The 144,179-nt window shown below is 47.9% G+C and overlaps 1 protein-coding gene and 1 long non-coding RNA gene across 2 annotated transcripts; both read left to right on the forward strand.

Moving 5' to 3' along the window:
• The first annotated feature begins 23,881 nt into the window (after window positions 1–23,881).
• LOC149328413 (lipase lipl-1-like) lies at window positions 23,882–84,651 on the forward strand. The gene is made up of 9 exons (XM_089558991.1): window positions 23,882–23,971; window positions 26,407–26,623; window positions 49,566–49,680; window positions 53,020–53,170; window positions 67,449–67,541; window positions 77,047–77,199; window positions 79,422–79,493; window positions 82,941–83,009; window positions 84,418–84,651. The coding sequence occupies exons 1-9, from the start codon at window positions 23,882–23,884 to the stop codon at window positions 84,649–84,651; spliced, it is 1,194 nt and encodes a 397-aa protein (XP_089415117.1).
• Window positions 84,652–86,785: 2,134 nt separating this feature from the next.
• On the forward strand, window positions 86,786–113,490 carry LOC149328414 (uncharacterized). Its single transcript, XR_016285561.1, has 2 exons — window positions 86,786–86,833; window positions 113,460–113,490. It is a non-coding gene; the product is annotated as an uncharacterized LOC149328414 (long non-coding RNA).
• The last annotated feature ends 30,689 nt before the right edge of the window (window positions 113,491–144,179 follow it).

Here is a 144,179-nt window from a genome sequence, read left to right on the forward strand (position 1 = left end):
AGCCATGCACTTTCCATTTTAACGATACTATGGTCTTGTACAATCACAAAAATAAACGAAATGCAGAAATCAATGAAGCATTTCGTATTCACGAAACCCGCAACTCTTGTGTAAGGACCCCATCCATCCTCGTGCATGGCTGTGAACTATAGTATCTTGACCAGCATAACTTATATTGACATCTTACAGTGTTGTCGGTGTACCTCATGCGCCATCCTGTTATTAGGATTGTATAATTTACCTGTTCCTTTTCAATAAACCTTCAGCTGCTACTCAGCGCTTCTGTCTTATCGCTTAGCCCTATTGCTGCGAGGTTTTCTTTATGTATACACTAACTCCTGTGTTGTGTTATTCAAGTTTGTACCAACTCGCCCAACTCGTCGTTTTCCTACTTGCAACAGCATCTTTCTTCCTTACAAAGCTTTGTTAAGCTTGGTTCGCCGCTACTGGTCAGGTTCCACCGTTCTCTATTATTTCTCGAACAAACTTCGGCGCATATATTGTGTACTGCACAACAGAGCCAAACCTAACTGCTGGTTCTGTTCGAATACGCACCATTTCAGCTCCTAGCGGCTCATGCAGAAGGGTGTTCTTCACGCAAGAAGTTAGGGAACGATGCCATCTCCATAGGGCGTTCAGAACTCCCTGCCATATGCGGACGTGTGATTACGTGAAGAGTTAGGGTCTGTTCATTAGTCATCTTGTACATTGGGACAGCGTCTTAAATTTTCGGGGCAAGCAGATGGTCATCGTCTTAGCAAATAATTGGGATAGGCTTGTTGGAAGTTCATTTTCGCGGCTTCTTTTATTAACACGGACACTGTCATCGAACAATGAGAAGATGAGTTCAGTGTTCTCGTAGCGCTCAACTGCTGCTCTCTCTATCTGTCCGCCCTACGGGGTCCGTTTCCATTCAAGCAACGCAGTTCTAGTAAAATAAAAATTAGCGCACGAACCTGTCGATCGCGGCCTAAAGCAGCAAACGCAGCATAAAATATCACCCTTTCCTATACAGTTGTCTGGAGGCACACAGAGTTCACTTCCATGCCCAGGAGAAGTTGAATAGGTACTGAACAACTCCTTGACCCCAAGCCATAGGTGGGAAACGTATCCCATTCACTATGCCTTTTCTCGGTTGAAATTAACATTGTAAAACAAACCTTCACTAAATAACAGTTCTGCTGTTTTGTGAGTAGAAGCCAGCAAGCCGCGGTACCTAGAATAAACTTTTATTTATCTCTGGCATTCTATGCTAGTTTGTTTCTTGGGAGTGGATATTTTATTGGGATGTATGCGTATGTACAATTTTTGCCGCTCATCAACATGGAAGACGCCTCAACTCCCGAAGTACCCCTCATACTCAATAGAGTACTAAGACATGCAGAAGATTCTCTCAACGAGAGACGGTCGATGATGCAACCGAGCATCGAAGCTCTTGGCGCGAAGACAAGGTCGATCTTCCTCTAGTGCTGTACTTGCTCTTGCGTCGTCTTTCTTTCCTCAACAGGTCATTTATCTTTTCTATCGACTATTCATTGCTGCAGTTTGCGTTGTAATTACTTATACCTTGCTATTGTTTCATGATTTGCGAGTAATGGGAATCCAGTCAAACCAACTATGCACTAGAAAGAAAACACACGAAGTAAAATGTTTGTCAAGTTCCCGTCAGCATGAAAGTCTTTGCGATGTTAGCGTTCCTACTCTTATCTCGAATTCTTTGTTCACTAAATTGCAGAAAGCATTCCCTTAGGAGCAATGTGGCTACCTGAAAAGGGGATAATTAAAAAGTTATGCTCGGATTCGTTGCTAACATATCTCTACAACTGTTCTCAGCAGCCGGCTCTCATCAAATGAATCGTTAACTATGAGGATTTTTACAGAGAATTAGATACAACAGTAATTAAAAAAAAAAACATTTTACGAAACATAAGCAGCCACAACATGCAGTCATTAAGGAAGTGCGTAGTTTGAATGAAAGAAATGAATGCATAATGAGGAAAGCCTATGCAACCCCGTCGACGTCTGTGATGTCTGCGCCGCCACTTTATATGCCCCTTTATGCATGGCTTTAATTAATTCCATCGAAGCACATGGGAGTGTGTTTTGAAATTTTTAAAGAACTATTGCGGGCATAGCTTTTGCGAAAATGGCTTTTTTGCAACTTTCTGCAACAACCATTCAAAAAGCTGCGCCTACGTGCACAGTGTGGCTGAAGCGACGTATAATTTTCGAATCAATCATTTATACTTCGCCTTAAAACTTTTGCTGAAGACGTGCCTGACTTCTTCGCAGCCTTTGCACCGCTCGCGAATTCTGTCACTTAATCATTGGATTACTTTTCTTTTCACGTCCCTGTTTGAACTCTTTTACATTCGCTTGTTGCGGACAAAGTAGCCAGGTTTTGGAGTGGACAAGCCCGTGGTGTTTTTAGCATGAAATGCTTTTAGCCCCCGTTGTCGGCAGTGTGGTGACGTCACGCCGAGACCGAGAGCCATCATCCGGCCACTGAAATCCACTCATCCGGGCACTGAAATCCACTTATCCGGGCACTGAAATCCAGTCATCCGGGCACTGAAATCCAGTCATCCGGGCACTGAATTCCAGTCATCCGGGCTCTGAAACGAGAACATTCGGGCACCGTACGAGACTTAGCGAGATTTAACGAGACTCTGTAAGCCCTCCTACGCGACCGGCATGCAAGCGCTGGTTGGTCTCCAATGGAGTCAGTAAAAATAACTGCTGCCAGTGCCTTCTCAATGTTTATCAAGATATGAGTCGCTGTGGGTTTGATAATGCACGGAATTATAATTTCCGATTTCTAATAACGCGTGCAAAAAGAACATAAATGCCACGATACACTTCGTTGTCATACGTGATCTCTTAGGGGCTTCGCGCATCGAAGCAAAGCCGCGCAGGCGCACAGGGGCCCGGGGCAGAAGCGCTGCGTTCAAAGGGCAAGGCATCGCGCCGAACGGGTGGTGGCGTTCCTCCCTTCCATTACGGTGTGGTTCGGGTGTCCACCGAGATGGCAGAGAATTACTGCGCCATTTCCTTTCCTCAAAAAACCTTGCGTTCAAATGGCAAGGCATCGCGCTGAACGGGTGGTGGCGTTCCTCCCTTCCTGTACGGTGCGGTTCGGGTGTCCACCGAGATGACATTAGGCCCGTAAACATTTCATGCTTACTCTACTCTCGGTTACGGGAGAGGCAGAGATTTTAAGCATGAAATGCTTTTAGCTCCCGTTGTCGGCAGTGTGGTGACGTCACGCCGAGACCGAGAGCCATCATCCGGGCAATGAAATCCACTCATCCGGGCACTGAATTCCAGTCATCCGGGCACTGAAATCCACTCATCCGGGCACTGAAATCCACTCATCCGGGCACTGAATTCCACTCATCCGGGCACTGAATTCCAGTCATCCGGGCTCTGAAACGACAACATCCGGGCACCGTACGAGACTTAACGAGATTTAACGAGACTCTCTAAGCCCTCCTACGCGACCGGCATGCAAGCGCCGGTTGGTCTCCAAACGAGACAAAAAATAACTGCTGCCAGTGCCTTCTCAATGTTTATCAAGATATCAGTGGAGCTGTGGGTTTGATAATGCACTGAATTATAATTTCCGATTTCTAATAACGCGTGCAAAAAGCACATAAATGCCACGTTACACTTCGTTGTCATACGTGATCCGGGGGAGAAGCGCTGCGTTCAAAGGGCAAGGCATCGCGCCGAACGGGTGGTGGCGTTCCTCCCTTCCTTTACGGGGCGGTTCGGGTGTCCACCGACATGGCAGAGAATTACTGCGCCATTTCCTTTCCTCAAAAAACCTTGCGTTCAAATGGCAAGGCATCGCTCTGAACGGGTGGTGGCGTTCCTCCTTTCCTGTACGGTGCGGATCGGGTGTCCACCGAGATGACATTAGGCCCGTAAACATTTCATGCTTACTCTACTCTCGTTTACGGGAGAGGCAGAGATTTTTTACATTTTGTTTTTGATGTTGTTGCGACTGAGAGAAAAAAAGATGCCCAGGCTTAGCTTGGTTAAGCCAAGAATGCGTTGCATATTGCGCGGTCTTTTTGCGCGAGGTATTGCTTGGCGGCACTCGATTTTCTCAGCAGCTTTTCCTCCTTGACGTATGGATGGATGGATGGATGGATGGATGGATGGATAGGAGCGCCCCCTTTGAAACGGGGAGGTGGCAACCGCCACCATGCTCAGCTGTCTTTCTGCTTTCGCAACCTGCCAGGCTTAACCAGAGCTAAGCCCCGCCAATTTTTTATGTTGCTTTATAGTGCTCATGCACCGATAAATGCTCAACTCTAGCTGCAAAAAGTGCATCTTCATTTAGCTCAGAGGTGCCTCCCATGTTGGCATGTTAAATTATGCCGCTGACACCAGGCAAACAGAGCTGCCGCCGTGGCCCAATACACAACAATGCCATAATACCTGCGCAGCACAAAGCAGTGACACCGCTGCAGACGACACTCTTCTCACCTCGGCTCTTGCCGACTCAGAGTGAAGGCTATGCTCTGTTCGCCTTGCCGCGACAGAAGCGCTGATTAGGGACTGATTGAGCCGTGCGAAGTTGCTCTTCTTCCTCTAATGTTCGCATATTGGCAGCGCCATAAGGAACGCTGTTGAACACGAAATACAAGAGAAGCCTGAATTTCCCGGCTTCTTGTGCTGGGGATTTGATATTTAGAGGTGCTCTGTTGAAATAACGACGGATAAAGCACAGCCCGTTGAGTAGTTTCCGGTTCTGTAGTTAGAGTGCTGCGCACGTAGGATTTTAGCTATTTCTGCGTTGCGAAAACCTTCCCATTGCGCGTCGAAGCCCGAAATGACAGAGGAACGCTCAAAGCAGAGCCTAGCTGGAAAAACTGCATATGTCTACGGCGCCTTCGCAACCCGCAAATGTAGGCAGGCAGACCAATATCACTACAGAGCGCTATAGGTCAGCAGACGACGAAAGCTGTGGTGCTACAAACTGTCAAAAGCACAGATAATTTTCGCCTGGTTCGCATGTCATAGCTTTTGAAATTTCGTTGCGTTAATATGAACACAAGTCATGGGAGAAAACAAGATAACAGTGGTAAAGAAAAAATACACGAGGCACAAACAAGCCCTTGGCTAGAAATTTCAGGGGTTTAACTACTTCCACACAATTTTCCAGTTGTACAAGAATGTGTTTTATCATGCATGCAATCCATGACCTTGTGACTACTATCGGTGACGACATATACTGAAAATGTTAGTAACGATTGTTATCCATTTCTGAGTCTGTTATGTGGGCCTTTATTAAAAACGGTGTGTAGTTGGTTGAGGTACATCTTGTGAAAAACAGCGCTTGTAGGCAAACGACCAGAACGAGAAGGACAACCAACTAAAAAAGTTACAAATTCTTGGCATGCGCATGGCCCCTCTCACTTGTCGTAGTGAAGTCTCACTAGAAAAGTAAATAGACAATGAAGAGAATTATTACAAAGCACTGCAGCAGTTCCTATCTTATTTGTGACGCATGTTAATGCCTCCATCTCTTTTCACAAAAGCAGATATTTGAGGTAGTTTCCGTCTTGATTCTCTGTTATTACTTATTGGACGTCAAGAAACAATCTTCAAATGTCGAGTGCATATGCACAACATCAGAGACTACGTATAGCATCTGCTGCTGCCCCTACTTCGTGCAATATTTTTTGGGCTGCTATTGGCAGTTGATTTTATTTAGCTTTTCTCACTAGAAACGTTCTCAAATCGAGGATGTTTGTCGAAGACTAATTATTTTCATGAAACACAACTACAACGTCAATGTAAGAGCAACAAACAACTTGCCGAAAATTATCACATTTGATTGTGAAGTTGAGGGATTAAGACCTGTACTGCTGTCACGGCCTGAAAGTTTGTAAATAGTAGCTTCCGCAATATTTGACTGGATCGGAGATAACCAACAGGGATATAGCATGGCAGGCTTTACATTGTGCCTTTCAACATCCTTATGTCACCTGTTTAAGCTGGGCCTTAAGAGCCAGCGCCAACAGGCTACCTTGATCGCATGGGGTTGTTCTAACAGAGCCAATGCTTCAAATTATTGATAAACGGCCCCGCTAACCTGATGATGTCCTGTAGGGGGGGGGGGGAAGGGAAATTCAGACCCGCTGTTCTGTTTTAAATTCATAAGGTGGCAGATAACCCTAAGAGAGTGGCCAACGATCATGAAATCATGACGATTTCTAGCGCCGCCCTAATATTGCTTACCTCTAAAGGATCCGCAAGAGGCACTAAAACGACAAGTCAGTTTTGCAACTGAAGTCACATGCGGAATCCGCTTTTTCATGTGGGCATGTTTACACCGGCCACACCGATGTATATGTGAATAATCAAGCAAGAGAACACACATATTTTGTGGATAGTATTTAGAACTGGCATCGGTCAGCCCACTGCTGGTCTTGCTACTTCAGGCAAAACTGTGAGCGAAGACTGACGCAAATAAACACTTGGGGGACACATCACTACTTGAGGCACTGCGATGCCTTAGCGCCTCCTCTGCCTTTGATACTGAGCTGCCAATACACCACACGATGTCCAAAGGCAGTGTACACCTAGGGGCTTCCTCTCAACGCAACGGCCCTGTTTCTATCTCTATGTCAACAGATGATTTCGCACGTACGCACACTAAAGAGCACAGCTGCCGCCTGCATTCGCGAGTCTTCGCTGATCACTTTCGGTGTGCCTTGATGACCTTCTCAGCCACAGTTTTTTCCCAGTGATGCTTAATATGTTATTGCACAAAGATACGCAGCTGCAGCAAGGAAGCTCTCTCAAGTGAATTAATAAAGACATGTTTATAACAAGCCTCATATATGCTCGTATTTTATATAACACTCATAGACGCTTGCCTCATAGGGCAGTGGTCGCAGTTACCTTTTTTGCTTAGACTACGAGGCATATGCAAATCCACACGCGACATCGGCAACATAAGGCTAACCCTGGTCGCTGCTAAACGGAACCAACATTACAGCTGCTGTGAAAGTAGGCTGGTGCATATTAGAAGTTAGAATGTACGCCAGGAGAGGTGAGTCTCAATTACGACTGCCGTGAAAAAAAGGCTTCATGTCTCTGTCTGAGCACGGACTTCGTATTGGTCCTTACTACATAATTATTGGACTTTTGTAACCCTCTTCTTTTGCTCTTGTGCCTTTGGTGGTGTTCGTGCTGTTTATTTCCTCACAAATGCTGCAGGCTCTCTGGCGCATGAAGCGGTATATACAAAGCAAAAAAAAAATGATATTAGCGTAGCGAACGAGGTAAACAAGTCTAGGCACAACTCAACAAAAATTAACAATTCATCACCCCAAAGCTTCGCTGTGGTAATGATGTTAGATCAAGGCGATTAACATGTTCTAGGGAAGATTCGACTCAGTAACAGTTCACAAAAGTAGACAGCTGTTTATTCCAGTAACAGATAGCTGAGAGGAATTATTAATATTTGTGAGAATTACTGTGGCCTACGGGCTGCTGAATTGCTTTCTCAACGTTATTTCTCGAGGAGCGGAGGAGTGCTTCCTGAAGGTATGCTTCTTTTGGTGTGTTGAAGTGTCGGTGATAAACTACGTACAGAAGCTTATTCTAGATGTTACTCTACGTTGAGCTAGGCTGTGTAGGTCTGTTTTTGTTAGTAGATTATCTATGCCCGAATGACAGGAGCAGTTTGAGTACACAAATCGTACTGCTAGGCTCGATGTTTTTTAAATTCCTTTTTCGTTTTATGGCGGAGCTGGTATAAAGCTATTTCTTTTTATTTAGTTGATTTCATTCCTTATGTTTATTTCTCTATTTAGAAGGGAGCAGTACCCATATCCATTACAGCCTATATTTTCTGCACAAGAATAACATGAGAAAGAAATATGACAACAGTAGTAATACAGTTTGGCATTATGTGTTAGAACAAGAATGCTTTAGTGTCCAGAAGACAGATTTTATTACAGCGAGCGGTAACTCACATAGCATTCCTAAAATAAGGGAACAAATGCTTCGTAATTCCATGGACAGACTTGGACGGAAGCATGGGACGTTCTGAGCTCATAAAATCAGTGACATTGCTATACTCTCATCTGGACCAGCTGGATTAACAGCGCTGTCTTCCTGACTCCTGATAAGCATAACATCTGCCTCATTTTTAGCGTTAGCTCTAATGCACAAACTTACGTATGATGTTAGAACAAAATCGTGCCCTGTTGTGCCACGCCAGAAGCAGATCTGCGAACTGAAGTCATGATGATGGTGGTGATTTCTAAGGAAGCAACAACAGCTTTGGTCAACGAGCGCATATTTGAAATCTCAAAATAGATTAACACAAGAAATGCTTGCAGAAGAAACGTACAGAAATCATACACATTATTAAGCCAGGGCTCTGCGTCACCACCGTGGCTGTATATACCGGATATAATGAATACTGAAAGAAGCATACAAAGAAACCAGTGTAGGATATAACATAACCAAAGGAGGGAAGTGGTACAGGTAAGAAACTAAAACACAAAAATTACCAGACGTCGTATACGCTATACCATGCGCCAAATGCTCAGCTGTGCAAATAGGTCAGTAAGGTGGCATTCAAATCAGATTTTGAGAACACCACAATAAAGCTAGGAATAGGCAAGTGACATTCAACGCGATTGCCGAACGTTTGTTATGTGTCAGCCTCAATATCCACTGGCCACAGGTACGTGCCCTTGCATAAAAGAAGAACATAGCATCACAGCTGTTTGTCGAGTCTTTCGTTATTTAAGTGACAGCGCGTGCGCTGAATTGCGACAGTGGAGAACTCTCACTAGTATGCACATCATCTGAGGGTTTCGTCAGGAGCTCTATTTAAAGCGAAATTACTATGTTTCTCTTTCATTTTGAAGAAGGTTCCGGTTTGCGAGCAAAACCATCACGTAATCATCAATGCCGCTCATGTTCTCTTCAAGGGTTAATAATCGTTGAAACTTTAAAATTTATAAGTTGAATTAACTGATGCCTGTGCAATGAATATTTGCTAGAATCAGTGCCAATGGCGCACAAAGTGTACTGAAGCATCCTCAGGAGCACACTCTTTATAGCAGCAGTAGTACTTTATAAACCCTCCATTACTTAGAGCCCAGTCTTAAACGTATGAAGTAACAACCTTAAAATGAGTAAAGATTTCCAGCCAGGCTCAACCAACGACCATACAAATTCGACACTGGGCAAGCCAGGCTGTTGCAATCTACTCTGTATCCTGGTGAAGCCGAAAAACTGTTGCTATGTGCTCACGTGAGTGCGATGTGGATTGGTTTCGAAAGCTTTTTACTTTAAGCACGACACCTGCGCAGAAAAATGATCCGGGATTTTTTCATATGTTTTTAGATGGCGTTTACAGTTTGCCGTGTAACAAAAAAAAAACGGACCATTTGCGTCATTCAGATAGAAGGAAACAGGAGTACGGGGTTTCACACTCAACCGCATTAACTTCTTCGTGCCAATAGCAGACATTCCTCCATTAATGTGCAGTGGAGCTATATTTGCGTCTCTAGGAAGTAACGAAACGCCAAAGCTGGGTTTATTGCAATGATGAATCAGCGGAGATGAAACTGCAATGTTGCCACGTCGCACACGAAGCTACAAAAGATGTATAGGTGAAATGTTAAGGGGAATCTCCCAAGGTGGAGCATATTTGTTTGTAATAAGGAAGTAATTACTCATTGACATCCACCCAAGCGCAGTCAAACAGCTACAAAGGAAAGCTGTACAGCTTTCTCAGAAACGTCGCAGTTAAAGAAAAATTTGTCTTGGTCCGGGGTTCGAACCGGAGCAGGCGCTCTACCAAACCAGCTAATCGGGACGGCAAGGTTATGGCAGGGCGAGCGCGAACAGTTTGGCTTCGCATGGGTGGATGTCAATGAGTAATTACTCCCTCGCAAAAGATATACAGGGCGTCTCAGCTAACTTGGACAGAGGTTTATAAAAAACTAAGCGTTCTTCAGAACTGAAATCGCGTGGATGTTGTTGAGGTTTATCTAAAATTGCAGTACCATATTTTCGGTTCTCCTGTTTGAATAATTAGTCGAAATAAATAAATTAACTTTTTAAATATAGCTTGAAACGTTCAGGCGTCAATCGGAAAGTTGTGGAGCTCCACAAATATCGTCCAACCCAGGCACTTCCAACGAGATAGACTTAGCGTGACCGTTTTTATTCGGGAAAAACGAAAGCCCGCAGAGTTTAAAAAATACCACGTGACAGCGCGCTCCGTGCGCCCGGGTGCGCCGCGATTACAGCGCTCTCATCCGTGCTTTGTAAGAAACATCACCCGCTTCGGCCCTTTCGTGCTGCCCAAGACAGGGCTTCGCGATGTGCTTGGTTCCAAGATAAGCGCCAGTGGGTTCGGGCGGGAGTTGAAAGAAAGCGCGGCTGATCACCTGATCACATAATAAAGCTCAGGACTTCTGTGCTATTTTAAACACAAAATGTCAATCGCTTCCACACCATCAAAGTTTTGGGCGTACCATAGTGGCAGCGTAAATTTTAATTTTGGATTATTCAAACTTCATTTCCGCAGTGATAGTCACACCAGTTAACTATAGCTGACGGTTAAAGATGTATGTGGAGATACCGAAAGAGCGCTTCGTTGGAAATTAAAGCACGACCACCTGGATCAGACGCGCTATAGGCGCTGTGAAAAAGTCTCCTGTTTCTCTACCCGCCACGAAGTAACTCATAGCTCAGCGCCCCATTTTGGCGAGTTATTTGAACATTTTACATGATTAAGAACGGGCGCCTTGATGGCAAAAGAGTAATTCCCTCGTGGTGTTGCTTTGTATTGGAGTCCAGTGCTTTTAGCGTGTTGTGTACTCACCTATACATCATACTGTGGGCTACGGAAACCTGCGTTGGAGTCCTCATCGATCGTACAACTGTAGCACTTAGCCTATCGAGAGTGCCCATGAAGTGGTGGATACAAGGTAGAAAAAAATATTAAGCGTAGTGAGCGAGGTAAACAAGTATACGCACAAATCAATTCATATTAACCATTCATCTTTACAGAAGCATCGCCGTGGTAATGATGTTAGATCAAAGGAATTTACATGTTATAAGAAAGATTCGACTGAGTACCAGTTCACTACAGTAGACAGCAGTTTATTCCAGTCGCAGATAGCTGAGAGGAATTAGGAATATTTGTGAGCATTACTGTGGCTTACGGGTTGGTGGAATACTTTCTCAAAATTATTTCTCGAGGAGTGCCGAAGCGGATCCTGAGGGTATGCTTCTTTTGGTGTGTTGAAGTGTCTGCGACAAAATAGATACAAAACCTTAAATCTTGGCGTTACTGTAGGCTGCGCTAGGCTATGTAGGTCTGTTTTCTTTAATGGGTTAGGTGTGCTCGAATGCCAGGAATAGTTTGAGTATGCAAATCATACTGCTAGGCTCGGAATTTTCGAATATTTCTTTTTCTTTTTTATTGCTTATTTCTGGTGAAGTATGTATGAGAGCATTTGTTTTTTATTTATTTGATTTCATTTCATTAATATGTTTTTATTTTTGCAAGGGAGCGCAGCGCATATCCATTACATATTTTCTTCGGAAGGACAAAAGGAGAAAGAAGAATGACGACAGTAGTGTTACAGTTTTCCGCGATATGTTAGAACAAGAATGCTTTAGTGTCCAGAAGACTGATTTTATTACAGGGAGCGGAAACTCACATAGCTTCCTAAAGTAAGGGAAGGATTGCTTCATAATTCAAAGGACAGACTTAGACAGAAGCATGCGACGTTCTGAGCTCTTTAAATCACTGGCATTGCTATCCTCTCATCTCGACCAGCTGGCTTAACAGCGATATCTTCTTCTCTCCTGGTAAGCAAATCAACTACCTCATTTTTAGCGTTGGTTCCTATGGAGAAACATAGGTAAGATGTAACAATGAAATCATGTACCATTGTACCAGCCAGAAGCGGTTTCGAGAACTGAAGTCATGAAGGTGGTGATGATTTTTAAGGCTGCAACCACAGCTTAGGTCAAAGAGCCCATATTTCAGATGTCAAAATAAATTAACACACAAAATGCTTGCAGAAGAAACGGACAAAAAGCATACAGATTATTATGTCAGAGATCTGCGTCAGCACCGTGGCTGTATATGACTAAAATAATAAATGCTTTAAGAAGCGTACAAACAAAGAAGTGTACGAACCAAGGGAGGGAAGTGGTACAGGTAACAGAGAAACTAAAACACAAAAAAATTCCCAGTCGTCGTATAGGCCATACCATGCGCCAAATGCGCTGCTGTGCATAACGGTCAGTAACGCGGCATTGAATTCAGATTTTGAGAACACCACAACGAAGTGATGAATGGGCAAGTGAGTTTGATTGCGCTTGTCAAACATTTGTTATCTTTCAGCCTCAAGATCGACTGGGCACGGACGTATGTGCTTGTAAAACAAAAGAACAGAGCATCATAGCTGTTTACGAGCATAAAAATTAGACACTGGGCAAGCCTCGATGTTGCATTCTACTCTGTTTCCTGGTGAAACCGAAACCTGTGTCTGTGTGCTCGCGTGTGTGCGTTGTGGATTCCTTTCGAAACTTTTTTCCTCTAAGCACGACACCTGCGCAGAGAACCGCTGGGGGATTTTTTTATATATTTTGAGATCGCACTTAGAGTTTGAAATGTAACAAAGAAAAATGATTTTTTCTGTCAAAGACATACCAGGAAGCAGGTGCTCGGAGTTTCACCCTCAACCGCAACAACTTTTTGCATGCCAAAAGCAGACATTTCGTCTCTAGGAAGTAACGAAACGCCAAGGCTGGGTGTTATGCAGTGATAAAACACCGGAGATTAAATTGCAATGTCCCCAGGCCGCACATAAAGCTACAAAAAATATACGTATACGTCAAATGTTTTAGAGGAATCTCCCAAGGTGGAGTGGATTTGTAATAGGGGGTGGATTGACATCCACCCAAGCGCAGCCAAACAGCTACAAAGAAAAGCTGTACAGGCTTCAGGAAAGCGTTGCAGTTAAAGAAAAATTGACGATTAGCGTCGTCAGTTCGTCTTATTAGCCGCCGCGGTGACTCAGCGGTTATGGTGCTCGGCTGCTGACCCGAAAGACGCGGGTTCGATCCCGGCCGCGGCGGCTAGAATTTCTTTGGAGGAGAAATTCTAGAGGCCCGTGTACTGTGCGATGTCAGTGCACGTTAATGAACCCCAGGTGGTCGAAATTTCCGGAGCCCTTCACTACGGCGTCTCTCATAGCCTTAGTCGCTTTGGGACGTTAAACCCCATAAACCGAAACCGAACCGAAAAATTCGTTCTGGTCCGGGGTTCGAACCCGGGACCACCGCTTCACCGGAGCAGGCGCTCTACCAACCAAGCAAACCGGGATGGCAAGGTTATGGTAGGACGAGAGGGAACGGTTTGGCTGCGCTTTGGTGGATGTCAATGAGTAATTACTCACTTACAAAAGATATATAACTTAAAGTAACCCATATTTCACCGAATTGATTTTCTAAAATATTAATAGTGAATGACTGCAAAAAATATTTTTATCTTTTTAAGCGATAGGTAAAACGAAGGGGAGTACAAGTACTTCAAAAAATTAAAATTTATGCTACCATCGGGGTTTGATTTTGTGTGCTCATGTATTATAACTCAGGACTTCTGTGTTATTTTACAACACAAGAGGTCAAACTCTTTCACACCGTCAAGGTTTTGTGCATACCATCGTAACAGCGTGAATTTTACCTGTAGCATATTTAATCTTCATTTTCGCAACGATAGTCAACACCAATTAAGAATAGCTGACGCTTATATATGTGCAGACACCGAAGGCCGTGTCATTGGCAATAAAATCATGACCACCTGGATCAGATGCGTTATAGGCGCTGTGAAAAAAGTCACTTGTTTCTCCCTCCGCCAAGAAGTGACTCAAAATTCAGCGCTCCATTTTGGCGCGTGATTTGAACGTTTTACATGTTTATGAACCGGCGCCTCTATGACAAAAGTGTATTCCCGCGTGGTGTTGTTTTGTATTGGCGTCCAGTGCTTTTAGCGTGTTTACTCACCTCTACATCTTACACTGGGCTACGGCAACTTGCGTAGAAGTCCTCATCGATCATATCACTGTAAAACAGAACCGATCGAGAGGAAAAAGCGTTTTTTTTTTCGCACAAAGGTTTTTCACATAACGTGTCTTTTTTTATAAGAATAAGCTTCGGCGTTCAAAGGAAGCCACGGCTATGTTTATTCGGCTACAGCCATCGTATCTATTGTAGGATACAACTTAAAAAAACAGCAGTTGCTAAGACTGTGCTGCGGTCCACAGCGCCCTGTATTACTCCGCTGGCCAATCGCAACAGTAAACGAAATCAACTTTTTAATGTTTGACTGTATCAAACAATTCACGTATCAAAATTCTAGAGCTCATAATACTTTTGTTGTTCTAAGCTTCTTGTTTAGGTAACAAGAAACGTTTCAGCAGCGGACTACTTTTTCTTCGTGGAGGAATTCTATGGGCGAAGGCTGAATGTGGACGGAGCTTCACTGCAGACTTTAGTTGTATCCGACCATAGGCAAGAGTTTTTATCAGCTATACACGAACTTTAAATGCTTCAGAATGTAGTCCCACGTTTGCCGCTGCCCAAGCGGCTATCGGAAGGAGCAGTCGCAGCGGATGCGGTAGCACACGGCTTGAGTAGCGTCCATAACTACAGCGCAAACGACAGGACAGAGATGAAGAAGGGACACCACACAGCGCTGTGTGGTGTCCCTTCTTCATCTCTGTCCTGTCGTTTGCGCTGTAGTTATTGATCATCAAAAACTCCAACTCGCCCAACAAATGCTTTTGAGTAGCGTGAACGGGCTTTTCTGGTAGCTGCCATTGCCGATATCAACCACGATTCCCGATTTCGACAAGAAATCTCCTCCGAGAATGATGGGGAACGTGAGTCCAGGCAGGTGGATGACGCGCTCCAGCGCACGACCAGGCGCGCACCACCCCCGGAGCACGCCTCTCCGTGCGCGTGTTGGAGGGGCAGATTGCGGTTTCGCAGCCGAATGCCGCTCCGTCCCAGATGAGAGACGACCCCGTCTCCGATGAGCGACGTGCTCGCGCCTGTGTAGAGTTGTGATTTGAACGTAAATTCTGCGATTGAAAGCTCTATGAACGCAACACTCACACTGTGCGGCGCTCCGACCCTGAACAGCGAAGGGGCCTTTATTACGGCTGCATCGCCCGGTTCTGCCTCGGCCACCGGCGCCACTACCGGCGGCCTGTCTCGTTTCGCTGCCCTTTAGGGAACGCACGTGCAATGTCACCAGCTTGGCCACAGTTGAAGCCGCGCACAGAGTTCTGTGCATTGCGGAGCGTTGGGCGAGGCTGCTGTCGCGCACGGCCATCCGTGAGCGCGTTCCGAACCGGCATTTCCACCCGGTGACGATGTCCGCCTGGGGGCGTTACCCCTTCGCGATCGTTTGACCGAGCTTGGGAATCTCTGTCGGGCGGGTGGCGCGAGGTTTACCAGATCCTCGGCCGTGTTACCTCTGTGCCCCTCAACCCGTATGAGTACGGATCTAAGGCACGATCCGAGACTTCGAAGAGCGCGCCTTCGCCCGAGAACCCAGCCCGTGCCCGAGCGGATTCGCTTTGTGGGCGCGTGCTGCCAGTCTAGGCGCAGCTGGGCTGCAGAGATTACGATGGAGGTGGTGGGGGTCGGTACGCGCCGGTTGCCGAGATTTCGGCGTGTACCCGACGCGCTTCTACAGCTAGCTCGTTCAAGTCTCCGCAGCGACTTCCCCGCAGAGGAAGAGCAAACGTGAGGTGGGTATGTCGAACCGCCTTTTCCTCTCGCTCCGCCTTCGAAGCTCCGGGATCGACGTAGTCGTATAGCTCCTGCATCGCCCTGACGTACTCAACCAAGGATTCGTCAGGGGCTTGCGTGCGCTCTTCCAACTCCCGCCACATCCGCAGCTGGTAGTAGTAAGGCAGGAAATTCTCCCTGAACATCCTGCGGAAATCGGCCATCGTGCTCGCGGTGTGGCGACCAACCGGTGCCACCGAGTGGCCTGTTCGACGAGCGGGACGGGGATCACTCTCCGTAGCATCTCCTGCTCAGTCGTGCCGGTTGTCTGACCATACTGGTCGCGAGCCAGAAAAAAGTAGTTGGCGCTCGTTAGATCGCTGTAGCCACTGTATTTCATAATTGGGGTTTCGATTCGCGTGGTGAGCTGTGCGGACTGCAGCGCTTGCTGTAACGCGCTGGCCAGAACTTCTGCGAGATTTGCCCCCTTTTGCGGGTGTCTCGCTGTCAGGAGCCGTGATGAGCGGTCACCTCGTCGCTTCTGGCGCGGTCTCGGCTGCGCCGTTTGGCAGCCGTGAGGCAAAGGGCGTTGTGGCCGCCTGTGCCCTGGTGGCACGCGCGAATGGTGCATGGATGCCAACGCTTGGCGGGGCCGCACCGGGGCGTCTGCCGGACTTGTGCGGCGTCCACGGTGCTGCACACGTCGCGCCTGCGGCGATGTGTCGTCCCGTCCGTTGAGCTGCGTCCGCTGCTGTTGTGCCAGGGCTAGGTCCCTCCCTAGACCCCTGGACGAGCACTGTGAGCCACCTCAGATCATTCAGCGTGCACTGCGGTTCCGCCTTGTCCGCCGGGAACGAGTTGCTCGATTTGCCCGGAGCCAAAAGTTTATTGGGTTCTCCCAAATCGCTGGGTGCTGAATGCTTGATCTTCGACCCTTGCCGCCTGGCTTGGTCTTGCGGCGGACGAGGCAAGGTGACGACTACAAAGAGGGAAGAAATGGATAGTATACAGCTGAAGCCATCTCGCTGTCACAGCTCGCTGTTGTCTCTTCCCGGCCGCCGCCGTTCCACGCCGATCTCGGCGCACTTGCCCGTTGTCATTTTCGGCCAATCAGCGGCCGCTTCGGCGGCGCCTGGCGGTGTGCGCTTGCCACCTCTTTGGGGAAGAGGGCAGCGCAGCGCTCTCGAGCGGACCATCTGGTTGCTCATCCGTGAGGAGGAGGGAAAACGTCCACTTTCGCCCGTATCCACGGCGCGCTTCGCCGGCCAGGGAAGGATACGGCATTGTGAAATTCCCACAACTTCTGACTTAAAATGCCCATTGTATAAATTGCGAACATCTCTGAATATGGAGCTGTCTCGCAAGATAGGACTTATTTCTCCTTTCTGCCTTTCTCTGCATTTCCAACAAAAGTTGTCCCGAAATGCAGTTCAAGAAAGCAAACAAAACAGGATTCCTTTTTTCTATTCCTTTGCCCGAAAGTGCAATCGTTCTAGGCAGGTTTCTAGGCCTTGTTCCGAAACGAAGTTGGCCGCAACCTATCACAGGGGAGTAATTGTTTCACGTGAGCAAAGTGCGGTATTATGCGGTCTCATAAATCTCTGTAGCACGCTCATGACAAAACATATTGCCATGTATCATTGTAGTATTTGTTCGTTCACGCTCAAGGCTGCAGGAAAGGGTTGTTATCACTTTTGTTCGTGACGCGAGAAGCGACCAGATTAATCTCGATTGATCGCAGCCATGAAAGGCTGCATCTAGGTTTTTCTAAATTACTGTAGATGATCTTGTCCTGTCATCTAGAAGTTTCCTTGCCGCCTTTAAATTGAGCGATGCCACGAGCGGCGGACATTCGTAGTTCGACGACCGACGAGCACGTTTGTTCCTTACGCCGCCGCCGAGTGATTCAGTTATTTTGCGGGCGCAAGTCAGCCCAAATAAAGAGCTTCGTTTCCAAGACTGGCTGGTGTCTTCCTGACCACTGGACTGCCGTCACTACAACGTGACACCTGGTGGAGGTGCTGGGCATCCTCCCATGTTCCGGACACCCCCTACAAGTCGTGACGCCAGCCCTTTGAGTCATCTACCGCAGGACCTGAGTCCAGTCCACCGCGCAAGCCGACGCCGGCAAGGGGACGAACCTGAGTTCGGGATTCTGCCGGACCCTACCCGGAAGAAAAAGCCAGCAGTAACGTCTACCATGAGCTTGCCCCAGACGATGACTCCAATCATTCTTCAGCAGCCCCGGGTGCCAGCAGCCCCGGGTGCCACCAACCTTCGACGCTTCGCCTGGCGCCGACCCCGAATAATGGCTGGAGCAGTTCGACCATGTGGCTATCTTCAACAACTGGGACGATGCCACGAAACTTAGGTACGTGTTCTTCGCCTTGGAGGGACCAGCAAAAGTCTGGTTTGAGAATGAGGAAGCTAACCTCACGAACTGGGAGACCTTCAAGGAGCATTTCTAAAGAACTTCACGAACGTCGTGCGAAAGGAGAGAGCCCAACAGCTGCTACAGTCTCGCATACAACATCCAAACGAGACCGTTGCAATGTACACTGAGGAGATGAAGCGTCTCTTCCGGCGTGCCGATTCGAACATGAAGGAAGATGAAAAGGTCAAGCTGCTTATGAGAGGAGTTAAAGAGCAGCTCTTTACCGACCTAGTCCGCAACCCACCGAAAACTGTCGCGGAATTTGTAGAAGAGGCATGCACGATGGAAAAAACACTTGATGCCCGAGCCCGCCAGTATGACCGCCAGCAGCGCGTTTTCTCAGCAAGCTGCCTGGACACCGCTAACAGCAATGACCTGCGGGAGGTTATACGTCAAGTTGTGCGATAGGAGCTCCGACGACTGCTGCCAACGGGAACGCAGCCGCAACCTTCATCGCTCACTGACGTCATCCGGGACGAGGTTCAACAGGCCTTGGGTGGGACGCCGACACCCATGCAGCCTCTGCAGCCTCTGCAGCCCCCATCCATGACTTACGCCGCAGCTGTGCGCCGTCCTGCACCTCGACGACGGGACCCAAGCCCCTATCGCCCTCAGCCAGCTGCGTTGCACCGCCGCCCACTCGCCCCAACCCGCCCGTCCTACGAGCGACGCGCGCAGCCGAGGAAATGCGACGAGTGGAGAACTCCCGACCAGCGCCGCCCACTATGCTTCCACTGTGGCGAAGCCGGTCACATCCTCCGGCACTGTCCATACAGAAGACTGGGCATCCGAGGGTTCTCTTACGACGCTCCACGACCCCGACCCGGCCAGCGACCAGACGAAATCGAGGAGTTTTTGCATCGGGATGAATGCTCACCGCCCAGCCGCCTATTAAATTCCCCGTCGCCTTCGTCTGCGCGCTTTGTATCTCCTAGCCGAGGTTACGCCTTGCGTGGACGCTCCCCCAGCCCCCGAAGGTTAAACTGAATAAAGCAGCCTCTGGAGGTGAAGTTGCGAGCGCAAGTACAAAGATCCTCCATCGACGAAAACCCAAGTCCATGAATCAACTATGACGACAACACCGACGACAACACCGCCGACAACACCGACGACAGCACCGACAACGACGACAACGACGCGGCCAGACTTGAAACTTTTACCGCTGCCCCGTGAAGTAACGTCGGAGTACACCCATCGCAGCCTCACTACTCGAAGAAGCCGAGATCGGACACCGAAGACAACGTACAATACGAGAACGCGAACAAGTTACCTTGAAGTTACGGTCGACGGTCACGCGGTTACTGTCTTGGTCGACACTGGAGCTGACTACTCTGTCATGAGTGGCCCACTCGCTGTCCGGATCAGGAAGGTAGCAACAACTTGGCATGGCCCGCTGATCGGCGCCGCAGGTGGTAACCTGATTACGCCGTCAGGACGCTGCACCGCGAGAGTTACTGTAAATGGGAGAACCTATGTGACAACCTTCCTGATCCTACAGCAATGCTCGCGAGACGTGATTTTGGGAATGGACTTCCTGAATGAACATCGAGCGATCATCGACCTTCGATCTAAGTCCATCAAGCTTTCCACGGACAAAGCCATACCTGTTGCGACGAGCGCGACTCATAACGTTGCCTTAAACGTCCTCGACGAAGCATTGAGCGTGCCGCCCCGATCAAGTATCCTTGCCTGCATAGGTACTGGAGACATCGAAAATGCTGAAGGCGTCATCGAGGGGAACACCCAGTTACTCATGGATCGAGAATTGGGCGTCGCAAGGGGAGTCGCTGAAATCCGAAATGACCAAGCCCAGGTGCTGCTAACCAACTTCCCCGAAGAATACCGGCATCTGAACAAAGGTACGACGATTGCCTTTCTCGACGAGCTGCCAGACATTAGAGACATATTTGCCCTCCCCGACCAACCCGAAGAACCATCTGACCAAGGCCATCAACCCACGTTCAACATCAACCCGGCATTACCCCGGAGCAGAAAAAAACCAAATATGAAGTCTTTTTCAAAGGTACAGCGATTGCTTTTCATCAGCATCGAATGTGCGACAAACTCAGCTTGCCAAGCACCGCATTGTAACAGACGAACACGCCCGACCACTGCGGCAGAGCCCCTACCGTGTGTCGCCGATAGAACGCCAAGCTATCCGCAAGCAAGTAGAGGAAATACTACGTGACGACGTCATCCAGCCATCAAGAAGCCCCTGGGCAGCACCAGTTGTCCTAGTGAAAAAGAAAGACGGCACCCTTCGCTTCTGCGTCGATTACCACCGCCTGAACAGCATTACGAAGAAGGATGTCTACCCCCTCCCTCGCATTGACGACATATTGGATCGGCTATGCAATGCTAAATACTTCTCATCGATGGACCAGAAGAGTGGCTACTGGCAAATTGAAGTCGACGAAAGAGATCGCGAGAAGACGGCGTTCATCACACCAGACGGACTCTTCGAGTTCAAGGTGATGCCATTCGGCCTCTGCTCTGCCCCAGCGACGTTCCAGCGAGTAATGGATACGGTGCTCGCAGGCTTGAAGTGGCAAATTTGTCTAGTCTACTTAGATGACGTTGTTGTCTTCTCCTCAAGCTTTGAAGACCATCTCAGAAGGCTTCAGATAGTGCTGGAAACAATCAAGTCTTCAGGACTAACACTGAAACCAGAGAAGTGCCACTTTGCCTACAAGGAGCTGCTGTTCCTTGATCACGTCGTAAGCAAGGATGGAGTTCACCCAGACCCTCAGAAGACGGCTGCGATCGCAGAGTTTCCACAGCCTAATGACAAGAAAGCTAATCGCAGATTCCTTGGATTGTGCGCTTATTACCGGCGATTCGTCAAGGACCTTTCGCGCATCGCTGAACCTTTGACCCAACTTACCAAGGCTGACGTGCCTTTTAAATGGGAAAGGCCGCAAGTGGAAGCTTTTAAAGAGCTGAAATGCCGCTTACAGTCCCCTCCTGTGCTCGGGCACTTTGATGAAAACTCCGAAACTGAAATCCATACCGATGCAAGCAGTGTGGTCTTAGGAGCGGTCCTCGTTCATAAAAATAGAAGACAGGAGAAAGTTATCGCGTACGCTAGCCGTTCACTGTCGAAAGCCGAGGCCAACTATTCGACCACCGAGAAAGAATGCCTGGCCATTATATGGGCCACGTCGAAATTTCGCCCCTACCTGTACGGACGGCCATTCAAGGTTGTGAGCGATCACCATGCTCTGTGCTGGCTAGCCAATATGAAAGATCCCTCCGGCCGCCTTGCTCGTTGGAGCCTGCGACTTCAAGAATTCGACATAACTGTAGTCTACAAATCTGGCCGCAAGCATTCCGACGCACACTGCTTGTCGCGAGCCGCCGTCGACGCAGCACCGGAAGACGAAGACGGCGACGCTTTCTTAGGACCGGTAAGCGCCAGCAGTTTCGCGCAGCAGCAGCGCTCGGATCCTGAGTTGCAAAGCCTAGTTGATTACCTGCAAGGCAAGACCGCATCGCCTCCCCGAGGGTTCAAGCGCCAACTGTCGTCCTTCGTCTTTCACAATAATGTCGTCCAGAAGAAGAACTTCGCGCCCAACAGGACAGTGCATCTTCTTGTCGTGCCCAAAAATCTCAGGCAAGAAATTATGCAGGCCTGTCATGATGAACCGACCGCGGGGCATCTCGGGATTGCTCGCACGTTGCACCGCATCCCGGAGAAGTACTATTGGCCGCGGCTAGCTACCGACGTTTCCCATTACGTGAAAATGTGCCATGAGTGTCAGCGACGCAAAACGCCTCCGACTAGACCAGCCGGACTCCTGAACCCCATAAAACCGCCAACTAAGCCCTTTCAGCAAATGGGGATGGACCTCCTCGGCCCCTTTCCGACTTCGTCATCAGCTAACAAGTGGATCATTGTGGCCACCGACTACATGACCCGCTACGCCGAAGCAAAAGCGTTGCCTAGTGGTACTGCAACAGAAGTCGCCAAATTTCTTGTCGAACGAATTCTCCTGCTACACGGCGCCCCCGAAGTGCTCATTACAGACAGAGGAACGGCATTTACAGCGGAGCTGACGCAAGCCATTTTAAACTACAGCCAGACAAGCCATCGGAGGACAACTGCCTATCATCCACAAACCAACGGACTCACAGAGCGTCTGAACAAGACCACCGCAGACATGCTCTCCATGTACATCGACGCCGAACACAAGACGTGGGACTGCATTCTGCCCTACGCGGTCTTCGCCTATAATACTGTCGTCCAGGAGACAACCAGGTTTACCCCATTCCAGCTGGTATACGGCAGGAAGCCCACGACAACACTCGGAGCAATGCTCCCGCACGTTTCCGACGAAGACAACCTCGACGTCGCCGCCTACGTTCATCGCGCCGAGGAAGCCCGAAGACATGCGCGGCTTCGCATTCAAGACCAGCAGGACACCGACGCCCGACACTACAATCTGCGCCTACGAGACACGCATTACAAGCCAGGTGATCGTGTTTGGATATGGACGCAAGTTCGCCGCCGTGGATTGAGTGAAAAGTTGCTGTGACGCTACTTTGGCCTGTACAGGGTTGTCCGTCGCATCGACGACCCCGACTATGAAGTCATCCCCGACGGCACGACAGCATCTCAGCGACGCCGCACACGCCCGGAAGTCGTACATGTCGTACGCCTGAAGCCATATTATGAACGCTAAAGGACTCGAAGTTTTCATTCTCCGTGTTTATTTTCATTTTAAAGCATCGAGACGATGCTTCTTTGGAAGGGGGGTAATGCCACATATCATTTTAGTATTTGTTCTTTCACGCTCATGGCCGCAGGAAAGGGTTGTTATCACTTTTGTTCGTGACGCGTGAAGCGACCAGATTAATCTCGATTGATCGCAGCCATGAAAGGCTGCATCTAGGTTTTTCTAGATTACTGTAAATGATCTTGTCCTGTTATCTGGAAGTTTCCTTGCCGCTTTAAATTGAGCGATGCCGCTAGCGGCGGACATTCGTAGTTCGACGACCAACGAGCACGTTTGTTGCTTACGCAAGTTATTTAGTTATTTGGCGGGCGCAAGTCAGCCCAAAGAAAGAGCTTCGTTTCCAAGACTGGCTGGTGTCTTCCTGACGACTGGACTGCCGTCACTACAACGTGACAATATAAGGAATAGCACATCCTTCCATTGTCCAATTAATTTAGAGAGCCCGGTAAATGAACACGCAGCTTTGCGGCAGATATCCCCGCTTCAGAAAATCAACGCTCAAACGCTGAACAGTTTTTGCTGGCTTTTTATATCTTTCTTCCTTGTAGCACCCCATTAATTCTGTTCGGCATAACCTTCGCTTGCCGAGCACAGCTGAACACGAGAGCACTAGCCACCAAAGTTTTTTATTCATGTTTTTTACTCATCAGCGGTGAACGAATCATTTTTTAGGAAAGGAGGTGTTGTTTAAATTGAGCCTGTGGGTGTGTTTATAAATTGCGAAGTCTAAAGGAGGCTGACATGAAAAATTCCCCAACAAGCTCGGACGCAAAGTATCATCAAAAATAACAAATCATTCGCTATAAATGCAGCAGTTCACACATCTTCATATATGGATGCTCGCTCCAGCCACCCCCTACACTGCACAAACATGCGACGGCAGCTTCATGACGAGGGCTTTTCCATGAGGATCATCGCTGTTTTGTTGGCTTTACAAATTTGCAGCTTGAACGTCTTTGGCGATGACGTGTCCCGACAAGCCAACCTTACTACCGTGAGTTGTCCTTTTTACAGGTCTTGTCCGCGTGTGGGCATAACAGGGGTGGAGCTCTTTCAGGCTACAAGAATTCACATTGGTCGATCCAACGGTTGGGCTTCTTAGAAAAGGAGCTACGAGCAACATGCCTAACGGACAGGGAGCACTAAGGGCTAATTGCCATAGCATGGTTTCAGTATTAAGTTCCCATTGCCTTTTAGCTTCAGTTCTCAGCAAACAGGGGGTTTTTAACACAGAACTAGGCACACAAATGTTCGTGGTTTTTTTAGGTTTTCCTTAATGGTGCTGCAAAGAAATTTTACCATCCAAAACAAAACTGCACACCACTCGATGGCCTTCTCTTAAAGTGAATATTTTGTTGCATATTCTGATGGTTAAATTTCGCACCACTGTGAGAATGAAGGTTGCTTTCAATGTTAACCTTTCAAGCGCGAGCGTGAGTCAGCTGCAGAAAGCGTTAGCCTTACTGAGAGCGTAAGGTTGTACGCGAGAGTGATGCAAGTGGGCGAGAGAGCTAGCCCCCTCCAGTGGGAGTGAAAGCTACTGTAAATGTTAATTTCAATGCAAGCCAGCCCATGGGAGCACCACTGGAACTCAGAGTTCAGCAGCATCTTTTCAGCATTTATTCAAGTTCAGCTCTTGCGTTTGCACAAACCGATTACGAGACAAAAATAAAAACGACACGCTTATAGAAACTAAAACTCGTGTCCTAATGGCGCTTCGTGTCAAATATTTCGCAGAAATCCCGAGTGCGGCGTGTTTCTTCCTTTACATTCATAACATTCGCCTCAATGTGAATCACCTAACCAAGTAATTGTCAAATCCAGGCCCTCGCTATCACATTGCTTTTGGCGTTTTCTGTCTTTACGTCCAGATCGTGAAGCTTTAAGTGACATTTTTTAAACAGCCGTCTGCTATTCACTGTACTTATCGATTGCCATCATAACGTCGCATCAATCTTCATTCTTTATGAAAAAAGCCTTTCTTTTCTTCTTCAGGCTATCAAAGCACGGGTGATTTGCCATCGTGGTCACAGCATACGACTCGGCCTCCCCTTGCTGTGTGGCTACGATCAGGTTATTAGCTGTGCGAGCTTCTTAGGTAACATTGCAGGGCAACAACAAGGATATCGGTGCAGTTAGGAAAGAGAACACGAAAGCGCCTACTTTCTAATGAACTTTTTGTCGAAAAAAAAAGAGTCCCAAAAGTATACTCACAAACAGCTCAATTCTAAAAATAAGTAGATCCAAACATCGGAAAAACCAATGCACCGAAAAAAAAATGTAAGTGCACAGTACTATATGTCTTTAAACCTACGCAGCGCTATTGTTGCATCGCTTATCAAACTGCCTTCGCCTTTAGTTTCCACCTGCATAACCGATGCATTCAGTTTCCGACAGAGAGAGTCCTGGCAGTCAGTCACCAACTCTGCCCTTCTCGCTTGTCATTGGAAAACGATGCTTGCGGCCGCAAGGATGGATTCTGAACCGAAACTCTTTATTTCAACTGCGCCGGCCGCTGGCTAGAGTGACCACTGAAACACTGGATGCTGATCCGAAAGACGATTCATAGTTCAACCCTGCGTGCTACTACGCAACAGTCGAAGCTTCTGGTAGCAAAACACGCGTGTGCTTGCGTTTGTGTCTGCCTGCGTGTGTTACTTTGCCGTGATGTTTTTCTATATGCCTCTCCTCTGTTTGATGCAGAAATTCTCAAGGAATAATAGACGTGCGTGCATTGGTGCATACACGCTTATGAAGGTCCACCGCACTACTCCTCGTGCGATATAAAAGGACAAATGGTACGTACAGTGTTTGTCAAAAGTTTAGAGCCCAGGGGGTTCACTTCCAAGCTTTATATTGGGACTCCAGGAGCATTCCCGAAGGTCTTACCCATTGCAGGAGGCAGTACCAGAAATCTTCTCATGTCCAAAAAATTTGGAGCGCTAGATGTACATTAATAACGACACAGTGTGGCTGAAAAGAAAACCCCCTGGGCTCCAAACTTTTGACAAATGCTGTGCGCCCCCAAGACACAAGTAGTAAAGGCGTCCTTGTGTGCGCGCAAAGCAGCGTGGCTTTCCTGTTGCACCATTACACCATGAAACATTTCCTGTTGCACCATAGTAGCGAAACTTTGAAGCCTCACAAGGCTTTTACTAACCAGCAGCTGCAAACCCCTTATCGGAACCAGCATTTCAACTATAGTAGGTATCAAGGTAATTATTCGAATTTTGTTATTCACTTGCAGGCTAACACGATACACATCTTTTTCTCATGTCCCGCACTGCTCTTATTACTCTGCCTCTAAAGCCATTTCTACAGATCGAACTCTCAGTTCACAGTTACTGGTGATATAACCAGATATGCGCAGTATGCGAAATTCGAAAGAGTGCTGCGTTTCAAGTCGCAAGCCCGCATTCACTCTCGCAGTGTGAGTTGGTCCGAGACTTCGGCTACACGTGCGAGACTGTCACGGTCACTACGGACGACGGCTACATCCTAGAAGCGGACAGGGTGGGCACAAAAACCCAGGACAATGGAACCACATCGAGACAAGGCGGCACACGTGGATACCCCATTCTGGTGGTGCCAGGAATATTTTGCGAGTCTGGGATATTTTTCGTCAACTTCCCGGACCAGTCCCCAGGTGACAAAATTGTGAAGCATACCGGAAGTGTAGCCCATACAAATATGAAGATTTCTCGAAGCCCATGAGCGAAAACGTAATGGTTCACTAGCATGCATGGTGCTCATTAATTCACGATTCACACGCAAAAACTTCGGGGTGAATTTTTGTGCAGTTTGCTTCCCGGGTTTTTAGAGCACAAAGTAACTTGCTTCAGGAGTGCCCATGTCTGTTGTGCGACTGGCGACAGCGGGTGGATATAGCATCAACATTTCTTGATTGCTGCGTCATAGAAAGTAGGTTTTTTGGTTTCTCTCATTTATAGGCCTACACTAGCTTCATATGACAATCACACTTTTTTTCTTAACCGACTGTATTTCAGTGTTAAATGGGGCCCATACGACCCAGTTTTTCACATGCGTTCGCAAGGCAACGGGACGCATGTGTCCTACTTTTCTCACGCGAACCCTTAACACTAGAGCGCTCAAATTTCGAATGCCGCCTATTAGAGGTGCCGTCGTCATGCCACCTTTAATGGGAGGCGTGCATCACTCACAGGCTTTTGTCCACAAACATAAAATATTGACTGTATCATACTTCAGAATCATAAAGGTCTCGAAACTAGATATGTGTACAGTATATAGCTTAATTTTTTTATGTAATAGTGGATTCTGCCGCCTTGTCATCAAGAGAACTACGACACGAACAGCCTAGTAGAAGTCATTAGTTGACTTGTATGGCTGTGCCTTATACTATTATTATGCATGTCAACTAAAAAACGCAGTGATTCGTGGGGATATGGATAAAGAAAAAAATGAGAGAAATGCAGAACACTGGGATAAAAACTGCTAAGCGAAGAGAGAAAAACAGGACCTGAAGAATACTAAATATAACGACGTGTTTCACGTTGAAGTTAACCGATTACGGACGAAGAAAAATCAGGCGAAGTGATTTTCCTCATTTTTAGCACACAATGCTCCCTTATAAAGAAAAACAGATTACTGAAATTTCGTCGCGGTTGCTTCATTTGTCCCTAAGTTACACGGTTGTACTTTTTTTAGTACGCTGGGTCCCTCCCATAGCGCATGGGGCTGTTTCGATGCGATCCTACTTGGTGGGGTGAATTTCGTCAACATTTTCTTTTTTTTTTATCCAGGGTGACATAAAGCTTCCTTTTCAAAGACGCAGCAGACACGATTGAAGCAGAGTGTCTGCGAACCGCTGGTTGCTGCCTATCAAGGCTTAGATAATGTTAGGTAATTATGAGTAACGTTTTTACGAAAGCAAAAATAGTGCGCAGGCTCGTCTCTAGCAAATAAAGGGAACAAGCGAAAAAAGACGCAACACAAGAACAAAGAAGGCACACACCACCAGCGTTGTGCTGCCGCGGTGGCTCAGCGCTTATGGTGCTCGGCTGCTGACCCGTAAGACGCGGGTTCGATCCCGGCCGCGGCGGCTGGAATTTCTTTGGAGGAGAAATTCTAGAAGCGCGTGTACTGTGCGATGTCAGTGCACGTTAAAGAACCCCAGGTGGTCGAAATTACCGGAGCCCTCCACTACGGTGTCTCTCATAGCCTTAGTTGCTTTGGGACGTTAAAAACCCCATAAACTAAACTAAACCACCAGCGTTGTGGTGTGTGACTTCTTTGTTCTTGTGTTGCGTCTTTTTTCGCTGGTTCCCTTTATTTGCAGTATGAACCAACTAGCCCAGCAGTTTGCACTCGTCTCTAGCAGTTTGGTAGATTGTTCAGGTGTTCATAATTGGAAAGTTCAGCTTTCATATAAACAGCCATCCCAACTCCTTTTTGTCCCTGATGCCATTGTAGTAGCAGGTGGTGGCTTGTTCTCAAAGGTCGACACCTGCCGTACCACTGTTCTATAAGGAAAGAAGTATTGGCTTAAAAATGTCCCATTTTTGAAGCGAAAAGCTTCGCTAGGCTAGTCAACATCGGGTCTGGCGTGCTCCGTGATCAATTTTAGCCATATCTGCGTCACGTCACTGGAGAGGCGCACGTGGTAGATGGCGGCTCCGTCGGTCTCCCTTCGCAGTCGTTCGCGCACTCTGCCCGTGCTTACCGCGTGTGCATCTGCGCGCGCTCGGCTTCCTCGTATGACGCTACTGCGCATGCGCCACCTTCTCGCCCTCCTTTCGTCCTTCGTTGCGGCGCATCTGATAACGCTGCCAGGTAAATATATATAGGAGCGCTCGTCTGTTCTCGCTTCGGCGAGCGCGGCTTCGGCCGCTTATCTGTTTTTTGAGCAGCGTCCGCTCCGGCGGACGCAGTTGTTGCTGCGACGCGCGTCTTTCCTTTCCTCTCTCTCCTTCCTCTGATCTTTTAACTCTCCTCTATCTGCACGTGGCAGCGGTGGTTGCTTGGCTCGAGCCAGTTGCAGGCCCGTGCAATTTCCTTTTCATCCTTCTCTCAGTCACAACAACAACAAGAAATGCACACGCCTCGCCATGAACGAAGATCCTGGTGCGGTGGCTTGCAAATTGTATAATGTGTGCTTATATGATTCACATGAGACAATGACACTGCCAGGAGTAACCGTGGTATATCTACAGGGGAACCACAAGTACACAACCATGGCATAACCACAAGCTAAACCACAAGCATCAACGAAGCTTTTCGCTGCTATGCAGGCTTAACGTAAGCTAAGCCATAGCCCATTTTTTTGCGCTCTAGGTAACCAGCGCTTTACAAAACATGTAGGCTGAATACTGTTATGCTTTCAGGTTATATTGACTACACTGCTGTTCTTAGATTTCAATCACAGCATGTAACCTATACTACTAAAGCAAGAAGCAATTTTTACTGGCTGCTTCTATTCCATTGCTTTCTTTGGGCCGAGTCGATACTTCCTAATCCATTTTTGGCGAACGGTTTCTGTAGCCAGAAATTCCTCCCGCCGGAGAGTTACAAGAATGCCTTCACTGGTCAAAAAATTGCCAAAAAAGGATCATGACCACTAAGCATTGAAATAACCTTAGGCAACGACAGGACAGCATGCGCTTTCAAAAGTTTGTTTTCCGGACTCAACGACTTTAAAGAGTGGGTGTGAAATGCAAAACAGTAATAGTCTGCTCTGCAGAACATCCACTTCTTATAATCAATACTTTCTTATAACCAATTAAAATCATATCATCGTCACAAGCACAGCAGTCTATGAGGCCTCGCTGAGCAGATAAAGCGTTTTTTTCCGAAAAATTGCTAAGACCCATAAGATCTATGACCTCGAATAGATAGCCGCCGTTGTGCACACAGTAAGACCCACCCTACTATTGAATGTACAGCCTCATATAACTCATCCTAATGCAAAAAAAAGCCAAAGATGCAGGACATTCAAAGCATCCATTGTTTATTTTCGTCTTTCGTGCTGCTCTATACTGGAATCTAGTATAATATGTACATAAACGCGTCCGCGAGAAAATTATAAGCCAGCGACAACCGGTGGAGTTGGTGGGAAACAAACATCCTGAAGTTTCCCTATGAAAAAGTGACATACTGAGGAAAGAAAACGCGTTTTCTCCGTTAAGGGATGACGGCTGATCCCCTGGTGACAAAGCATGACCTAATTGAAAAGAAAAATTCAGTCTTTAGTGTGTAAACCACAAAAAAATTAAATGTACTTTTACAATGACGCTGCGCGCTAATGGGTTAAAAGTCTTCGAAAAATCTTTTCTCCTAACCCGTTGAAAAAAAATCCCGGAACATAAGCACAGCGCCTAACCGCTTCGCACTGTGGCTGTACAATATGAGCAACATAACGAAGGTGTTTTCTAAGTTCCTGCGTGGATATAGCACCGTGTTAAAGTGCGAAATTCCAAAAATGTTTCACAACAGCTCCAATCCCCAGGAATTTGAAATCCGGATGTTGTAGCTCGCGGATGATATTTGAGCTTTTAGCGTTGTAGAATTTTAGTCAACATTTTTAGGAAGATTTTCGGAAGCACGCAGTTACATTACGAGTTGACAGCACGTTTGCAGTAACGCTTTTTATGCAGCTTTCTCTGTGTCTTTGCGTTCTTCTCGTGACTGTATTTTCCCGTCCCGCTGCTTTGCCGTCTTGTTTACTTGGCTTGACATCACAGCTGAGCCGCGTCATTCATCCGTCGGACTGTCACTCGTGCGTAAGGGTGGTACGTGAGGGTTTCATTGCAAGACTTCCATCCCGTCTGGAAATCCGCGATCGCGTTTCGCGCTTTCATGACGGCACTTGGTTTGACTGCGTCGGACTCTGGCGACCAAGGAGCAATATCTCTCGCACTGACTACCGGAAGCCATGTTTTTAAGCATGAAATGCTTTTAGCTCCCGTTGTCGGCAGTGTGGTGATGTCACGCCGAGACCGAGAGCCATCATCCGTGCACTGAAATCCACTAAATTCCAGTCATCCGGGCTCTGAAACGAGAACATCCGGGCACCGTACGAGACTTAACGAGATTTAACGAGACCCTCTAAGCCCTCCTACGCGACCGGCACGCAAGCGCCGGTTGGTCTCCAAACGAGTCATAAAAAATAACTGCTGCCAGTGCCTTCTCAATGTTTATCAAGATATCAGTCGAGCTGTGCGTTTGATAATGCACGGAATTATAATTTTATAATTTCCGATTTCGAATAACGCATCCAAAAAGCACATAAATGCCACGATACACTTCGTTCTCATACGTGATCTTTTAGGGGTTTCGCGCATCGAAGCAAAGCCGCGCAGGCGCACAGGGGCTCGGGGGAGAAGCGCTGCGTTCAAAGGGCAAGGCATCGCGCCGAACGGGTGGTGGCGTTCCTCCTTTCCTTTACGGTGCGGTTCGGGTGTCCACCGAGATGGCAGAGAATTACTGCGCCATTTCCTTTCCTCAAAAAACCTTGCGTTCAAATGGCAACGCATCGCGCTGAACGGGTGGTGGCGTTCCTCCCTTCCTGTACGGTGCGGTTCGGGTGTTCACCGAGATGACATTAGGCCCGTAAACATTTCATGCTTACTCTACTCTCGGTTACGGGAGAGGCAGAGATTTTTGTTTTTCAGTGGAGCTTTATTGTTACCGCATTATTACGTTTATAATTCTCTCAACCCCGTACTTCGAATAATCCGAACAGATGGATTAAGACCGTATCTCAACACACTGTAAACCAGAAAGTGCACAATCATTTTCTTTACAGGTATTCGCACAACACATATGATGGGAAACCAAACCTGTGGTACTGAGTCCAGTTCTGAGGAAACATGAAGTAAGCAATGTTGCCGAGATAAGGTGCTATCGAAAGAAACTCCACGATATTCAACTCATTCCCCATATCTTAAACACGCCACTGTGGAGACTAAAGGCCACAGATGAAGAAGAAAGATGCGGTGTGAACAAGGCGTTAGTGCAGTGGTTTATCATAAAGTTAACAGTCAGTAGAAGCAGGTGTTTGCACTGTCCAGCAAAAGGTGTTTGTATTGTTTTCAAAAATAGCCAAGCAGTCATTAGTGGGGTCAACTGCTTTCGAGCGCATTTGAACCTTGCTCTTGCAGAATATCACAGCTTATTTTTTATATTTACTTCTTCATGGTAGAAATTAGCAGTGCTAAACTGCTTCAGAGGCATGTCAAGCTATTTTTAGCTAAAAGATTATTTGAAGTTTACACTACTTGGGGAAAAGCAGGCTTCATACTGAGGCAGTCGCGGTTTGTAAACCCGGTTATCGGCCAGAGGGTCGCTTTCTGAACGAAATTCGCTTTCCTCAGAGCGAAGGGCGCTATTATTGCCATTGTAGTCGCATGTCGTAACAAGAAACTCCCGCGTTCAGCCATTCGCCTGGAGCAGAGATCACTAGACGGCCCCGAATTTTATCCGCGCTGTGTACCTGGGGAAGCTGCCGCTATTCAGAGCCTCCTCTATGAAATGTTAATTTGAAGATTCCACATTTTTGTAGGCTTTCCATACGGTTCTTATGGAAAGCGCAGGGAAAATGCTGTACTTTCGAAGTGAGTTATACAGACGATACATTTGGAAAAGTCTAAATTCATACAGACTCTATATGTCGTCGAGCATAGCATCTAGAAATCGCCTCTAAGATACAGAGGAAGGATATCGGGACACATGAGAGCGAGAGAGAGAAATGGACGGAAAGGCAGGGAGGTTAACCACGCGATGCCCAGTTGGCTACCCTGCACTTGGGGAGAAGAACAAAGGGGAAAAAAAGAAAAAGATATGCAAGCCATACTCTCCAATGTCTATCGGAGCTACTCATACCTATACATGCGGCCGTCAGAGTTCATGTAGTTCTGGTAGGATTTACAGTGTGATCTTTAGTTAAGCGAAAACCAGAAAAAATTTCTCCCGTGATTGAATAACGCCTGAAAACAAATGCCGTAAACTCCGTTAATAGTTAAGTCTATAACAGCACTGAAAAACAACCCAAAACCTGAAGAGAAATGTAGGAGTGTTTCTTCAGTACTCCATTTTGCCATTTCACAAAAACAAAAACTCTTTATGGTGAAATAGTTATAGGACCAAACACCTTCCGTGGTTATTAAACGCCCTTCATATTACCATGCGTTTAAAAAGGGAGTACAGTTCGTCGGTGGTCTGTTATAAGCTGATTTTTATTCCAGTGCAATGGAAACATGTTCTACGATCATCATTAAACCTGAAACTGTTTTGTAAGCAAAATTGGGCTTCAGTTTGAAAAAAAAGGGGGCGTTACTGCAGTCTGCTTTCATAAGCACTTTTAAAACTATTATGGTTGTGACACGAGGCGCGCAGGTTACCGGAATATTTATTTATTTATTTATTTATTTATTTATTTATTTATTTATTTATTTATTTTATTTATTTATTTATTTATTTGTTACAGTAGCCACAGCGCCGTGAGGCATTACAGTGGGGGGGAAGATGACCCAAACACAGTCGAAAAAGCAGGAAATGCAGATAAAAAGAAGGTAGGCAAGCGACTGAATTTACAATCAAACAAGCAGACAGGTAACACTTTTACAATCATTGAAGAAACAAGGGCTTAATTACAATGCATATTTCGCAGTGAGGAAAAAAAACATCAGTGGAGGTAATGGTAGCAATATCATGTGGGAGTTTATTCTATTCTCGAATTGTTTGGGGGAAGAAGGACATCTTGAAGAAGTTCGTTTTACACCTGATCTCTTTAATTTTAAAGGCATGATCAAGACGCGGTCAGACATAATCGGGATGTCGCAAATAATGCTCCCTGTTAATACCAGTCTTATTGTGAAAGACACTGTGGAGAAATTTTAGTCTAAGAAGTTTCCTTCGCTGCTGGAGTGATTCCCATCCAAGGTCATTCTTTGCAGCGGAGAGACCAAAGCGCTCGTTTTTGTGGGGAACGCCGACTGCGCTCGGAGCGAGCGGACGCATCTTATATGCGGTCTGCGATTTTCCGGCGATTTCACAAGTTTCCGGCTATTTACAGCCATCAATTTTTCACAGGACGGCCCGCCACCCATCCGGCGTCACCTGTGGGACTTTTAACTACTTTCAGGCGAGTGTCTTCAACTTTACGGCCGATTTGCGGCCACGCCCGACCGCGGAACTAGGCCTAACGGCTGAGCACGCCTAGTGCGTGCTCTGCTCCCACCTGCGGCGGCGACGCCCGCTTCGCCTCGACGGCGCTTCCCTGCATTTAAAGATGCAGTACACAGTCACCGGCATGGATGTTACCGCCGCGGAGCTGGCCGATGGCACTTGGACGGCGCTCGAAATGCAACGCCGCTACAGACGCCCGCCACCACCGGCAACGCCGCCGGCCAACACCCAAACGCCTGCAGCCACCACTGTCCTGTCAGACCAACGATCCCGCGGCCGTCCACCACCGCCGACTAAAAGACGACCACTTCTTCGCCTGCCTACAGAGGACTACAAAATCGTCTTCCGACCGCAAGGTACCGTCGACCTCAACGCAGTCGGCCCGGCCAAATTGGCGATGGCCATCTACAACGCCACCAAGATCGACGGCCGCCTTGCAATCACCGCCGACCAAGTCCGCATCCACCCCACAAACAACACTGTCACCATCAGCACACCGGAAAAAGAACGGGTGTTCCTGTATGCTAAAATACAAACTTTAACCATTGACTCCAATGCCATCCGGGTAGCCACGTACGCCCCAGCCCCCGATTACTCCGTTCGAGGAATCATATACAGAGCCTACAGTCACGAGACCGACGCTGAGATCCTCGCTGAGCTCGAAGCTCGAAACCCCGATCTCCCCGTAGTCGCCGCAAGACTTCCTGGAGAGACGAGAACGCGAAGGGACGCATGCCTTATCGGCTCCGTCAAGTGTCGCTAATTCTTGCGGCGCATCAATTCGGCCTCTCTTGAAATTTCAACGAGTGGATTCCTAACATCACCAGGACTCTGGAGCGACCAAATTTCACCAGGTGGGCCCAATTTTCGCATTGTGAGGGAAGATTTCCATTTTGCGCGAGGAGTGGGCGCTACGCCTAACGGCTGCGTCGCTCCCGCGGCGGTGACACCCTAGCTACTTCTCAAGATGGCTTCTCAAGCCCCTCTCAGGGGCTACGACCCTTCCGAAATGGCCTGGACGACTGTTCCAGCTACCCAACCTGAAGCTCCTGCGGAACCTGCCCGTTTCGAGCACGAGGAGCTCTTCCAACTCGTCAACCGGCGGGGAGAGCCGGCTCCAACAAGCAGGCTGCCACATCGATGGCCTCCCAAGCTACGCAGCAAGGCCTCACGCACGGGCCTGCCTCATCACTTAGAAAACAAGCCCAGTCGTGTCAGTGGAAGCCGCGTCCTATGCCACAGATGCACCCTGAAGACTACGTTGTCATCCTCAAGCCCACAGTCACCGCCGACCTACGGAACACCTTCCGACGTGGTGAGTTGGGCAAAGCTCTGAACTCGCACCTCGGCATCTCTGCTGCCGAGAACATTCTCAACATCGTCCCCGCCTGGGAGCACAATCTGCTCGTTGTAGGCGTACGGAATCCGCACCTCGTCGATCGCCTGATCGGCGATATCAGTTTGACCACGAGCAAAGGCACCCTGCCCGTAGACGGGCATTTGAAACAAACCGGAGACGTATGCCGCGGCGTCATCGGAGGCATCGCCGACGAGGAAACCAGCGCAACGCTCACCGCCCAAATTGCCTGGCGAGGCGGGAAGATTGCCAGCATTCGCCGCCTTGGAAAATCGTCCATCGCGGTGATCACCTTTGTGGGTAAGGTGGTCCCGCGGTACGTCCACTACAACGGGGAACTTACCCCCGTCCGTGAATACAAGTGAACTGCGCCCGCCTGTGTAAAGTGTGATACTGTGGGACACCGCACGGACACTTGCCCCACTCCGAATTCATCTAAGTGTGGCCTTTGCGGCCAAAATGTTACTGTGACGCAGGATGGCCCTGCGCCACATGAGTGCAACCCAACATGTGCAATCTGTGGACTAGCCCACCCCACGGGCTCGAAAGATTGCACGGCAAAATTCCGCCGACTTCATCTTGCCGGTGTCAAGCCCTCTCGACATGGAGGATTCGAAAAGCCAGAGTCTGGAAACAGACAAGATCCCACCACCGGCGGAGCCAATGGCGGCGCGGTACGTGGCAATAACGCCACCGGCTCGCTCGAGGAAAACGTCAACGCGGCTTCCTCATCTCCCGGACTGAAGTCAACGGGAGAGAAGAAGAGAAAGAAGAAAAACAAGAAGAAAAAGCAGGCACCGCCACCGCCCTCTAGCGGAGACTACGCCAAGAACTTTCCCACCCTCAAACCAAGTGGCGCTGCCGGAGCCCGGGCCCCGGCGCAGCAACAACACACTCAGGTGAGCAGCTGGGCAGCGGTCGCTTCCTCCCCTCCCTCCCCCTCGTCCACTTCCCCCTCCTCGGCTTACGGCGTAGATGTCGAAAGCCGCCGGCAAAATGAGCAGCTTAGAGCACAGATCGGGCAACTGCTCGCCAAAATTCAAAATTTTGAAGAAAAGTTAGCTGCCGCGACGGGTATCCCGAGTTCCGACGCCATGGAGAGTGAGCCCGAATTGCCGCCCGCGTTCGCGTCGGCAATGGCCGCGATGGAGGCGCGTCTCACTTCCCAGCTTGAGAAAATGGTGGAAACGGCTATGAACTGCATGGAGTCCAAATGCTCGGCATCGGTCCCTGCAGCCATAAGCCGCTGTATGAAATCAAAAACCACCCGGACCAGTCGGCGGTTCGAGGGGATCCGAGCCTTCAATACGCACAAGAAAATTATTTCCAATCCCAGAGACGCGGTATCGCAGGACTCCAACGCCACACCCCCACCCAGTGCTGGCTTTAGGCCAGAGTCCAATCAGCCCCCGTCTCTCACCTCTAATCCTAATGATGGCGGCACGGCCTAACAAGCGTTCCCCTCCTCCGAAAACACACACATTGGTAACCGTAACGCAGTGGAATTGTAGAGGCTTCAAGGCTCGGCAGAAACGCGCGAACCTGCGCCTCTACCAAGAAACTTTCGAGGGTTTACCCGCCGTGGTCGCCCTCCAGGAGCCAGGAGCGGCGGCAAAATTGACTAACTACGTGACGTTCCAGCGAGACCCCTCGTCGTGTCTCCTCGTACACAAGTCGTACACAGCCACCGAAATCTACCTCGATCTCAACATACCGTACTCGTACGCTATGGTAAGGATTCTTCCCCTTCGCCGATCGGATCCTCCCCTGCACGTACTTAATGTATACTGCTCCCCGAAACTGAAGCGAGTGACCTTCGCGGACCTCTTTAGCCGTGCACTTAAAGAGGCGGGCCACGACCCCCTACTGATTGTGGGCGACTTCAACGCCCCTAGTCAGCTATGGGGCTATCGTAAGGAGGAAGTGCGCGGACGCATGCTGGCGGAGCTGGCGTCCACACTGGGCCTCACCCTCCACACCGACCCGGCATTTCCTACCCGCGTAGGCAACTCGGTGACCCGAGACACATGCCCGGACCTCACCTTCACTCGCAACATAAGACACGCAGACTGGATCAACACCGAGGATACCCTCGGCAGCGACCACTGCATCATCAACACCACTGTTTATACACGCCCCCTAAAGCGCCCTACCACACTAGCACGCATCCCCAATTGGACCACCTTTCGCAAAAATTTCCCATCCGACACCAACACGAATATCACAGAGCAAGGATACGCAAACTGGTTCCGGTCAGTCATATCGCACCTTCGCTCCCACAAGAAGCAGATACAGCTTACAGAGGTGGTCACGGACGCGGACAACCACCTCCTCCACCTCTGGGAAGCGCGCCGCGGCCTCACGCGCCGCTGGAAGCGCCAGAAACACAACAAGAAGCTCAAAGCGCGCATTGCGGACCTCACCCGGCAGGCAGCAGAGTACGCGGCCCAACTCGCTGACTCCAACTGGGTAGATCGCTGCAACACGGCGGCGAGGCAGATGTCGAGCCGCAACACGTGGCGGCTCTTCCGAGCCCTCATCAACCCAACACATACCCGCACAGAAACGCAGAAGCAACTACACAAAGCCATGCACGCATTCCAAAGAAATACAACGCAGTTGGCACAGGCGCTCCGGGATCGCTACCTGTGCACGACGCAGGACGCCCGCAGATCGGCCTACTCCTACGCAGGCAGGGAAAACTCGGAGTTGGACAAGCCTTTCCAGCTTCACGATCTGCGGGCAGGTCTGGCCAAAATGAAGAGGGGCACCACGCCGGGCCGGGACAAGGTCACCGTCAAACTTTTGGCGGCGAACCTTCCTGATTCAGCGTACCAGTGCCTTCTAGAATACATCAATGCGATCTGGACGGGGGAAACCCCTCTCCCCATTGACTGGAAGACGGCTCTTGTCATCTTCATCCCGAAGGCCGGGAAACCGATCGACACGGACAACCTCCGCCCCATCTCTCTCACCTCGTGTGTGGGAAAATTGATGGAGACGATGGTGCGGGATCGGCTGTCCGAGTACCTCGAACAACACAACACCTTCGCGGACACCATGTTCGGATTTCGCCCACATAGATGCGCACAGGATGTCCTGCTCCAACTCAACCGCGAAATCTTGAATCCCATTACACACCCCCAAAACGATAAAATTGTCCTTGCGCTCGACCTGAAAGGAGCGTTCGATAACGTAACTCACCAGGTCATACTGACACATTTGAGTCAAACTCACTGCGGCACCAATACCTTCAATTACGCTAAACAATTTCTCACGGACAGACTGTCCTACATCCGAATACAGGACGAAGAGCACGGACCTTTCCTGCTCGGCACGAGGGGGACTCCACAAGGCGCGGTGCTGTCCCCTCTGCTATTAAACATTGCCATGATGCGCCTACCCGCCCTGCTTGGTGCGGTCGAAGGTGTCCAGCACGCGCTGTACGCCGACGACATCACCATCTGGGCTACGCAAGGACGCCTGGGGGATATGGAGACCAGCCTGCAAACGGCCGCCAGCATAGTGGACCGCTATGCTCGAGACTGTGGTCTGCAATGCTCCCCGCAGAAATCGGAATTCGTGCATTTACGTCCCTCGCGCACATGCTCGTCCCAAATCAATCTCTCGTTGCAAAGCGGTCCCATTCGCGAATCCAAGGAAATCAGAGTCCTTGGACTCTTCATACACAACCAGCGACGCTGCGACACAACACTCGCCAAGCTCCGGCAGGTGGGGGACCAGGTGGGCCGCATGGTGCGCCGGGTTTCCAACAAGCGCGGTGGGTTACGATGCAAAGACGCCTTGCGGCTGGCGAACGCATTCGTGACCAGTCGAATCTTGCATTGGACTCCCTACCTCCACCTGCGGAAACAGGAGGAGGATTCCCTCGAGGTCATCCTCCGCAAAATCATGAAACGAGCGCTGGACCTCCTAGTTTCTACCTCTACCAGCCGCCTTATGGCACTGGGGATGGTGAACACTTTTAGGGAGCTTCGGGAGGCCCACCTCAACAACCAATACACTCGTCTCACAAAGACCGGGTCGGGTCGCCGCCTTTTAGCCCGACTACACATCCAGCACACTCAATACAGAGAGGAGAAATGCCGCCTTCCCGTACACTGGAGACGCGCCCTCCCCGTGCGGCCTCTCCCCACCAATATGTCCAAAGAGGATCATAATGGCAGGCGCCTGGCGCGGGCGGAAGCCTTGGACCGCCATTTTCGGAGCAAACCAGGAGTCTTCTACGTGGACGCGTCCGGCCCGGACTCCAGGGGATGGTACACGGCCGCAGTCGTCCACGGGGGTAAAAAAGTAGACGCCCTTACTTTCAAGGCCCAGTCAGCAATTCACGCAGAAGAGGTTGCCATCGCTTTGGCAGCCTCTGACACCTCCTCCAAATACATAATCACCGACTCACGAGGGGCTTGTCGAAACGTCACGCAAGGGTGGGTTACTCCCCTAGCTTATCGTATTCACCAAAATTGTAGCCGAGACTCGGATCCCGCGCACCGATCTATCGTTTGGGCTCTAGGTCACCAAGGCGTCCACGGAAATGAGGCAGCCGACGCCGCCGCCCGCGCGCTCTCTCTCCGGGCATTTCCCACGGGACCCGACGCCGACCAGGACTTCCATTTCAATCCGATTTACACTTTTAAGGAAATATGCGATTATTACAAATCCACGCACCAAACTCTTCCCACCCCATGCAAAGGGCTGGGGAAGGTCAAAGAGCGGGTACTCTTGCGCCTGCTCACCAACACGATGTTGTGCCCGGCAATTCTACAGCATTTCGATCCTAAATTCGACGGGCGGTGCTCACACTGTGGGGAGGTGTCTGACACCTACCACATGGTGTGGGCCTGCCAGCAGAACCCATCCCTGCCCCCTATCCCGAACCCCACCCGAGAGGACTGGGAGGCGACCCTGTCCGGTTCCTGCACCCTCGAGGCCCAAAGGGCCTTAACGCAGCGCGCCCGGGCTGCGGCCAACGCCAATGGTGTGCCTGACTATGCATCCCACCTAGTGGTTGTAAGGGCGTGACCCTTCAGGTCACGACCCCCAACACCCCTCTCTATGATTAATAAATGCTTTCACCACCACCACCGCACGCCGCATGGGCCGCACACGACATTTCGTGGTGACTGTCGCCAATGCCAAGCTACCCCGCTACGTGAGGTATCTCGGCTTCACTTTTGAGGTGTTCCCCTACAAAAGCCGTCCGGAGGCATGCTTCAACTGCCGGAAGCTAGGCCACAGGGCGGATGTGTGCCCCCACCCGCGACAACCAACCTGCCGACGCTGTGGCGCAGCCCGTGACCCTCCTCCAGCTGGCCAACCACCCACTTGCCAAGCCTCATGCATCGTCTGCAAAGGTGCCCACCCTACAGGCAGCAGAAGCTGCAAATACCGGTTCACGTCCTCCACTCGGCCTAAGTCTTCCCCGTCGGTCAGTGACACTGATACCGGCTCCAACTCGGCAATCCCCGGACGCCAGTCCCGGTCCCGAGACCGCAAACGCGGCGACCACAACCTACTGCGGGACGGCTCCTTCCCCCCGCTTGGCAGCGACGGCAGCGACAGCCCATCCAGCCGCACTCGCAGCCGTTCCACATCCGCCTCACCCAGCTCTCGGGCCAGCCCTCAAGCCCGGCCGGACACCAAAGCAGCCAAACAAGTTGCATGGAAGACTGCTGCACAAGTCACCGCTTCTCCACCAGATTCACAGGTAAGGGAGCTGGCAGATATGGTTAAGGAACTACAGCTACAATTGGCCAAAGCAAACGCTAAAATTCATAGCCTAGAATCAGCACAGGCAAACCCCAAATTGCAACCGCAGCAGGTGGCTCACGCTCCCACATCCGACCCTGTAGGTGATCCACGCATGGACACTGAGCAGCCTAAGCGCACGAAGCGTAAAGCACCTCCCCCTCCTCACAAGCAGACATAGATGCCAAATTCGAGGCAGCTGATGCGCGAATGGCCCAATTCGAGGGCGCCCTCCTTCGACTCGCCCCCACCATTGACCGTCTAGTAGAAAGCTGCGCCACAATGGCAGCCAACATCCAAACCCTTCATGCCAGGCTCGATACCCTCACGAATCCCCCCACATCAGCAACCCCCTTGAAGTCGACAACCCCTCCTAACTACCCAGCACCCATTATTGGCGCCACATCGGAGAGTGCAACCGCGCGCTCACGTGCAGGCGGCATTCTTAAATCACCCGTCGCGCTAACACAGCGCCCCGAACCCTACGGGAAACGCGATGGCTAGCTCCCCCTTCACAGTTTGGCAATGGAACTGCAGGGGCTTCAAGGCGAAGCGGCGAGCCTTGGAGCACACCCTGCAGGCCCAGCCGCACACCCCCCACATCATCGCACTTCAGGAAACATACATGGACACGAAACTTACCAGCTACGCCGCATATAACCAACAAACGACACCAGACCACCGGCCCAACACCGCCATCCTGGTCCACCGAAGTTTAGCAGCTAATCATATAGACCTTAGTTACCCCGAGGTTCCGCACACTTTCGTACAGGTCCTACCGAACAGTCGCTCACAAGCCCCGCTCCACATCCTCAACGTCTACAGCCCCCCTAGCGACAAAAGCACACGAGTGGCAACCCTCGTTCGTAAGGCCTGCGCGACTGCACAAACAGGGATGCTACTCATCTTAGGTGACTTCAACGCGCCGCATACCGAGTGGGGCTACCCCCGCAAAGCATGCGGTCGTAAGGGAGCCAAAGTGTGGGAGACAGCCCAAACACTGGGCCTGACACTACTCCTGGACCCCGACAGGCCTACTCGCATTGGAAACAGTGTCACACAGGACAGCTGCCCCGATCTCACTTTCGCCCGCAACATCCCAGACGCACGCTGGGAAAACCTCTGCATGAACATAGGTAGCGACCACTATGTTCTCAGCACAACCTTCACGGCTACACACAGCAAAGCCCCCAACCGAACAATCAGGCACACTAACCGGGACGCGTTCCGATACGTGCGCGCCAAACGGACTTCGGCCCCCATAGACGACCTGGACGCATGGACAAACGCGCTTCTCGAAGACACCGCCAATGCCACCTCCACGACTACCCAGAACGAGGATGGCCCCTCTCCCTACCTCCACCTGCGGAAACAGGAGGAGGATTCCCTCGAGGTCATCCTCCGCAAAATCATGAAACGAGCGCTGGACCTCCCAGTTTCTACCTCTACCAGCCGCCTTATGGCACTGGGGATGGTGAACACTTTTAGGGAGCTTCGGGAGGCCCACCTCAACAACCAATACACTCGTCTCACAAAGACAGGGTCGGGTCGCCGCCTTTTAGCCCGACTACACATCCAGCACACTCAATTCACAGAGGAGAGATGCCGCCTTCCCGTACACTGGAGACGCGCCCTCCACGTGCGGCCTCTCCCCACCAATATGTCCAAAGAGGATCATAATGGCAGGCGCCTGGCGCGGGCGGAAGCCTTGGACCGCCATTTTCGGAGCAAACCAGGAGTCTTCTACGTGGACGCGTCCGGCCCGGACTCTAGGGGATGGTACACGGCCGCGGTCGTCCACGAGGGTAAAACAGTAGACGCCCTTACTTTCAAGGCCCAGTCAGCAATTCACGCAGAAGAGGTTGCCATCGCTTTGGCAGCCTCTGACACCTCCTCCAAATACATAATCACCGACTCACGAGGGGCTTGTCGAAACGTCACGCAAGGGTGGGTTACTCCCCTAGCTTATCGTATTTACCAAAATTGTAGCCGAGACTAGGATCCCGCGCACCGATCTATCGTTTGGGCTCCAGGTCACCAAGGCGTCCACGGAAATGAGGCAGCCGACGCCGCCGCCCGCGCGCTCTTTCTCCGGGCATTTCCCACGGGACCCGACGCCGACCAGGACTTCCATTTCAATCCGATTTACACTTTTAAGGAAATATGCGATTATTACAAATCCACGCACCAAACTCTTCCCACCCCATGCAAAGGGCTGGGGAAGGACAACGAGCGGGTACTCCTGCGCCTGCTCACCAACACGATGTTGTGCCCGGCAATTCTAAAGCATTTCGATCCTAAATTCGACGGGCGGTGCTCACACTGTGGGGAGGTGTCCGACACCTACCACATGGTGTGGGCCTGCCAGCAGAACCCATCCCTACTCCCTATCCCGAACCCCACCCGAGAGGACTGGGAGGCGACCCTGTCCGGTTGCTGCACCCTCGAGGCCCAAAGGGCCTTAACGCAGCGCGCCCGGGCTGCGGCAAACGCCAATGGTGTGCCTGACTAGGCATCCCACCTAGTGGTTGTAAGGGCGTGACCCTTCAGGTCACGACCCCCAACACCTCTCTCTATGATTAATAAATGTTTTCACCACCACCACCACCCTCTCCTGACGCCAAACTCATACACATGCGGGAGGGCCAGCGCAGTCTTAGGGCTCGCTGGCTCCGCCAAAAACACAATCGACCCCTCAAGCTCCGTCTCGTTCGCCTCGAGCGTGAAATCGAAGCTTACTCCGTCAAACTGAGTCAGGAGCAATGGCATCAAACCTGCGACCGTCTTAACGGCCAGTTAGGATGCAAAAACCCGTGGGTCTTGCTCAGACATCTACTGGACCCAACTCACACCAAATCCACATCTCACAAGAACCTGACCCGTGTCATACACGCTTTTCAGGGAACAAATGAGGAACTCCTCGCTACCCTGAAAGACAAATACGTCAATACTTCCACTGAAATTCCCATCCCTTCAAGATACACGGGTGCTCAGAACACCAACATGGACGCCGACATCACGGCAGCAGAAGTCCGCGCCGCCCTCAACCAGATTAAAACCACCGCGGCCGCTGGCGACGACCACATAACCAACAAGATGCTTCGTAACCTCGAAGATCAGTCCGTCGAGGCACTCACAGACCTCTTCAACCATCACTGGCATGAGGGTCACCTTCCAGACACTTGGAAGCATGCCAAAGTGATTTTCATAACTAAGCCAGGCAAACGACTCGAGCTGGGCAACCTTCGGCCCATCTCGCTCACGTCCTGCCTGGGAAAGGTCATGGAACACGTCGTACTCAATAGACTCCACACTCACGTAGACCAAAAGGACCTTTTCCCCCCCACTATGATCGGCTTCAGAAGCGGCCTCTCCACTCAAGACATTATGTGGCAAATCCAACACGACATCCTCAATCCGAGACCCATCCGAGCTACACGAACCATCCTAAGCCTAGATGTCAGCAAGGCTTTCGACAACGTGTCACATGCTTCCATCCTGGCAAACCTCTCACAAATGAATGTAGGCACTCGCACTTACAACTACATCGCCGACTTTCTTCATAACCGTACAGCAGAACTTCACATTGCAGACCTCCACAGCGAGAAGAACACACTAAGCACCCGAGGAACACCACAAGGAGCAGTCCTATCTCCGTTCCTTTTCAAGACTACAATGAGAGGCCTCCCTCCGCTCCTGGATAAGATACCTCACATTAAACACTCAATATATGCCGACGACATTACCCTGTGGACCAACTCTGGCTCTGACGGGGAAATCCAAAACTCCCTCCAAACAGCAATCGATAAAGTACACTCATTTGTACAGGCGAACGGGCTCACATGCTCCTCCACGAAGTCCGAATTACTAGTCATCAGGGACAGACGAGCTCGCCTGCCCGTCCCCGACCCGCAAGAACCTATTGTGCTTCAAGTGGACACACATCCCATACCTCCGGTCCGCACTATCCGCGTTCTGGGTATGTTAATACAGAACAACACGCAAAATTCGGAGGCCATTCAGCGCCTCCGCACCACAGCCAATCAGATCAACGGCCTTATCCGCCGCATCAGCACCCGCCGCAGAGGTATGAAGGAGGACGACCTCTGTCGGCTCACGCAAGCTTTCCTCATTAGCAGGATAGTCTACTCCTACCCCTACTATCACCTCCGCCGGAAGGACGAGGAAGCTGTGAACAGCATTATACGTTCAGCGTACAAAGCGGCACTGGGGCTACCTCAGTACGCCAGCACACAGCATCTCCTCCAACTCGGCATCTACAACACGCTCACAGAACTCATAGAGGCACACAAGACCGCCCAAACCCACCGCCTCTCCCGCACTAAACACGGGCGGCTCATACTTGACCGTCTCAACATCAACCCCATAGGCGACGTCCACCCCACGACGCCCATTCCGATAGGGGTCTATAGCCGCCTAGTTATAAAACCAATCGCCAAAAACATGCTACCTGGCCGCCATGATACGCGCCGTCAGCTGAAAGCCCAAGCACTAGATGCCACCTACCTTGCCGACGAACACGCAATATACGTAGATGCTGCACGGCAAAGTGCAAACACATACGTGGCTTGTGCAGCCACGCCACAGTCTACTCTCGTCACCGCCGCCACAGTAGTAGCTCACTCTCCGACAGCGGCAGAAGAAACCGCCATCGCGCTGGCCATCGCTGACCCACGTACGCGCACAGTCCTCAGCGACTCCAAAAGAGCAATACAAAATTACTTGGCAGGTTTTACCTGCCACCCCGCTGCACGCATCCTTCGCGGCTGCACTCCCGACCATAAGATCAACCTGGTCTGGGTACCCGCCCACGCGGGAAACTCTGGAAACGAAGGGGTCGACCGACTAGCCAGAGGACTAACCAACCGGGCGGCCGGCCCCACGGACCCAGACGCTCTTGCCGAGGCTCCCCAGACCTTTGCCGAAATTACCAACCTCTACAGAGAGATGAGACGCCAGTTCCCGCCTCCACACCCGGACTTGAATCGAGCGCAAGCCACCTTGGTCCGCAGGTTGCAGACAAACTCTATCCGTAGCCATTCTAGACTTTCACTCATCACAGACGGGGATTACGACCCCGTCTGCCAAAATTGTTACCAGGGAGAAATCGCCACCCAGGCTCACATCCTCTGGGGTAGCGCGGGAAATCCGCCCCCTCGAACCTTACTGCCAGCTCCCTCCGAAGACGGATGGAACGAACTCCTCAAAAGGCCAGACAAGAGCATCCAACTGGCACTCATTTCGTGGGCCCAGGAAGTCGCCCCCACCTGGGGGCCACACCAAGCCCACCTTGCCCTAAATCCCGCCAATCTATGGCAATAAAGTTGTTTCTCTCTCTCTCTCTCTTTGCAGCGGAGACGCTGAAATTTCCTGAGTAGTTGGCATTAACAAATCGCACGGCCAAGTTCTGGATCCTTTCAATCTTGTGAATCTACCAGTATCCAAGGGTCCCAGACACAACAAGCATATTCAAGTACTGGTCTAATGCTAGTTTTATACAGGAGTTCTTTGGAATTAGGCGGTATAGGTTCTAGAGGTTCTGTAGGCATCAGTGATGACTACAGAACCTATAGTGTTCTACGAAAAGAATACAGGGATTTGGGGACGGAGGGGTCCTAGGAGTTGGGTGGGTAGTTCAGGCCCGCAGGTCCCGGCACCGAAGGACGATGGCGAACTCCGTTAAGGAGGAAACTGTACAGAAGTTTTATTTTACATATTTACAGTCGAGATTAGAGTGCTCTGATCACAACACATCTTGTTAAATACGGTTCATATTTCCAATATCCCTGGCTGGGGAATTAAGTCCGAAGAACGCTGTCCAATCAGATAGGCAGTTGACGACGCTGGTGGTAACGCCTCCGGCAGGTGGTGGTGCTGGGCTCTCTCGCAGCTCGGGGGATGGGAAGGGGTAGAAACAGAGGCATCAAACATTGATGTCTCGCTTTTATCACTGCCGCAAGTCTTCTGCTCGTTCCCCGGCGAATGAACGTCCTCGAACTCTCCCGCCGTATGTCCGAAGCACGACACCTCTGAAGAGCACACAGCCGTCTTTCCATTAACACCAACAGCTTGACTCTGTGAGCACCACTCCGTCGCCCTGCGACCCGAGGGCAGACTCAGCCACTCGACGCCGCCGTCGCCCCTACTGCCGCGTTCGCCAGCCCTCGCCGCATCTTGCTTCCCGATGACACACCTCTAGAAGTAATTCTTCCCACTCCCGTGTACCCCAATCTTAACAAAGGACAAGACTGCTACCATAGGCGCCGCTGGCTTCCCATTTTAACGAATGTAGTTGGGGCTCACAACCAGTGAAGTTAGGCGTCTTGCCCGTGTTACTGTTATGCTGTATTCCAGTAATGATTAAACAGCGTTAGACACGCTTATACCTTCGGAGATATGACAGAAAGAGTCAATACACCATGACAACCGGCGCTAAGACATTTCAGCTAAAGTATTATCTCGCATAATACACCCAATTTCCTCCAAACAAATTTTTCAAGTTTAGGGGGGAGTGGGGTGTCATTGCGTAAGGGGAAACTTCATCCAGGCCCATCAACCTTAAGGTTAAAATATACACCATCTTCAGCATGGTATCTTTGCTCTTGAGCAGAAGAGAAAACTTTTCTCTTAGGGGCACGTAAACTCACCTACCCACCTATAATGTTGCCTAAAGACCGTGCAAGATTTCACTCGTGCCACCTAAGTGCACTCAGTGCGAAGATGTAAGAAAACTCTTCATTCACGTTTTGCTTCTATGCGTTCTCAAACTTCTAGTGGGTCTTCCCTCCACGTGATATAACAGTCTTTGTATTCCATATATTGTTCTATATAGCATTCCGTAGTTCCTTCGACTTTCAAAAACATACGGGTGCGTCTATTGCGGGAAGAGAAAAATGCTCTTTTTAATCGGCAAATTCGAAGGTGCGTTCTAAATGCGAGCCCATTACTCGAGTAATGCGCCATGCAGAACCGATCCGGCGACAACATGCTTCGCCAAGTCTTGGAGTAACCAAGCCGCAAATGGATGTTGCCGACAACACTCGGTTTCTGATTTTAACGCTGCCAGTGATCATTACCACTTCTTCCTCTTGGAACAGGCTAAGAAACAGGGAGCTGTCTTCTAATTGGCGTCCAAACGAAGGCAAAATCGCCAAGTAATTGAAATATTGGCAGTGGTTTAGCTCTGGTTAAACCGGGTAAATTGCTTTAGCAATGGTGCGCGCGTTCTTCTGGCGATTCTTCAGCGCGTTGCCTTCGCCTAGTAGCATTGCTGTGTTCCAGAGCAGTCAGGGATTGAGACTCATCGGTGACCGATGGCGTGGATCCACTCTGTGAGCTAGAACGTTGTCGCCAAGCTGCATCCTTAGCACGACACTTTTCAAGCATTCTTCACGCTGTTCCGGCGTCTCTTGTGCACGTTGTCGCTTTCACACTTCCTGTCGCTGCCACTTTTCTTTAGAGGGCTGCATAGTGAAGCATTCACTTCAAGGCAAGCGCGTATTAATAGACGCTTTACAGGGTGGGAGCATTGGCGACGCCATATTTCGTCACGTGACCATTCCGCCGCGCTGCCAGGGAGTCCACAGAACGCCATCGGCCATTCTGCTGTACGCCTTGCTCGTCGGTAAATTGGTTTTTGTGGAAAGGAAATGTATCTGCCTCGCATATATCGGTGGACACCTGAACCTCGCCGTAACGGCAACGAAGGAAGACTTGAGTGAACGAAGACACCGTATTGACTAGACGCGCCTTTGTTCATTCTACGCCATTGAGCTGGCATGGCGGAGTGGTACTCCGGAGACCCTGGTTCGATTTCCGAACTCGCCCAATTTCCTACTCGGTGGTATTTATTTATGTGGTGTAACTACAAATTAGGCTAATTGCTTAACTATTATTACTACATTAGTCGTTAATTATCACGCAATTATCGTAGAATGCCTTAGATAGCCTTCCGATACCATTCGAATGCCATCGATGCACTCCGCGCCAATGCTGGTAACGCCGGCTTCGAAGACCGGAAGTGGCGGACCTCCTTGTGGCGCCATCTGTTGTAGACAGAGCAAACTGGTCGGCGGCGCTGCTGCGCGGCACGCCGACGACTCTGCCATCTGGCGGAGCGCGGCTGAAGAAACGGCTGTTCAAGGTGATCCGCATGGAGGAGTTTTTCTTCCTCCATGGTAATCCGTCTGTACCAACCGGGGCTACGCGACGAGGTGAAACCTACTGTAGTATTGCTAGCGCTATAAAGCTTTACTGTGCGCCGCTCCTGTTGTCACAGGCTTCCTTCTGGCCGACACTGGCTACGACGTGTGGGTAATGAACACGAGGGAAATTGGATTCCGGTCGAGCCACCTCACGCTGGAGCAAAAACTCGACCGGTACTGGCAATGGAGGTAAGAGGTCTTACGTACAACGCTCATGCTCGCTAATGGGGTGCGAATTGCTCTCCAGATAATTTTACTGAGAATTTGGGTAGCACTCCGTGCTTGTTAAAAAAATTGGCAGTGTTTTAGCTCTTGTTAAACGTGGAGGATGCCGAAAGCAACTTGGAGATAGAGAGAGGCGATGAAGAGCGCTGGCGAGAGTGGTGGCAGCTCCTTTGAGTCACCCGCGCCACGCGCAGCGACGGCAGTCTGTTCCTCGCGCATGCGGAGTATGGCCTTTCGTCAGCTCCGCTAAATGGCTCAGTGTTGTGCCTGAGCCCGCATTCCGCTGGCCTTTCTGCAAACAAGAGCCGTGCGCCCGCCATCGCGCAAAGGAAGTCAGGACTGGCCGCCATGGCACGGCTTGCAGGAAGTCATCCTGGCTCACCGGCGCAGACCCTTCCTCCTCTTCCTCACTAGCGTCGGCTCGAGCCAATCCAAACGGTGGCCAGTTGCGTGACCTGATTGGAGCAGTGGAACGCCTGACTGCCGCCACGGTCACCGGTGGCTATCAGAACAGAGCCGCACTTCAATCGCGGCCGCGGCCGCTTATCTGTTTCTTCATCCAGCGTCCGCTTCGGCGGACGCGGTTGTTTCTACAACGCGCGTCTCTTCTTTTCTTTTGCTCTTTCCTCTGATCTTTTAACTCTCCTCTCTCTGCATGTGGCAGCGGTGGTGGCTCGGCTGGAGCCAGTTGGCAGGCCCGTGCAATTTCCTTTTCATCCTTCTCTCAGCCGCAACAACAACAGACGCAGCAGCAGACGGGTAGCAGCCGTGCCATCGTGCCAGAGAGATGCTCTCCGCAGGGCCTCGTCCTAGCCCGTTATGCACTCGGCCCTTGTATATATGATGCAAAAATCCTTGTAAATACTGTATATAAACGTCTGTTCACTCAACATCGCATCAACCGTTCTTCGCTCAGCTCTGCTCAACAGAGGCAGCAGGCTGAGACGCTCTAGTCACAGCAGTGATGGCAGCGGTGGGATGTCGAGTCCCAACAGTGGTGGCACCGGTGGGATGCCTCAAACCACAACATCAGTGACTCGCCTAGTGTTGCTTTCGCAAGAATAACCGCGTAGGCCTAATATCTTCCTAACAATTGAATAATTAATGCAGTGTAATATGCAGATAAGCTTAACGAGAAGTATAGCATGTTTTTCACGGTAACCAAGTAGAATGTTAATTTTGCTGAATTAGAATACAATGCAACTTCTTCTTAAGCTGACCTCCTTCTGCACGCGGCATTGTGAAAGTATTGTCACGTCTGTCGGATCTAATTTCCGGAAATATAATAATTTTCCTACTGCAGTGGTATTTTATGGACCAACAGCTTATAGTTATTTTGTTGTCATTCTACTTTTTGGCGTTTTGGCACGCGGGCTATAACAACAGTAGGGCAGAGAACGGCATTCGTGTTTAACATTTATGAACTTCATGAAAATAATCAATCGTATAAAGCTGTGGTGATCATTGCGCACATAGATCCGTTTTATGACACATGCATATTGAGCACGAGAATAACAATAACTATTGCCGTAACTCCAGCCTTCCTCTTCTCTCTCCAACAATACCTCGTCACATTAAATCATCTTCCAGTCTAGCCCATCTTAATTTCTCGCCTTTTTGAGAGGGGCAAGCTACTGGTGCGTTCTCCGTGCAATGTACGGTAGTGTAAGGAAAGTATCAGGTCACATGGCATGAGACGTCACCATTAGCTGGCGGGCTACAATCCTATGACCGCTATAACCTAAGCACAGCTTATAGTTAATGAGAGGAACGAAAGTTGTGACGACGACGTGACGAAAGTTGTGACGAGCTTAAGGAACTATGTGAACAAGTGTCACCATCTCTGGTTTGGTTTGGTTTATGGGGTTTAACGTCCCAAAGCGACTAAGGCTATGAGAGACGCCGTAGTGGTGAGCTGCGGAAATTTCGACCACCTGGGGATCTTTAACGTGCACTGGCATCGCACAGCACACGGGCCACGAGAATTTCGCCTCCAAAGAAATGCAACCGCCGCTGCCGGGATAGAACCCGCGTCTTTCGGGTCAGCAACCGAGCACCACAACCACAGTAGAAATTATGTCACTAAGGAATAAAATGCCCTAAATTACTTAAAGCCACATCGATAAAAGGATCGTCTGAAATCCGCAGAGTTGTTGCGCTCCCAAACGCACGTTCGCTGCAGTTTTTAAGGTGAAAGTCTTTTGTGGCTCATGATCTCTTCCAAGGTCACGCTGTCTTCCACGGATAACGCGAAAACTAATCAGGATAAGAGAAAACGAACAGTAGTATCAGATACAGGGGACAAAATGTGACCCCGATGCCAAGCCTGATGACTGTAGTGTGGTTAGTTAATTATATATAGCCATTTATAGCGAAAAAAACAAAGAAAACAACGAATGCATCGATATAGCGCGGACGTCGATATAGCGGCGGGAACGGAGTGACGCCACATCCACCAGAACTAGTCCCAGCATAGTGAAAATTATCACACAATGGGTGGAAAAACGCCGGATTTGATTCAAAATAGATTGCAAAATGTGTAATTAATCGTAATTAGTACTTACGATCACCGAAAGATCTATAATTTGGGCCAAAATGGCTAAAAACGAGGAAAAGCGGATGATGACGTCCCAACAGATGAAAGGACGTTGAAGCAGTGTGATGCACCGCCAAACAACAACTCCTGACGCGCTGTGCATGCGCAGCGTGACGTCACCGCTTACTCTCGCAACCCTGGCCTCCACTGTCATGAAAGGAATTCAAGCGCGGCAAGTTCAAATTAGTGCAATGAGTCGCAAACAGCTTTCGCCTTCCCGCACTTCAGAGATATCTGAGAGCCTCCAACGAATTCTTATTAGTGAAACAGTTTCTGTTGTGTAACTCACTCACGCACTTTTTGCATTACAGGTTAAATCACTGCAGCAGGTTGGCACTGCGGGGAGCAGCAGTGGTGTAAGGAAAATGTTAATGTTGAAATTTTAAACCTTATTCCTGCAATATGAGGTAGCGACTGGGGGTGATTGGCTTATACAGCCGCCTCGGCCTGTAATGTTGTGTTTCGGGTTCAGTCACGTTAGACAGAAATGGTTTAGAGTTCCGTGAATCTTTGGGAGCATATCGATTCTTTATAAAAGTCTTATCCTGTCGCCATTTGCGAAGCCGTGGGTATTGCCGCGGAAAGTGAGACGGCCAAAGACTCTTTCACTCACCTTTGTTTGTGCACCCTTTCTCATGAACAAATAATATAAATGCCCTAATAACGCCTCCATCGGTCGTTCTGCTTCTATCGATCTCTTGGAGCAGTTTTGACGAGATCGGCCGCTTCGATCTAGCTGCGTTCATCGACCTCGTCCTCAACACCACCGGTGTGGACCAGCTGCCTCTGCTGGCCTACTCGCAGGGATTCACTGCTAGCCTTGTCCTCCTCTCCACGAGGCCCGAGTACAACGACAAGGTACGTACATCATAGCAAGAATGTGACACTCCGTAAGCAAACAGTGACGTTATAGTCCAGATTATTATTTCAGCTAGGGCTGCCTATTTAACGGTTCGTTCAAGTTGTTCGGACTAGAAAAAAAACGCCGTTGTGTCCATTCGTTTGCAAAAGGATGGCAGGAGTGTTTTGTTAAGATAAATACTTTATTTTTCATTGATATTAAATTTTAGTTAGCCGTTTATTTTAGAAAAATGACATGTAGCATCTTTTTAAAAGATGTGCACATTGTTTGTAACTCTGCACTTTTGTTTTCTTGATCGCTGTTTTCTTGTGTGCGGGAGCTGAGAAAGTGGCTACGATCCACGTCGTAGAGCACGGCCACGGATCTTTTTTTTTCAGTCGCCCATAGCTCATTGCAAGGTGAATTATTGTTTTTTTCTTTTTAAACATCCATCGCAGGTGCTCCTTGATGCCAAAGTTGTTTGGCAAAAAGATTTCAAAACCGGTTGCCGTTTTAACACCGAGGAAAGGAATTTCAATTTTTTGGATTCCATGGCCACAACACCGCGATTTATTTGCGCAGTCTTCTGATTGTGACGTCTTGAATTCGCAATCTGATGTTAGTCCATCTGTTTTTTCACAATGAGAAAATTTTGATTCCCTGTCTCATTCAATGTTCAATATTCAATATTCAGACAAGCTATCGGTCGCTATTGCTATTTTAGCCTCTGAACGTGCTCACTAGAGCCTTGTTGATACTCTTCATAACGGTGCCGGAACTGGTAGCTGCCCGTGACTGGTCCCAACCAAGTTTCGGTTTCTGCTGCGCTGAAATTGTTTGACCATTACATCTGAAACATATTTAGCGCAATCTCGCTTAATGGAGGGGGAATATATCCTCCGCAGTTGCCTTTTAGGGCTGTCGGAACCTGGGCATAGGATATGCATTTCGTCGACACAGAATGCTCTTCCAGCGGTGTGGACGCTATTGACAACCTCACGCTGAATGCCAAAATGCAACAAGATTTCACCCACCACGGCTGGTTTAGTGCTTTTAGAGAAATCTCTACAACGGTCGTTACTAGTAGCTCCCTACGTGATATCTGCTTCTTATTAAGAACTTGGCGGCCAATTTAGCCGGTAAAAAATCCCGATTACTAAGATGCTTTCCGTAAACGTAGTTAATATAGTGTTGGGAGGAGGTGTCACTCTTAACTGCGTGTCTTTGTTTCCATTTTTTTTTGTAATTCTTTCAAGCATACAAGTTTTGTTTTATTTATTTATTTATTACAATACCCTCAGGGCCCGCAGGGCGTTATAGAGGGGGTGGGTGAAAAAAAAATGCATAGTATAAAGTACAGGCAAAAGGCAAAAAATAATGACGCAGATGCTTGCTCGATGATATGCTTGGTGATAAGTGGCTTGAAAGATGACGCGTCTTCAATGCAGGCGATATGGAGTGGAAGGTGATTCCACTCAGTGCTAGTCTTTGATAAGAAATAATTAAAAAGCACATTCGTTTTACAAGTTGGGATGGAAACTTTATGGGGATGATCAACACGTGGTGACACGTATGGAAATATAGAAGAAAAAAAAATCCTGTTTTAGCGTCTCGTTATGAAAGAAAATACTGTGGAAAAGACTGAGGCGTGAAATATTTCTGCGAACTGCGAGATTAGTCAGACCAAGTTTAGTTTTCATTAAAGAAACACTAGCCGTGCGACAATAATTGGAAAGGTTGGAGTGAGCTGACCGATTCTGAACAGATTCTATAGCATCTATTAGAGTGAGTTGTGCGGTGTCCCAAGTTGATGATGCGTATTCTAGCTTTGGCCGTATTAGTGTCTGATATAAAAGTAAATTCAAATGGGAAGGTGCCTGAGAGAAGTTTCTGCGTATGTAACCAAGGGCACGGTTTGTATCGGTAATAACATAGTCTATGTGCATGCGCCAGGATAGGTTGTTAGTGATGTGAACACCCAGATATTTATAAGATGAAACGTTCTCTATTGAAACTCCATTAATCTTGTAACGAATGTTTTAGACGGGTTAGATTAGCGTGATAGGGACATAATTTTGCACTTTGATGGATTTAGAACCATAGAGCACCTCTGACACCAAATTAAGACTTTATCAAGATCTTACTGAATAAGGGAATTGTCGTTAATGTTATGTATTGCACGAAAAAGAACACAGTCATCAGCAAAAAGCTTAAGGGAAGAGTTAATGCCAATCGGAAGGTCATTAATATGTATTAGAAAAAACAGAACAGAGCCTTGGGGAACACCAGATGTCACAGCACATTGGGATGATAGAGAGTCGATAGCTGATACAAACTGGGTGCGGTTAGTCAAAAAACATTCAATCCATTTAAGAAGATTAGGGTCAATATTCAGGGAACTCATTTTAGGAAGGGGTAAGTGATGAGATGCCTTATCAAAAGCCTTCGCGAAGTCAAGAAAGATGCAGTCGGTTAGTAAACCAGTGTCTAAAGACGACGCTAGGATATTAGTGAAAGATAAGAGCTGAGTCACCGAAGAAAATTTTTTTCGGAACCCGTGCTGACAGGAGCTTAAGAAACAGTTACTTTCCAAAAAAGAAGCGAGGTATATATATATATATGATGTGCTCTAGAAGTTTGCAAGGAATGCTTGTTAATGAAATTGGTCTGTGGTTAAGCGGAGAATTTTGGTTACCTTGCTTGAAGAGTGGAACCACCCTCGCTACCTTCCAGTCAGCCGGCATTGTGCCGTGTTCGGGAGACTGGGTGTAAAGGTGAGCTAAATGTATGCTGTGTAAAGACTAAGACAAACATTCTGCGTAGCGGCGGCAGTGCCATCGCTGTGAGTGCTTTGGGTTCGTTTTGGCTGACTGGAGACAGTTGCCGCCCTGCTCTTGAGGTCCCAGTGCCTTCAATAAACCCCCGTCTTACATTTAGTGGAGATGCTGGGTAACGATATCGGCTCTGGAACTCCGGAACCGCACTCTTCCAACGCCTGCGATGCCTGTGGACACCCAACATCGAGCCGTGCAAGCAGGCCCACCGACTGTCATCTGTGCTGGCTCCCTTCGCCAGCGGGACCCGGCTATCATCAGCGGAACAGATGAACATGACGTGGAAGATGGGATCGGATCTTACGAACGGGTGAGCCTGTATAACAAATGGGACGACGAGGCTAAGCTCAACAACGTCCTTTTTTATCTTACCGATGTCGCGAACTTATGGTACCGCAAGCATGAAGGGGACGTTGGAACTTGGTCGGCCTTCAAAACGAAGTTCTCCGAAGTCTTTGGTCGCCCGGCTGTCAGATAACTCCGCGCAGAACAGCGCTTGCGTTACCGGTCGCAGCAGGGTGGCGAAAGCTTCGCTAGCTATATAGAAGATGTAATCGGCCTTTGCAACCGAGTGAACGTCAGCATGCCGGAAGCTAACAAGATAAAGCAGATCTTGAAAGGCATTGATGATGACGCCTTTCAAATGCTGCTAGCGCGGGACTTGCCCACAGTTTCAGAAGTTATCGCGCTGTGCCAGAGCTTCGAGGAGCTGCGTAAGCAGAGAGTCGTGACTCGTCAGCACTCAGCTCATGTAGTCACTTGCTAGGCTGACACTCGCAGCTGATAACTCCTCTCTGCTGCAGCAAGTCAAAGACTTTGTGCGTGAGGAGGTGGCCCGTCAGCTTTCTCTTTTGCCTAGCCCTCAGGGGTCGCCACCATATTTGGCCCCGGCTCTCCAACATGCTATTCGAGAGCAGGTTGCTGAGGGGCTTCCGTCCGCCCATTCAACATCACATGTCGCTGCTCCGCTTACGTAAGCTGACGCCACCCCCAGACCTGTCGCCAACGTCGTCCCAAGACCTGTCGCCCGTCCATTGACTTACGCCGAAGTCATCGCTCAAACTCAGCCGCCTGCGTGCCCTACAGTGTCAGTGCCCGTGTCAGCGCGAGCACCTTAATTACGACCCTCTCCACGAGACCGAGATCCCTGGCGGACAACGGATAACCGGCCTATTTGCTACACCTGCGGATTGCCTGGGCACGTAGCCCGCCATTGTCGTCGCCGTCTCGTAGTTTCGGCACCGCCTGTCAGGTACTGGCCTCCAGCGCGTCAGTACTCCGCATCTGCTGAGCCCCGTCAGTCGACTCGTCCTTCCTCTCCCGACCGTTTACCGATCGCCGTTCCCCTTCGCCGCGACGCCGCTCCATTTCTCCGGTGCGTCGCCGCCAAAATAATTCTCAAGAGGAAAACTAGATGCCGCAGTTTCCGAGGCAAGAACTGCGTCCCCGTCGAGCTACCAAAGACCTCAGCTGTCGCCTGCGAACCTTATTGACGTTTCGGTGGAGGGAATTTCTGTCATGGCCCTTGTCGACACTGGCGCCGCAATTTCAGTAATAGACGCAAAACTTTGTCGCCGCTTGAAGGAAGTTAAGACGCCAATTGCCGGTCTCTCGCTGCGCACGGCCAGCGCTCAGCATATCAAGCCTTCAGCAGGTTGCACCGCTCGAGTTTTAATTCAGGACGTCCTATATACGATCTAGTTCGCCGTCCTGCCGTTTTGTTCTCACGATGTTATTTTGGGCTGACATTTCCTGTCTCGTCATGCTGCTGTCATAGATTGCGCTCGCGCTGAAGTCCGGTTCTCTGCCTTGCCCCAATCGCTGCCGGACGCAACTCTCTCGTCGCCATGTATTAAGCTGTCGTCGCCGAAGACATCGACCTGCCTGCGTGCTCTTCCGTCCTTGTGCGCCTCTCTTGTGATCCTCTCCGTGATGACACTGTACTTTTCACGCTCGCTCATACATTTCTCCGCCGCAAGTGTCTTCCCCTGCCTTACACCGTACTGACTATTTCTGCTCGCCTATCCGTACTGTGGGTCTGCAACCTGTTCTCCTGCCCTAGTGCTTTGCGCCGTGGCGAATGTGTCGGCAGTGTCCAACCCATCGCGTCTATTATAACCCGTGAGGAGACTGACGATGCATCGCACATAAATCTAACTGCGCTCAGCCAACCATCTTCTACGCCCACTCCTTCCTCGACAAAACTGTTTCTCCGCTCCATCGACGCAGATCTTCCTCCGCCGCAGTGCATGCAGCTTCTCCACTTGCTCCACCAGTTCAGCGACTCCTTCGACTGCCATCACAGCTCACTGGGCCAAACCTCGACTGTCACACATCGCATCGACACAGGTGGCCACGCTCTTCTACGGCAGCGCCCCTATCGTGCGTCGACAACCGAGCGCCAAGCCATTGAAGATCAAGTTGACCAAATGCTCAAGAGCGGCGTCATCCAGGCCTCAAGCAGTCCTTGGGCTTGACCAGTTGTACTCATCATAAAGAAAGACGGCTCCATCCGTTTCTGTGTACACTACCGCCGCCTTAACAAGATCACGCGCAAGGACGTATATCCCCTGTGTCACCCAGACTTCGCGCACTTTTAACTGGGAAGCTCCCAGACACCCTCAGAGCGTGTGGGGGTAGCGGTCTCGGACTCGAAGGAGATGCCCTCGACTCAGCGTGGCAAACTCAGCGGAGACCAGCCACCAAGTGACAAGAGGTTTTTGGGCGTTCGGTGCCCAGCTTTCGCTGGTCGCAAGCCAGAGAATGGGTCGGAGCCAAAGGTTCACAAACAAAACAAAGTTTATACAGCAAGGAGACGATACAGAGGATTTCACAATCACTAGTACACGCACATACAAAGTGATTAACAGAACAGTGCAACTTCGTGCAAAGTTAAACTCGAGAGAGAATACAATTCAAAGGCAATATTGCACCTAAAGTGCACTAACACACGAGAGAGGTAAACAAACAAAACACAATTTGTTCACCGGGCACTGCGGCAGTCCGACGACCAGAGTTCCACGACGATGCCGTCCCGCAGACTGGCGACCGTTTCCTCGTTGGTCCGATGCTGGCCGAGTGGTGTTTTCTCGGGAGTCGAACGGGCGCGCTTCGATGAAGCTTAAACGGCGGTCCGGACTGACTGATAGCGGTCAACGCCTTCTTTTATAGGCTCGCTTCCACATCTGTTTGTTCAACGCGCCAGAGTAGGCGCGCACATACACGCAGCATTTGCAGTGCTGTCTCCCTTCCCTCTTCTCCCTGGCCGCGCGTCCCCATTGGTCAGAGGTCGGGGGTCGCATCTCGAAGTTTCGAGCGTGTTCTTGAGTGGCGCCGTCGCCGACGGGTGAGGGGGACGTGTCTTAGGCACGCAAGGCTACGCCCTTTCCCCCCGTCAGCTGCAGAAGCAACTCGGTTGTTCTAGAGGAATCGGCGTGGATGACTCATTCCTTCGGTGCACGCCGTGGCGGTGGAGAGAGAGGCACGCGCTCGACGGGGGCTTTCCCTCTCTCCCGTTGGGCTCGCGCCGGCGAGACGCCGTGCGCGCGGCGGTTTTTCTTTGTTTGTTTCTAAAATGCGCCGAATTTTGTGACACTGCCCCTTCCTTTACGAATGTCGTGTAACAATATTCACAAAACACAAAATTCGCGCGCACATGCATGCGCTCACAAAGTCAATGGCGAATGCCAAAGTACATACATCAATACCTTGATGCTTTCACATACATAACAATGCAATAGACAGAGTGCACTTCAAAACTTCACAACACTTCAAAACACGCCGCGTTTCGGCGGTACAATTCGCGCGCACATGCACGCGCTCACAAACTGCATGTGAAAATACATACATCAACACCACGATGTTTTCACATACAAAACTCAATGCAATGTTCATAATGCACTTAAAAACACACCGCGATTGGGCAGTACATTAACACAACATTGCAAACATGGAGCACGCAAATACAAGGCACACTTCCGCCTATACTTCCAAATTCGGCTCACAGCGTGGGCTCGGAACAGGATTGTTTCGCTCAAGGTTTCAGTCGCGCTTTTAGTTCTCTTTCGCACGCGACTCTGACCTTTCTTTCTTTCTGTCGCGAGCTCTGCTCTTCTTTCGCCTCATGCTGAGGCTTCTCTTCCGAACGCGGTTTTGGCTCCGCTTCCTGCTCGTACTCATCTCTGGTTCTGGGGCCAGTCTTCGAGCCCTTCTTCTTTTCCTGTGGCCAGCGCGTCTGTGGCGAGCAAATTTAACGCCAGCTCGCTTACGACGGCTGCGCTTCAGGTGTTTGCTCCCTTTTCCGTGTGCGCTCTTCTGGTTCCGTTTGCGCCTCCACACTGAGTCCTTGCTGTAGGCTGGCCTCGTTCCTCTGAGCTTCTTCCTGACTTTGCTGCGATGTTCGGGCAGCTCGCTTGCATTCGGCTCGGCTGTCTTCAGCTTAGTTCTGTCTTTGTCCATTCTCTTCCTGAATTTTCTCCAGGGCTTTTGCTTTTCGGCTTCATCTGCTTTGGTGGTGTCCGACTGATTTCTCTTTCTTTTTACTTTCTTCCGAACTCAGCTTTGGGCTGAGTCAGGTTCACTGACGATTGCGTCATCCGAGTTGTTCTCTCGCGATGCAGCCACTGGTTCAGCTCTCTTTTGTTCTTCGAGGACTGCACTTTTTTCTTCCAAGTCCTCATTCCTTTTCTTATTCCTTACTACTCTTCGAGCGTAATGCTCTGAACTCGGCTCAGGAGTCATTGGAGAATCATTCTCCTCACTTCTGAATTCTCCTTTCCCAATTCCTTGCTTCAGTTGGTCACTTTCCGTGCAGTCGTAAACAGACCTTTCCCCAGTCTGTTCTTTTCCTTCCAGTGCACATCCTACTTCGTCAGAGGCCAACATTTCGTCGCCTTCCTCATAGGCAAAAATTATCTTGCCTTCCTCATAGGGAAAGGCCTTCTCGCTGCTCGAGGGTTCACTCGGAATGGTTTCCGGGTTTTCGCTCAGTGCGCTCTCCTCAGTTATTACCACGTCTGAGCTTTCACACTCAGTGCCCCTTAACCACTCTTTCTCGTGGTCTGCACTGCAAGACACAGACGCGTTGCACTCGGAATCCTCCATAGAGATGCGAACTGCTTCTTCGTCCTCAGGCGGCTGCCCTAGGGTCTCCTCTGACTGAAGCGTCAGGTTGGCCTTTTCCACAGTGCTTACTACCTCAGTAGTAGCTACGCACTCAATTTCCTGAGGAAGCGACACTACGGTCTGGTCTTCACTCTCTTCAATCAAAATTGTAAGAACCAGCTGTTCCACGACCCCACTCTCACTAGTGGAGCTAGTTACAACCTCTTCCGTGGTTGTCAACAAATTAGACTCGTTAGTCTTCCACCCGGCCTCTCCTGGGTTAGGCTCCACTGGATCCCTGACGTTCCTCAAACGCGGAATTTCAGCAATCTTCCTCTGAATGATTGCCATCTCTCTTTCAAAAGCCCTTTCGGCCTCTTCCTCTCTCTTTTTACGTTCTCTCTGTTCTTCTCGTTTCTTTTGCCCCTCTTTCTCAGCGGCTTCTCTAGCGCGCTGTCTTTCTTCTTGTTGTTTCTGCCATTCTCTCTCTCGTTCCAAAGAGAGCTTCTCCGCCGCTTCTTGTCTCTTCTGCCATTCTCTCTCTTTCTCTTCCTCTCTCCTTTGCCATTCTCTTTCTCTCTCTTCTCGAGCTCTGTCTCTTTCCTGGTCCACCCATTCTCGCAGTTCGGCTCCGGTCATCCCCATCTGGAGACCGACCTCTATTAGCTCCTCTAGCTCCTTGAAGCTCATATTTGGAGGCCTAACTCTACATTCAAGGCAACGAATACTTCTCCACGGTGAACCTCACTAACCGCTTCGGAGCGGCACCTCACAATATCGCTCTGCTGCTACCAATCGTTTACGACCTCTTCGTAAACTCCTTCCGACTCTTTCTCCGTTCTCTGTGCTTGCAAACACCAAACGTCCTGTCGCGGACGCCAGAATATATTGTCACCCAGACTTCGCGCACTTTTAAGTGGGAAGCTCCCAGACACCCTCAGAGCGTGTGGGGGTAGCGGTCTCGGACTCGAAGGAGATGCCCTCGACTCAGCGTGGCAAACTCAGCGGAGACCAGCCACCAAGTGACAAGAGGTTTTTGGGCGTTCGGTGCCCAGCTTTCGCTGGTCGCAAGCCAGAGAATGGGTCGGAGCCAAAGGTTCACAAACAAAACAAAGTTTATACAGCAAGGAGACGATACAGAGGATTTCACAATCACTAGTACACGCACATACAAAGTGATTAACAGAACAATGCAACTTCGTGCAAAGTTAAACTCGAGAGAGAATACAATTCAAAGGCAATATTGCACCTAAAGTGCACTAACACACGAGAGAGGTAAACAAACAAAACACAATTTGTTCACCGGGCACTGAAGCAGTCCGACGACCAGAGTTCCACGACGATGCCGTCCAGCAGACTGGCGACCGTTGCCTCGTTGGTCCGATGCTGGCCGAGTGGTGTTTTCCCGGGAGTCGAACGGGCGCGCTTCGATGAAGCTTAAACGGCGGTCCGGACTGACTGATATGTTGTTGTTGTTGTTGTGACTGAGAGAAGGATAAAGAGGAAACTGCACGGGCCTGCTACTGGCTCGAGCCAAGCCACCACCGCTGCCACGTGCAGATAGAGGAGAGTTAAAAGATCAGAGGAAAGATAAAAAGGAAAGAAAAGACGCGCGTCGCAGCAACAACTGCGTCCGCCGGAGCGGACGCTGCTCAAAAAGAAGCGGCCGAAGCCGCGCTCGCCGAAGCGAGAACAGATACGCCCACTGACTGATAGCGGTCAACGCCTTCTTTTATAGGCTCGCTTCCACGTCTGTTTGTTCAACGCGCCAGAGTAGGCGCGCACATACACGCAGCATTTGCAGTGCTGTCTCCCTTCCCTCTTCTCCCTGGCCGCGCGTCCCCATTGGTCAGAGGTCGGGGGTCGCATCTCGAAGTTTCGAGCGTGTTCTTGAGTGGCGCCGTCGCCGACGGGCGAGGGGGACGTGTCTTAGTGCACGCAAGGCTACGCCCTTTCCCCCCGTCAGCTGCAGAAGCAACTCGGATGTTCTAGAGGAATCGGCGTGGATGACTCATTCCTTCGGCGCACGCCGTGGCGATGGAGAGAGAGGCACGCGCTGGGCGGGGGCTTTCCCGCTCTCCCGTTGGGCTCGCGCCGGCGAGACGCCGTGCGCGCGGCGGTTTTTCTTTGTTTCTAAAATGCGCCGAATTTTGTGACATCCTGCCACGCATCGCTGATGCGCTAGACTGCTTGCAAGGTGCCCAAATATTTTCTTCTTTAGACTTACGTTCCGGCTACTGGCAGGTACCCATGGAAGAGGCTGATCGCCTCAAAACAGCCTTTGTAGCCCCTGACGGCCTATATGAATTTACTGTGATGCCTTTCGGCCTTTGTAATGCTCCTGCCACCTTTGAGCGGATGATGGATACCATTCTGCGTGGGCTGAAGTGGAAGACCTGCCTCTGTTAGCTCGACGACATCGTCGTGTTTTCGCCTGACTTTGACACCCACCTCTCCCGACTGAAGCACGTTTTGACCTGCCTCTCTGACGCCGGCCTTCAGCTCAACTTAAGGAAGTGTCATTTTGCCGCCCACCAACTTACCATTTTAGGCCATGTTGTTTCTAAGGACGGTGTCCGTTCAGACCCGGTTAAACTTCGTGCTGTGGCTGCGTTTCCTCGACCTACTTCTATCAAAGATCTGCGCAGCTTCCTGGGTCTGTGCTCCTACTTCCGTAGGTTGATACGCAACTTTGCCTCAATTCCTGCACCTTTGACACAACTTCTGTCCGGCAGTTCCGATCTTTCTCACTGGTCCTAAGTTTGTGACGACGCCTTCGATTCTTTGCGCCGTATCCTCACCGCACCGCCGATACTGCGCCATTTCGGCCCAAACGCACTTACCGAAGTCCATACTGACTCCAGTGGGGTAGGCATTGGCGCCGTACTCGCACAACGCAAATCTGGCTTCATCGAATACGTCGTTGCCTATGCCAGCTGCACGATAACAAAGGCTGAATCTAACTACTCGGTCACTGAAAAAGAGTGTGTGGCGATAGTTCGGGCCCTTACCAAGTTCCGCCCTTACCTGTACGGCCACCCGTTTGAAGTCGTGACCGAGCACCATGCGCTATGCTGGCTTCCCTCTCTGAAAGATCCATCCGGTCGCCTCGCGAGGTGGGCCCTTCGCCTCCAGGAGTACGATATCCGCGTCGTATATCGTACTGGCCGCAAACATCAAGACGCCGACGCTCTATCCCGCTGCCCACTTCCAGCCAATATTTCCAGCCTTTCCACCTTCGACGCCTCCTTACCGATGCTTCACTTCAGCGCCATGCCTTCCTCGCAGAGTGCCGACCCACGGATCTCTTCTCTTATTGACTTCCTCACCAGCCCTACGGCGGCTTCGCCTTCGCGCGCTCCTCGCCGCCATGCTTCCCATTTCTCAATACGTGACAACCTCCTTTATCGCCGCAACTGGCCGCAAGTGGTTGCTAGTTATTCCCGGTCACCTTCGCTCGGAAGTCTGCGCCCATTTTCATGCTGACCCGGAGTGTGGTCATGTCGGAGTGCTCAAGACCTACGATCGCATCCGACTAAGATATTATTGGTGTGGCATGTACACATTCATCCGCAAATACGTGCGGTCATGCCTTACCTGTCAACGTCGCAAGCCACCTCCTCATCGTTCTGCTGGAGAATTGCAGCCGCTACCTTGCCCGCCACGCCCATTTCACCGCGTCGGCATTGACTTATACGGTCCCCTCCCGTACACTTCGGCCGGCAACCGTTGGGCTATCGCCGCGGTTGACCATTTGACAAGGTATGCCGAAACCTCAGCCCTTCCAGCCGCCACAGCCTCAATGGTGGCCTCGTTTATTTTAAACCGATTCATCCTTCGTCACGGCGCCCCTCGCGAACTGCTGAGCGACAGAGGCCGCGTCTTTCTGTCGGATGTTGTGAAAGCACTGCTCACCAAGTAGAATATAATTCATCGAACCACCTCCGCATATCATCCGCAAACCAACGGTCTCAACGAGCGCTTTAATCGTTCCCTCGGTGGCATGTTGTCTATGTATGTCTCTTCAAACCAGTCAAAGTTGGATCTTGTCCTTCCGTATGTAACCTACACGTACAATGCTGCAACGCAGTCCACTACCGGCTTTTCTCCTTTCTTTCTTCTTTACGGCCGTCACCCTTCTGCGCACCATTGACACCATTCTCCCGTACCAACCCGATGCTTCGGAGTATACACCTCTTTCTGAAGCCGCCCGGCACGCCGAAGACTGTCGACACATCGCCCGTGCTGTAACGACTGACACCCAGTGCAGAGAGAAATCCCGCCACGACCTCAGTGAAACAACGCCAAACTTCGCCAACGGCTCCCTTGTGTGGCTCTGGGTTCCGACGAATACTCCGGGCTTGTCGTCAAAATTTCTTGCCAAGTACCATGGCCCATACCGTGTACTGGAGCGCACATCTCCAGTTAATTACACTGCAGAACCTCTCAACCCATCTTATCGCCGCCGCTGTGGACGCGAGACTGTTAACGTCCAGCGCCTCAAGCCATTCTACGACCCCGCCATCCTGCCTGCGCCCAGGGTCGCCAGGTTGGCTCCTTTTCTCCCCGGGGGCAATTGTAAAGACGAAGAACATTCTGTGTAGCGGCGGCAGTGCCATCGCTGAGCGTGCTTTGGGCTCGTTTTGGGTGACTGCAGACTGTTGCCGCCCTGCTCTTGAGGTCCCACGGCCTTTAGAGAAGTGTTCTTCAAAAACTCCGAATTGATGTTGTCGACACCGCAACTGGACGATAAGTTCAGGCTCTGGATTAACCAACAATGCCAGCAAAATCGATGACAATGGGGTCCATTGGAAACAAATCGTACTTAAGCAATTCTGGAGTAACATCGAAGGAACAATCAGAAAACTATTTTTCAAAGGCAAGGTTTAAGGCAGTACAGCATTATTCAGTAGTCATTGTATTCCCCGCACTATCAGAAAGTTAAATGATTGTTCGTTCTTTGGGCCTGATAATGTTCCAGAACTTAGATGGATTAGTAGAAAGGAGTGACAGCAGTGTGTTATTTAGGAACACACGCTTGGCTTCTTTGATAGCTAGTCGGTAAGTTCGTAGAACACCACCGTATGCAGACCAACGTTCCGCAGTGTTTGCACGTTTTGCAAGACGAAAGAAGCGCTTCTTCTTATTCAAAAGTCGTTTCATGGCAGTGGTGAACCACGGTGATCGGGATTTTTTTTTTAAATTCGGCAGATTGGGACCTACTTATCGACTAGTGACGAGACTGTATTCTTAAATAAAGCCTCATTTTGATCAAAGGTTCTCTCGAAGAAGGCAGGCACGCAGTTATCTGATAAGAGTGCTAGTTCGCTCTTAATTGATCTGTAGTCACCCCTAGAACAGTCTCTAATTGTGTTTATGCTACTAACGTTTTTAGCAGTAAGCGCCGTTATTTCGAAGTGAATAAGACAATGATCACTCAAACCGGGAATGTAGGTTACACGATGTAGAAGATCAGGAGCAGTGGTAAGAATTAAGTCTAACAGGTTAGATGTACCAGAACTAAACCTTGTATGCTCTGGAACAAGCTGTGTAAGGTAAAACTGCATGCATATGTTCAAAAAGGATTGGCTGACTGCAGAAGTACCTCTGACAGTTGGAAAGAGACCGGACCAGTTTATTTGACGAAAATTAAAATCACGTAACAGAAATAAAGGAAGTGAAGGCAATTGTCTAACCAAAATATTCAATACATCGTGTAAATCATCACAAAAAGATGGTGCTGCGTTCGGCGGCCAGTAGCACACACAGAATAAAGCACTTTGGTAATGAAAGTCTATGCGGACACAAAGCATTTCGAGAGCAGTAGGGACAAATGACGATGTCTGATACGAGGTAATCGGCAATGACAGTCAGTACACCACCTCCGAGTTTGGCAGTCCTGTCTTGGTGGTAGATGGTGTAATTTTTTCACAGTGAAGCAATTCTGTATTGCTTATCACGTTTGAAAGCCAAGTTTCCGTTAACAGCACGATATCGGCAGCGCATGCATCAATTGTATACGGTATATCATGGCGTTTGTTTACGATACTCCGCATGTTTGTGAAGAAAAACGATAGTTTCCGACGGACAGCATCAGGAGCACGTTTTTGGGTTAGGATAAAAATGTATCTGCGTCGGTGCGGGTAGTGCCAGACGAAGACCCGCATGGAATGGTGTCACTGAAAGGCCCTATTTAGCACACACTGTCGGTGTCTGGTGGAAAACATAACATTTATTGCCAAGGTGAAGCTTGTTATACCGTACTTTTGTACGCCTAATATAAGAGGCCCTCGTTCAATTGAAGGGCATGGAAGCATATTCTGCGAAGTAACGTCACGCGGAACACTCTGTTTTGCAGGTCGATATCTTGCTCGGCTATGCTCCGATTGCGAACATCACTCATGCGAAGTATCCTATTCCAAAAGTGCACTTCATCTTCGAAGCATTATCGGTGAGTACCCTGTATTGAACGACTACGTTGCCGTGAGTGTAGCTACCGCATAGGCTGGCTTCAATAATCTTCTGAAAATGCAGCAGTAAAGTTCTGGGCGTGTACCTGGAAGAGGCTGTGATATGACCGACCAAAATATTGAAGTTTTCTCTTCCAGTAAATATTGCTCAAGGTTCTTATCTTGAAGCCCATCACGACTCCTGATGACTATTCGCCACGTTCGTCACAACAGCTTGCAGACTGTGGAGCAACGATGGTCTCATTTTTCCGGCACGTCGACCTTCGATACAAGCGGCGGAATTTTCAGCGATGACGAGAAAAGCATGGCTGAAACACAGTCTAGGTCACATCCCCGGTGACAAATTGGAAATGTTGTGCAGGTGCAAAATGGTGTACCTGAAGGTCTTTTAATGACGGAACTCAGGGTCACTTCATGAGAGGCTATTAAAATTTGTTATTCCGGCTAGCTTTGCAAGCAATGCGCAGTTTGTTGCAGGGCAGAACTGAATTTGCTCTCCTGTGCATTTTTTAGTGTAACTACATTGAAACGCATATGGTTTAACTCAAGCTTACATCGCGCACGAACGTTATCATCATGCTTATTTGCGAACAGACTTCTTAAGCGAGCTGTAGTTTGCGCATTCGCTTACTGTGTTTGACTAAGAGAAAACTATGGACAACTCCATGAAAACGTTTTGCTTAGTAAAACTCCACCCTATGGGTGTTTCCTTGAAGGTTGATGTTTTTCTGCAAGCAAAAAAAAAAAAAAAGGAATTTATTGCTGCGAAAATAAAATTTAAAACTTATCCTGCTATACGTTCAAAGTTATGATACAAACCCCAAAGAGGACTCTTCCATCGCCGTTTGCAAGTTAATGGCGGTATAGCTTATAGGCACTTGGATCTGCGCTAAATTGTGGTGCCAGCCTGCTTACTTGTGAAATATGGCGGTAATGGCGACACTGATATTTCGTATTTTGGCTGTTGCTAGCTTATAACAGCTCTGTTTTCACAGAAAGTAACATTTTTGGCATGGGTGCTTGGAATGTATCGGTACAGCCCACTTCTTTTTGCCCAGACTGGCCCATTGAAATCACATTTCTTTTAACAGAGTATCCGTGAGCACGGCTTGCCAGATCAACTCCTGCTGCTTAGCAAAGTTCGCCGATACCGGAACCGCTGACGTCTTGTGATTTCTTTTTCAAGAACTATCGAACCACTAACAGCAATCGAAACAGCCGTTTCCTTTCCTAGGTGGCTACGATATTATTAAACTACACTCACTTACCTGACATCGGGGCCACTGCAGAAAGCAGGAAGCCTGAGGTATAACCACTGAAATAAGTTCGATGGTGCCTCCCTTAAAAAAAGCCGCAGAGAAGCCGTCCGGCTCGCATCCTGTTGATGTCGGCAGTGGGAAATGCCGTCTTCAACTGTTTGGTGTTGAGCACTTGAGAGCTTCCCGCATTTCGCATTGCACTAACTGAAATTTGCGCTCTGTGTATGACCCCTATGCTTTTGCCCGCCTTCTTTGTGGTGCTTTAAGGTAAGATCTGAAACTACTTCGCAGGCCTTGCTCTAAGAGCGCCGTCATTCGATTGCAAGACGAGCAAGAGCACTTCGTTATCACGATTCAAAGAAATTAGGTCAGAACTGAGAAGTACTGTGCGTGTATACGGGGAACGAATTTTCCTCATCCTGCGAATTTTATACATGGAAGTCGTATAGCCTTTCTTTGTAGCGGCATGGCGGCGCCTGCGTGGATGATAATGAGTAATTAGTGGCTGTCTTTCGGAAGCGGTGACCACCTTTTCTTGCGTCAAACGATGGGCGCCGTTATCGTCCCTTCTGTTCACCCTTCCCTTAGAGGCGCTATGTATGATGATTCGGAAGAGTAGTATTGTCTGAGATTTTTGTTTCTTTTTGTATTTTGTATGTCGAGCTGCAGGTACTAATTTAGCATATAATCCAAGGCTTTTCTGTGCAGACACGCCCCGTGGGGATGAGGTTGTTCATTTGACTCAACACCTTGGCTCAGTATACGGTGTTCGGATCAGCTGTTCAGCCTTTCTGGGCTGTAGTTTGAGATAAATTCTGTTTACTGTTCAATGTAGGGCTTTGAGTCGCCGGGACATAATGCACTCGCACGGGTGCGAAAAATATAGCATTATCGCAGCACCGACCCTTTCTTCTACAAGCTGCTCGTGAAGACATTTCTCGTGCAGACAGAGCTTCAGAAAAGAGCCATTTTTGTGTTGAGGGTGAATTGCTCTCTTTTTGTGTTCCGGAAACAAGTGGGCGTTGCCTCACGTTTGCAAACATGAAATGTTGTTCCGGGATGCCCTAAAAAGCAGCTATACAAAGCCAATAATTGTTACTGCTGTGAAATGTTCATTAACTCACAGAAAGAGAGAAAATCACTTTATAAATGATCGACAGACTAAGCACTGAAAATATCCTGGGCATTTGGTCTTCCTGATTAGACTGTAAAATTTCTGGGAAGCTCCTATGATAGGCCGGAATTGTGAATCTAGCTTGAACGATATCTTTTTACAGCCAAGTGATACTGTTCATAATAGAAAAGTAAACAATCACAGAGACGTCGAACATGCCTCTGTTAGACACATGCTGAGCCCTGGCTACTTTCTTGTGTTCTTGTCCAAACGGTGTTTTTTTTATGTGGCTTGTTACCGCTTCCTAAGGGCTTCGTAAAGTTTTCATGTAAATAGAACATTATTTCACTATCACAAACACCACGCACAGTAACACTGCTATGGAAAAGTGCGGAAACGCCCTGTGATGATCCGGTTTTAGTGAGCAATGCAGCCTAAGGCAGTAGAAGTGTCTTGGGTTCACTTTCCTTCTTAAATTCATTCCTAGCGGCTAAGTCTCAGCCATAACTATGTTGAAAACACGTGTTAACCAGCTGGGTCCTGGATTAGCGAAAAATGTTCCTACGTACTCCTATGCATTGCTGCATCGTAGTCTGCTTCAACCTGCAGCGACTTGAGGGCTAGGCAATAGATATACACATTTTGCACGAGATTAGTAGCTTCGTCCTTATCTTTAGGTGCAAGAATTTAGGCAACTGAAGCAGGTCGTTCATGCATATGTTAAGTGACTGTTTCTGGCTACCAAATGACTTTTTAAAGTCAATATGGCCAGCTCGTGGTTTCCCGAACACTGAAAATCCTTCAGCATCACAGGCTGTCTCTGCCACAAATGACGCCATTACTTAATTATATTTCTGAGTGTTACCGGTCTTCCGCCTGCTTAAACTGCTGTCGCATAAACCACACAGAATGTTCGCCACGTCAGAATTTTTTATTTGGGTAGCTTAATGCGAGCGTGCATATACATTTATCGAATATGTATTTTTGGCAATGCAAAGTTTCTTGCCCTAATATTCGAATACCCGTATGTGGCACTGACTAAAAGTGTAAACCAATTGAAAACCTAACTTTTCTAAATGATATTGCTGATGTCAATGCACAATGGCAATCTTCCTTTGTCAAAACTTTAGACCCACTGATGAGAAAACGTTTTTAAATTGTGCAAGAAGAAATCACTACTTTGCAACCGAAAAAATAAATAAATATGCCTTAAGTATTTTCAAGCAAAAATAAGCAAGAAAGATGCATTGTGCTTAGTCTTATTGATAAAGTGTAACTTATGAACTCTAGGCGATGTTTCCCGACTGCTTGAGGAGCCGCTAAGTTCTAAAAGTGCACGGTGCTACCATCTGCTGTGCACCAGTTTGTGTTACAGTACAAAATACAAATTCCTGCCATGTCTTCGAGTTCCGTACTCGCTTTTGTCATCATAGCGAACTGTGTACAAGAATATACCAAAATTTTTAAAGCCTCGTCCGGCAGTAAGCTGTCTCTTAAAGTATTTAGTTGTCCTAATTTGCGGTTAGCGGCAAGTCTGCTGTTCCTGGGGACGATGATGATAATGTTGAAATAAAACATTCATAACCTTCATTACGCAGCTTGTCCAGTCCGAGTGGGGCATTCAGCCCAGGGCCGATGCAGCCGCTGCTGCAAGTATGGCCCGGTTGAAGAGTTTGCGCTGATCATCCAGAGCAGCGCTAGACAACACGGCTTCCCAGTGGCCGGGGTGGGATTGCGGGTAGGGTCGACTGCCGGGTTGAGTTTGCATGCCCAAGTGGTGTGGTGAAGGGAAGGGTATACATTACAACTTGGACATTAGTAACGGTGGAGTAGACGAAGCTAACTGCTCGCGCATCTCACTCCACACTGCGCATTTACAATTGTGGCAGTGCGGAGTAGTTTATCTAAGGCACTCTATTATACTGCGAAGCACCGCATCAGCTGCGTCTTCTGTCGCAAACTCTCCCATTTGTGCTTCGATAATATTTCGGCTAGCAAATATTGTATTCATTTGATAATACATAGCAATCCACTTATTTTTCTTTGCGTTATTAGGCATTTTGTTTTCAGCTGTTGTGATTAGCTGCGTGATTCACGTCCGTAATGTCTTCTTGTATTGAGCTAATAATTCCTTGTCTACAGTGGGAATGGAGCTGATTGGATTCATGTACTGTGAGCTCGCCCTACCCCGATAGGTGTGCAATCTGCTCAGCCTATTTGTCTTGGGCAGTTAGATGTGCTCCTCTTAAGTATAAGTTGTCTCTGGTGCTCCACATCCACAACGCCAAACTGCAGCCATGGAACCACAGAAACTTACCGTGCACCAAGATTTTAATTTCCTCTCTATTCTTATATTCGCTTTAGCTCCAAGTCAGTTCTTTGCTTTCGGGGTGTGCAGGTATTTCCTGGTCAAAAGGGTTGAGGCTGACGCCGATTGCACAGAATGTTGCGTTCACTTGTGTAACCCGAATAGAGCCACTCTGCTCGGCTATGACATCTGCATCTTCATTCTTTCGCCTTAATTTGGAAGGTATTCTACTTATCAGCCATCCGGTTTGCCACTTCATAAGGTAGGAAAGACTTTTATTGCTCTGGAAAGGTGCTAGTAGCAGACGAGAAAGAAGAGGTCCATCTTCCTTCTTCTCACAGGGTCGGTGCCCCTATTCCAGGGCGCCGCTGAGCTTCGCTGCTCATTGGGCGTGCTGGATCAGACCTTGTTGGCAACCCAGATCGCCGCTGGAGAGTCGGCTCTCCCACTGTTCTGCACTCGGTTCTTTGCGAAAGCTGTCGTTCTTACTACATTCCCACGTGATGTGGTACAACAATGGTTTGCTGCCACACCACGGGCAAGTGTCCCGATATTGCGTCGGCTAAATCTTGCTAAGGATATGCAGGTTTGGGAATGTTCCTGTCTGCAATCTTCGCCAATACACTGCCTCTAGTTGATTTAGGTCAGGATGAGGCGGCGGATAGCGGATCTGTACCCCCTTATGGTAGTTGAGAATGTCTGAGTACGTAGGGCAGACTCGGTCGGGTAGATCGTCCGATTGGGAGGAAGCTCGGCTCGTATACCCTCGAGCTACCTCGCCGGCGCGTTCGTTCCCCGCTATGTCGGTGTGTCTTGGCACGCAGTAAATGCTATTTGTGACTTTTGGTGGGGTCGCGCTCTGGAGGAGCCGGAGCGCGGTGCGACCTATGCGGCCGTTCATGTAGTTACGGCACGCTTCTCTCGAATCTGTAAGGATGGTAAGGGACATGTTGCTTTGATAACCGGCTACCGCCGCTAGAGCTACGGCCAGCTCCTCCCCTTCGGTTACCGTGCAATCCCTCACTGAGGCGCTAGCTAATTCGTTTAGGTTGGAATCAATAACTACCGCCACTGTGCTGTTATGTGAGCTTCCTGTATACGGAGCCGCGTCCGTGTATACCGTTGTTGATTTTGTAGCTAGATTTTGTTGTACATACCTCGCCCGGGCTGCCCTACGGGCCACATGCAAGTTGGGGTCCATGTTCCTGGGAAGGGAGCGAACCTTTAGCGTCTGGCGAATTGCGTCCGGTATGCTCGCAGTACGATTCTCGAATTCCGCAGTTCCGCCTAGCCTCAGTCGCCTAAGGAGCGAGCGCCCCGTAGGAGTCTGCTGGAGCCTAGCTAACTGCGTGATCAGTTGGGCTTCTTTGATCTCTTCGAAGATGTTGTGAATTCCAAGAGCCAGTAGTTTTTCGTTGGAGGTGTTCATTGGTAGATGCAGGGCTGTCTTGTAAGCTTTGCGGAGTATGGTATCTGCACTGTCCACTTCTCCTTTGTTGAGGTTGAAGTACGGGAGGGCGTAACCCACGCGACTGACCACCAGGCTCTGAACCAGGCGCAGGGTATCCCCCTCTCGCATGCCGCTCCGCTTCTGCTACACGCGCGTGATTATTCTGGCGACCTGAGTGGTCGATTCCTTGAGAAGGCCGAGCGTATGGCCGCATAGCTGGTTGCTCTGCAGCCACATTCCCAAGACTCGTATCTTGTCTCGAGAGCTGGGGCCATCTTTGAGTCCGTCTATTTATAGAGCAGCTGTCACGTACGAACCTGACAACTGCGTTATTTTTACCGTGAAAATAAAACTTCCTGAGATATCTCTCTATTGCCAACCGGAGCTGCTTCCATCCAGTCATCCAGGCGCTGTTTCAGTTATACTTCCTGCAATTGGCTGCCTGTTGAAACCAGGCTCCTTGTTTCCTTGTTTCACGTTCAGATGCGCCCGAGGATGCGAACCATCGCGAAGCCGTCTGATGCAATGCAATATAACCTGCAATACGGCAAAATTTGCAATACGAAATAACCTGCACTACGACATAACCTGCAGCTGCAGATGGGCTGGTGCCATTTCGGAGCATTGATGTGTCAGAAGCCTCGACAAGCTCTCGTGGAGTGCTTCGATACGGCCGCAGGTATACGAGGTCAAAGATCTAGTAGAGGAGTGCAGAAAAAGACACAGTTAGCAGGTCTACGACGACCATCGCCGAGCGAGCCCCGTCCGGAGAAGCCGTCGGTTCCCTCGCTGAGTTGCTGTACGAACCAGTTGTAAATACATAACATAAAATTGTTTTCGCTGACATCGTGACGCTTCTTCGGCTGGCTTGCACATGCGTGGAAGCCGCGTCGACTGCCAGAAATATTGGCCGCACTACCGTGATGACACCAACGCCACAGCTTTCGTCCCAGAGATGGGATTCGAATTCACAACAGTGCGCGATATTTGGATTTCTGGTTGTTAAAGGTCATCCCTTTTGCAGCCAAAAGTTGTTGCACTTACGTTTAGCGAGGCTTAATTCGGGGAGTGGGGTGTCGTCTCTGTTCTTGGATTTAGTGCTCTCAGCTGCAGCTGCAAAAGCCCGTACCTCCCGTTCTACGCCACCTGATGACGTCCGCCGCGTGACCGCATGGCTGTGCGCAAGTAGATATCGTGGGCCGCTGCATATGCGCGTGATGCTGAGTCACGGCGCAGCTAAGAACGTCAACGTTGCCATGGACGTGTGCATGATTACAGAGAAAAGCAGCAACGGCACATGCCACGAGCATGTGACGGATATAAGGCTCGCTCATCGAGCAATCATTCAATCGTCTCTTAGCTGCACCAAGTGCGTCACCGGTCGGGTCGGCCAAGTAACTTAGCTGTGTCACAGTTGACTACACTCACTGTGCTGAGTTAAGCTGAACTTACTTAAGCTACTTTATGTTGCTTCGATCTGTGCTATCGGGTTTTCCACGCTGACAAGTTCACGCTCAACGCATAAGGCATGACCTATAAATGACCAGGTTTCTTTAAGAACAACATTCAATTGAGTAGGCAGCGCAACATTGCATGGTCATCGCTTACCCTGAAGTGAAGTCAGTGTCCTCTGCGAAATGCAGCGTAGTTATCATACATTTGGTTTTGATATTTTACGACAATATATCTGTGCCTGCTGCCTCGCATATGTCTTATTTCTAATCATCAGAGATTTTTAAGGCGGAAGCCTTTAATGTCTCATCGTTGTAAGCAGCAGTTGTCGACAGAAAATGTCACGTTTTTCAATTGGTGGAAACGGTCGTGACGTCACAGTGAGCGAATTTCAAACGGGGCCAATTGTACTTTGGCTAGTAACCATGCAACCAATTGAAGGGATCCTATAGTGATGCTCCAAGTAAGTGGGACTGAGCTTTGTTAATTGCTCAATTACCCAATTAGCCTAATTAGCTTTACTAGTCAGGCCATATAAATAAATAAAGCCGATTAAGAAATTGGTCGAGCTAAGGAATCGAACCCCGGTCTTCGGCGTGAGAGACGAGCATGCTATCCACTCCGCCATGCTAGCTCGATGGTTTGGAATGAACAAAGGCGCGTCTAGTGAATACGGTGTTTTCACTCACTCTCATCCTCCTCCATTCCCTTCCGGCGAGGTTTAGGTGTCCACCGACAAATGAGAGACAGATACATTTAAACCAATTTACCGACGAGCGAGGCGTAGAACCGAATGGGCGATGGCGTTCTATGGACTCCTTGGCAGCGTTGCAAGACGCTCTCGCGTTCCACTCTTAGGGGCGAAGCTTAACATCTTAACCACACATCAGTGACCACACTTTAGGTCAAAAAGTGCCCCCCTGAATTTTGTGACACAGTTACTGCGTAATTTCCTTTCCTCAAATACAAGTTTCATTTTCTTCATTACGGCTCCTCTTTATCTATCTTCTTTCACTCCCACTTCCTCCCTTCCTCTACGGTGCGGTTCAGGTGTCCACCGAGATGACAGAGAATTACTGCGACATTTCCTTTTCTCAAAAAGCGTTGTGTTCAAAGCGCAAGGCATCGCGCCGAACGGGTGGTGGCGTTCGGTGGTCTCCCTGGCAGCGCTACAACGCGCTGTCGCGTTCCACTCCTAAAGGCGAAGCTTGCAGTTAATTAGCATTCAGGCATTAATCAGTAATAACCATTAATTAGTGATTTGTCATCACTTAGTAATTAGTACTCAATTACATGTGACGCCACCAGTGCCACAGAAACAGCGAAGATGGTGCGGAAAACGCTTCCGCCTCTACCCACTTTAGACAGTCAAAGTGCCCCCTGAATTTTTTAGTTTGTTACACTTCCTGTTTTTTTAATCTTTTTTCTATGCAGTGTTCCTTGACTGTCCTACCTGTTCCTGTGACGCATGCTCATCTATTTCTCCCGGAATAATTATGCTACTACGCTCTTTTCATCTTTCGCACTTCCTCGGTCCTTATGCGCTGTACCTTTTCTGTTCATGTGCCCACATCTATCCGCTTTCTTCACCAGCAGAGCAGTGGCGCCCTCAGGTGTCCGCGGCCATAACTGTGGAACCCATTACCGACCTCATACTTTCCGAAAATTCACAACAGTTTCGCTTGTTTTATTCTCAAATGATTTCTTTTTCTTGGCTTTCCCCTCTGTGATCTCCTGATGGTGTTGTTTTGACTACTGGTTTCGTGGCGATTTGATACTTGCTGCTTTGCTCATTAACGTATTACGTCTGAATGTAGGTCGTTTTGTGAATCACGTTTTTTACAGCAAAGCTTGAGCTCAGTCGTTAGTTTTGAATCCAACGCATCTATTCTCTCTCTCGCAGTTTCGTCTCGATCGACTCAGAGACAGTGGGTACTTCTACCTACCCAGACTCCCCAGAGAGTTTACAACGCTTCTCTGCGTGCTCTTTCACAGACAGCCGTGCTCTTTGCTCCCCGCCATCACGCTGCTGACGAGTCCAGAGCAACTCAACAGGGTAAGGCGCTTACAATCTCCACAAATTCGTAACAGCCAGCAAACCTGCGCGTGAGTAGATGCCTAGCAAAGGCAATGTTGGTCTCGCAACTTACAAAACGCTCGAAAGTGAGTCCTCGAGGTCAAAGCGAAGATGTTCTCTACCATGTCACCGAGAACACAAGGCGCGCCACACCACGCGAAGAGAACAAATAAAAACGCATTTCAAATCACGTTAGCGCGAGTGAAACTTCGTCTAAGAAAGAAATGATCTTTTGTTGCGAATGCAACACTACTTGCTCGTCGCGCATGCTCGTGGCGGTGCGGCTCCCAAACGACCTTGAGTCGCCGTGGCCTAGCAACCGTGATCTTCTGCCGTTGCCTAGCAAGCCGAATTACCCGAGCTTACCTGAGTTACTCGGGTGAGCTCGGGTAACTTCGGAAGAGCGTCGCGCGAGCTGTGCGAGAGGTTTGTCGGGAAGAGCAACATGGGTCGCACAAAGCCTACGGGTGGCTGTGATAGAAACAGCCACCTGCCAGTGCAGTGGGACACCTCTTAACCCCCGCGCCACTACGGCGGTAGTGGTATGAGAACTCAACACCATTTATGAATGTCAAATAGAGAATGAAAAATTCTGCACAGACGTGCATTCACCCTCTACTGTAATCGCTTCCTGCTCTCAAGGCGGAGCTTAATTGGCCCCGCCAGTTGAAGAATGAAAACCTGCTTTTGCACGTGTTCTCCGTTCAACTACGTTAAACCCCCAGCACTTTTTCTCCACCCATATGAGCAATAAAATTTAATTCTGTAGACGCACCTGGGTGTTGGAAATGGTCGTTGACTTCTCCCTTCGAGATGGCATAGGCAAAAACCTTGTAAGTAATTATAATTGCCCTAGAAGACGACACGGGGACTGATGCTTGAGGAGGTCGCGTTGAGATGCTGAGGTTACTAGATGAAGCATTAGATGTAGCTAAACCAGACTTATGGTTACTTCATGATCAGGGTAAATAAAGCAGTCGAAATCGCACACGAATCCAAGCGGTGGATTATGACATGGGCACATGCTGTGTGAACCGGTTCCCGTGCAGTACCTTGTTTCTGGCGTCCATAATTCGAGTGCTTCGTTTGCTGAAAGCCTTCCTGAGCTTCGTAAGGGAAACACGATAAAATGGCCTTCATGAAGAACGCAACATGTGCATGCGGCCTTTCAGCGCAATAGCTATAATGTTACCATTCTGCAGAAAATCCGACGTCGCCGTCGTCGTCAGCGGCTACATCTTTACGAGCGAAAGATCCTCTGGGCCACCAGCTAGCTTTATTTCCTCTTCCTCGGGCCTCATCACAACCTGCGCATCGTACTGTGAGCAAACTGACCCCCAATACAGTACAATACAATACAATACAATACAATACAGGACAATACAATACAATACAATACAATACAATATAATACAATGCAATACAATACAATACAATACAACACAACACAATACAATACAATACAGGGCTAACACCTGCAGTTGTCACTGTAGCGTCCTCCTCCTCCACCTTTCCAGACTAAGCTACCCGCTGCGGGTGAAGTGACACCTGGTGCCATAATGTTCCAGTAAAAAAGGGGTAAAACAGGAAAGCAGCGCTCACCGTCATGTCGTACATATATTCCTGCTGCACTAATGGCGGCTATGCTAGAAGATATGCGACACTACTCTTTTATTCACACTAAACTTTTCATCAATACGCAATACACTGTGCCTCATCTTCATCTTTTGTGTTATCTTCAATTTCTATTCACATTTTTTTTGTCCTTTCATGCCTGCTTGTCTTTTTTTGTGATTTCAGTTCATTAGTACATAGCACGGCAAACAGAATGAAGGCAAGATTTTAAAGTTGCTTATGACTAGAAGAGTGCTGCCGAAATGCGTACAAAAGAAACGTTCAGCAAAATATTTTGTCTTCTTCAGTCCAGCAAAGAGCATGTTAAACATGGTATTAAAGCGACTCTAACACGCAAAAAATATAGTGCTGCACAGGGCTCATTGACTCCATCAAAATCAAACAAATGGGAAGTGAACAATTCAAAATCCATTTTCACGGACTCTATCGCAATGTATGCGTGGTAATGTAGCTATAAATATTGAATTCAAAGAGTTTAATGCGCTCCAGAACGTGGCCAGACTAACCGTCGTGTCAGCGACGTCGATTGAAGTCAGAAATTTTCTAGCACAGTTTCTTTCTTTCAGACAAGGATGCCGGTATATCTGAACCACTATCCCATAGGAACCTCATACCAGAACCTTTACCACTTTGGCCAGGTGAGGACCACAATAAAGTACTATTGGCTAAAGTTCACGCTGTTCTATAATCACGATAGATGTACTCTAATTTATTTCAGGCTACAGGAAATGTCTAATGTATATGACTGGAAGGACCAAATGCTGCGTTCATCAATATGGGGCGAAGAAAAGCGTCGAATAAGTGTTTAATTTAACTAAAATAAAACATGGTGCTCACTATCGCACGTGAAAGAAAACTGAACTTACGACCTCCCTGTAAAGAAAACGAAAGCTCCAATTTTTCGTTCCATAAGTACGGCAGCTTAGAAGACGCACCTATATCGAAAGTATCATTTCTTATTGGCGGCGGAACTAGTTGCTGCTTCGATTCAGAGGGATAACAACTAGTGCATATCAAGAGGGACTAAGCCAGACCGAAAGATACCGCGAATAGTCGATGTAAACTAATTTATTTCGTGGAACAATGGACACCAATAAGGCAGAGAAAACGTGCTTAGAGGATCAAACATAAAACCGCATGCACAATAGCAGAAAGTGATGAAGAATGTGATAAAGAGCGTTTACTCACACACGACTCTCTTTCATGTGAATAAGGAAGACTTCCAGCCCTTCCATTTTCGTGGTGCATTCAAAGAAAGGGCAGGTGTCTTTTCATGGAATGGAGCACAAATATACATACGGCGTTTACAGTGTGAAGCTGAGGGCCCTGATCCCGACAGATCCTCGAGGGTGACCTTGTGCTTGACTACCCGAGCACCGATACAACAGCCAGTTGAGGCGAAGTACTGATTTCCGCATAACAGTGGTGTCCTGAAGACCACTTTGATTCTGCAGGCCTCGCTTGGATTCTCATGTTTTACTGGGCAAGGCAGTTTTTCGCTGCTGGCCTCAATAACAACCTTGCAGAGTTTTGCCGAGTTTATTCGGTGCAGCAAGTTCAACTTGAACATGCATTGTGCTTCTCCATCGCCTTTATATGGCGGTGTGTTAAATAAGGAACGTAGGGCAGTGACACGCATCTGGGCAGCTCTTGAGCTTGTCGCTCGAACGTCAACCCTTTTTCCCCAGTTTTTAACCCTTTTATCGGGCTTCCTTCAAAGGATGCCACAGTTCCTCGGGGAAACCCACCTTTATGATTCGGCCTACCTGTCAGTGCGCAATTCCGGAGGCCTTGTATGAGCAGAATACGTGCTTTCGAAGAGTATGAACAAACATTTGCTTTTTACAACTAGATTCTGATCCCGTTAAAAAATATAATCATACTATTGGGGGTCCGTGCGGTTTCCTGAATTATGTTTTGCTTTATCAGGGCTTTAGGGTAAAATTTAATAAATGCTGATTCACAGTTTTCAGCGAAACTAAACTATAGGTCTCATTTATAGGTATTTTGATGTATTATAACGGGTCGAGAAGTACAGCGCCCCTATGTGGTGGACGCGAAAAACAGGTTTGCTTGGTTTATGGGGGGTTGAACGTCCCAATGTGACTAAGACCACGGGGGACGCTCAATACAGTGGAATAATGGAAGTAATAAGCTGGAACTGTATTGTTCAACGTTCAACTACTGCAATCACATGCAAGATTGTGGTCATACATTTCTGGCCGGCGTTAGTGACCGCCATGGTTATCTTTAAAATTTCGAAAACGCGTTTCCAGTCGCCTTTGGGCACGCCGACTTTTTATCTGCGCGGCACGCCAAATCGAAAGTTCACTCCCGCTGGGCGCACGCAGCGACGCTCAAACGCTTCCGTTACTCTGGGGCGCACTTGACCGGGGCCGTACAGGATATGCTACGATATCGAGCAGCGGTGAGGATCTCCTTTATGGGGACAGATAACGTGATGTGACTCGTGGGCCACGAAGTGATGCTTGCTTGCGAGTGTGGCTGAGACAGTCAGCCACGAGCGGGCGAGTCCATTGTGACGCTGCCAAAATCAGAATATCGTTTTCGAAATTCTTAACACTGATGGTACAGATGATTGTATATATATACCGGTCAGGAGCTATTTATTTATTACAACCAGGCACGTAACTGCCTTAGATCAATAGTTGAGTATTACACTAGAGTTATTGGGTTTAAAGGTAACACGACTCAGTTTGTTGTTCTGAGGTCTGCCGCAAACGGCATTACTACACCTCAGGAGTGAATTTTCTATAGTTCATCACTTTCGATAGTGAGGATACTGCGGAACATTGCACTCTGATGAGCATACTCACGGAAATGGTCTAACCTTCGTATGCGTAGCAAAATCTTGCTTATAAAGTATGCCTTGCGATAGCACTGAGTAGTTAAGACTGCCATTGGAAAGCAATCGAATGCGTTTGCCAAAATACTTCTGAGGCAACTGTGTAATTTTCTTATGTACCCTGTTAGCATGCTGATAAAAATTATATAATCTTCCCATGCCTAGCGAAGTCTTGCGGAAGTTGTTTGTCATGCATATATCAGTTAAGGCTGTCATAGAAAACAAACGAAGTGTGTTTTTGACAATAAGTGCAGAAAACTTTAAGCGGTCCCGTATCTACGCATATAATGGCTGCTACGGCGTAGTCTTAGGACATGCAAGAAATTGTGGTTCTTTTGAATTTCACGGCATGCTTGGATCTTCCAGACTGAACAGCCAGATCGAATGCTCTGCCTGATAATATTGCTTCGTGCACAGATCGAGAAATGTTTCGCAATAATTTAGCGAGTCAGCTGTGTTTTAAGTATAGTTTTTGACCCTACCAAATAATCGGATCCCGTGCTACTGTATCTTGTCATGATTTTTGCTTTTCTTCGTTCCTCTTCTTTGTTTGATTATCTCATTGTTGAACTGGTATCAATATGATGTTGCACACTGTTCCTTCCCCAGCATTATGTGATGCTCAGAAACCGTTAAAGGTTCAATAAATGAAAGTGAAAGTGAAACTCTGAGTGGCTGCGAGAGCGTGTGTATAAATTATAATCTTCTCATCTACCGTTTGAAACTTGTTTTCTGGATTACCCCATAAAACTGCATATTTTATGCATATACATTATGCATTAAAACATGCGTTCATTATGCAACCGGTCACTGCATGAGAAAAAACGATTCAGCGAACTCAAGGCCAATTTCCAGCTTCCCCAGGGTTGAAACAAATGACAGCTTGCATGACCGGCTGTACCTGACAAGTTTTTCTTTTCTCCGTGAAGGTGATTACTTCCTGATAGTCAAAAACATGTCTACTCACGCCAAGATGAATATAAGAGAGGGTTACCAGAGAATATATTAAAAGAAAGACACTTCTTTTCCAAATTGGGGTTGTGAACACCCAATCTAAAATTTACGCTCAGCCATACCTGCAGATGATACCACTTTCTCGTAAAGTCCTCCGCACCCCCTTTAACAGACTCTTTGATGTGTAAAAGGGCGTTTGAGGATAGCACGTTTCGCAACACGTTTTTGTTCGTGGCTTGTTAACATTAACATGAATTAATTTCAGCTCTACACAACTAAGAACTTCGTGATGTACGACTACGGGCACGTGGAAAATAAGAAGCGCTATGGACAGGTGAGGAAAAGTATTTTACGATAATTTGCAGCCTTTGAAACTCCTAAAAGCAAATAATTTTAATATATCTTCCACGATGTTCGTATCATGGGTTTCGGTAAATATGTGCTTTTTCTTTGCTGGGGAAACTGTCATAATGGGCACGCTAATATCTTTGAAATGTTTCTTGAAATTATGCATTTGGTACGAGATTTACTTGCATTTAGCTCACTCAGAAAGCTACTTAATATATCAGTTCTTGTACAAGGCTATCGATAGGAACAACTTGTGTAAGCACAAATAGCGCGATGGCAACGCAGAGTGACGATTCGGCCTAGTTGATTCAGGGCTTACAAGGAAGGACGGCCACGTAGCCAGAAAACGGACGAACAAAAGAACCCCAGGAGGTCGAAATTTCCGGATCTCTTCACTACGGCGTCCCTCATAGCCTCTTAGCCAAACCAAACAAAACAAGCGCTGTCTTGTCAGCGCTTGTGTTCTGGTGACAACGCATTTGCCATCATTTTCTGGTGACAACGCACTTGCCATAAGGGCCTAAGGCTCACATGCAGTTCCATACCTGCACGTTCGTGAATATAAGAACGTCCGCGGGACACTAAGCTTGTGATGTACCCTGCACCTGCAAATACCGAAAAGAAAAAAGAACAGCTTGAAGCCATGGTCTCTACCAGTATGGCGTGTATTCTTACCAAGCAAGCTCGCACTTTAAGTGGTAATGGTACCTGGTCCCTCTTCAGTGCGTTCGAAGTTCTTAAGAGCATCTTGAAAGCTAATCTACTTTCTCTATAGCAGGTGCGTTCCAGACGAATATTAGTTCTGAGAGCTTTGTAGCTGGTGCATGGCCGAGTTCGTATAACGAAGCCGACACAATCTTTTTTAGACTCCAAAGAACACCGCCAGCGTCATGCTCTATGCCGTGCTGCAACACGCGATCTTGTAAAATCGTTTCCGACGTTGTCTTGGTAAGGCGACGACATTCATAATTTGGAGGCTTCGCACTGTACCCCTGCACGCATGCTCGCTTCGCGTGCGTTATAAAATTTTCAGGAACCCAAAGGTTACTACAATTTGTTGCTGAAACATTCTCAATAGATTTCGGGTACAAATCCCGAACTAATTTGCATGCTATCACTAGCTTGCCTAATGTAATTCAGGCATTGTTTCCGTGTTCTCTTAATCCGTCATTTAAGCAATGACCAATCGGGCGACATACTTGGCACCACATGAAAAAATTTACCGAAGAAAGAGATAGGCTTCTCAGATATGAACCAGTAAATGTCACGGTTTTGGATTGGTGCTGTTTTGTTTGTTTTGCAAGTCTTAAGTATTCATTTGGTTCATATCTTTTTTTTTCTTCTTAGGCAGCGATTTGCTTAATGTAACACTTCGGATGTGGTTGTTTTTTCAGACGAGGCCTCCTGCTTACCCTCTGGAGCGCATCACCGTTCCCGTGGCTCTGTTTTCGTCCAAAGGAGACGCACTCGCTGACCCAGACGACGTGGCTAGCCTCGCAGAGAGGCTGGGCTCAAGGCTGCTCTTCAACAACATCTTACCGCAAGCGGACTTTGCCCACCTAGATTTTGCCTTCGGCTACCAAGCGACGCATTTCCTCCACCTGCCAATGATCGACACTCTCCTATGACATCAGCGAATGATCGAAGGAGGATCCTGAAAAGAAACAGTAAAGTTGCGCCCGTGCACTCGGAGAATTTGCCGTTTTTGAGTAAGTCGCCAAGCGTTCACTAATCGGTGTCTTTCGCAGCTAAAAATAAAACATTATGCTCACTGCTCTCCAACAGCGTCCCTTGACACAACTGCGCTGTCCGTGGTCCGCGTCTGGGTTTGGGCACGTCTGTAAAACACACATGTCTGTCAGCGCGGCTACTGCGACCGCAGAAAGCATTGCTGTTCGCCTCACACTATGGCAACGCCTCCAACTTGCGTCACTGTCAGCTTTCATGTACGTTTGGCGCCTGAAGTGAATGACTGAATGAAGCATGGAAGTTGTGTCAGTACTTCATTCACTAAAATTATTGTTTTCGGACTGCGAAATTCGTTTTTCGCTTTCCGACAGCATTTCAAGTAATAGAGCTGTTACCGGAGAATGCGGCAGCGCAGCGAACAATTGTAATTTCTGTACGTTGTGAAGTCAGCAGGGGTGCAGCACCTCTTTGCTACCCTCCTGCAGATGCATTGTATCCTACTGAACCTACCGACGTAGACGAATCCGTATTTTAGCGGAACCTCATAAATGACAACCGTATGTGATTCTTAGTTGCGCATATCTGGGGTCACCTTGTCATCATGGGGCAAATCTTAGCCAGCATGCACGGTGATGAAAACACGACATTCACACCAAAGCGGCCACCGACCTTCTTGATGTTGTGGGCCAACTTACGCGTATACGGAATTACAGCAACAGGCTTCTTTTCTTTCTGCTTAGTCTGCATTTCTTCAATGCAGGTGCGTTTCATCTTTTGCACCAGACTTTTGCGCACAGCGGTAATCATCAGGTACGGATAGCCAGCATTTGTCAAACGCTGCAGAGGCTTGTCAATGCCACTGCCCATTTTAACTCTATCGATGAAAAAATACAGGGGAGGCACTTTGCTGACCTAAAGTGCTGTGAGGCGAAAGTCTTAAGCGCAGTGCTGCTGCTTGTGTCACTGATGTGTGGTTAAGATGTTAAGCTTCGCCTCTAAGAGTGGAACGCGACAGGGTCTTGCCACGGTACCAGGGTGTCCACAGAATGCCATCGCCCGTTCGGCGGTACGCCTTGCTCGTCGGTAAATTGGTTTTTGAGGAAAGGAAATGTAGGTGGTGGTGAAAACGTTATTCGCAACAGGGGAGTTTGGGACAGCCCCACTGCACTCAAAAGTTCATGTCCCGGAGGCTCATGACGCTGGCAGCTTGGCCTGTGGCGATGGCTTGCTTAGCCGGTTCCTCAAAACGCAGTGGGGTCTCCCAAGCCTCCCAAGTGGTAAGGTGCTCCCGGCCCCGCGGGGTAGGATCCGCTGGGCAGCGGAAAAGGATATGGTCGAGAGTGGCTTTGGGGTGGTGGCAGAGGGTGCAGGAGGGGTTTATGTACACTTGGCAATAGCGCAAGCGTATATAAGGGGAGGGTAAAGTGCGTGTATGGAGCCGCCTCCAAAGTATCTGATGATAATTGTCGAGGGAGGGACGAGGTGGAGGGTAGAGCCGACGCTCGGCTTTGCAGGCCTGCGTCATTTCACTGAATGAGTGCATGCGCTCCCGCGAGAACCCCAGGTTGGAGGCCGCCGGTGCCCGGTTGAGAGGACGTTGGGCTAAAGCGTTGGCGGCCTCATTTCCTGGATTCCCAGAGTTGGCAGGCACCCATATCAGCTCCATGTGGCGGGGCGGGAGTGCGACGAGGGAGTTCAGTATGCGAAATGCAGGGACGTGAACTTTCCCACGAGGAAAATTTATTGTGGCAGCTTTAGAGTCGGATAGTATATATCAGGCCACCGTGCGTGTTATGGCCAGGACAATGGCGGCCTCTTCGGCATCCTCCGAATTGGCAGCAGGGGATGTGTGAAGGGTGGCAATCGGTTGGAGGGAGGGTTTCGTGATGGCTACATCCGCGTCCCCGCCCTGAATGCGGCATCCACCCAAACGGCATACGGTTCCATGCCATAGTGTTTGTGGAGTGCCCGTGCGCGAGCTCTAATATATTTGTCTCGCATATATCGGTGGACACCTGAACCTCGCCATAACGGGAAGGGAGGAAGATGGAAGTGAACGAAGACACCTTATTCTATTGACGCGCCTTTGTTCATTCCAAACCATCGAGCTGGCATGGCGAAGTGGTAGCGTGCTGTCTCGCACTCCGGAGACCCTGGTTCGATTCCCCAACTCGACCAATTTCCTATTCGGTTTTACTTATTTTTCTGGTCTGACTAGAAAGGTTAATTAGGCTAATTGCTTAAGTATTAATACTCAATTGGTCATTATCTATCAAGCAAATATCACAGATAGCCTTAAATTGCGTTCCGATAACATTCGAATGCGTATCGATTAAGTATCGATTAAGTAATGATTGGCATATGCCCATATGAGGCTCGTAACCAAAACGCGGACACATCTTTCAACACGTCTGCTAACGGCAGTATGAGGCATTAAAGCTTTCGCCTTAATATGTGCAGAGCAGGTTGGCATACCGGTTAAAATGGGAGCATAAAAGAACGTATGCAAATTCAAGCTCTGTGAGGATAAAAATGATTGCTGAATTCAATGACAAATGCTGGCTATCTGTTTCATCTGGGTCCATCAAGTATTTATTTATTTATTTATTGAACACTTAGGGCCAGAGGCATTAAAGAGGGGAGTGGTTACAAAAGAAACACATAGACAAGAAAAAAAGTAGCCAACTTTTCTGCTAATTACACAATCTTAGCTAGTGCGTTGAAAAACTGCTGGTTATCATTGATGTCCACCATTTCAGCGGGAAGGTGGTTCCATTTACGAGATGCGCGAGACAAGAAGGACTGAAATGCTGAGGACGTGTTAAATGTGGAAGTTCCAACCTTGCGGCGGTGATCAGTGCGGCTTGAAACGCAGTGGGGAGGAGCAATGAGCGCGTTCCGTAGAGTGGAATGATGGTACAATTTATGAAAGAGACTGAGATGAACTATTTTTTCTGCGGCATGCTAAAGGCTGCAAGGAAAGGCAAGTTTTTATGCTGGTTGTGCTTGCGCCACGATTAATGTTAGATAAAGTAACACGCGCGGCATAATTTTGGACCATCTCCAGAGAAGAAATTAGTTTTTCGTGGTGGGGACCCAAAACACCAGCAGCATATTCTAGTTTTGAACGGATTAGCGTTTTTTAAAGCAATAATTTAAGAGAAGACGGGGTTTTCGTAAAGTTTTGGCGTATGTAGTCCAGCATGAGGTTAGCACTGTTAATAATGTACTCGATGTGGTGCGACCAGGAGAGCTCTGAAGAAATGTGGACTCCCAGGTATTTATACACAGTGACAGCTTCTGAAGGGAAGTTATATAGGTAGTACCTGGAAGGAGTGTTAGCGTGTCGAGATACTCGCATTATTTTACATTTGTCAGTGTTCGAGTCAATCCTTACACTAAGGAGAAATATACGTAAGACCTCTTTGAAGAAGGTTAGCATCATCGGGTGACTTTATTCCGCTAAAAACAACGCAGTCATCAGCAAACAGATGAATATTTATGTTACTTTCGGTGGAACATTTTTTATGTAGATGAGAAAGACAAGGGCTCTAATGGCTGACGCTTGCGGCACACCCGAATAAGCATTATTGAAACGTGAATCGTAGTGCTTAGCGGAAACAAACTGTGGTGGGTTGTGAAGAAAGTATTCGGTCGATTTCAAGTCGTTATGATCAGTGTACAGTTGATTTAATTTAAAAAGTAATAAACGGTGATATACTTGGTCGAAAGCTTTAGAGAAGTCGAGGAAAGTAAAATAAGCCTCTGATGCGCACTATAAAATACGGTGAAGCTTCTTAATGAAGCAGACAAGTTGGGTATCACATGAATATGATTTATTTCCGTGCTGTGCGGGTGTGAACAAAGAATTAGTCTCAAAAAAATTAACAAGATTTATGAAAATTACGTGTTGTAATAATTTGCAGATGTACTGGTAAGCGAGATGGGACGATAATTCGCAGGTGACGTTTTAATTCCTGGTTTCAATAACAGAACCACCTTCCCGATTTTCCATTGTATGGGCAGTGTTGAGGTTTTGAGAGATTGCAGAAAAATCTTGGTTAGTGGTATAAAACTAGAGGCAACATTATTTTTAAACATTTGGCATTGAGACAGTCGTACCCGATTGAAGAATGAATTTTTAAAGCGTCAATACGTTTAGCAATACCGGAAGGGTCAGTATGTATGGGAGACATAACTACATAATTATACTGATGGGCGGCAGGTAGGTTAATGCATAAAGTATGGAAAAAATTAATCACTTAGATTTGTTGAGGACTGAAACACACGAATTGCTCGGAACTGGATCCCCTGACTTTTCTACCAAATTTGATAGATTCGTCGGTAGGGGGGTTGATAATGTGACAGAACTTTCTAGTGTTCGATGATCACATAGATCGTAAGGTGGTGGAAAGAAACTTTTCTTTTGTTTTAGTGCTGTTACGTAAGTGTTAGCCGCTGCTTTATATGCATCTGAATGTGATTTGCTAGAAGATATTTATTGAGCAATCAGTGATCAGTTATGTTAGGCAAATAAGTAATGGCGGAAGTAATGTCGGGCCGATTGGTTAGAATAAAATCCACTATGTCATCGGTATCGATGGATGATCTGCTAGCTTCGGTAACTGATTGTGTAAGTGAAAAAATTGAGCATAAATCTAGGAATTCACTCCATCGCAAGAAATGGGAGATACGGAAGGAGACAGAGAATCCCATCTTATATTAATGAGGTTAAAATCTCCGAGTAAGAGCAAAAGAACTGTGGGAAATGTGGTGCTTATTATGGTAAATTTATCATGAAGGTCACTATTCAACGACCGCTCAACAGAGGGAGGACGATAGCATACTCTGAAAATGAATGTCTTAGGCTCAAGAGTAATCAAAGCCCAGTTTCCAAAACGCTATAAGTATAGATGGAAGATGATGGTATACTTTTCAACATAGCTAAAAGAACGTCCCCTACGCGTCTGTAAGTGAGGTCACACCGATATATTGAAAACTTGTTAGCGTTGGGAAAGAATTCGTTATCACGAACATGTGAAGACAGCGAAGTTTCAGTTAGTGCAATTATTTGCGCAGAGCAGGTGTCGATTCCCATGAAAGATTGGTTTGGTTTCTTGGGGTTTAACGTCCCAAAGCAACTAAGGCTATGAGGGACGCCGTAGTGAAGGGCGCCGGAAATTTCGACCACCTGGCGTTCTTTAACGTGCACTGACATCGCACAGTACACGGGCCTCTAGAATTTCCCCTCCATCGAAATTCGACCGCCGCCGCCGGGATCGAACCAGCGTCTTTCGGGTCAGCAGTCGAGCGTCGTAACCACTGAGCCACCGCGGCGGGGCGCCCACGAAAGAGTCGTTTGCTTATTTGAGATACTTGTGATGTTAGTGTACAAAATGGATACGCCAGATGATGGGATAAGACTACTGCTCCTCACGCGCCGTAGGATGAAGCATGTGGCAATGAGTCACACGCATGCTTAACGCGATCGCCTTGTGGTGAAATTTCTTCCTCGCACTCAGTAGCCGAATCGTACAAGAAGGAGTTTTGTTTAAAAATAACTGGTACAGGAGACGAAATTTGGGTGTTCCTGACTGACCTTTACCACACTCGACAAGTTTCCTGCGGGGGAGTCGCCTGGAGGACAACAAATCTTCACTTACTGTAAAATTGGGTTCTTGAAAGTCGTAGCGATGCGATAGGATTACTACGTTAATTTTGTAGTAACTCAATTTAGCTATTATGGGTCCTGTTTTTTCAGGAGAAAGGGCGACTAGACGATGGGCAGGCTGAATTGCGTTATTAGGAATTTTGTCAACGACTTCGGTTAGACGGGTGTGCAGTGCCGATTCTGTTTGTTCCAAAGCTTCTGCACAGTGTGGCAGAGCATGAAGAAGAAAGTTGTCCCGCCGAAACCTGTCCCCATGCTCGTCTAGTCGCGAATGCAATGTGCAATTTTGCGAAGCTAGGACTTCAATGGACATCTGCATGCATGAAAAGTCGTGGCTGTAATTACCACGAATTTTAGCCTTTTCTTCTAAATTTTTTAGGCGTATTTGTACATCCGTGATTTTTGTATAGATAGCTTTAGCTTTTTGGCCGGTTGTGATGGATTTAATGCGAGCGACTAGTTTAGTGAGCTCTGAATTGACCACGCGTGTACATCCTTCAGAAGTCGAAAGAGAACTGATATTTCCTCAGTGGGTTTTCGGAAAGGAATTCGAAATATGAAAGCGATTCGAAGCGAGTAGTAGAGCCAAGGTTAGTTTCAATACCACCGGAGCGTAACAATAAAGCTGAACTTAGACCACATGGTTCCTGAAGCGTTCCGGTGCCCATTAAAAACGAAACCCGTGATATGGTCGCTTTTATTGTTGGCGAATCACGTTGTGGTCGATGTGGATGGATGGATGGAAATAACTTTATTACACAAAAAAAAAATCTTTCAGGGTGGTCCCCTACTGGTCCAGGAGTCCACGGGCTTGCGCTTCACGTAAAGCCCGATCCACTAGCCATTTCTGGCCGGCGGGCTGAGCGGTCCGTAAAGCAGCCTCCCAGGAAGAACGAGTGGGATTGGGGATGGGGAGTACTGCCTTTGGGGAAGGACATTTCCAAAGGTAGTGGAAAAGTGTAGATCTGGGCACGCCACAGGTGGTACAATCAGGAGGAAAGGTGGGGTGAAAGCATGAGAGACGGTGGGGGGAATAAAACAGCCTGTCTGTAATTGCCGCCATGTGGCGCTGGATGAGGGCGACAAGGTACTGTGGGGTGGTGGCAGTGTCATGCGGCTGAGTTAGTAGAATGTTGTAATTTGATGATATGTATACAGGACCGATGTAGCCTCGTTCGCAGGGTTGGGTGCCTGATCATCCGGGGTCCGGGAGGAGAGTTCTCGGGCCAGCGCATGAACGCGCTCATTACCGGGGATCGAGGCATGCCCAGGGACCCACGACCGAGTAACCGTTCGGTCGAGAGAGGTGACTGTGGCAAGAATACGATGTGTTGCCGGCGTCGCCATGCCCTTTAGGTAGTGGCGGTACGCGGCTTGGGAATCTGTGCAAATTTCGGTTACGTTTTTGTCAATGGTGGAGTGGGCCAAAGCAAGTGCGATGGCGGCTCCTTCCGCTTCTGCAGGCGAATTAGTCCGGATAGTGGCGGCGGCCCCCACTGTGCCGTCTTCATAGGCTGCGACTGCCGTGAAATATCCTGGTTTCGAATTTTGTGCCCCGTCGACATAAAGGATATCGGAGCGGTTGCTGTATGTTTTCGTGTAATAGCTCGCTCGTGCCTGCCGCCTACCCTGATGGAAACCAGCGCTAATATTGCGCGGTATGGGCTTCTGATATATGTGATCCTGAGTGCGCAGAGAGATCATGTAAGGTGTAGGACTTGTTGGGGTGGGAATGGGTGGATTGAGACGTAGCTGTCGCAGTAGGCGTTGTCCTGTTTCTGTGCGACTCAGGCGGACTAATTGGTTGGTGCGTTGAGCCTCTATTAATTCGGTCACTGTATTGTGGGTACCAGTGGCCAGGAGACGTTTCGTGCTAACCGTCCGTGGAAGCCGTAGGGCGGAGGTGACAGCCGTGCGTATTAGGATGTCTGCCTGTTGTGTTTGCCGCTGAGTGAGTATATGGTATGGGAGGTGGTATATAATGCGGCTAATGATTAGTGCATTTGTCATATTGAGGGTCTCCCGTTCAGACAGCCCATGATTGCGTGCTGCCACCCGCCTGATAAGTGCAGCGACCTGTTTGGTCTGTTTATGCAAGAGCTGAAGGGTGGTGGTTGCATCGAGTGTGTTGCTAATGAGAAGGCCGAGAATCTTCACCTGAGGCACCTGAATCATTTCCATAGAAATGATTCACACTCTTCGCAGTCCGCACAACGTATGACTGAGTTATTTTTGTGTCACTAGTTTTTCATGTCTTCCGCATGCTTGCACAGATGGTCGCTGACGCAGAGTCCTCGCTCACCGATACAGAATCGGCCACAAAACAATCATAGTTCACAGCAACCTACCGCAACAGTTAGGATTATGTTGCTAGCATGGCCCCAGCGTGATGGTCCCGTCAAGCACGCTGTGAAAGAGGGAAGAGAAAGTGAAAGATAAAACAAACAAAAAAAAACGCCACAGTGCATGGCTCCCGAGATACTTGTTGTAGTGTAACGTGCACTGATATAGCACCGATTGCGCAGTCCATGGGCGCGATGTCAGCTCACGTTTAAGAGCATTAGGTGCTCGGAAATATATTTTACCACTCCAATGAAAAATTTCTCAATGCATCAGTAGCCCGAAGTGCGGAGTGTGATAGGATTGCTATGTGGTATAAGTTGGTCGCATTAAGCCGCTGAACTGTCACACTGAGCGAACATTCCTCAGTGGCCTTGGGATGGCACGCCTTGATCAAAACCGCTGTGCCTGGGCGTTTAAGGCGCTCGGCGGCTGTCCCGAAAGACACGGGTTCGATCCAGGCCGCTGCGGTCCAATTCCCCCCCCCCCCCCCCCCCCCCCCCCTCACTGTGAACATGTCCGTGTACGTTAAAGGCCCCAGGTGGTCGAAATTTCCGGAGCTTTTCACTTCGGCTTCTCTCATAGCCTGAGTCGGTTCGGGACGTTGCACACCTATAAACCGAGCAAACCAAGCTAAATAACCAAAGCGGCAGCAGTGTTAGTACCGGCTCGACCATTCTTTTAAGCGCATTTGCTTTCCATCCTTCAGAAGGTTAGCCGCTGCGGTGGCTCAGTGATATGGCGCTCGGTTGCTGACCCGATGTGCTGGGGTTCGATCCCAGCCACGGCGGATGAATTTTTAGAGAGCCGTGCTGTGCTATGTCAGTGCAGGTTAAAGATCCCCAGGTGGCCGAAATTATTCCGGAGACGTCGACTACGGCACCACCTCCTTCCTTTCTTCTTTCTCTTCCACCTTCTTGTCTTCCCTTACGGCGCGGCACGGGTGTTCACCGAGGGAAATGAGACAGTTAATACGTCATTTCCATTCTTCAAAACAAATTTTTTAAATTCTAGATGCCCGCGTAGTGTGCGTTGTTAGTTCATCTTCAAAAACCCCAGTTGGCCAAAATTTCCGGAGCCCTTCACTTCATCGTGCCAAAAAGCCTCATTCGCTTTGGGACGTTAAATGCCCATAAATCATAAACAATTTTTCAGAAGCGTAACTTAATGGTGAAGGGCGCATCATGACCTTTTAGACTAAAAATAAATTTTGTAATCAGGTCATTAATTTCTACTGTGTCATTTTGGTGGTGTTTTCGAGTTACATGCTCCAGGTCATGTGGCTGTGACGTCTGGATTCTGCCAACAAATAAATAGGAATTTCTTGACCGGATTTTTCGGGGCCATGATCTGTAACGTTGTCGCGTTGAAAGAGCGCTTACTCCGCTTAGGTGCATTGATCAATGAAAAATTGGCTTTTGAGAAAAGGGAATGGCGCAATAACTGTCTCATATATTTCGGCGGACACCCGAACCGTGCGGTAACATAAGCAATAAAAGATGGAGTGAAAAACTGGCAGTGTCTTAGCTACGCTATGCCATGATATACGTAGCGATTGCAGACATGCTACACAGCTGGCAAAGCGAGCGGAGGGGAGCGCAACGACGAGGCGAGCGGTGTGACCTCATACCAAACGGCGGCGGCGGCTCTGCATTGAGGCGCGCGGTGTGACGTCAAGCCAGATGGCGCGGCGAGCGCGTGGCGTCGGCCCGTAGCGGCGGTTGCTAGGCAACGGCTCAAGGTCGGTCTCTGTACCTCCTCAGAGCACCGCCACAGCGATATCACAAGTTCGTGGCCAATGTAGCTTTCTCTAAAAAAGAAAGGAAAGTTTGTGGTTTAGTTTGGGCTTAACGTCCCAAAGCGGCTCAGGCTATGAGAGAGGCCGAAGTGAAGGGCTCACAAAAATTCGACCACCTGCGGTTCTTTGGCGTGCACTGCCATCGTACAGCACACGGGCCTCTAGAGCTTATCATAATTCGACCCCCGCGGCTGGCATTGAAGCTGCGTCCTTCGGGTCAGCGGGCGACAGCCAAAAGAAGAAGGACGTGTGGTAGTAGAGGGTTCCCGAATGATTTCGACCACCTGGGAATCTTTTACGTACACTGATATCATATATCTCAGAGAGTCCCAGTGTTCCATCTGCACCACCCTTCACTTCGTCATCACCCTCTTCAATAAGGCAGATGCCCTAGCTGCCATTCCTAACCTCTTCCATGCTTTCTACGCAGTCGCCGGTCAAGCTCGCGCAGTCGGGCTGCCTTGCTTCCCTTCCAAGTCGGAGCTACTCGAGGCATAGTCCTACATAGTCCCCCACCCTTAGCGTCAAACCTGACGGGCAAACGTTCCCTTCTGTCTGCCGCCTTCGTATTCTCGGTCTTCTTCTCCATTCCGACGGCAAACACAGTGCCGTCATTTCTCTTCTTACTACCACCGTCCACCAGACCACCCGGCTTATCAGGTGTGTCGCTAACCGGCACCACGACATGCGCTATTCCGACAACCGCCGTCTTGCGCAGGCTTTAGTCCTCACCCGCCTCGTGGGCTCCCTCTCGTACCTCTTTCTCTTTCGTGCCTTGGAACTCGCGGTGAACTGTCCAATCCGCAAACCCTACAAATAGGCTCTCGAACTTCCAACCTCCACCCCCGACTTCGCGTCTGCTGGCTATGTATTTTCACAGTACTCTTCGAAACCTTGTGGAGGCCCATCGGACAGCACAACTCAGCCGGCCCCGCCGCGGTGGCTCAGTGGTTATGGTGCTCGGCTGCTGACCCGAAAGACGCGCCATCCCGGCCACGGCGGCTGAATTTCGATGAAGGCGAAATTCTAGAGGCCCGTGTGCTGTGCGATGTCAGTGCACGTTAAAGAACCCCAGGTGGTCGAAATTTCCGAAGCCCTTCACTACGGCGTCCCTCATAGCCTCAGTTGCTTTGGGACGTTAAATCCCAATAAACCAATAAACCAAACAACTCAGCCGCCTAGCTCTTACGCTCCCTGACAGTGCTCTTCCCTCTTCCCTCCACTTGAATACGACGTCCAATGTCTGTGTCACCCACCTCTTATCGTCCTCTATTTTCTTCATGCCCTCTGTCAGCTCCCTTCCGAAGTACAAGCAACTTGAGCATTACGCCACCTGCCGATCTTCGCGCGCCTCCACCCTCTGCTGCCAGTACGGAATACAGTCCGACAGTATGCATGTTATGCGGCACCATACTCTTCACAGCCTTCTGCGCCCTGACCACCGCCTCCCATACACTTTCCCTCCTCTCCGTAGACACTATACCTGCTTTCACATCTACTTTTATTTTACACTGAAGGTGATGTATTAATTACATGGTTTCCTTGATTTTCTTGACATACAGTTCTTCGATGTACTAAAATTCTGATAATAACTTTTAGAAAGTTCTACTATCAATGCCGATTTCTGCCTATCGCATTCTTCTTCTACTTGTTTTTCACGTTGCGTGGTCACTGGGCCTGGTCATCTTGTCATTACTGAAGCAGCTGTCCTCCAGCTGGATCACGTATGTCCTGCAAAGTGCCAGCCATACCCAGTGGTATTGGTTGTCCCAGCATACTTTGAAAATCTCCAGGGAACGCAGTCGTTGGTTCTCATCTGCCATGCTTTTCCGTGTGCCTCGACATTCTGCAACAACTCACAACACCCCAAGAAAACAAGGATTAATTTCTCTCCCGGTATATTATTTGCTGGTTCCATATATTAAATTACTATCCTGATTTGCTTACAAGTATTTTCTGAGTATTTACTCTTGTCCTCTGCTTTTTTTATTTTATTGTACTAATATACGCTTTAATTAGGTGGAGTGATGGTCTGTAATGATTTTAGGAAACCCTTAAAGAGTATGCTTATTCTAGAAAGATAATCAATATTAGGAAGGGGCCAAGAAAAAATATCAAGATTCAGAAAAATGGAAAAACTTAATAATAATACTCAATAATAAATCCTAACATTAATAAGAATGTAAAGGAAGTCACTATGTACAAGTTAGAAAAGATAAAAACTAAAAATAAACTTCTTTTCCCCTCCTTGTTTCAATCCCGGCGGTTTCACTCCGTTTTTTCCGGCTGTTTCACTTTGAAAGGAAAAAAAATTCTGTGAAATATTTTTTGCTCTCACTCCATAAATGAAGTTCCGTAATTCGAGTTACCCGCACGCAACCATCCTGTGATTTTTCCATGCTTAATTAACTAACTTGCAGGACGAAAGCAGGCAGACAAAAACAATCACAAGAAAATTCGTTGCAGCAATAAACAGAAAATAATCTCATGCATGAAGAGTGACCATAGAAGTCCTTCGCTTTTCGAGCTGTTCATGAGAATTGCCTGTGCGTGGCTATGCATGACTCAGCGTATGCTTAGAGCCCACGGATCCAGAATTCTTCTCGAAGGTGCAATAAACAAAATAGCACCTTTAAAAATTAGAGACCCAAGTGATCGTTGTTGGCAACTGTAAAGTTCAGTTTAGAATGAAGTACCCAGCTGCGAACGCTAAACCTCTGGCGAGAATAGCTGCGCAAATCGCTGGATCCTACTGGAGTTTTAAAACAGCAAAAGAAAATAAATACAATCAAATTTAGCCAACATGATTTTTATTGTGAAACTAGTAAAGTTTTGTTCCGGTCGGGAAAATCCTTCTAAAAATGTCAGCGTCCATCAAAGTCAGGAACACTACAAAGTGCCTGTGATCTGTTCGTGCGACAACTACCGCTTTGCACGCAGCTGCACAGCACAGCTTTCACGCACGCCGCACATGTGACAAAGCGTAGCTCTGCACATGAGGAATTCCATTCGTACGTACTGAGCGCGAGTTGGTCCGTGACTTCAGCTACACCTGCGAAGTGATCTAGCCACTACGGACGCAGGGTAGGTCTAAAATTTGGACTCGGCGCGCATGCGTAACCATGAAAATGCAACGAGGTTAAGAGACCGCTGCATACGTAGCAACCGCACAATGCTGGGACCAGGTGTACTTTCTGAGTTTCGCACATGGCTCTTCAACTTGCCGCAAGAAAACCCAGGTTACTGAATGCTTGAATGCCCACTTGACAGCTTGACGCACCAGAGGCCGAAGCTGCATCGCTTTCTTTAAGTGAAATCTTGTACTTTGAAGGTTTGAAATATCTAGTGCACATCCACAGCGTCAGAGAATATGTATAGCATCCGGTGCTGCTCCAATTCGATGCAATAATATTTCTATTGACAGTTGGTTTTATTTTGGTTTAGACACTGGGCACGATCCCAAAACCAGGAGATTTGTCTAAGACTATTTGGTTATTTTAATGAGACCTACGCCGAAATATTACTCCAAAAGTTATTAGATTTCTTTGTGAATTTGAAGGATTCAGGCCTGTACTGGTGTCATGGATCCAGAGTTTGTAAGGACTTGCTTAAAATTACTTGACCGATTCAGAGAAAAACCATACAAATATAGCGTGGAAGGCTTTAATTGTGCCCTGCAACATCATTTTGTCACATGATGCAGCTGGGATTTAAAAACAAGCATCCGTACGCTGCCCTGACTACAGGGGGGGTGGGGGGGTTCTGACAGAGTTGAGGCTGCAAAATATCACTAGACAACCCCGAAAACCTAAAAGTGTCCTTGTGGGGGAGGAGGGTTCCAGACCCAAAATTCTGCCCTAAATCTATAAGGTAGCACATAATCTTAAGGGAGTGGCCAACAATCATGGAGTCCTGATGATATCTAGTACCCCCAGTACTGCCAGCCCCTAAAGAGTCCCCGACAGGCACTAAAACCAGAAGTTAGTTGTGCCTCTGAAGTCCCATATGAAATCACTTCTTTATGTGTGCATGTTAGCACCGTTTAGACTCATAGATGTGTGAATGTTAAACTAAGAGAGCGCAGATGTTCTCTCGATACTAATCAAGAATAGGCATCGATCAGCCCACTCCTGATTTCGAGACTTCTAGCCGAACTGTTAGCCAAGATTGGCGCAAATAAATATTTGCGGGACACTTAACTATCACTTCCTGCGCCACTGAGATAGCTGAGCGCCTCCGTGCGGCTGCTGCTGTTACTTTGACGCCGATGTACCACACGATACCTCGACGCAATGTACTCTTATGGACGCCCTCTCAGCGTAACGGCCCTGATTCTATCTCCATCAGCTGGATCTCTGCCGACCACAGCTGCCGCGTACCTTCGCGAGTCTCCGCTGATCACGTGATGCGTACCTTCACACCCCTCTCAGCCAATTGGAACAAGGTGAAGGCAAAATGTGAAACTTTTTTCCCAATGAGCCTTCTAATGGCACCTCAGAAAAATGCTCAGCTGCAGCAAAGACGCTCTGGCATGTGGATTATTGATTGTATCTCTTATAAAAACGTGGGGGCTTTGCGTCCATCTGTGGCTCAACAATATCTATTTTTGTGGCGAAAGACATTAACGGCCTGCGATAAGGCAGGGCGTGTTGAGATAGCAATGTGCTAGCTGTCTGTTTAAATAGAGTCAGGTGCCATTCCCATTGTTAAAAGTTTGGAGCGTAAACAGAACGTTTTTTATGGTGCTAGCTCGAGACAAAAAAACACATCGTAGTACACTGCCTGTCCTGTTTGTGGACCTTCTGATAGAACGTCTTTCATATGCACTCTATAATTTTGATTTTCTAGACATGAACCAGCTAGCCCAGCAGAAGTTTTTGGGGTTCGTGCTGTATATTTATTTATTTATTTACAAATACTGAAGGCCCTCGTTGGGACCAATGCAGGAGTAGATACAAGGCAGAAAAAAATGATAATAATAGAAGCAAATGAGGTAAACAAGTATAGGCAAAAATCAACACAAAATAAGAATTTACAATCACAGAGGCTTGGTTTATTGGGGTTTAACGTACCAAAGCAACTCAGGACATGTGGGATGCCGTAGTGAAAGGCTCCGGAAATTTCGACCACCTGGGCTTCTTTAACGTGCACACGACATTGCACAGAACAGGGGCCTCTAAAATTTCGCCTTCATCAAAATTCAGCCTCCTCGGCCGGGATCTATCCCGCGTCTATCGGGTCAGCTGCCGAGCGCCATAACAACTGAGCTATGAGGGCGGGGTTCATCACAGAGGCATCACGGTAGTAATGATGCTAGATCAAGGCGATCAATATGTTATAATAAAAATCGCAGTGAGTTGCAGTTTACAATAGTGGAGAGCCAGTAATAGATAGCCGAGAGAAGAAGGAATATTTGTGAAAATTAATGCGGCTTAAGGGTTGGTAAAATGCTTTCACATCGTTATTTCTCGAGGACTGGCTCAATGGTTCCTTAATGTATGCTCTTTTTAAGTGGCAGTGCCCGGGATGAAAAAGGTACAACCCTTAGCCTTCTGACATACGTTACATACGTGCTGTTGCCAGCTCAGATTACTTGACAGGGTCACCCCTAGGTGTTTAACATTACTGGGGTCTCTCCATTGTTGTTTTTGTTTTATATTGAAGGCTCCCAATGCTCACACACACAAAAAAAGGAAGGCGTGCTCTTCTGAGCTGGTCTTAGCTAAGCAAAAAAGCTCTACTGTTCTCAACAGGGATGTCGCTAAAACATACTTCTAGCTTTTACGTTGTGGGGACAAGGTTCGATGGCACATTTTTTTGTGTGTCGATGGAGTGTCTTGTGGTCAAAAATTGGTCAATCTTTTATGCCCCTCTCTTAATTTGACTGGAAAATGTTTCATTTGCTAAGCATACTTTATATCCTTTCCTGAGACGCAATCGATGCAAGGGCTTGCTTAGCAACCTATCGCGGATATACAGCCCTTGTGGCATTTCAGCGAACTTAAAAGATTCGAAACTATACCGAGTGCTTCTCGTCATCGTCGAACGTCCGAGAAACGCCAATTGCCAAGCATCTCATGAAAAATCGACCAGCACGCCCGACATTTCCGAAAAAACCCCTACCGAGTGTCGCAACGAGAACGACAAGCGATCTGGCGCCGAGTGGAAGAGATACTTCTTGATGACGTCATCAAGCGTTCAAAATTCCCTGGGAGGCGCCGGTTGTTCAAGTGAGTAAGAAAGACGGCCCACTTCGTTTCTGCGTTGATTACCGACGCTTGAACAACATAACAAAAACGTCTACCCCCCCCCCCCATTCCCCGCGAAGGGATTCGCGGCCACAAGAGCATATCGGTGACTTGTGCTCTCTGCTTTCTAGATACTCGTATCCTGCCGCAAGCTTACCAAGACTGGGCACCGTGCAAGCTTCTCGCCATCGACCCATCGTATCATCGAAAGCCTTACCTGTCATCTGGTGTCTCCGTTGCGTGACACCGCGGAACGAGACTCGTCCTGTGACGTCATCGACGGAGACAACGCCACCTGGAGCAGATTCATCGCCAGGGACGCCTATAAAGCCGCCTTCCGCCTTCGCATTTCTGGGATTCGCTGCCACAAGAGCATATCGGTGACTTGTGCTCTCTGCTTTCTAGATACTCGTATCCTGCCGCAAGCTTACCAAGACTGGGCACCGTGCAAGCTTCTCGCCATCGACCCATCGTATCATCGAAAGCCTTACCTGTCATCTGGTGTCTCCGTTGCGTGACACCGCGGAACGAGACTCGTCCTGTGACGTCATCGACGGAGACAACGCCACCTGGAGCAGATTCATCACTAGGGACGCCTATAGAGCCGCCTTCCGCCTTCGCATTTCTGGGATTCGCGGCCACAAGAGCATATCGGTGACTTGTGCTCTCTGCTTTCTAGGTAGGCCTTTTTACTTACTGCTCAATTCTTAGCATATTCCTGTGGCCGCTGATCCCAATTACTGTGTTTCAATGGGTGTGGATTTGTGCACGTATCGCGCTCGCATCGGCTCATTTTCTTCCTGTCGCGTGCATGTGCGTGAACATGACTGTCGATGTAGACCAGGGGCGGGACTAGTCCGTGAACTTTGCCCGAGACCCCCTTCATTCCTGCTTTCTACATGCCTGTCCCTACTTTTGCTTTGTGCGGGTGATGTCGAAGCAAACCCCGGACCAAAGGTTGATGATGTGCTCGCACTACTAAAAGAATGCCATGCTGAAACGACAGAAACGCTAAAAGAAATCAAACAGGACCTAAACAACATCCAGGACCGTGTTGCTGTAATAGAGAAAAATATGTCCGCTGTACTTGATATGAAGAACAACATCGACACCGTGTCTTCTTCTGTAGAAGACGTCAAGACAAACATACGCAAAACAAACGATGAACTTACAGGTGTAGTCGAGGATATGAACAACAGAATGAGACGGAACAACTTGATTACTAAAGGACTTGCTGAAGAAGAACATGAAGGCTATGCAGAAACAGAAAAAATAGTTAAGGGCTTCTTTAGCGAGCATCTCGAGATACAGTGCGGTGACATCGAACGTGCCCATCGCCTTGGCCAGCCGCGCTCTGATCAAGCTCGACCAATCATAGTTAAATTCCTGAACTATGCAGAAACAGAAAAAATAGTTAAGGACTTCTTTAGCGAGCATCTCGAGATACAGTGCGGTGACATCGAACGTGCCCATCGCCTTGGCCAGCCGCGCTCTGATCAAGCTCGACCAATCATAGTTAAATTCCTGAACTTTAAATCTAAACTTGAAGCATTTCGAAATGCACATAAATTAAAAGATCTCACGGAACGAAAAGTTTGGCTAGACGAAGATTTGGTTTGGTTTGGTTTATGGGGTTTAACGTCCCAAAGCGACTGAGGCTATGAGAGACGCCGTAGTGAAGGGCTCCGGAAATTTCGACCACCTGGGGTTCTTTAACGTGCACTGACATCGCACAGTACACGGGCCTCTAGAATTTCCCCTCCAAAGAAATTCCAGCCGCCGCGGCCGGGATCGAACCCGCGTCTTTCGGGTCAGCAGCCGAGCACCATAGCCACTGAGCCACCGCGGCGGCAGACGAAGATTTCTCCCCAAAAGTTCTGCATGCACGAAAAAAGCTGCGCGACTTCGCCAAAGCAAATATCAAAGAAAACGAGCGTTATTCCGTAAGATTTGACAAACTTCACATGAAAAATGGTGTTTACCGGTATGATTCTGCAACAGACAGCGTGAATAAACTTCCTTCAAGGCATATGCAACCCAAGAATTGACAGTCTACCGCAAAGAAAATCAACCGCATCAAAACCAAACCAATCTCATTGGTCTTGGCAAACTTCCGCAGCATACACAACAAAGTAGATGCACTTAAAGCTATTACACATACCTGCTCTGCTGATATCATCGTGGGTACGGAAACGTGGCTAACAGAAGACGTTTCATGTCATGACATCGCGCTTCCATCATCGTTCGTATTATTTAGGAAAGATAGGGCTGATTCTCGACGAGGAGGAGGAGTGCTGATCGTGATTAACGAAGACTTCCATGCATCTCTTATCCCTATCGACTCTCCCTTAGAAATAGTCTGGGTTTCCGCTCAACTTGGCCATATGCTTTGCATTATAGGCGCCTGTTATAGACCACCAAGTAGCCAACCTGAATTCATTGAACTCTTAAACGACGCTATCGAGCAGATCTTTGTAAAGCACCCGAACTGCCTCCTATTTTTAGCAGGTGACTATAACTTTCCTGCGATTAACTGGACGACGCTAACCGTTGACTCCAATAATTACCGACAGGAGAACATTAACTTCCTTCACTTACTTCAATATCACCAGCTCACCCAAATTGTTCACGAGCCCACTCGCGGTAAGCATATCCTGGACCTCATCTTAACAACCCATCCTGAGCTCTCAGACCCACGTCTTGGAAGAATTAAGTGACCACAAAGTTGTGCACTGTTCCCTTTCTCTTCCACGGAGCGACAAAACAAAAATGAAAAAGCTTATCTACAATTACGCACGCGCGGACGTTGAATAAATGAACCTGTTGCTGGAAACTTTCACACATATTTTTCAGGCCAATTTTCATAATCCCACGGTCAGTGAAAATTGGATGTTGTTTCGTGACAAGCTAAAAGAAGTTGAAGATTCCTGCGTGCCAAAACGAATGATAAGAACACGTACTAACGATCCTTGGTTTACCACAGATGTCAACAGGGCACTAAATGGGAAGAAAAGAGCATTTAGGAAAGCCGTTCGAACAAAGGAAACTACAGACTGGGAAAACTACAAAAGCATTTCTAAAATAGCTGAAAAACAAATTTCGGAAGCCAAAAACAAATATTTTAATTTTACACTTCCTAGTTTGATAACAACAGACCCTAGGAAATTTTGGAACACTGTTAATCCTAAAAGCGCTAGTAAGGTTCCTGTCCTTTTGGGTGTAAACGGCAGCACTCTACCTATAGAACAATGCGCAGAACAATTTAACAGCCACTTCTCACAAGTTTTTACGGATGAATTGCCCATTTGCAATCCACTGCAGCTTCCTGAGGCCGATATCCAGATTCCTTTTTCACCCATTCACATATCTGCGCTTGGCGTGGCTCGTGCAATTGAACGCCTACCCCACCACACTAGCCCAGGACCCGATGGTATCAACGCAAAGCTGTTAAAAATAACCTGCCAGCACACAGCTTTCCTGCTATCACTCATTTTCCAACAGTCACTCGATACAACATGTGTGCCAGAAGATTGGAGGTCCGCTTATGCAATCCCGGTATTTAAATCTGGAGACAGATCCGTTCCTAATAATTACAGTCCAATTTCATTAACCTCGATATGTTGCAAGGTATTCGAACACATAATATACACAAATATTATGACTCATCTTAACCAGAACAACTTGCTTCACAACAACCAGCATGGCTTCCGCAAACATTTATCGTGCCAGACACAGTTATTTGAGCTAATAACGGACCTTCATCAAGCAATCGATTCTTCCCTCTACATTGACTCCATCTTTATTGATTTCTCTAAAGCCTTCGATCGCGTGCCTCATAACCGTCTGATGATAAAAATACGCAGCTCGCAGCTGGATCAACATACTACGCAGTGGATTAACGCATTTCTAACGAACCGCTTTCAGTCAGTTAAATTAGGAAGCTTCTTATCAAGACGTACAGGTGTTGCTTCAGGAGTACCTCAGGGTTCGGTGCTGGGTCCACTGCTTTTCTTAATATATATTAATGACATCGCGTCGAACATAACATCAACAATACGATTATTTGCAGATGACTGTGTAATTTACCGAGTAATATCTAGCCCTCGCGACATCGTTGTTCTCCAGACTGATCTTGATGAGCTAACTAATTGGTGCGGCAGGTGGCAAATGGTAATTAACGCCGATAAAACTAAACACCTCAAGTTTACTTCCGTTGCCAACATGAGCCCTAATGCCTACTCAGTTAATAATACTACCATTGAAACTGCAGCGTCGGTAAAATACCTCGGTGTAAATTTTAACTCTAATTTATCCTGGAGCACTCATATTGAACAAATGACTAACGCCGCAGCGGTGGCTCAGTGGCTATGGTGCTCGGCTGCTGGCCCGAAAGACGCGGGTTCGATCCCGGTCGCAGCGGCTGAATTTCTTTGGAGCAGAAATTCGAGGCCCGTGTACTGTGCGATGTCAGTGCACGTTAAAGAACCCCAGGTGGTCGAAATTTCCGGAGCCCTCCACTACGGCGTCTCTCATAGCCTTAGTCGCTTTGGGACGTTAAACCCCATAAACCAAACCAAAACCAAATCACTAACAAAGCCTTAAAAAACTTGGTCTTCTTAAACGCCGACTGCACCAAGCCAACCAGGACACAAAACTACACGCATTCAACATGCTGATCAGGCCTGCGATAGAATACGCGTCGGTGATCTGGAACCCTCATCACGTCTATCTTATCAACATGTTGGAATCTATTCAAAACAAAGCTGCTCGTTTCATCCTTTCCCGTTACTCTCGGTATCAAAGTGTAACAGCACTGAAACTATCGCTCCATCTCTCGCCTCTGGTCATGCGCAGAAAATTCAGCCGTTTATCGTTTTTCCTTACTATCTACCACAGCAACACACCATTTTGAAGCTCTCATCTTCTCCCGGCACCGCACACATCGGCTCGTGTAGATCACATGCAGAAGATTAAACCTATTTTCGCTCGGACAGAACGATACAAATACTCACCATTGGTCTTGTCTATCGAAGAGTGGAATTCGCTTCCTTCTAACATTGCGACTATCGCTGAAACATCATCATTTCAAACAGCTCTTTGGTCCTATTTAAAAAATTCTAACACATGTTGATGTGCGTTCTTTTCGTTTTTTTCATCACTGTGTGATTCAGTTCTTATGTGTTGTTTTTTTTTTCTCTTGGTTGCTCTAGTGTGTGTGTGTGTGTGCTGGCCGTAACGTTCCGCAAAATGTTAGATGCAGAGTTTAGTAACTTTCGAAGCCGGGATTTTACTTGATTTTTTTTCGGGGTTTGCTACATGGGATTTTTTTTCAAATACCTCCTATTAGCCTTTCCTTTTTTTTATTTTTTCGTTCCTCTTATTAACTTGTACCTGCCTTCTTAACTTGTTTACTTCTGTTTTCAGCCGTTTGTATTCTGTGCTGTATATCTGTTGTTTTCTTTGATGAATTCCCCCCTATGTAATGCCCGCATTGGGCCTTTAGGGTATTGAAATAAATAAATAAATAAATAAAAAAATACGGACCGGCTCTTCAACGCCAGTATTTCTCATCGATGGACCTCAAGAGCGGCTACTGGCAAACTGAGATCGACGAAAGAGATAGCGATGGTCTCTTCGATAGCCGGATATACTCTTCGAGCTCAAGGTGATGCCATTTGGTCTCTAGTCCGCACCAGCGACGTATCAGGGAGTAATGGATACAGTGCTGGCAGATCTCATATCAACAATTTGTCGGTCATATTTAGATGGTATCGATATCTTCGCTTCGAATTTTGAAGAGCACCTAAAAAGGCTTCGACCAGTACTAGACGGAATCAAGTCTGCCGGCCTAAACTTGGAAACAGAGAAGTGCCACTTTGCCTATGAAGAACTGCTGTTTCTAGGCCATATCGTTCGCAAAGAGGGAGTACGCCCTGACCCGCAGGAAACAGCCGCGACTGTTTCCACCGACGGCCGATAAGAAAGCTGTGCGCTGATTCTTCGTATTATGCGCGTAATACCGACGATTTGTCAAGGACCTTTCGTGGATCGCCGAGCCTCTGACCCAACTGACAAAGACAGAACTGCAAATTAAATGGGAAGCTTCGCAAGCGGAATCCTTCAAGGAACTACAATGCCGTTTACAGTCCCCTCCGATCCTCGCTCACTTTGACGAAAACGCCGAGACCGAAGTTTATAGCAATGCAAGCAGCGTGGGCCTAGGCGCCTTTCTAGTTAAGGAAACTGACGGCATGAATGAATGAATGAATGAATGAATGAATGAATGAATGAATGAATGAATGAAGTTTTATTTGGACAGAAATACAAAAAGTCTGTCGAGGAGGCTGACAAGCCTGACTAAGTGTCAGTCCCCTTTCTGAATACACAAAACACTCAAGCAACACGGGGTAAGAAAACTACATAAAGTATATTCATACACTTAAAATAGAAGGTAAGTACATGCAATAAATAATAGAAACAGTGAAAGCACGTTACACTTTCAAGGAAAAAAATCATATCGGAATAGATAACAGGTACAAGTTCACTTTTTTTTTGAAGTTTCCTAGAGATCACGATTCGTTTACAATGCTGAGAATGGTAGGATGATGATTTAGAAAATCTACAATTATAAAAGATTGCTTTTCCATACCGTAGTATGTCCGTATCTTGTCTGTGTTGTACGTAGTGTGTCGTGTATTACATGTGTGCTCTTTTGGAAGGTATGTTCTGAAAAAGGCGCTTCCATTACGGCTGATCTCTCGAAATATTACAATAGCTGTTTTTTTTATTAATAAGATTCTGTATATTTAATATACTATTGTTCTTAAAAAGAGGCGCAGAATGACTTCTATAGGGCGCATTTTCAACGACACGTATCATATGTTTCTGTGAGGTTAGCTAGCTGTCGATGTTAGTTTTCGTCGTGGTAACCCAGACAGATAAACAGTATTGGAGGCGTGAATGCACTAGGCTATAGTACAACTGTTTTTTTAATCGAGAAGGAAAGAGATGCTTGAATTTATTAATAATGCCGATGGATCCTGCAATATTGGTTTTCACGCTGTCGACGTGGGTGGTCCAGTTTAAGTTTTCTTCAAACGTAACACCAAGGAACCTATGTCAAGTGGAGCGCTGGACGACTTGATCACGGAATTTTATTCCTATATTGTCATCAATACACTTGTTACGAGGGCGAAAGACAACGTATTTTGTCTTTTTAATGTTTAGTTCTAACTTACTTACTCTAAGCCCTTCTGAAAGATTACCGAGCCAAATATTTGTTTCTTGTTGGAGAGCATACAAGTTTTCGCCAGAAAAAAAAACATTAGTGTCATCAGCGTATATGATTATGTCAGGTGTTTGTAATGTCATTAATGTATAAGAGAAAAAGAAGCGGCCCCAGAACGGACCCCTGCGGAACACTGAATTTAATTTCACCCAGTGATAATTTGTGGTGACGAATGTCGGTATACTGTGGTCGGTTCGTTAAGTAGTTTTTAACTAAGTTAAGAGCGGTACCTCTGATCCCATACTCATTTAACTTTTGAAACAAGATATCATGCTTAATAGAAAAAACGCCTTTTTGAAGTGTATAAAAATTCCTATTGTATACAACTTGTCTTCAAAATTACTAATTATTTTTCCTTTAGTGTTTAGGACCGCCGTTTAGGTACATTGGTGTTTCCGAAAACCGTACTGTTGGTCTGTTAAAATGCTATTTCGGGTGCAGAAATTTAAAATCCTGTCATTAACAGCTTTCTCTATGACTTTTGAAAAAACTGGTAGAACTGAAATCGGCCTGTAGTTGCTGGTGTCGTTTCTGTCTCCCCCTTTAAAAATTACCGATACTCGTGCAACTTTTAACTCGTCGGGAAATGTACCAGTACACATTATTAAATTACATATACCGGGTGTTTTTTTTTATTTAAAAAAAAGGTAAACTGCTTTAGATGTATTTTAGCACTGGGGCTATACTGGAGGTTACGGCGGGCGCCAGGCAAGATGAAAACTGCTTTAATTAGTTCGCTGATTAACTAAATATGTCAAATAACTTTTCTAATTTTTATTTTAGGGGTTATGTTGTATTCGCAGAATTGGAGATCGTCCTCCAAACAGTCCAACTGAGAAAAAACAATTTTAATAAAAAATTTTCACGCACATTACAAGACGCGAAAAAGTCACCCTGGTAGGCATCTTCACACCGTAACTCAGCGGCGGTGAGCGCCTCTGACGTAGTTCGCTCCGCCCTGCGCTTTACGTCACACGGCTGATATCACCTGAAGCCCGGACGGGCCGCCTGCGCTATCGCTGCTTGTTTCGCTTCCCTCCGCGGCCTCACGGAATGCCGCGTTGGAACAAAAACGCATTGACACAAAGCGCAGGGCGGAGCGAGCTACGTCACAGGCGCTCACAGACGCTGTGTTACAGTCTGAAGCTGCCTACCAGGATGAATTTTTCTCGCTTCGTAACGCGCGTAAAAATTTTTTCATGAAAATCTTTTTTCTTGCTGGACTGTTTGGAAGACGATCTGCAATTCTGCTAATACAACATATCCCCTAAAATAAAAATTATAAAAGTTAATTAGCGTATTCAGTTAATCAGCGAACTAATTAAAGTAGTTTTCCGCTTACCTAGCGTCCCCAGTAGCCCTCAGTATAGCCCCAGGATTAAAATAAATTTAAAGGAATTTACTTTTCTTTAAAAATTTTGGGCCTTCTACGAAAAACACCCGGTTAGCGTGTAATGGTTATTATGGTCCTGCATGACGAAGTCTGGTGGCAAATTGTATGCTGCACTACATTAATCCTTTGAATTTCAGTGCCATAGACGGAGTACGAATGTCTAAAAATAAACAACTTTTTCTGGTCCATTAGTGATTTTCTATAAATCGCATTACCAAATAAACAGGAAACGTTCATGTCGCTACCCCTTCAATAGGTGGCCCCGTACGATGCCACAAATTACTGCGAACCTGATTCCACTCCGAAAGAGTGGTGTAGACTACCTAAGCATTGTCTAAATCGGTTTAAAAATCATTCCACTCAATGCGTGTGGTCATTGCGTGCTTTTTCTGACCTCTTCCACTCTTGTATCCGGTTCTAACAGTCTGAAAGCTGACTATGCGGATGGTACTAAATGCTAATATCATTTAGATTTCTTTAATGTATTGCTACTGGCTGTTTCTATGTCCTCATTGCTAATAGAGTCCAATACGTGTAGCGTTTGTTAACTAGCCCGCGATTGCCCTGTGACCGGAAACATTGGAGTTGTTTGGTATTCCTTGTGTTGGATCTCATGAAATGACTATGGCTGTTAAAGTAAATTAGAGTCTCGTCATTTACAAAAGGTGCCTTTCAATATAGACGGACACATTGTATCGATGCATGCTGTGCCCGGATTCGGATGGAGCCAAGCAGACATAATGGGGAATCTGCGCGTCCAGTTTTACGAGGGTGAAACGCATGCGCAAAATGAGAACTAATTTTTGCGGCAATATTACGCTATGACTGCAATTGAAAACCCAGCTCTTCAGTAGTGGACAAAATAAATGCAAAACAATTTTTTCAATTTAGAGTTCAGCCTTCTTTCACGGGTAAATCTTGCTGTAATAGAGCGTGCGTACTTGTGGGGAGTAATCTTGTGACTCTCCTTCAAAGTTACTACAAAAGCAATAAAGAAATGTCAGCTATTTAACCGTCTCAATCGACTCCCAATTTGCCGTTAGGTTTTCGTGCTCAGTACAAAAAATAATTTTCTTTTTTTTTGCTCCGCAAGTTGGATAATTTCCGCACCGCTTGTCGTTACCGAAGGCGGAAGAACCACTAGCTTTAGAAGATGTGTACAGAACCTTCATATTTCACTGATTGAGGAGCCTTTGAAGTACCAGAACACAAAGCGCACCATAAGTTTAAGTTCATTGACGTTTAAGTTTAAGGAGGTACGCTTAACCTAAACGCCGGGATTGTTCTAGGTATGATTTTTATAAAACAGATTTCAAGCCAAAGTGGCACTAAATACGAGGTCTGTTAGAAAAGTATCCCACCTTTTGCCGAAGAAACAAAAACTGGCATAATTGGAGCGTTGGAAACCTAATAACCTTCAAAGTAGTCTCCTTGGGACTCCACATACTTCTCCCAGTGGTGCTGCCATTGTTGGAAGTATTCCGAAAAGGCCCCTTTCGGAATGGAGTTTAGCTCAGCTGTCGTTGCAGCCATAATGTCCTCTCTTGTCTGAAATCGCGCTCCTTTCAATGGCCTCTTGATTTTGGGAAACAGCAACAAGTCGCAGGGGGCCATGTCACGAGAGTAAGAAGTCTGTTGAACTACAGCAGTTTGGTTTTTCGCAAAAAAGTGTGAATTTAGTGCGAGGAATGTGCAGGAGCATTGTCATGATGGATGCGCCAATTTCCTGTTGCCCTCAACTTCGGCCTCTTGCGCCGCAAAGCACCACGCAGGTGACAGAGGACATCCCTGTAGTATTCTTTTGGTCAATGTTTACTTTGTGGGGTGCGTACGCGTGGTGTGCCACACAGAGAGAGTCAAAGAAAGCAGTCAGCATCACTCTGACATTGCTGCGCACTTGGCGGGCCTTCTTGGTCTTGGTGACGTGGAATGCTGCCATTGTGACGACTGGGATTTGGTTTCCGGGTCGTACACTCTTAGAAAAAAAGGTAGTGAAAACGTAGTAACGGCTGCTGTTACAACCTTTTTTAACCCTTACTACCTATGTACTATGTTGCTACGACCTTGTTACTACCTCGAAACGAAATGAAGTAGTAACAAGGTAGTAACTTAGCTGTTACTACGTTTTTTGGCAGTTACTACACTTGTACTACCTCATTATAACCCTGGTAGTATCCATTACTACCTTGATCTGGAAATGGATGATCGGAATATGCACATGTACGTATACTAACATTCCCGGTGACATTGCTACTCAATGCCCCATGTTTTTATACAATGAAAAAGGTTCCCTAATTGGCAGCAAATCTAACAAAATTGCCAGTGCTGTTTTTTGTTTTCAATACAATATACGCAGGGCGTGTGTGTTCCATTCTTTAGTTTGATTTCTTAATTGCACTTTTTCACGAACCCCAAGCTATTCTGCCTGACTTGTGCTCATTTTTCCTTCTGGTTTACTACAAAATGCACAAAAATGGGCGTTGAGTTTCTGATGTCATGTTCATGCACTCCTTGTGACACATTAGAAAGTCACCACGAAGTCTTTCGACAATAAAAACTCAGCAGAGACTCTTTTTCGATAACACAGAAGATTTCCTTATGTCACTGGCCATCAGCCACTGAAAGGTCCTTCTCAACAACATTGTTGTCCCGTGCGAGAATGTAGATGCTGCTGCTACATTTACACGCAGTGAAAGGAACAAGAAACAACTGTGGCTGCACATATCACGGCACATAAGTTGGCAAGTTAACGTCTGGTGGCGTGGCGTAGAAAACTTTATAATCCACGTTTTCTACGCCACGCCACCAGACGTTAACTTGCCAACTTATGTGCCCGTAGACTACAGTCAGTAATTCAGGATATAGTCGGTCCCCACCAGACGTGTGGGATCAAGGGACGCTCTATTGTTTCCAATATTCATAAAGCGAGGTGTGTGCTGGAATGTTGTGATTACACAAATAGCTGTGTAGCCATCCTTCAGCTAGATCTTGAGAAGGCATTCGATTGTGTTTCGCACGATATCCTGTTCTGCATACTCGACCATGTGAATTTAGGGTCCATTATTTGCGAGGGAGTGGCCTTGGCGTACCGGAGCTGCACGACAAGATTAATTGTAAATAAGAGTTTGGGGGCCCCCATTAGCCTGCAGCGTTCGGTGCGCCAGGGTTGTCCCCTCAGCCCTCTTCTATTCTGCATTTACATTGAAGCGTTGTGTTTGAATATCATAGAAAGTGAAAAAATTCGAGGATTCCAGCTACAGGCAGCAGAAGTTAAGCTGCTGGCTTATGCGGATGATGTCGCGGTGTTCACAGTGAACCGGGAAGGTATAACCGAGGCCGTGGCATGCGTAAAAGAATTCACCACGATCACCGGTAGTAAAGTGAATTGGTCAAAGTCCCTGGGGCTTTGGCACGGTGAATGGCCAACGAAGCCCGGTAATTTTGCAAACGTGTCCTGGGTGACGACCCCAGTAAAGTACTTAGGCGTCCCACTGGACGGTTATCGCGATAGCGATTCGTACTGGAAAGCACAGACGCAAGCCACGCGTGAAAAGGTGGAAAGGTGGAAAGGGCGACACCTTTCAATTTTTGCAAGGGCCACAGTGTGCAATCTGTTTTTTATGTCTAGGCTGTGGTATGTGATGCAAGTGTTGCATTGTGCAAGGATGAACGTACAGAGACTGCACCGGATCTTTGCCGTTTTTGTGTGGGCTGCGGACTGGGAACGCTGCAGCCGGACCAATTTGTTTAGGCGGGTGAAGGATGGCGGCCTGAGTCTGGGACACTTATTTCTGCGGCAGATTGTAAGCAGATTTTGTTTTGTGCGCGATGTAAGCGATCCGTTTTTGCGCACTGTGTGCCAATTAAGGCTCGGAAATGCACTGCCGGACTTTGTTGTCACAACCGAAAGTTTCTCGGGACGTATTTTTGGTTACTTTAGAGAGGTTGTCGCGAGTGTTCGATTCCTGTCGGTTCGATTTTCGTATGAATATTTATCTTCTGTTAGCAGGAAAAAGTTGTATAAAGATTTGTGCGATGTAGTTCTTCCACAACCTATGTACAGGGCCTTATACAATGGAGGCCAGGGACGCGACGTACTTAAGCGTGTGAAGGCGATGCAGGTGCCGCCAAGTGCAAAAACTTTTTTCTTTAAATTACATACCGGAACACTACCAGTAAAGGAATTCTTGGAAAGGAAGCAGTTATTTCTACCTTGGGGATCACATTGTTTAATTTGTAAACAACCAGAAACAATAGACCACGTTTTTTTGCACTGTTGGGAGGGGGTATACTTTTGGGACATCTTGCAACGGACTTTAAAAAAGGAATTTCCGCTCGACGCTCATGGTATCCGGTACTTGCCTGTAGAGAGTGAGGATGGGACACCATTCGACCTCATTATGCTAATGGGCCTCCATTGTATTTGGCGCTCCAGAATGGCAGGATATCATTGCGATCCTGATGCACGGCCAGCACGGATCTATTTTCGGGAGTGCATTCATAAGTATATTGAAGTTCAGAAACTTGCTCCTGAAGCTCCCGAGTGGCTCGAAAGAGTCGAGCCTTTGGTGACGCTTAAGGAGTTTTAATATGACGAAGCCACGCACCCCCGGGCGGATAGTGTTGTTAATTATTGCTCATTGCGCTCTGTAAGTGTATTTGTGTGCTGTATTTGTATTTGTGTATTTGTATGTGTGTATTTGTGTATTTGTGTGTGTGAAGTCAGGCAATAAATAAAAAAAAAAAAAAAAGGTGGCGTGGCGTAGTGGTTAGCGTGGTAGGGTAGGAAGCATAGAAACAGGATGGAAACAACTTCGGGATAGAAAGTCAAAGGTCCGCGGTTCGAATCCTCCTGAAAGCAGGCATTTTTTCTTTTGTTTTTGCTCTAGTTTTTTTTTGCTCTTATTTTGCACTATTACTATCTTATATGCATAAGATTCTAATGTCAAAAGTCATTAGATTATTTCTTAAGGTGTTTTCTCTCGAGAGGTAGTAAATGTTACTACCTCGCAGTTACTACGTACAGTTACTACCTAGGTAGTCATATATGTGACAGTCGTTGCTACCCTAAAATGTAGTAACCTCAACTACCTTTTTTTTTAGAGTGTAGCTGTACACCCAAGACTCGTCACCAGCGACTATGGTGTTGATGAAGTCGGGGTCACTGTTTGTGGAATCCAGCATATCCTGTGAGACTTCAACACGAAGCTGCTTTTGCTCCACCGTGAGCAGCTTCGGCGCGAATTTTGCTGCATCTTTCTCCATGGCCAAATTTTCGGTGATAATGGAATGTGCAGAAAAATTGGCGATGTCCACCTCTTCCACAATTTCTCGGATAGTCACACGACGGTCCCGCGTCACCACAGCGCTCACTTCGGCAATGACCTGGTCATTTCGGCATGTTGACGGCCGACCGGAGCGTGGCTCTCTCTGCACCGATGTGCGGCCGTCTTTAAACGAATTGTACCACTGCTTAATCTGCGTGCTGCTTATAGCATTGTCACCGAAAGCCGTCTGAATATTCCGAATCGTTTCCACTTGGCTGTCGCCTAGTTTCTGGCAAAATGTGATGCAGTAGCGCTGCTCCTGTCGCTCCGCCATTTTCCTTGCAATAAAAAACCGACGAGAGCACTGCGCACTGCCTCACTCAAACGCTGCGTGCCAGCGACTGACGCTATCGGCAGGCGAGAAAAAAATTTGTGCATGCGCACGAAGGTTTAAGGTAAGCTGGTGCAAGCGTGTTTGTTTAAAATCCATCAGGTGTTCGTAAAATAAAATAAAGTCGGATGCTTTTCTAACAGACCTCGTACTTCTCAAGCACGGATAAGTTCCTGTAGCCGCTATCATTAAAAAAGAGATTGCTAAATTTTATCAAACCCAGCATAGCCTGCTTCATCTCCGTGCGAAATGGCTACCCAAAAGCGAGGAGCGTTGGATCCTTCGCTTATATAGCAACATGGTACAGTTCCCGGCAGTGTTGAAATAATTTAATTTGGCTTTTAACGTGGAGTGCCCATATTGTCAGTGTGCGTTCTCGGACGTGTACCACATGGTGTGGGCATGCCCCTGTAACCCCGCTTATCCCCCATTTCAGTCACCTACACTTGAAAGCTGGGAGGCTGTCCTGCTCGGTTGCCAGCAAGCTCGCGTGAGTAGGGCCCGAGCTTCTTCGGAAGCCACAGGTGTCTCGGTCTAGGGACCCCTTCTAGAATTTGTAAGGGGCTCGTCTTTAAGGCCAGTCCCCGCTCTAACCTTTAAATATTAGCTTAAATAAATGTTTTCCACCACAACCACCGCCTTTCTCCCACAAAGTTGTTACTGTCAACGCATACAGCGTACAGCTGGCACTAGCGCCGCGTAGCTGAAAGCGCGACTGAGGTGTCCACTGTCCCAGCAGGCCAATTATGCGCCTTTCCTTAGCGTTAGAAGCTTCCGCTCTTCATCGGTTTTGGCTGCACGTTTAGCACATTTACGCCCCCTTTCAATTGCTAAAACCCTCGCCGAACGAATGATCAGACTCGGCCGGAAGACTGCGAGTACCCACTCTCGAGGACGTCGGATCCGGCTGACTTGCTTCATGCATGGCAAGCCGCTGATTAGGCAGCGCGCAGCGGTCCTCCCAGTGGCCAGTGGTGGTGGTGAAACATTTATGTAATCATAGGGAGAGGTGTTGGGGGTCAAGCCTCAGGGGGGGGGGGGGGGGGGGTGATCTCGAAGGGTCACGCCCTTGCAACCACTAGGTTGGATGCCTAGTCAGGCACCCAATTGGCGGTTGCCGCAGCCTGGGCGCGCTCCGTTCAGGCCCTTTGGGCCTCGAGGGTGCAACAGCCGAACAGGGTCGCTCCCCATTTCTCTCGGGTGGGATTTGGGATAGAGGGTAGTGATGAGCTCTGCTCGCAGGCCCGCACCATGTGGCAGGTGTCAGACACCTCCCCACAGTGCGAGCACCGCCCGTCAAATTAAGGATCGAAATGCTTTAGAGTTGCCGGGCACATCATCGTGTTAGTGAGCAGGCGCAGCAGTACCCACTCGTTGGCCTTCCCTAGTCCTTTGCACGGCGTTGGAAGATTTTTGTGCGTGGATTTGAAATAATCGCATGTGTCCTTAAAATTGTAAACCGGATTGAAATCGGAGTCCTGGTCGGCGTCGGGTCCCGTGAGAAATGCCCGGAAAGAGATCGCGCGGGCGGCGGCATCGGCTGCCTCGTTTCCGTGGAGGCCTTGACGACTTGGAGCCCGAACGGAAGATCGGTGCGCGGGATCCGAATCTCGGCAACAATTTTGTTAGATGCGATAGGCCAGGGGAGTATCACACCCTTGCTAGACATTTCGACAAGCCCCTCGCGAGTTGGTGATTATGTATTAGGAGGAGTCGGAGGCTGCCAGAGCGATGGCAACATCTTCTGCGTGATTAGGTGACTGGGCTTTGAAAGTAAGGAGGTCTACTGTTTTGACCTCGTGAGCCACCGCGGCCGTGTACTGTCCCTTGTGGTCCGGGCCGGAAACGTCCAGCTCGAAGGCTTCTGGTTTGCTCCCAATATGGCGGTCCAAGGCTTCCTCCACGCCAGGCGCCTGCCAATATGGTCCTCTTTGGACACGTTGGAGGAGAGGGGCGCGTCTCTAGTGTACAGAAAGGCGGCATCTCTCCTCTGTGAATTGAATGTACTGGATGTCAAGTCGGGCCAGAAGGTGGCGACCCGACCCTGCCGTTGTGAGACGAGTGTATTGGTTGTAGAGGTGGGCTTCTTGAACACGATCACACATCCGCAAAACGACAAAATTGTCCTCGCGCTCGACCTTAAAGGAGCGTTCGACAGCATAACTAACTAGGTCACACTCACACATTTCAGTCAAACTCACTGTGGCATCAATGCCTTCAATTACGAGCAACAATTTCTCACGGAAAGACTGTGCTACATCCGCTTACAGGACCAAGACCACGGACCTTTTCTGCTCGGCACAACGGGGGCAACGCAAGGCTTGGTGCTTTCCCCTCTGCTATTCAACATTGCCATGATGCGCCTACCTGCCCTGCTGGAAGCGCTCGAAGGGGTGCAGGACGAGCGCTGTACATCCTTGTCTCTCCACCTACCAGCTATCTCATGGCACTGGGGTTGTTGGACACTTTCAGGCAGCCTCGGGAGGCTCACCTAAACAGACAGCGGCCGTGGAGACGGTGGAGAGCGCGGCTGCGCCTGCTGCGAACCACGTGGTGTGTCACGTGGTTATTTACGTGCTCCGTTCCTCCTGTTGAAGGTTTGTATGGCGAGGGGTACACGATTCCGCTGTGGTGAACGCGCGACTTGCGACCACATCTTATGGGATTGTAGGGAAGAAGTGCCTCCGGCGGGGCTAGTAAAAATGCCTTCTCTCGAATGGTCGGAGGCTGTGCTCACCAGCTTAGATGCCAAGACGCAAGTCCGCGCCATCCAATAGGTTAACCAGGTCGCCAACAGTCATGGACAGCGGCCAACTAACAAACACGGCTCTCTGATCCCCAAGCCCTTTTTGACGAAATGAAATGTTTTCAGTCCAGTCCAATCCTCTTGAAGGCCATTAGGTATTGAAAAATTATTACCCACATTTTTTTCGTGGCAGTGGCCCTTGAAATCCTCAAGGCAGTTACCTCATTGAACTCTTCCAAAGAGCCCAGAGCCGAGCACCATAGCCACTGAGCCCGGTGGCTCAGTGGCTATGGTGCTCGGCTGCTGACCCTAAAGACGCGGGTTCGATCCCGGCCGCCCCGGCTAGAATTTCATTGGAGGAGAAATTCTAGAGGCCCGTGTACTGTGCGATGTCAGTGCACGTTAAAGAACCGCAGCTGGTCGAAATTTCCGGAGCCCTTCACTACGGCGTCTCTCATAGCCTTAGTCGCTTTGGGACGTTAAGCCCCACAAAACCAAACCAAACGAACTCTTCGAAAGAATAATTTTGGTCTTCCCTACAAAATAGATTGATTCCTTCATGCTTCTTTTATGCAATATGAAAATTATGCTAGCACATGACAAATTGCTTTTATTCGCGTATTCACTGCCAGCGTAGATCTGAAGTCCGCTGTTTTTATTTCGACAGTCGCTTGTACCCCGCAAGATTGACATGCCTGCCGAAGAAACATCGGTCAGTGTCGGACAGCTGGGCTAGTTCGTTGTTCATCCTATTTTTAAAAGACTAGTGCTTCAGACGCTTCAGACAGAGACCAAGAAAGCCCGCGTCCTGTCTTCTATTTCCTTGTCCCGGCTTGAAGCTTCAGTGTTTTTATATGATCGTCGGCAATGTTATAACTAGGGGTGTGCGAATATCAAATTTTTCGAATACGAATCGAATACGAATACTTGGTTCCGAATATCGAATCGAATAACGAATAATCAAGGACAGACGCATTTAACCACTACAAAACATTATTTTAGCACCCAAGAACATCACAGTTCAACTATCAGTGATGAAATGAACACAAAAGATGTGTGTGGCTGCACAAAAAGTATCAAAGTCTCGAACATTATTCATAGGAGAGTGGAAATATCAGAGAAGATGGCTAGTACACAGCGTTGATTAAGGCTAGCTTGCCATAAGTACAAAAGCGCGTTGCCGGGATGAACATAAAAGGTAGTCGTGAAGGAAAACCACCTGCTCCACACGGTCAGGCAGAAGTAGTTAGTTCCCTTCTAGCTGAAGCGACGTCTCCAGCCACAAAAATGCCCTCTCACTTGGCACTGAACTGACACGTCATCATCATCATCATCATCATCATCAGCCTGACTACACCCACTGCAGGGCAAATGCCTCTCCCATGTCTCTCCAATTACCCCTGTCCTTTGCTAGTTGCCGCCACTGTATCGCCGCAAACTTCTGAATCTCATCCGCCCACCTAACTTTCTGCCGTCCCCTGCTACGTTTGCTTTCTCTTGGAATCCACTCCGTTACCCTTAAGGACCAGCGGTTATCTTGCCTTCGCATTACATGCCCTGCCCAAGCCCACTTCTTCCTCTTGATTTCAACTAGGATGTCATTAACACGCGTTTGTTCCCTCACCCACTCCGCCCGCTTCCGATCTCTTAACGTTACACCTATCATTTTCCTTTCCATAGCTCGCTGCGTTGTTCTTAACTTAAGCTGAACCCTCTTTGTTAGCCTCCACGTTTCTGCCCCATAGGTGAGTACCGGTAGGATACGAGTTAATGGAGAATACCTGAGTAATTTGCGATTCGCTGATGACATTGCCTTACTAAGCCACTCAGGACAAGAACTGCAAAGCATGATCAATCAGCTAGACAGGCAGAGTAGAACGGTGGGGCTAAGAATTAACATGCAGAAAACCAAAGTAATGTTCAATAGCCTTGCAAGGGAACAGCAGTTCGCAATTGGTAGCGAGGTGCTAGAAGTAGTAAGAGAATATGTCTACTTAGGGCAGGTAGTGACCGCAGATCCGGATCATGAGAGGGAAATAACTAGAAGAGTAAGAATGGGGTGGAGCGCGTATGGCAGGTTCTCTCAGGTCATGAATGGTAGCTTACCAGTACCCATGAAGAGAAAAGTATATAACAGCTGTATCCTACCGGAACTAGCACGTATTGCGAGGTATTTCGTGCAGAGCTCTGACTATACCAGCTTCGCAGGCATAGCCACAAAGAAGCTCACCAGCGTAGTCAGCTACTGCATGGCCCAACGCTAGGTATTGCTCTGGGCGCCGCTATATTGTTATGTCTCTTTCGATAGGGCTTGCGGACCCAAATGAACGCCGGTGCTCGCAATAGAATATTCGGCTGGGTACGAATATTCGCGTCGGATCGAATATTCGAAACAACACGAATACTTAGATTTCGAATCGAATACGAATACTAAAAATGTACTATTCGAATTATATTCGAAAATTTCGAATATTCGCACACCCCTAGTTATAACTCTAATGTACGCTATATATTCTAAGGTATCTGTAGCCTAAGCGACGCAACAAAGGAACTGACATCCAACATTATTTTAAACCGTTACTTTAATGAGCCGGATACTCGCTTTCAATGGTTAGGTGAGTGTAATTAACGCCGCGTCCCGCAACGCAAAAAAAAAATCTGAGGGTATGCTACCAACATTTCTGCAGCCCTTATAAGCAATGAGCAGTAGAGTCATTTGCTATCTGCGAGAGAGAGAAAAAACTTTTAATTAACATAGGTTAATTCCCAGGCGCCGGGTGGTCGGGGCCCCTAGTCCAGGGCTCTGCTTTCGGCAGCAGACTTGCGGACTAGCTGGATGATCCAGGCTTGCTGGTCCAGGTTGTCTCGAGGAATTCACCACCTGCGGGACAGACCGCAAATTTTGTAGGCTCACCGTTTTTAAGCTGAGGAAGCGACATTACACGCACAAGATTCAGTTGACAGATAATGCCCGAAATTTGACTCGTCTGAGCGTGCTTAAACCTCGGATAGGAACTGGTCCAGTTGCCTATGAATTGGCAGTGCATAAAGAGCCGAGTTGCGCGTGTCGACTTATGTGTGGCGTGAGGCCAATGTCAACCTCCAAGGTCAGACTACACTGAACTACCTACTACTGCGACCAAAGGAAAGGGCAGGGGAGCGCCTGGAAAAATCTGGAAAAAGGAGTTCACAGCAGGGCTGCACAGTGTACTGAGGAGCAGCTACTCTTCATACCTCAGAATTCATTCGGTTGTTAGTGGGAAAGCCCTACTTCACGAGGTGTAACCGGCTCACCGAGTTTGTGTGGAGCTGAACCTTGAGCCTCAACTTCGACAAACGAAATATAATTAAAATAAATACTGCCGATACTCGGATTCAAACTCGCGTCGGCGCGAACAGCACAGCTTCGCTGGCCACCGCACGAGAGCACTATGCCATCGTCACAGCCGATCACCCTCTTGTTAAACCGCAGCACACACTTGCGCTGTGCAGAGCACATTACCGTCTTCATCAACTACTACTATTACAAAACAAATATACATATTCTTGCGCTGTCCATTGGACACCGTCGTCTTCATGAACCAGTCATACTATCGAACTAATGTCGTCGCCAGACGTGCCAACGACCCAGCAAAGCAAAGACATTAGCTAACCAATCTAAACGAGAGCTTTCGCACGTCTAATCGGTTTAACTACGTTAAAACCCTGTAACATTTTTTCTTCTCATAATTGATGCTAAACAAAAATAAAGCATGTTTGTCAATTCCCAATGCACGGCTGCAGCGATTTTTAAAGCAACGAACACCATGGCGACACAGCAGCTGCACACATGAACAAGGATATAGCGGCGACCGTGCAAAGAAAGAGAAAAATTGATAAAGCACTCAGCGTGGATTAAATACGTTAACATCTGAGTATTAGACAAGTATTAGTCGAGCATTTAATTTGATAAATTTTCAATAAATTGTTGCAACAAAATGTTATATAATTACAAAAATAATAGAAGGAACAACCTGTTCCCACGAGACTGACAATTACCTCCCCGGCGGAGTTTCCAAATATGTTTTTCTCCATTCCTGTGTGCAGTTTCTCTCTAAATATATTATCCCAAAGCGACTTTGCGAATCGAATCCAAAGGTAAAGTGCTCGCTTTCATATTTCCTGCACCTGTACACCATCACAGCAATGCCTGAGGCTGTAATGGAAACAAATCTCTAGCAAGTATTCGGAATTAGGGAAAATAACTTCGCCGCTCTAACTATTATTTTAAGCTGAAACCTTGAAAAAACTGGGGCTTTTATAATTCAATGTGTGCCAATCGATTTAAGAGCTGTTGGTGCTTTCTGAGTGCACCCGCTTGTCCCTCAAATTACCCTCTCAAAATACTGTCCCCTGTTGGTCATTAAGCGCATAGTAAATGATGACGACCGCAGTTATTATTTTTTTTTGTGTTGAATTTTACGGTCACCACAGTAGCGCGCTCCATGTGCCTATGCAGGCCGCTTGAAGAGGTTGAGCCATGACTGAGTCCATGGTTTCATATCCCTGCGTCGCCGCTTTGCGGGCACTCTGAATACGACAGGCGGTGCTACTCCGGGTTAATGTGACACTCTGGAGGCGAAGTTTCGGGAAGCGCTGCAGGAAAAGAAAGCTCGTCTCATGGTTGATAGCAGTTAAGAAAGTCTGAGAAGCTAGAAAAGGGTTCCGTTCAAAATTCAAACCAGCTTTTCGAGACCGGGTCGAGCTCTCCATCGAAGTGCACTACTGATGCTCATGAGAGACAGGGGCTTGAGAAGCTTATCTCGTCAGCGGCTTCTTCCGACAAGTGCGGTTATTTTTTAAGTTTTTTTTTTTGGCTGGAGATTTAGAAAACCTGTGTAAGACTCTTTTATCTGTTTATTTCAACGTATCAGCTACCGACAACGAACCTTCTCAAGAGCTGTGCTCGAAACGCTCGGACACTTCCCTTGCATACAACAGCTAGATGAGGAACGACTGACCAGAACAGTTCTTCGTGTCATAAAGTGTGCCTTGAAACACTCAGCTCAGCCATGGTTTCTCAAGAGTTGTCTCTACTGGCTAACCTAAAACTCCAACGAGTCACGCAAACAAGTTATTTGCGAGCGCACAGCAAATAATACGTTACTTTGAGTGAACGTCCACTCAGTATCATTTTTAGACGCAGCGCTAACATTTAGGGAAGGTAGCATAACCCGGCTTAACGTCCTGTGATATCCAAGGCATTTGGAATTAACACGGGATGCTAGATCAGAGACATTTAGCTTAGCTGAGACCTAATAGCCGAGACGGATAACGGATTACCAGACCACTCCTGCGTAAGCCCCGTGGCAGGAGCGGGGCCAGGTGGGGCCACTGCGAGTGCGCAGGACGCACCCGGTAACCTATTATACGTCTGCGCTAGTATGTCTCCGCTGTGCTGAATCTTTATACTATATTGTGACATGGTAGCGCGACATTCATCTCGTCCACCGTCCTTTATTGAGGGAGATGGCGAGAGAGGCGACAAAGGAGGCCACGGAAGCAACCGCACACGCAAAGAAGCGTAAAAGTGACCCTGGCACGACTACACAGATGGTGTATGCTAAACATCCATGACAGTGTATGTCGTCTCTCCAAACCATAACAAGCAGTTCGTCTTGAGGGCCAGCGCAAAACAGACAAAGGCCAAACGAAACAAAAAACGACACGAGCGACGACAGCGCCCGTATCCTCTCGTCTTCCGTTCGTTCATTGGTTCTTTTGCTCTTTAGCGCTGGCCCTCGAAATGAACTACTTCAAACCCGCCCAATACAGAGTGCTGTTAAAAAATTTACACTGTATATGTGTTTGATCTGCCCATGCACTTAAGATATTGGATAAATATCACGAACTTCCATGATTTCAACATAAATGGTCCTTTCCCTGCGGAGACAGGGAAAAAAAAGAACGGGGAGATTTTTGCGGAAAAGCTGATCTTAGCATACATGAATTTAACTGATTTTTATCATGTCCGACGAGGATAAACTTGTAGCAAATACTCCGGCGCATGCCGGTGATCATGAGCAAAAATCAAATCAACTGCATCTCCTGCCAATATACGTAACATTACGACCGCAAAATTTTTGAGCTGTTCGGCCGTTAATGTTAGCTTCAGCGTGAATGTAACTTTTAGCGGGGCTCCAGCATGCATCTGTCGCAGCTGGCATTCTGACTTTGCTTAGAAAAAAAAATTTTGCAAGAAGTCGCTATTCAAGTATGTTAGCAATTGATATATTTCTCAGAGAAGAAATAAAAATTTTTCATGGAAAACGAATTCAGAGCCAATTTATGTACGAAGAAATGCGTTCCCGCCGGCCGACATTCCTCGCTGTTGTTGAACTCACTATCCCGCAAGCCCGTTCTCCTAAATCGCAGTTCTTCCACCCTAGGGTATGTACCGTGTACGAAATCGCATCATGGTGCATAGCTCTGAAGAGAAGAAAGGAAAAAAATAAAAGCACAACACACAGACGAGGAAAAACGACGGCATATATGCGCATGTGTCATCGCTTTGACGCGTCTGTATGCTGTGCTTTTATTTATTTTTTTAAATTTCGCGCTTCGTCTCCGGCAAGCTATGCCCCAGCTTGCCGTCAGCGTGTTTAGCAGGATGAAATTCTCAAATGAGTGAACCTCACCGCGGCGGCCGCCTGTGAGTCACGTACACTGGCATGCGCTAGTGTGAGTCATATGGGTGTTCGCAATCTGGTTTATTTTTGTTTTCTCTCCGAATAGAGCTGCGCGGCATGTCACTCACCAGTTCCTGCCGTTGTCGAAATAGCTGCACCCTATGGTCTTGCCGCATTCGGCGTCTCGGCCACAGTCTGCTCACTTTTGGGCGAGGCGCCATGGATATCTGAAGCTCCGGATTTGGGCTCGCATTTGGGAACGGAGTCACTCCATTCTCCGTGCTCAAGACAGTGCAGGTGGGGTTTTCCCACCATTTCATATCCCTCCATGCACATGAAATGGTATGTGCGTTCATTCCTTCGCCTTATTTGGAGGCCTTCCGCATTGTCTGAGATGGGGGGGCACCAATAGCGGGCTGGCGCAATGAATAAAAAATAAAATAAAAGAAAATAACGGTTAAAAATGAGACATAACGGACTCGGAAACATAGCCTCATAAAAGAAATAATTTGGCAGTTCGTGCTTGCTTATTTGTCAAACGTACAGCTCACAAAGGGGGCAAGGACATAAGAAAGGAAGACACAAGAGACCCACGAGCGCTGACTTACAAATACTGCTGTAAGTCAGCTCGCGTGTGTCCCTTGTGCCTTCCTTCCTTGTGTCCTCGTCCCTTGGTGCACTCTACGCTTCCGCCATAAAAGGAGCTTTGATTTACATAAATACAAACATACGCTTCAATTCCACATCTGCTCTCAGTACTCCAGTGCTAGCGCAGTCTGGGACAAAAAAAAACATTGCACTCGATGGTGAAATTCGAGTGGTGGGTGGCACGACATACGTAGTGCCAATGCGAACGAATGCGAACAATTGCCAATGCGAACGAAGTATGTTTTGCCGATAGTTCACACATGGGCTGCTGTGAGTGAATTACCAGAAAAATATTGCTTCGTTACCATGTGCAGTATCTCTGTACTCAGAAGGACACGAGCAACGGCTCTTAAAGCGAATATAAGTAGGTTTTACTGTGAAGCGGCCAAATGCGCAGAGAGCTCGAAAGGAGGAACCTGAAGCCGCACTCCTACTTCGCGGTGAAACGTAATTTTATCCGCGTTAGGAGCCGGTTTGGAGGGGCTCTGAAAGAGGCTCTCAAAAAGGTGCGATATTCCTGGGATGTTTAAGGTTGCCGCTTCACGAATATACTCTAACAAGAATTTTTCAAATGCGTTATGTAGAAGTTGACTTATCTCCAGTCAAATCTCAATCGAAGCGTCCTCGCGCTTTGCCCTCGCGTCTCATCACTTTTGCATGAGTAAATGTCGGAGCTCCTTGCGCGGGAATTCCCCGAGGAGGGGAGCATCGTAACCTGGCGGAGTGACGCTGCCGACTAGCCGCCGCCATGACAGCTACGTGACGCCTGAAAGGATCTAACCAATGGACATATCTGAACAGGATTACGCAGTAGCATGCGATGGAGGAGGGCGAGCATGAAAAAGTGTCCGGAAAGGACTCGCCTACCTTCGCGCGCGATTGTGGGTTCTCTGCTGCGTGTAGGAGCGTACTTTTTGGCTCAGGCGTTCGCGACGAGAGAAAGTAGTGATTAAGCCAGTTTATATATAGTCTCTTCATAAGATGTTCCAGGGTACCTTTAACCATTTCTCGTGTTCCCATGAAGTGTGACACATAATCTACATATATTGTAAAAATTTTATGCAGTAAAGACTAGAAGTCAGCAGTTTTCTGTCGTCGTCTATATTTTCTTCGTCCCTGTATGCTCTTGCGCTAGCACTATGGAGTCTAAGCGCAAAACTGACTGCTTGCCACTCTTACCGGCAAAACAGACCCACGTGAAAAGGAAACGCTATATATGAAGCTAATAGATGGATGGAGGGAGCAGCAACGTTGCAGTACTTGGCTGACAAGGTGGCGCGAGTAGATTCCGACCGAGGGGGTTGTTTTGTGTAGAGAGAGCAAGCTGCAGAAATAACAGCGCAACGGAGCACCATAAATTAGTACTGTGGCTCCATTATACAGGCTGCTTCAGCGAAGGTGACCAAGCCTATCTAAATATAAGCTTTTCGAGGTACAGAGATGGCGCCTGCAGCATTGTAATACCTGTACTTGTGAACATAAGAAAATAGTTGAATCCTGTCAACTATTAGCCTAGTTAACTGATTTTTAATGAGTCAACTTCTTAACCGGAAAAAAACGGCGCATGGTTGCAATTAGAGCTGTGTAGCTGGCAGTTAGTCTTAGCGATTTCACTTTATACAATTTCAAAAACGTCATTGCCTTCGACACTGTGCCTCAACAAATTACGGCCTTCGCGTGCGTGCTTCAAACATCGCACGTCTTTGGTCCCCAGTGTTTTTTCCTACCCCTGCTGCCCTTCTCTGCTCGCTGCTCCAGAGCAGACTCGCGAGAGAAGGACACGTGACGCGTGCGTCACGGACTGCCGTTAAGCGATGGGTGGTGCAGGGACACTTGATTACATTAGGTATGTCAATGCGATAGCCCAGAGCCTTGTCCACGAGCGCGGGGATTCCCTACTACGCCCGCAGGTCCTGTTTTTGGCTCCATGACAACTGGATACGCGAAGCCGTGCATCTCCAAGCGCCTCTTCCGACTGCCGCGGTGCCGACTCGCCCGCCGCGGAGCCGCGAAAGCAGCCGCCGTTGCGAGCCTACGTTGATCATGTGGTGCTCACGTGACACAGTGCGCCAGCCAATGACATTTTTCTGGATGGTCGAGGCTGGCTTGTTGCTCCGATGATGCTAAATTTTTTTGAGGCACACAACTGGAGGTATTAGCGCACACGAAATTCTGTAAATGAAGAAGACCATTATTACCTGCGGCCAGCTACAAATCTGTAATTGCTATCTGGTATAGTTTAAAAATTGATTACTAGAAATTATTTCACGCGATTATTAAACCGGATTCCCCTGTTTTCTGATGCCCGCCTACACTAGAACTACAATGCGTCAAGCGCCTATCGCTATATCTCAAAAAGCCGATTATTAATTATTGACGCGAGAGCATTACTTTGGTCATTGTGCGAAAACCCCGTCGTCATCAGAAACCCGGGGTCGAAACGCGGCACGCAAATGGCGCCATCACCCCTTCTGGAGCAACAGGCCGCCGACGTCCCCACCGCCACATACCGCAAAGCGCGACTGAGATGCACACTGACCCAGGGAGCCAGTTATGCGCCTTACATTTCCTCAAAAATCAACGAAGTCTAAACCATCCGCTGGTTTTGAGATAATGAAGAGCGCATAACCGCCTCAATTTGTACGTGGACGCCATGCCCACTCAAAGCCCAGTTGAGGTGTCCACTCACTCAGTGAGCCACTTACACTTGCTCTCGCATTTACACATCATAATTATTGCTTAGGTTCCCACATCATTTTCATGGTTCGTGTTCGCTGAAACAGCCAGTATACTTTTTGGTGTGGCTCTAGGACGTTCACTTCATTAGACTGCTACGAATATTTTGATGCGAAAAAAATCTACCAGCACATGTTACACAGACTGCGACAAAATAAGGCGGGCCACGCGACCGCTGGCAGCAACAGGTAAAACTGTACCACCGCGCCATCTAACGGGGCGCTTGTGGTGTGGTTGCCTCCGGCAAACGAGCTGGCGATATGCAGCACTAATCGCGAGGGGTCGCTGTTTTCGGCCATCAGGTTGTGTGGGCACTTCGGCAGGCACGACTGTCGATAACGCTTGCGCTGTTCGCTTTGCGGCGGTTAGGCAGATAACGAATCTCACCTGCCCCTGCGACGAACCACCGCTTCATGCATTATTGTCGCGGCTGATTGCTGTTTACCTGGGCTTAAAAAGAGCGCCTTACCTGCAAATAAGAGCCAGCACTCCGAAAACGAGGCATTAAGGCGAAAAACTTTATTTTTGTTTCTCGAATTGTCGCATATATTTTCGAAGCTGTCGCGCGTGAACACGATTCCTCCCGAGTAACGGCATCGCGTCTGGCGAAAATGAACTGCGATGGGTGTCACGTGGTTAACAAAAATATGGCCGCTATCGCGAGCGAGCATATTGACTAGAGTCACTGGAAACAGGAATGTTGAAAATGGGATTTAGTTCGAGTGGAGGTTCTGGAAGAGGGATGTCGATGGGTAATGTATTCGGTGTCCTTGACTAATTCTACCGATCGGGAATTCGTGTGACGCAGGCACGGTTCCTGCTGGGAACAGTGGAGTTTCTGTGGGGATCGGGGAGCTATTTACCTGCAGACGACTCGCGCCATACAACTTGGTAAGGGGAGTGAGGGAGGAAGGGGGGGCAAAGCAGGTATGGGGCAGGGGAGATCAGTGGAGGTAGTGGGAAGTGCTTATGTGTTCCATTTGTGTGACTAATTATGTCGGTCTCATGCCTCAGAATTTTCAAGACGTTGTGACGGCTCCTGCGGGAGGGGGAAAGTGGTGGTTTTTTTATGATTTTCAGCCAGTCTGCGCTGTAAAATTAGCGTGAAATCTATTAACAGCAGGCGCACGCTGTCAGACATAGGACAGGCTGGCGACAATATATTATCTACTGTTGCCAATCGAGTCCGCAACAGTAGATAATCAACAGGAGTGGTTTCCCACAAGAGCAAGGACGAGGAGTCAGGGAGGTTGAGCAATAAATCAACAAGACAAATCTGTTTGCACTAATTACTTCATGCCGCAAATAAAAAAAACTGTACAGGATGAAACAATGCAATGAATGAAAGGCGACGGACGAAGCAGTCGGCCGCTCTTAAATAGCCGTTTCGTCTGCAGTTCCCGCCTTTTCCGCCAATGAGCAGGGATTCTCCATGGGCGTTGAGTTTGGGTCGCGACGTTGAAATTTATCTCAGAGCTGGTGCTGAGGGGACATCCTTTTTTTCCTTGACCTTCACGAACATCCGACGTGAATTAAACGCGAACGCCAGTGGTTCTTAGATCCGCCTCAAGCCTCCAGGAATGGCAGCAGCACGGCAGTTATCCAAGCAATGCATTGGGTGGTTCGACCAAACCACAGCTGTAGGAAGATCACGTGACGGCGGACTCCCGGAGAGGGAAGCGGGAGGGGGGTTGTCGTGTCTCCCTAACCCGGACAGACATGGTGCGTCAGGCATTCGCTGCCTGTTTGGAGATCACCAGGCAAAGGAAGGAAAAAGAGGGGCTCGTTGCACATGACGGAAGCCAACAGCCACCGAGACCAAAGAGCATAGAGGATGGTTTTTTATTTTATTTCTTTTGTATTTTTGTTTGTGGTGTTTATCAACGGGAGATTAAATGGGGTAATTATTTTCAAAGATAATTGATTACAAAGCAGAAGAAAAAACAAACACATGCCGCCTGCGTGGACCCGGTGCCACGAAATAAAATAAAAAACATCCCCTTTCCTCCTTGGTCTCGGTGGCTGCTGGTTTGAGATGGGCTCTCGTGGCTGTTTTAAGGCGAAAGCCTTTAATGGCTCATACCGTCGTCCATCCGTTAGCAAAGCGTGTCACACGCGTTTTAACTCGGGAACTAAAAAAGATAGAGGAAAACCAATGGTTGTTGCAGATAGATGAGATAAAAATGATGGTGTGGTTTGGTTTATGGGGTTTAACGTCCCAAACGACTAAGGCTATGAGAGACGCCGTAGTAGAGGGCTCCGGAAATTTGGACCACATCGGGTTCTTTCACGTGCACTGACATCGCACAGTACACGGGCCTCTAGGATTTCTCCTCCAAAGAAATTCAACCGCCACGGCCGGGATCGAACCCGCGTCTTTCGGGTCAGCAGCCGAGCACCATAACCACTGAGCCACCGCTGCGGCCGAACAAAATCAACCTAGAAGCCAAGTTTCAATGAATGTAGAATAATCAGTTAATTAATTATAGGAAAAATGTCGAAATTGCGTCAAAATAGCGCAATCGGCGATATAGCCACGGGAACGATGTGACGTCACATCCACCGGAAGTCGTCACGGCATAGTGCCCTCGGCTTTCGCCTCTCAACACTTTAGTTGCCAAAGTGTCCTCGCAATTGCTTGTGTCACTCCGCAGGTGCACAAATCTCTCGGACGCTGGTGACAAGCGTGTTTTTCCGTAGAAGCGGTCCCCCGTGACTCGCCAGTCGTCGGCAAAGTGGTTCGGGCGTTAAGGCAACCCGGATGGAGGCAGGGTCACAACAATACCTACTCACCACAAAGCGAAGAGCGCACGCTTAGTCGCGCGTGCGCCTCGCCGAATTGCGCCCATGACATGGTCCGCTTAACGTTGGATATCAACGACTTGCTCGCCGCAAGCGTAGAAAAATAGACTGATCAACACCAATCAACATCACAGTGCACCGTTTGAAGCGCCGCGATGCAGTTGTGCCTGTATTTGCCAGCTGTCGCGCACCCCGCCTTATTCTGTGGCCTGTTGTATGAGTATTCTCCTTAAATATCGCAGGTAAACTTCGGTTACTTGTTATCTTCTCGCACGAATCCGATACAGTTTATGTACGTTGGACTTCTCTAAAAAAATATCGAAACTCATTTCGGCATCGCAGGAATGAGGCGCACAGACCATATTCGGTATGTCCCGGTTATATGCCAGTGGGGCAGGTAGACGGGAAGAAAGACAGTCTCCCTTGTCCAGAAAACAAGGGTCTTCTCAACGTAATTAACTCTGCTCCCTTAAGCTATTACGAGCCCACGAAGTCTGTCGATTCGCCAAACTTACCTGGGCACGCCAGGATCTCAACGAAGATGTGTCGTCCCCACATGTCTGCGTGCCTGACTAGGGCTTTTTGGATCTCATCGTAAGTCGCCGAACCAGCATGGCTGGGGTATGCGCAGCCTGACGCATCTCTGCGTGCGGGGGTGCCTACTGACCAACGTGTCCACTGCTCCCACTTGTTAACGTGATGTGATCAATGAACAAACATGACGCCAATTTGCTCCCTTGGGGTGTCGTTGCTCGCTCTAGCTACATGTCCTGCACCGTTGGCCTCCTGGTATGCCACATTGACCTTTCACCGCCATGCTTTGCGACGCAACGTCGGCAATGATCCGCTGCTTGAGTGTGCCTATTACATGTTAATAATTATTTATCGTCGTCAGAGCCTGTAGGAAAAGGCCCCTTCCACTGAGCTTAAAGTAGTCCGTCCTACGCCAACTGTTACCACCTCATCACATCCACAAACGCTTCCCAATCTCGTCCGCTCACGTAGCTCTGCATCCCACTGCTACATTGGAGGAGCGACCAGTGTTGCCTAGAACGATTCAAGTTACCCGGTGCGTTTCTGCTGAAAAAGATTGACTTTTTGGCACTCTGTCCTCTCAAAGGTATCGTTCACTGTACAAAGTGGGAAGTAAGGTGTAAAATGAAGTGTATACTTACGCTGACCCCGCACAGTGATACGCCGTGAATGACCCGCTGTTACGTGACGGCAGGTGATGTTAGCCGACGTGGCCCAGTTAAGGCTGAATTTCATCCACATGGCATTTTGTCCACCCCTGGTTGAGAAAGCTAGGAGAAACAAGTTTGTACAAGCATAAGCAACAGTCTACTTTAGACCGAAAACAACAAAGGCATGTCAATGAAGCTTCTGATTTTCGTTTTCAGACAAGTACGTACAGTTCAATCTCATTTTAATGAGCTTTTGTGAAACTGTTTTCATGTTCTTTTTTCGTTTTCACCGTATCTTGTGTACTGATGGCGGGTTGCTCATAGCTGCACGTTATAGCTGAGTACTTTTATTTTAGATATGACCTTACACTTATAAATAGTGTGTACGTATCACTCTCAATTATCGTCATTTCATTTTTCACGTTTATTATAGGTCACCCCATTCTTCTATGAGATTTAGTTCTGAGCAATATGATGTATTAAACGAGTTGGTTGTCCGCTTGATTTCAAGTGCATTCTTTCTTCTTCGTGATTTTAATTTACTAGCAGTTAACTGGGATGACCATATGCCCATGTCTGACAGTTAATACGGGTGCGTTTTTTTCATTAACCTCTGCCGGGATTTTAATTTTAGGCCGCTTCTTCTGCAGTCTACACAGTCTACACAGCAGTATGCTACCGTTCGTGGTCTCATTCTGATTACTACACCTCACGCTGCTTCATGTGTAAGATATATGACTAGTTTAAGTAGTCACTGCCTCATTTATTTCGAACTTCACCCTTCCTGTTACCGCCACCACAACGTCATAAGTTCAAAACGTCAAACAAAAAAACTCTATAAACCGCGAACTGATGAACTTCATCGCTTACTTCATTCCATGTTTCCGGACTCGCTGTGCTTAGGAAAATGGGGGGCTTTGATTAAAGAAAAAATAAATTTCTTCATTAATAAATTGATCGCTCAGGCATGCTTTATATGTAACTCAGATGCCTTGTTTAACCGCGCGCCTGCGACGCCTAGTGAAGAGAATGAAAAGGCTATATGGGCGGGCCAAGGTAACACAAACATCTGGTCGCTGCAAAGGTTATTCTGCCGCCCACACTGAGTAAAAGCAAATTGCGCCCCAGATAGACAAAGAATCCCATAAACTCACGCGCCTTTATATTTTGAGAAATAATTCGGGAAAAATTTGGAATGTGTTCAGCGGGAATGTGTTGGAATGTTGGAATGTGTTCAGTTAATTGATGTCTTCATAACAAACATTCATGACTCAAAGCTTGTATCGGGTGTTGTAGGCGAACATATAAGTGATCACTTGCCGATATTCTTAATGACCACTCACTCGACTCACACGCTAGAAGTACAAGAAAATATTCCTATAAGAGTAAGAGACATAAATGATTTCACTCTAGATACTTTTCGTTGCAGCCGCCGCGGTGGCTCAGCGGTTATGGTGCTCGGCTGCTGACCCGAAAGACGCGGGTTCGATCCCGGCCGCGGCGGCTAGAATTTCTTTGGAGGAGAAATTCTAGAGGCCCATGTACTGTGCGATGTCAGTGCACGTTAAAGAACCCCAGGTGGTCGAAATTTCCGGAGCCCTCCACTACGGCGTCTCTCATAGCCTTAGTCGCTTTGGGACGTTAAACCCCAATTAACCAAACCAAACTTTTCGTTGCAATATAGCAAAGGCTGACTGGTCAGAACTTTTGAGCATGAAGGACCCTGAAGCTGCTTGCAGCTGCTTTCACAGAAAATTTGTCAGTATTTATGATGAGCATTTTTTGTATAAATCATTCAAGCCGTCACGCAGAGCAAAAAAACCGTGGATCACAAGGAACTGCATAAAAGAAATGCGCAGGAAAAGTAAATTGTACCAAGTGTTTTTAAAGAATAAAAACGATAACACGCTCAAAGAGTTCAAAGCACAAAGAAACAAAGTAAACAGCCTACTGCGCTATGAAAAAAAGAAGGTATTTCCACAACTTATTCAATAGTGAAGTAATGAAAAAACCTGACCTCGTTTGGCAGCACCTTAATCGCGTTCTCAATCGTAGGCCTGAATGTGCAAGCAAAACACACTCGATTACTTTAGAAGGCGAAGTAATATCAAACGCACGTTTGGCAAACTCATTCAATGAATATTTTGTATCGCTATCAAGCAGTACTTATGATTCAAGCTGCGTGCAATATTTAGGTGCAGGGACGAGCGACAGTGCGTTTTTAGCGCCAACTGATACAAATGAAGTTTTCAGCACTTTCATGTCAGTCAAAAACAGCAACTGCTGCGATATTGACGGGCTTCAAATACGACCGGTCAAACATGTCTTGGACCTAATCTCTCCTATACTCGAAGATATTTTTAACCTCGTTTTTCAGCATGGCATTTTTCCGAAACAGTTGCAGCTTGGAAAGGTAACAGTTTTGCACAAAGGCGGTGACAAAAACGAACTCACAAATTACAGGCCTATTTAAATTTTACCAGTTTTTTCAAAAGGTCTGGAAAAAATAATTAATTTCCGCGTAATGTCATTCGCAACAAAACATAAACTAATCACAGATGCGCAATTTGGGTTTATGAAAGGGCTGTCTACCGAGACGGCACTTTTGACACAGAAGGAAATAATATTAGACGCTTTCGAGCTAGAAATGTGCGCATTAGGCATATTTATAGATTATTCTAAGGCCTTCGACACCATTAACCACGATACCCTGTTATTAAAGTTGCAACATTATGGCTTCCATGGCGTTTTTCTTCAGTTGCTAAAATCCTATCTTCAATACCGCCGTCAGCAAGTTGTCATCAATAATCATTTGTCAGATGTACGAGCAATTCACGCAGGAGTACCTCAGAGAAGTATTTTGGGGCCTCTGCTGTTTTCTTTTTACATCAATGATCTGGTAAACATTGACAACACAGCAAAATTCATCATATACGCTGATGATACCAGCATACTTCTAATAGGGTCTGATGCCGAGCTTCTTATCTCACGCGCAAATGTACTTCTAAATAAACTACATTCCTGGAGCATTGTTAATTCGCTTGCCATAAACAACAGTAAGACAAAAGCTGTTTTTTTCAGGCCGAAAAACCGAAACATAGACACGCCGGCCATACTCCATCTCGGCACTGCAAATATTCAGATAGCGTCGCAAGTTAAATGTTTTGGTGTTCTGTTCGAAAAAAATATGTCCTGGAATGCTCACATAGATGCAGTTGCCACTAAAATTTGTCGCATTACAGGGATCCTGTGCAAATTGCGATATTTTGCTCCTGTTTCCATTAAACGGCTTATTTTCAGTGCCCTTTTTACTTCACATATTAACTACTGCCACCTAGTGTGGGGTACAACTACTTTGTCAAATATTACTAAACTTCACCTCCTACAAAAAAAGGCAATTCGTATAGTTGCAAACGCTGCATACGACAGTCATACTGCACCTCTCTTCAGGAAACTAAACATTATCACACTTCCTGACATTGATAAAACAATGCTCCTTAAGCGTTATTCTAACGGAATTAAACCGAATAAAAACATTTTAGGCGGCATAGCAAACCTGACACCTAAACGAAAAACACGGAATACCCGCAGTACTGAACTGCGGGAAATACCTCGAGCACGCACTAACTATGGGTACCAGATGCTACATAATATGCTCCCGTCGCTTCTAAACAAACGAGTTGTTTCATAGCCACAATACTGTTTATTTTTGGAAATATATCATAGCCACAATAATTGCACTTTCTAACTTTTTCTGTATTGCACCGTACATTGTATACTTCATTAAACACTCTACTAATCTTGTAATTGTTTTGCTTATGTCCTGATTTTGTGCCACATCCTCCCATGTCTGATGCGTTGTGTTTGTATTCTAGTTTTGTTGCCAATGCCATGAGTTTTAGGGGCCGTGAACCCCGTCAAGCCCAGCTAGAGGCTTTTTGTTCACGGTCCTCAGCATTGTTGATGCTGGAATAAAAATGATGATGATGATGATGAAATAAGCCGAATAAAGCAGATCACTCCGAGCACAGAAACACTCCAAGACACGAGTGACTGCTGCAAACTGTTTCATGGACTTTTTGCCTCGTGTCTTTCATCCACTTTGTCGACCTGTTACCCTGATTCTTGTACTTCCTACTTTTTCTCCATGAATCCTATACTGATCGACTCCAGTAGTGGATCATGTTTAATTGAACGACCAAAGATTTCAGCTTCCACAGTTATCGATGGCATAACAACAAAGTTCTTTAAATGGACTCTTCGTGAAATCTTCGTACAGCCATTACAGATTGTTCCTTCCCCCATGACTAGAAGGCGGGCAATGTGTTTCCTTGACATAACTAAGGTAACACTGCTTCAGTACCAAACTATTGCCCAATTTCATTACCCAGCGTGCTCTGTAAACTTCTTGAACCCGTAATTTACTCTTAACTTCATGCTTTCCTTGAGTCTAGCAACTTCTTCAATTGTTGTCAATAAGGCTTCACAATTTTTTTTTCGTGCGAAACACAACTCCCATCTTCCTCTAATGACGTATTTCGTGCTGGGGATGCTAACGTTGTTGTGAGATGTATTTTTTTCCAGATTTTGGTAAGGCGGTTGTCACTGTTACTCATGATTTGCTGCTAATTATACTCAGTGCTTTGAATACTGGAATAGGGAAAATGTGGCAGCGGTTTAACTTAGTTAAACCGAGTAAACAGGCGAAAGCAGGAGGTTCATTTTAAAAATTGGAGGTAACACTTTAGCTCCGCCAGCAAGGTATGATGCGAAGTGGGTTAATGCCCACAAAAGCGGAATTGGTATTTTTCTACGTAATAAATATAGATGGCTGGGAGTCCTCCTATCACTACCAGCGCAGTGGCGCAGCGGTTAAGCGATGCGCCACAGTCCTGGGAGGTGACAGTTTCTCTCAGAGCCACCGGTAGGGACATTGGGACCCATGTTGATCATTTCTGAGCCCGTTCTCGGGCAGCTGGCGCGGCGCTCCTCCGAACTTATCCGAGTTACTACCTGACCTTACCGTAGTAATGCCGCAGCCACACGGGCAGTTTAACCGCGGTTGTGCTTAACCGCGGTTGCTGAACTTAACTGCGGTTATCTTGAATCACTGTTCACCGTTGTCAAACGGCTCGCCACCGTTCTCTGTAACGGGGCAACCAACGAAGTGACGCGGTGATCCGGAGCGAAGCGACATCTGCAAATATCTTTCAACGCAGTGTGTATAGTGCTGTCTGACGGCGCCGTCCGGTGGCAGCACTGCATCCACCGCCGTACACATCCCCGCGCCTACCGCAAACAGTCCGTGCCGAGACAATATCTCTACTGCGGAACCCTGGCGCCAGCGCCAGAAAACCGTGCTAAAATTTTGTGCTCTCGTAAATAATAAGAGCTGGGATAAGGGAATGTCAAAAATGAATCCTACTTGAGGTTCGCTGAGCAGTATGGATTTGATGGTAGGAGTAATAACTGGGATAGAAGCCAGTTTTACGTTCACGCCAGCGTAGCAGCTGCCGCCGTTCAAGCGCGGGTGAACCGACCTGCTTGAACGCCACCTTCGCTGCTAAGGCGTCGCTGAAATGGATCATCTATATTTATTTTAATATGAGACAATGAGGTCGTCAGTAAGGCAGTGCCATAGGTTGGCCACTTACTATATAGCGCTGGTCAATTCGAAAGCGCTGTCAGCTGTGGCTTCAATGCGATATAAAAGGCCTAGCGACGACTGTATGGTGTAGGTCACCAGAGCGCCTTCGTCCGCCGTGCTCGTGAGCGGCACCACTGCAGTAACCTGGCTGAATCCAGCGCTGCGGGCGTTGCGAACCTGTCGCCTACTTTAACGATGCGGCAGGGACCGGATTGTTTTCTCCGTAAAGGCGGTAGAATGCGTAGCTTGAGCATCGTGGCACATTGCTGCAGTAATTGCTGCGCAGCAGGACGGTGCTCGCGAGCTGCATAAAAGCGCCGCCGGACGGGTCTATGCACAATGCCTATTTTGATGAGAATTGCTCTTCAAAGATGATTTAATGCGAAAAAGTACGTCCTTGAAGCGGGTAAGTCCCTGTGCTTTTCGCACTCGGACGACTGCGGACCTTTCGATCCACAGACGCCGCCAACTTCTCGGTCAATGACGCAAACCTAGGTCGCCAAGCTCGGTTTACAATAACTATGGTTAGCAGCGTAATGGGGGTTTGGTCCGCTGTGAAGACAGCAGTAACCACAGTTAGCGAAAACCGCGTTTACGTCAACCGTGGTTAAGCGCGCACGTGTGACAAGGTAAGCTCGGGTAAGGGCGACCCTGTTGCTAGGCGACGGTACAAGAAAGATGGGACGGTTGACAATATTTTTGGTCGCTGTTGGTGAGCGTATGAGCGTTTTCGCACTAATATTTCCTTTCCAACCTTAGCCAAGAAGACTCGGTTAATGATTGACACACCTATTCCCGCAACTTCTGGAGTACCTCGAAGTTCTGCATTAGGTCCTCTCTTGTTTCTAATTTGTTATTTCTGCCTAACAATGTTATGTCCCATATAACATTTTTCGCAGTTGATTGCATGCTATATCGTTTAATTATTAATCCCTGCGATGAAGCATGTTTACAATCTCAGACAATTTCTTCCCGGTGCAGCGAGTAATGCAAATACATGGGTATTTGTGGGCGCCCTCGTGTTAACACATCTCACTATCTTCTTAATGACACGCAGTTATCGGCTGTTTCATCGTACAATTATCAGGGTGCTCACATAACACGCTACCTTTCTTTAAAAATGCACGTGAACGTATATAAGCAGGCTAACCACACACACTGGTTCCCCCCCCCCCCCCCCCCCTTGATACTTGATAGCTACAAACAGCTCCGTGAAGCTCAAAGGGGTGCAGACACCAGATTTTTGGCTGCATGGCGTGTTCTTTGTTTCAAACGTTACGCATGGCCCCAGAACGTGTGATACGCACTACGCGATTCATAGATGCGCGGTAAATGTTTTATAATTGCATTATATAAACTGAGCGATTTCGGTTTCGGTTTATGTGTCTGAGTGCCGGGGCGTGTTACGTTGTCGCGGCCAGGAAAGAGCAGCAACTCTGGTCACACGGGCTCCAAAACCTGTGACGCACGGATTGCGGCGTCGTCTGCTCTCGTACACATGCTGTGCATACCAGTGCTTTTCGTAATGCCGTCAAACTTGGTCGATCCTGAGATATGCTGAGAAAAGCCAAGCGCGCGAGGGACGTCGCAGAGTTCTGAAAACAAGCAGCTCGCTTCGGCCGATGTCAGTCGGCATACCGCGTACGCCAACGCGGCTTCCGCGTTGTATTTTGTTTTGCCGCAGTACGCCGACACCGATGCTAGGCGGGCGTCTGTGTCGGTGGCCGGTAACTGACAGCGCGCCAGTCGGCCGACCCCATAACACTGCGACACGATGTCTCACTGTTCGTACAGACCAATACCCGTCGCTGTCTTCAATTTGCTCCGCCCGCGCATGCGCACTACTAGACTACTCAGGGCCCCGTGGCTGCTGACTAAGATGCATCGAGTGCCTTAAGTATATATCTACACGCTCATTAAAAAACCGTTCCTCATGGCTATGAACACCCATGTGAAGTGGACTATGGACAATCACTTCACCAGCAGCCTATGCGAGTACCTCGCCGAAACTGGTCTACACTCCTTCTTTTAACTTTCTGTAACCTACATTCCACTCCCCCTTTTCTCAACTTATGCCTCATGGCAGACTTCTCGAATAAATAAAAAAAAAACCATGTTACTTTGTCTACTCCATTAACAACTAGGCGCCACCACAGTTTAAACATTTCTCCACTTTACGCGCACTGAAACGTATAAATACAGCTTCTTCCCACGTACCACCGAATGCTGGAGTTCCCTGCCTTGTGAAATGCGTTCACTTCTATTTCCGCAATTTTTTGTTTCCACTGAACGTCACTGACACCCTGTGTTGTTCACTCTATACTGTATTTTGTTTCCACTTTTTTATGCATGCACGCTTGTATGTGGGAACATACAGGATATTTCACCCAACATTTTACATTATTTTTAAAAATATGCTTTTTCAGTGAGAAGTGCGCTTTTTTCGGCATAACACTGTCAGCGGTGTAGTACACCACAATAGAGCTAAGACGTGCTAAGCAGCAGACTGGTCAATTAATATTGAATAGTTAACTTTAAAACCATTCCTGTTAGACTCCTTAATTACTGACCGGACTGTATAGCCAACCGTAAGCAATATCAATATCAGTTTTGATTATTTCCAAAACGCGGTTACGCTCGGCGCTGTTGCCCACCAAAGTTTGGCTACATCGCACCTAAATGCATGCGCTTGCGAGAGGCTTGCAGGAAAAGCAACCTCTCCAGTGCACTTAAGTCGTCGAAATAGGGGAAATTTGTTGGACCACAGCGCCGAGGGGGACCACATTTTCGAAATCATAAAAACAGATATAGGTATTACTTGCGGTCGGCTACACGCTTCTAAATAATTAAAGAGCCTAACAGTAATGGTTAGACGTTAACCATTCAATATTAGCTAACCGACCTGGTAGCTTGCACGTCTTAGCTGTATTCTGATGTATTAGACCGCTGAGAAGGCACGCCAAAAAAAAACCGCTCTTCTAACTAAAAAAGCCTATTCTTTTTAAATTATGTAAAGTCTTAAGTGAAGAACCCTGTATACACGTTTTACATGTATTCCATATCCCCGCTCCTGCCATAGCCCCTGCGGGGCGGCAGTATATACGAATAAATAAATAAATAAAGAAAGAAAGAAAGAAAGAAAGAAAGAAAGGAAGAAAGGAAGGAAGGAAGAAAGAAAGAAAGAAAGGAAGAAGGGAAGTAAGGAAGAAAGAAAGAAAGAAGGAAAGAGAGAAAGAAAGAAAGAAAGAAAGGAAGAAAGAAAGAAAGAAGGAAAGAAAGAAAGAAAGAAAGAAAGGAAGAAAGAAAGAAAGAAAGAAAGAAAGAAAGAAAGAAAGAAAGAAACAAAGAAAGAAAAAGAAATCTCTTGCTTGTTTAGCAAATTGTATTCCATGTATTCGCTAAATGCGTGCCTCAGGTTAAGTGTACTGGATTTAGCATTTGCCGCGCGATTACCTACCTCCCCCAGGAATATGCCCATGACGACGAATGCATCTGAGCTCTGCTTCTGATTACACATCTGTAAAATCGGCACGAATTGTGAGCTGCATTATACTTAGGTCAAACAGTGCGTTTACTTGTGCCTGTTGTGCGTTTACTTGTTTCTGCAGTGCGATAACAGTGCAAGAATCACTGATGAACGCGAGTGCCAGCTGAGGGATCGCTTCATCCAGGCTGTTATGTCAGCACCTCGTAGGACCGGCGTTTATCGCTCGTTGTAACTGCTTTCTTCTAAGCGTCGAGTGCAATGATTTTACATTGGTTCATCTGGAAGCATGCTGGGCGCTCATTTGTGGTAATAAAAATAGCTGAATGTTGTCCTCGAGCGACGCCGACCACTGCTAGCACCTTAGGTGCCTGCAGCTTTGCTCGGCAGAATGGGTCACGCCGCCTAGCAGGGGCGCTTCCCGCTCGATGTATTTGCGTCCTAAAATATGAGCATTGCACCCATTTTCCGATATAGTCAAAACTATATGCTCGATGGCAATTTTTATTCGCTTAAGGTTCGAAACTCGCTCTGCACAACCGCCGCCATCGCACATGCGAACCCGTCGGACTCGCTAGGCCTATTCGTACCGCTGGTCAGTGTCGAAGGATGAACATAGGAAATGTAGTCGCTCACTTCGCTCATTCGTAGTAGGGAGAAGGTGTGGAGAGGAGCAACCAGTAGCCGTCTCACCGACGTAAAGGTTTCGCTCGGCCGTAGATAGTGGCGCCGGCTGGTGCGCCCGCAACGGCATGTTTGCCGGAATCGAGTAAGAATTGGAATAGACTCAGGATTATAACAGATTGGCGAGTGGGACAAGAATTCTACTGCACTTCTTTCCCATCAAGGCTGCTGACCGCTCCAATTTTTTTTTCAGAAAATTTTGGTAGGAAAAATTGGCGAAAAGAGAATTGTCACGGGTTTTCAAGGAGCGTTAAAATCCGAAATTTCTGCATTTTTCTACAAATTACCGGACTTTAGAAATTATTTCAAAGTGCTGGAAATTTGCCGGAAATAGAGAATATCGTTTACGGCACAGAACATCATTGAATATAAAAACGGAATCTATACAACGAATACTGCAAACGCAGATTTTTCGTGACACATCGTTGGATCACCCGCCAGATTTTTTTTTTTCATGTTGGGGGGGGGGGGGGGGGGGGGGGGGGGGGGGGTTGGAGGCGGCGATATTTGGGCTACTTTTGTTTTTTGGGGTTTTGGGGGTTGTTTCCGTTTGCGCCTATTCAAAACGGTAGTGGAGTTTCACGAAATCTGTTAATGTTATTCGGCTGAAATGGCCTAACGATACATTCGAATATTTTCGCGAATTTGAGCTGCTTCATATAAGACAAGCGTAGAAAACTCATTCATGTTCGAACACTTGAGCGCACAATTGCGCTTATGGAAGTAGCGAGCCTGCAGGAAATTTTAGTGACATCAGAAATCCCGGAAACCGGTCGAGTATTCAGGTTAGAAGTTCGAACATTGTATTGCTTTGTTTTACACCGACGCTTATGAATGACTGAACTCCTGTGATGGCGGACTCAATTTCGGCGATGCCTGCAGCGCTTGGAGTTGAAAAAAATCGCACAACGAATCGCAGAAAGCTACGAGAGAAGGCATGGACATGAGATGGCCTGTGAACGCCCGTTTTTTGCACTGCAGGGCACGTTCAGCCTCGCCAGCAAGTGTTAGCAGACTGGCCGTCCACCCACGTAACATTTCCCTCCGTCAGTAGCGATGGGAAAGCCGGCGGTTAGAGACACTGACGCAACATATGATTCACGACACCTCGGGGACCGGGAAATAAAGCAGCCAGCCTGACAAGACCCTGCACTTCGCGCAGAGCACAGCGTGAGGAGAATAGGCGTCGGAGTCAAGGCTCCGTAGTGCGTATACCGCCGAAGCCGTCGCAAAGAGGATGCGACGTTGCGACCCTGCGGTGAATGCAACCAAAGCTGAGACAAGGCTGCTTCGGCTTCAAGACTCCGCAGTGCTCGCCGCGCAAGTCGAGCAAGGAGGCGTCGGAGAGAATATGCGGAAACCAAAGGAACCGAGAAGGCGTATGCCGGGACAACCCGGCAAACAGTGGTATCGCCCGTGGTTAAGTAATGACCTCAGGGCATTACCACGGACTTGCGATTCTACTCGGCTAGAGGGGTTTCACAATATTCTAGTTTTGTACCACCCGTTGCTGAACTTCACGTTACATTGCCGTAAACATGGCGTGCATTTCACCTCGAAGGTATGGTTTTGTACTGGGTTGAGTTACAGTGAAATGTGCTATTATGCAGTAGGTTATGATTGTACCGCGTTATCGCCGTGTTAGTGGCGTTGTGGGCTGCAGTTCGAATCTCCATTTGTCACTGAGGTCTTTTCATTTTTTTACTCATGATCTGTTCATGCCGTGGTTTATCTTTTAGGTCAAATATTGATAACGCTTTCCCTAAAAGCGGGACCCGTGTCGGCCTCGTTACCCATTCAGATTCCTTACCCCAGGGAAGTATGCTTAAAGACGAAATGAGCAGTAAGCATCACGAAAAAAAATTGGATCTCTGCGCTTACCAATCAGTTGTTCAGACGACGATGCCAAGGAGAGGTCAACTTGGGTATTGCTCCAGCACTGCACGACAACTTCCGTATTCGGCGCCACGTATACTGTACCACCGGGGGCAGTGTAGGTAGCGTTAAGAAAGCGTACGAAGATGTCATGGGGTTCTAAGTCGTAGCAGTACGGATCCTGTGGAGGATCCCATTTTCCATCGACGCATCGAGCTGTGCGGGGCCCTCCGAGACGTAGCTCCCCAACAGGTTCACAGTGAAACACCAGCTCGGTTCCATGTTCGAAAACACCTCTAGGCCCCACTGGAATGCCTTTGTGATGTGCCTTGAAGCGCTCCTGTCTTTCAGAAAATTTGCAAGCTTTTCTTTCGTGGTTGCTTTCATTATCTGCAGAGAGAAGGAAACAATCTTCAGTTAGTACCCTGTCCGATTTCTTCGCGTGGGTAAATGCGATGTTTGAAGAGGTGAACAACACAGAGAACAACTATTCATTAATAAAAAATGACAGCGCATTTGCGCAGGTAGGCGAAATGCGAATAAGGTGCGCTAGCAGTTTAGTTTTCACTTCGGTTCCGGTGTTCAGATCCAGCGTTC

This window comes from Amblyomma mixtum, chromosome 9, assembly GCF_055824585.1.
Source record: "Amblyomma mixtum isolate Tamu chromosome 9, ASM5582458v1, whole genome shotgun sequence".
NCBI lineage: Eukaryota > Metazoa > Arthropoda > Arachnida > Ixodida > Ixodidae > Amblyomma > Amblyomma mixtum.

Excerpts from the sequence above, each read along its gene's own strand:
- LOC149328413 (XM_089558991.1), top strand. The coding sequence starts at position 23,882 with ATGAGGATCATCGCTGTTTTGTTGGCTTTACAAATTTGCAGCTTGAAC. Across the intron at positions 67,542-77,046 it reads TCATCTTCGAAGCATTATCG|TTTCGTCTCGATCGACTCAG; the intron begins GTGAGTACCCTG and ends TCTCTCTCGCAG. Across the intron at positions 83,010-84,417 it reads ATAAGAAGCGCTATGGACAG|ACGAGGCCTCCTGCTTACCC; the intron begins GTGAGGAAAAGT and ends TTGTTTTTTCAG.